General features: G+C 35.8%; 1 protein-coding gene across 1 annotated transcript; it reads right to left on the bottom strand.

Moving 5' to 3' along the window:
• Positions 1-26,958: 26,958 nt before the first annotated feature.
• Positions 26,959-133,169, bottom strand: LOC129253416 (homeotic protein antennapedia). Its single transcript, XM_054891781.1, has 6 exons — positions 133,136-133,169; positions 57,114-57,432; positions 56,149-57,043; positions 55,634-55,672; positions 55,169-55,385; positions 26,959-27,584 (listed from the first exon to the last, which is right to left on the bottom strand). Exons 3-6 carry the CDS (start codon positions 56,749-56,751, stop codon positions 27,334-27,336), a joined length of 1,110 nt encoding a protein of 369 aa, XP_054747756.1. The 5' UTR covers positions 56,752-57,043; positions 57,114-57,432; positions 133,136-133,169; the 3' UTR covers positions 26,959-27,333.
• Positions 133,170-144,179: the final 11,010 nt, after the last annotated feature.

The following is a 144,179-nucleotide window of genomic DNA, read 5'->3' as shown; positions in this document are numbered from 1 at the left end:
AAAAGTTTTAAATGATTTTCTTCAGAAATATGCACCACCCTTTGCGGATAAGCTAATTAAGGCGAATTTCTAAAACGCCAATTCTTCCTCCATTTAAACCTTCTAGTGGCGAGGGACCCCTTCTTTTCCTGGGCTATCCATTCTCCATGGGATTTCAAGACTGAGTGCATATCGGTCATGATAAATATTTCTTATAAAATCACTTACCTCTATTCACTATATTTTATCCATATTGTAAGGAAAGCGCCAGGCGAAATAATTTTGCCTTCCACAAGTAGAGTGAAATTATTAACACATGTTAAAAATTAATTCACAAAAGCCTCAACGGGTCTTAATAGTTTTGAAGGCCAATCTATTAGAGGTGGTATAGGTAGACCAGCTGATTTTTATATCTTTGTTATATACTTCGGATGAAAGCATAAAAAGAAATGATGGAAGGCCGTTCTACTATATATAGCCTCGTCATTGTGTGCTTCTAGCTTCAACTTCAAGTCGGCTGTGCAACATAGTTCGTCCTTTTCTTTTCTTCTTTCTTTTGCCGTGACATTTCTAATGCACGAAACGTTGTTTTTGGTTTAGTAACACCATCTTTAATTAATGCGCCTCGATTGTAAGTAAATTAAAAAAAAAAATATTTGCTGAGACGGAGAATTTTTCTGTTGTGTGTGAAAATTTATTATTTGAATTTTAATTTTAATTTTTTTTTAATTAAGGAAAATATTTTTAAAACTCACAAACGGTTAATATGATTTTCAGCAGATGCTTACTGAAATGAAATTATTACTTATTATCCTGTTTTAGATGAATATTTCTCATAAGCGGAAACTTTTCATCAATAGTTCATTTACAAGCCTAAAAACCGGCATATGACCTCGAAATCATCAATCAATAGTTAATTCCACTGAAACCAAATAAAAATAAAAAGCTTCGCCGAATATTCTACGTATTATATCAAAATTTATAATTTATAAAGAAAAATTGGCAGTTTAGAGTTATTCAGCTGCTGACCACTTGTTCAATGTGCCTTGGCATACTTACAATGTTTTTATAATGTTGTGCATATTACGGAGCTGAAAACATGCCGCGTATGAAAAATTGTATTGTCACCTTTGCACGTGCAGCTTCGAGACGAAAAATGTTTATGAATAGAATTCGCAATAATTTTTTGCTTAGAACACAATTAAATTATTGAGAAAAATTACTTTTTTGACGACTCTGAAAAGAAACTCGGACAAGAAATATTTGGCCTTAATCAAGTGAAAGGGAGTGTATTTAAGAAGTAGATGTCACATGAATTATTGACTGGAGCAGGCCATATTTATACCTAATAAAAAAAAAATCAAGTTCCTAGTGTGGTAAGAATTTTAGAAAAAATCTCTGAAAACAGGCGACGAGCTGAAATCAAATAATATTTTTTTTTCGTGCAACTAAAGGTCTCCGTTTGTTCTATTTTGATTTGTATATGAACACTGCACACTAAATGCAATATTGGCTAAAATTCTGACTGACGAATATACGATCTTTGTACTATAGGTGGCCCTTAATAAAATCCACTCAAATCCTTTCTTACACAATTTTGAAAAAACACAGTTCACAAATATTTTTTTTATACAAATTTGTCGTTCTTCATGAATCTCAAAAAATATAATTTTTGGTTTGAACGAAATATAATTAAAAAAAAAATAACTTATAAAATACTTTAAATACTTTAATAACTTATAAAATACTTTTTTTTTAACATTTTTAGACTCATGAAGCTGAAGTAAGAATTTTAACGTAACCATAGGTTTTGTGTAGCTGGATTTTAAAAATTGTATAAGAAACTTGGGAAAGCAGAAAATCATTCGTTAATAACAGTCTTTGTTATAAGGAAAAAACTAGCAGAAGCCGCTAATAACGAACGAAACTTTTCATTTGAATCAGATCCGATAAATGTGCTGGACATATTATTATTATTATTGTCCAATTTATTTAAGAACAAGTTATACAAATATAAGTAAGCAGCAGCACTAGCAGAATGTGCGATAAGCTGTCTGGTAACAAAATAAATGTAGATGAAATAAGGTCTAATATCAAGTAATTATTTAAATAATAATAATAATAATAATAGCTAAAATAAGCAGTGGTATAAGCTAACAATTTTAAGTAGATCCGTTTTAACCAATCGTTGGATTTTAGAAAATTTTAGACAGAAAATAAAGTACGATTCAAAGAATTGTTGTCTGGAGATGTTAAAATTTTTCCAAGATTGTAGGATGTGACCTAACGCTGCGGTTTTGTCACAGAACAGGGCAATCGGCTAGTTGTGTTCGTTGAAAAAGGTGTGGGTGAGAGTTGTGTGGCTGAGACATAGGCGGATATATGGTATGAGGACTCTCAATGAAAGGTCGGGAGGAAGTGAGATACTTAATCTAGACGATTTATGATTGCGTAGTGGTGGTGATAGTTTTTCCACTATTCTCACAGATAAATACTCCGGGGTTTTGTAATCTCTAGAAGGACGTCATTCTTAGAATAGCATTTATGAAGCATTGATGGTAGTTTAGAAAGGTTTTTTGCTGAGGCATCAGCATTTTCATTTCCGGTTATCCACGACTGTTCTGTAATCCACATCAGTTTAATTTTTTTGGTTTTCTAGGCATTTAATTATGTTGGTTTGAATTTGTTTGGAATAAATGGAGGCTTCTAACAATGCCACTGTTTCTGCTGTAAAAGCAAAACATATTGAGTGCAACAGACGATGTTTTATAATGTTATTTTGGTCGCAGCAGTGCTTTGGCAGCAAATGGAATATTATATATCGTTCAAGGAGGTGAGCTAAACATGTTTGACACATCTGCTGATGACATCACTTTTAGTCCAGTATGCAAAAAACGTGCACGCCAGCCACAAAGTAGGGTTGAATATTTGGGAAACTAATTTTTGTTACTAATTTCAACTTAAGCGTCTATATACTGCATTCAAAATATATTAGGTTACATATGTTGTATGAGTTCTAAGTTTAAAATATTTTTTTGTAGTGAAAGTTCATTATTTTTTTCGCCCACGGATTTTTAGAAAAATATTTTAAGTCATTTCATCTGACACAATCTTTTAAAGCTGAAGATATGGCATGCAGAATCGTATAGGCATATATTTTTCATGTTTAAAACAAATGTAGAATAATTTAACCCGTCTCGCAATAATCCGCATCAAAGCGAGATTTTTTAACATCTCGCTTATTTGCGTCCACGCCCCGATAGAAGAGAAGGCCGATGCGACCACAGGTTTCCTCTATAAGTGCCTGGAACGTTCCTATGAGCGCTGCCTCACTACAATAAAAAAAATCGTGCTTGGCTACTTCAATGCCAGGGTGGGCAAGGAGGGAATTTTTGGTCCCAAAGTCAGAATCTTCAGCCTGCACAATGAAACATCAGACAACGGACAGAGGCTGATCGACTTCGTCGGGGCTCGAAACATGGTAGTTTACAGCACCAGATTCCAGCATAAAAAGGTTTACCATGCTACGTGGCTGTCCCCCTATCGAAAAATGTTTTGATAGATGGAATACCCGTTTTTAGTGTTTTATATGTACGTACAATCGGAGGACCTAACATCGACTCAGATAACTACCTTGCTGCAGTTAAACTACGCACACGCCTTTGCGCAGTAAAAAACATACATCTAAATACACAAAGAATGTTTGATATCGAAAAGCTGCAATCACAACCGACAGCCAGAATATTTGCCTACCCAACAATCCGGCATGCACGAGCAATGGAGCAACTTTTCTCGTTCTCTACGTACCGCCGCCGAAGAAGAAATTGGATTTCAACGAGGAGTGTCATGCTGCTGTGGGAAGAAAAGATGCTGCCTATAGAGCCACGCTGCGATCGGGCGCAACGCGAGCCAGGTATCTCTACCGAGAGCTGAAAAAGGAGGAGAGACTTATTACTAGAGGCCATAATACGTGAGTGCGAGGATATTTTTTACTGCTGGTACGTCTACTTTCTTTTAAATGTTAGTTCAGGGATCCGATATTTTTCATGTTTTTAACCTTCATATATCACTTAATAAAAATTACCAATGAAATGTCAACAATGCCTTGGAAGTTAAAAAGGGCTGCTTCATAAAATTTGGAATTTACGATTCTTCGCAAAGTCTTTCCAACTTCATATCATTAAAATTTGTCATAGAAACTATTAAATTATATGGGAATTATTTTAAAAACTAGTATGGCTTTTCAGTATCCAAAATGGTATAATATTCTAATAATAATGTATTGTATTTGAATAGACTCAGCAAGAAGTTCAACATAACGAAAAAATCAATAACCGGTAGCCAGGTGTTGCAGCATATACAAATCACTGCTTTCCCAAACCGATTTAGGCTCAGGAACTCAGAATTTCTACGAAATGGAATATAAGTATTAGCGAATCTCTGTAAATACAATTTGTGAATAGGTAGAAAATGAATTATACCCACTAAGCTATAATGAAGTTACTTAGCTTACTTCAGCTTATCATTTACCTCAATTAGAATTGGAAATTTTTTCCTGAAATCCGATTCCATACTTACAGTAGATTTAGTCATTATGTGGGAAGCCATTATCTTATATTCCATTAAAGACTTGCAGGTTTTAATTGAGTTTAAGTAATTTTATTTTCTATAAGCCTTTGGCCAAGGCATACCATAGATTTTACATGTATAAATAAACGGAACCAAAAATTTACAAAAGTTTGAAGAATTTTTTACCACTTCGCCGGATATGGGCGACTCCAGCCATTACCAATAATATTTATTTTCAGGCAACTGTAGTCGCAAAGATAGTCCGGAAAGCTTTTATGTTACTCTTTTCATTGCTTACCCAGCTCCCAATCCGAGTTCGAAAAATTTTTTAGCAAGCTTCAGCGTTCATATACTTATATGGACTCATGACTCTATTAAGCCCCTCCTTCATTCAAAGCTCTTAATAAATTAATCGTCTACGCAATCAAGTGCTGCTTAAGTTTGATTTTAATTATATTTATTTTAATATTATGGATTAAGCAGGGAAAATATCCTTATATAATAAAAAGGTTAAATGGTTTAGCCGAAATTTCTGTTGTCCTCAGTGTTAACTCAGAAAATTGTATAATGATTTCCAAACAAAGCAAAACAAAATAGATATTATTTAATCAATAACTGCTATAGGTATTCTGAGGAACAGTACGTTGACTATCAAGAAGATAAAATAACAAAATATGAATTTAGGATCACTTGGTGTACATAAATTTCTGACCTTTACCATTATCAACTAAGGCGAAGAGAAAATATCTTTTGCATGGTAATTACAATGAGAATAAATTTTTAACTTAGCTTTAAGAAAAATTCTTGAACTATTTTTTTTATAAAGACGAGGGGCAATACATAGCAAGCGCATTGCAATATAAAGCATCCAATTCGTTTTAAAAATATAAAAATCCGCCGCAATTTGCAAACGAACATCGGCTTAAGGCTTTCAGTGCTACGTGCGGAGCATTGCTGTTTATAATTAATCGTGAGAAGAAGCAGGTGAAGTAAATAAATAAGCTGTTACGATTAAACACATTTAATAATATAAAATTATGGATAACAGATTTGAATGTTTGAAGTTCAATTAAAAATTTTATGGTAATCGATGCTATTTTATTTTGGCAAACCAGTTTGATATTCACTATTTTACTTTCTTAAACAAATTATTTTCACCAGAATTAATTTAAAGTAAAACCTCAGTAGATCCATCATTCATAACCGAAAAGAAAATTGTCAATTGTGTTGAGATTTAAGAAAAAATAAAACTGAGCTACATTTTTCCTGCCGCCGCTAGAAATGATACATTTTAATAATCTCCGACTTCCGATAAACAAAAAACCGAGCTTTTAACGCGACCCATCACCCAGTAGATGATGCTCCAACAACCAACTTCATTTCGAAAAATTGAAAATAAAAAACCGGCGCCTTAATTACTGTCAGCCTGCAACACGGGTACGCAAAGAGCGCCTAATGAAAATGATAGCTGCTGAACGGGTGACGGAAAATGTTACGGTTCAGCGATGACTGCTAAAAGAGCTATGGCGAGGTGTTGTCGTTTGCGAACGACAGCCAGTAGTCGGCAGCCATATTGAAATTCACTCAAGTATTTCGAATTTGTAGGCGGAGCCAAGCATGGCACTTGCACTAATGTCCGGCGGCGCATTGTTGTTGCTGTGCACTGCTACGAAGAAGCGAACAAGTGTGTTGAATGAGCAGTGCTTCTTTCATGATGGCAGCGGCAGTGTCTGTGCGGCCATGTTGCCCCGCACGCAACGTGAGAGCGCAGTGCGACTAGATTGTTGCTGTTGCGCCGATGCTTTCCTGACAGCTAGCAGTTACCGACAACAAAGTAGTCAGAGTAAAAAAAAATATGCGGGGGATACTACTGCTGCTTTCAATAAGCAAGTGGCAGTGCGCCGTTGCCGTACGAGGCAAATCGGTTACAAGATGCGCATGCGAGCTGATGATGTGAACACCACCGCTGCTGCCAACAAAGTACGAGCGTTGAATATACGAAATTTCAACTTTTAAAAACTACGCTTCGGTCTACCTACTGAGCTCACCTGGTGGTTGTGGTTGTGGTGGTAGTTTTCAGCTTGTGCTTGTGTTGGTTGATAATTTACCTTCGAATGTAGTGGTGTGACAGGAGAGCTCCGAAAAGTGCAGGAGTTGGATGGCGTGCAATTGTGTTGGTTTCGAACACGCACACAACTGCAATTCGATACCAGTTTTTCTAAAACAAAAGAGCATTTCCTCTCTAATCGATCGGATTTCATGCCGAATTCGAGTTTCGAAAAGTCGACATCGAATGAAGTGATTTGACGCTCATCCTCTCGCTCAAAACAATTTGTTGCTTGAATTTCTTTTGGTGGTTTTGTTATTGCTATTATGCCTACAAAAGAACAACCTTGCGTTGATTATCCATTACCAGGCACCAACCTACTATGCGAACGCTGACGGCTGCTACGATTCTTCATTATATGTTACATACGTCTGTTTCTACAACAGTGACGGTGGCAGTGGCGGTGGATTCGCCAGAATTGCATTTTCGGAGTTAATATTCTATTAGAGGCTCATTTGTGTGATTGCCATCAAGGATATGCCCCCTCGTGCGTTCCCTCCCAATACGTTTGCGTTCAACTGGGCTGGTTGGCATTAGGGAGGACCAGTAAGAGTGTTTTTGTGTGTGCACCCACTAATGGTTCTAATGTCTACAGTAATTAGGCTTGTATTCCTGCACATTTTGCTTGTTTTTAGTCTCCTTTTCTATCCCATTTCTTAATTTTTACCCTTTAGTTTTCACTGCCTTTGAATTACATTGAATCTAATTTTTTTTTTGCTTCAGTCACATTCCTTATTTGTTATTGTTTCCATTAGCGCCACATACTTGACAATCGCTTCCACTATTCAATTAACAAATAGTATGTTTTGTCATGTTTTTGGCGGTTTGTAGTACGCGTTTCGGACGCCTAAATTTACAAGCAAGTGAACGCATCGTTAGCAGTATACATTTTTACATTTCTAGTTGATTAAGTAAACTCTATAGTGCAAAGGTATACGCAGATACGCCCATATATACAAATATACATACATATATACATGATTAAAACATGTTAATTTTCCAATAAAGTGCTTTCTAATTATTATTTTTCGATGATAATTTATGGTCGTATACAGTATCTCGCCGTCCCGCTCTTCACATACAGCCTTCTTCGAACTTGGCATAGAGGTATGGAAACTCAATTTGAACGTTTGATGAATTGTGTGAACCTGTCACTAACGAACACGTCAGATAGGCTGATGAACACCATCGCGACAGGCGGAAAGCGGCAAAAGTGGGTAGATAGCAACTCCGACATCGGCACAAAAACCTTCATTAAAAACTGCTGTCGATTTTAGACATCTTTTCATCATTCCATTACGCCTGTGCTCGAGACGATCATAGGTTTTCGTTATCGATTTTCTATTTCCCTGCTGTTTTGTGAATAATTAATGGTTTATACACAATTTCTGTCTTAATTTTCCTAGAAATACAACATTATATTGTAGATCAATACACATACACATGCACGCGTGTATACATTTTAAGAATGTGTTAAGTTTTTGTTGTTCAGAATCATCAAATAAAAGAAGCTCCAAACTCAAATTAAGTTATTTTTTCTCTAAAAATTTAACGACGAAACCAAATAGGGAAGGTGGAACGAGAAAGTATGTTTCAATTTGAAAAATTCTTAATTAAAATATTACTTACATACATTACTGCCTTGTATTAAAACAGTTTTTGTTGCTGTGGACATGAAACAACGCTCGATGGTGTTTGCTTTTTAATAGTAATGATTGGCAGACGAAACTTTTTGTATCTGGTGGTATTTTATTTCTGCAGTTAATGAAACGGATTTATTTGGAAGGCCAAAGTGACGAGCTGCCTTCCAGCAACAGTTTTCAGATAAACAAAAATACCCGCAAATTCAAGAATTTACGCATAGAGAATATATAGCGTGCGTTGAATAACTATGGCACAGGGAATCATTGATAGGTTTTGACAATTTATTGTTTTTTTTATTTAATTTTAATAATGTTTATGGAGATATAATGATGATATTGTTATAAAGCTGTAGTTGATTCTCCTGAAAAAACTCAATATGAAATGAGGAAATTTCATTAAAATTTTAAACTTTTTATTTCTTGTGCATTTTCACTATGTAACGGGTGTCTTTATAAGAGATTTGATTTGAATACAAGTTTTTTAATTTTTGTTTTAAATTTGCTCTTTTACACTTAGATCTATATGGTTTTGTAGAAGAATGATTATCAAGCTATCAAAACTTGTCCATATGTCGCTGTGATGTAGTTGTTTAACGCACTGCATATAAATATTTCTCTTTCTATGCGCATTACATACACTTGAATATAAGGTGCGTTTCATAATCATAAGACACCCATAATTTTGGAAAGTATTTTAATTTATTGATTTCAGAGGAAAATACAAATTTTATACATCCATAAAAGTAACAAAAGTTATCTGTTTTATTACAGAATTTAGAACTTTTTTTAATATATAAAGAACATTTTTAGCAAAAACGTATTTCCAGGCGATTCAAAATGATAAGACACTATTTAATTAAAGTGATCGTTTAACAAAAGTATACTTTTTTCGATTTTTTTTTCTGTCGTCTAGAATATTTATATTCTATGGAAACACCATTTGCCTTAGCGACACAAAATAGCCTCTTTTTCATCGATTCTGCTAACTTTTTAAGTAAATTTACATCTAAAGAAGCCCATTCTGCCCTAATTGCCGCTTTAAGCTCGTTGGTGTTGTCAAATTGGCCGTTGTTGAATAAACTCTTCTGACTAATAAACCCTAAATGTTTTGTATTGGGTTTAGATTCGGAGAACACGCCGGCCAGTTCATAGATTCTATGGAACAATCGGTCAAATACTGCCTATTTTCCCTGCTTACGTCGATACGGGCGATGGCTTGCTGAAAAACGAAGGGCACTTCCCGATTATCCTGAATAAAAGGAAGGATACTATTTTTCAAAACGTTTTTGTAGTCCCCACTTTTCATTCGCGGTGATGTAACAGTATATCAAAAGTTGCTTTCGATGTAAATGCACCCCAAACCATAACAGAACCTCCACCGAAGTTGTGCTTGGAAAATAAGAGGGGATCTTGCGCAACTCTCTTCAATAATTTAAAAAACCATCGGGTTCATCAAGGTTTCATTTTTGTCATCCGAAAATATAACCTTTTTAAAAAATAATGTGAAATTGGGTAACATTAAAAATATTCCAAATATCTTACTGTGCCCCAGTTGGTGTCTTGATGTTTTTCGGCAAACTGAAGACCCGCCAGCTTGCGCCGTGGCAAAAGATGGGGTCCTTTTCTTATTTTTGATAATTTTAAAGGATTTCACCTCCGTCATGTGCGCCAAACTGTAGTTTTTGAAACCTTGTTTTGAACAACAGCGGCCAAGTTGGTGCAAGACTTTGAAGCTTTTCTTACGATTCCTCGCTGTTCTCAACTTGATAGTGATAATTTTCTTCCAACCGGCTTCAAAATGTTGTAATTCTCAGGACCTCGTAGAAAATTCCGTATAACACAACGACTTCTGCCTGTTCTTTTTTTTTTTGCAATTAATTTGAATGAATGAATCTTGTAGGCCAAAATTTTTCCATGCTCCTCTTGTGATAATATTGAACTCCTCGGTTAGGTTAAATTGAATAAAATTATAATTAAAGTCATCCAAAACAACAATCACCTTCTATATCTTCAGAAGCTTATTTTCGCCTAGTATCTTATCATTATGAAACGCCGAAAAAACTAGCAAAAGTGCAACTAAATAAAAAAAAATAAATAATTGGCGCGTACACTTCTGTTAGGTGTTTGGCCGAGCTCCTCCTCCTATATGTGGTGTGCGTCTTGATGTTGTTCCACAAATGGAGGGACCTACAGTTTCAAGCCGACTCCGAACGGCAGATATTTTTATGAGGAGCTTTTTCATGGCAGAAATACACTCGGAGGTTTGCCATTGCCTGCCGAGGGGCGACCGCTATTAGAAAAATGAAAAATGTTTTTATTAATTTTGCTTTCACCGAGATTCGAACCAACGACCTCTCAGTGAATTCGGAATGGTGATCACGCACCAACCCATTCGGCTACGGCGGCCGCCAAAAGTGCAACTTCTTGGACAAATAAAACGATTCTACAAAATAGAGTGAGCTTCTGCATTAGAAACAATTGATGGAAGTCTTAAGTCTATAACTGTTAAAATGACGCCAAATAAAAGCTACTTTGGAAAGTAAAAGCGAGCTTATGGTAGTTCAAAAAGTGCATACCAAAGGTGTCTTATGATTATGAAATGCACCTTATATTACTTTAAGAGGATATCTTAACGAAGAAAAGGTTGCAAACATGCTAAATGGAGTGGGTTTGCATCTGGCTGCCATCCTGTTGGTCCCGGTTACGATATCCACTATGGATCTGAAACATCACTTGAAATAAAACGCTTAGTCTAAAAGTCTTTTGGCATGCGAAGATGGCATACTCCGTCCTTTTATAGGAGATAGGAGCATTTTAAATACATTGTATTATAGTTAAGAATGAGATCATAAATACTATTGTACCAGTTTTTTGTTAAAGTAACATCCTTCAGTAAACATGTAAATATATATAAATGAATAATATTTACCCACTACCGGTGTGCTATAAGTCAGAGTTATACTTTTTAAGTTTTCGTTACATTTTTTATCATAGTTCTGACAACTTTTTGCCACTAAGAATTGGAAAATACATTGAAGTTCTATGAGTTAAGGATTATTAAATAAATAATGCAGTGCATCGTAGCTATTTTATAATTCATCATTTCTATTTTTCAACACAAATTTGAATATTAATTATTATGCAAATATTAATGTAATAATAAATAATAAATAATTTAAATAAGTAATACAAATATTTTAGTACGGCTTGTGATCCAGTTTATTATATAAACACGTCATGATTTGACTTTAACTACAAATAGAGAGTTAAAGAGTTTTATACCGCCTAAATCTTTTTATAACATATGCCATATATACCTCCTCTCCCACAAATTCATAAGCATGCAGGCGAAGGCGAACCTACGGGTCACGCTAGCACTAGATGTCGGATTAGAGATTAGGCTAGACCAAAGCTTATCAGAATCAACGACTTCAATCATAACCAGATAATGATCGAGGGCCAGTGGCATAGCTTCTGCTCAAATATGAACGAGACGTTATCAATAAAACGGTCCGCGGATGACATATGGCAAAAATAATTTTTTTTTTTTGGTAGGACTGTTATAAGCTTACATGGCAAATTTCAGCGTGATATGTCACATAGTTTGTTTCTTGTGCTACTGTAAACAAGTCAAGCTTGAGTGTGTTCTTCGAATTCTCTTTTATGACTTCAATTGTCTCAAAATGTTTTCCACGGAGCGGCAACTTGAGCTTGGGAAACAGGAAAAAATCACATGGAGCCATATCAGGCGAATACGGTGCTTGCCGAACGATATTAACATTATTTTTGTTCAAATAATCGCGAACAAGACGTGATGTGTGAGCTGGTGCATTATCGTGATGCAAGAACCATGACTTGTTGTCCCACAATTCCTTCCTTTTAAGACGAATGTTCTCGCGCAAACGCTTTAAAACGTCTAAATAATATTCGGCGTTAACCGATCAGCCTTGCGGAAGGAACTCCGAGTGCACCACACCTTCGTAATCGAAAAACACAAAATAGTTAGCATAACCTTAATTTTTGAGCGACTTTGGCGTGGTTTTTTGGGTTGATGTACGGACCTCTTTGAACGATTTGTACCACTGGAAAACACATGCACGCGATAGAGCAGAGTCCCCATAGGTTGTCTGTAACATTTTTAAGGCGTCTGAAGCCGAAATTTTGTTGGAATAAAAAAATTTCAAACAAATTCTTTGAATTTCCATCGTTAAATTCGAAGAACACACTCGAGCTTGACTTGTTTACAGTAGCACAGAAAACAAACTATGTGATATATTACGCTGAAATTTGTCATGTAAGTTTATAACAGTCCTACCAAAAAATAAAAAATTTATTTTTGCCATATGTCATCCGCGGACCGTTTTATTGATAACGTCTCGTTCATATTTGAGTAGAAGCTTTGTTCGTAGTTTCACATATCTCGGATGCACAATAGCAACAGATGGTGGAGTCGAGGAAGATCCCGTTAATAGGACGACTTAATCCTGTATAGTCAAGCTCACAAGTATCCAGAAAAACTGAGCTGTAAAACCTATCTTATTAGTAGTAACAGTAGTAGTAATAGTAAGTAAGAGATAGGGAACAAACTGCATTGAAAAGTCGCCTGACAGCATAGCAAAGGGGGCGCTAAAATGAAACCTCTAAGAAGTTTCCAGAGCACGACTATTTTTCAAACACAAATTTTTCCTTAGCATGATTTTTTGTGAAATAAACCAATTGTGAACCACTTATTTGGTGGTTAAAATTACAAAAGATCTTATTTTAATGGTTAAATGCTGTGAGAAGGCATGCAACTTGAGTTTGAATACTTAGCATTACTTACCTTTATTTATTAAATACAAGTTACTTAAGAGTTAGTGACTATAAAAATGTAAATATTACAATAATAATTATTAATAAATATGTTCATGGCTGGACTTCCTAATCAAATAATAAAAAATAATTCGATTTCGTTTTTTTTTTTCATTCATTATTTTGATTATCTGGTAACAAGTTTATGCACAGTTTTCATAATACGCGGAGTTTTTTATTCATTGAATAAGATTTTGATAGTACCTTACACATTTTCTGTTTCGTACCGCCCATATTTGAAAACCCTTTGCGAAGATGCTAACTACATTTACAAGTACATAAATATATATGTAATTGCAACAAAGAATTCTTAATTCCCTCACTAATTATGTTAAAATTAAATTTCTATTTGCTGCGCCTCATTTATCTGAACAAAAGCTTTTAATTAATTCCAACAGACCGAAAATCAGATGTTTCTCTTTTTATACAGCGAAGGCATACGAAAATGATGAACCAAACTGCTTTATGTAGTTGTCTGCAAATATGCGGGCGCAGCATAGAGGTGTATGACATCTGTGAAGATTTTGGCAAACGATACAATCTCTTTCTCTCTCTCTCTGAGCATTGGAGATTTATCCGAACTGTTTAATAAATTTCGATGCATGTAAAATTTTGTAGATATTTTTAGGTTTACGAAATGGATGTGATTTTCTTTTACAGCGATAGGAAGTTATATTATATTATTACATTTATATGTATGTACATGCATGTGTACGTACGTTGCTATATTTAGTTGCAAATCTATGCTAATATGAATTAGACTTTGCTTGTGGGAGCAGAAGCAGTAAATTTGTCAATGTGTGAGAGTGACCGTGGTGACGCGAAAATTCCTTTGATGATTGCTATAGCGTTAATGGCGTCGATAGCGCTTTGTGTTGGCACTTTCAATGGCGACAATATCGGCCATCACGATTATCTAGATGGATATAGGCAGCGATTAAAAACAAGAAATGTATAAAGAGCAGCGACACTCTTTGAACCAAATGACGTTCACATTTGCCAAATGAAACAAAATCACGAAGAGAATTCGCAATCCCACGGTTCAAATAATTGATTTGTGTGATTTTAAGCGTTTGTAGGAAATAATAGTCATACGACAGCAAATAAGCGAAATAAAATAAATAGTCAGGAAGAGGATAATATACTCATACATGCATATAAATTTTTAAATTTCATTTAACAAAAACTCGATAGAGCATAGTAAAGAGCTCCGCATGAGCAAAGTAATAATTTACGAGTTTTTTATAACATTTCTTAATTTAGAGCAGCTTAGAAATGACTGGTTTATAAATACTTTGAAAATATTGGATTTTTGTGAGCTTACGGATTTAGGTATATGTACAGACTGAACTTATGTATGTATCACGCGTTCATTTATAGGAATATGTCTTTAAATCATTTATCATTTTCATTTCCTAAGACCAATTGATAAATCGTCTCTGGCGTATTATTGTTTTTTATCAGATTATGAAAATAGCTACTGTTCGAATACGAAAACTAGACTGAATTGTTTATGATATGTTTGGGTATAAGTTGAAATTATTTGCGAGTAATTTTTAATTTTGCTTTACTTATTAGTAGAAATACTTATTGAATCAAGTGAACTGAAATATTACGCAAAATGTATTGAATTTATTTGAAATAAAACTCACATGGATGTAAGGAATGTACAATATTTTCATATATATGATTATTTGGGACTGTTCCATTATTATATTTAGCGGGATGATATCGGACAGATGTCTACCACGATCGTGGTTAAGAATGTCTACTCTTTAATCAAAATTTCCAAAAATTTTTTGTATTTTAAGGCTTCAATCGATTTAAGTGGCTCCATATAGTCTCTATATTTGCATTAAATGCACAGATTCCAAATGCGGCATCGTTTCGAATCAAGGCCAATTCTTAACCTTTCTCGATAGCTTAATGCATGGCCCATAACCGCATTGACAACCGAATTTTCAAAGTATAATCGCGGCCGCCAAAGCCAAATGGGTTGGTACGTGATTACTATTCTATGAAGAAATAGTTTTTCTAATAGCGGTCGCCCCTCGGCACGCAATCGCAAACCTCTGAGGGCATTTCTACCATGAAATGGTTTATTGGTTCAATCACGCCATTATACAGGGTTTGATTGAAAAGTAATGAGCCTTCCCGCGCGGAGCGTCTGCGATCAAGCGATCAACCGAATCGGCTGGTGGGGGAAAATGATCCTCGGACCTTCCCCTTCCACTAGAAACCGGTGCCAGTTCGCTGGCAACAGCGGTGCAGTCAACATCGCTCCACGCGTGAAAGCTGTTTTAAAAGTGTGTTAGGATTTTGCAATGGCGAAAATGCAGCGATCGTTGGAGCAACGTTACTCGATCAAATTTTGCGTAAAGCTAAACAAAATGAGTACCGAAACCATTGGTCCCTGTAAGCCACCAATCTCTGTCCAGTGCCCAGGTAAAACGATGGCACAAGTCGTTCAAGGAAAGCCGGGAGGACGTCGAAGACGAACAGCGATCTGGAAGGCCTTCGACAGACGAAGATGTGAACCGGGTTTGTGAGTTTTTGAACATTGACCGTGGTGCAAGTCTGCGTGAAAAGAAGTGCTCCTTCGGCTGAAAAACCGCGTCGCCCGGGTTCGGCCCGATCTCGTCAACAATTGGACCCTTCATCACGAGAATGCGCCGGCGTACACCGCCTTCCTCTGCACCTCTGCATTGGCCAAGATGGGGATTCCGGTGCTTCCCCACCCTCCCTACAGCCCAGACCTGTCCCCTCCGGACTTCTTCTTGTTCCCGCGCCTGAAAAGAAAGCTGAAGGGGAGGCATTTCGACTCCATCGAGGCGATCCAAAAAACTGTGACAGCCGAATTGAACGCGATTCCGGCGGATGAGTTTAAAAGATGTTTCCTGCAGTGGAAGGACCGCTACCAGCGGTGTATTGACGCTCAAGGGTCCTATTTTGAAGAATATTAGTTGTATAAGCCAAAAGGTTTAATAAAACTACTTAAAAAAATAGGCTCATTACTTTTCAATCAAAACCTGTACCAGGCTGCTATTTTCACTTAAGTGACCCGATTGTACACGTGCTGTTGTTGGCTCCATATTTTTAACAGCGATCTCAGATGGTGGATTATGTTGGCCGAAAACATCACAAATTTTACGGAAAGTAACTTTTACTGATCCACCACTTTCATAGTGTGTTATTTATTATTTTAATGCGATTTTCGAGCGAAATTGAATTCATTGTACTAGATATTAAAAAGCCTCTATGTACGTGTCAAATAATCAGTTGTCAAAACTCTCTCTTAGCTATTCTTTGCCTCTACTCTCTCTTATACCTATCGAACAATAAAGATATTGTTGAAAAACTCTGTAGATTCGTTTCCCTTAAAAGTAGAAGAACTATCAAATCACTTATGCTAGTATATGACTTCATTTGTGGTTATATTGACTGCCCTCATCTAATTTATTAGTTGTATATCAATGTTGGCAACCAAAGCTTTGCATTTTCAACCACTTTTTTATCTGTACTCAATAAAGACAATCTATTTTTCCCATACACCGACTTTTAGAACTTTTACTGGGCTCAATAGGATTTCAAAAAAAAGTATTGGGTTCTCAATGCAATAATCGAATATTGAATAATTTTACTCTTAGTTGAATTCATATAACTTGATGTTCAGTATGCATTTTAGTCTGTAGGATTGTTAATATCATAGACAATTCAATAAATGAAATGTACTGAAAATTACTGAACCAGTTTCATACAAAATGTTAATAAAAACCCAAAAATCTAAAATCACATTCCATCAAATTTTTAGATTCTTTTTAAAACTGTTTGTTTGAAATTAACCAGTTTCTATGATTTTCTATAAACCTTTAACGTATGAGACAAAGTTTTTGAATGTATGTGCAGAGGTGGTAGTAAATTTTACACCATTCTTATTCTTCTACTTAATAGACATTTTTCTTTTACTTAAATAAACATTTAATTATAGTTTTGTGGAAAGGTAAATATAAAACTTGTTGGTGTTCTCTGAAAAATTGGTAGATTATTGAAAAGTATTAAACAAAAAACAGATGTATAGAAAAGAAAGAGACTGTAAAATCTATCACGGCGTAAAGTAAATGTTAAGTATTCGAATTATTATTTGAAAATAAAATTTTGTGCTTGAAAATAGTTTTTGACTACAAATCAATATAATTGATATTGGAATGCAAAATATAAAAATATATGCAATTCAATTATTGAAAAAACGTATAATTGTTTGTTTCAAAATGATGAAATAACAACTCCAACTATAAATGGAGAAAAGAAATGATGTTGTTGTTTATTCGGGCACTCGTCTCTAAAATGAGATCACAATTGAATTAAAGTTGATTTATATACTCGTATTTTTCCTGCTATCCTCAGCTCTTTGTTATCAAGTTTTCTATTCAATTTTATATGACAATATTTTATATAAAGTTATATTACGGATGTTTTTTACACTAAATCCCCATTTAGTCGCCTCATACGACAAGCCAGGGGCAAGGCTGTGGTCGTATTCTACTAAACCGCCCAGACCACAGGGCTGTAGGAGTTTTTGTAAATTTAGATCAATACGTTACAATTTGTTCTTAGTAGCATAATTTGGGAATGGCAAGAAATAGAGAAGTGACTAATTTTGCTACGAACTTATTTACCCTTTACATGCTTTAAACTGAACTCGTCGCTAAAACTTGACTTCTGCATTTGTTAATATATATTTATTCCTTTACTGCAGAAACTCATTTATATATATAATTGGCGTGTACACCCTTTTTGGGTGTTTGGCCGAGCTCCTCCTCCTATTTGTGTGTGATGTTGTTCCACAAATGCAGGGACCTACAGTTTCAAGCCGACTCCGAACGGCAGATATTTTTATGAGGAGCTTTTTCAGAAATACACTCGGAGGCTTGCCATTGCCAGGCGAGGGGCGATCGCTATTAGGAAAATGTTTTTCTTAATTTTGGTGTTTCACCGAGATTCGAACCAACGTTCTCTCTGTGAATTCCGACTGGTAATCACACACCAACCCATTCGGCTACGGCGGCCGTGAAACTCATTTACCAAAACAAATACTGAGCATTTTTCTCATTCATATTTAGCCTCTTTCTATATTTAAGCATATTTTTGTAGCAGATAATTTTTAAATTCTTCAGTTCAATTTTCTAAATACCAGACTGTAGACACAAGCAGTTTAAAAGTCAATTGCAATAAAGTTCCGAAAATAGTTATCTTATTTGCGGAACCAAAATACATTGAATTATTAATACAATTCTAAGAAATACCTACAATACATTTATCATACAAATAACTTTACTTAGTTAAACTTACTTAACTTTACTTAGAACTTTAATGTATTTCGACATAGAAAAATAGGAGTATTTTTTTCCTTTTTTATTCTATGTTTGATAAAAAGAGCAATAATTATTTATAATAACTTCACATAGATACAACTAAACTTCGTAGCAGTCAAATTGTTTTTTGCATGACTACCATTCGATAAGGTCCAGGTTGTCTGCAGACAATGTACACCTTCCTAGTGTATTTCTGCCATGAAGAAACTCCTCATAAAAAACCATCTGCAGTTTGGAGGCGGCTTCAACTATAGGTTCCTTCATTTTGTGCAATAACACCAAGATACACACCGCAACCTAGAGGAGAAGCGCGCACGAATACTCACCAAGGGATGTATGCGCTAATTACAAATGGTATATATTATATAAGGTAGATACCGAGTGTCTTTCATTTTATAAGCATACAAATAATAGCATTTTTTCTGAAGTTAGTCGGTTTTCATTATGCAACGGTAAAACCTCTATGCTAACTTTTTCATGAAAACATTCTTTAGATCAACTATTCTATTACAATTGGCTTTTTGATTTTTTCAACTCTGATCTGATTTATGACCATTTAAATTACCAGAAATTATAAAATTAACTAATATGTAGATATGACACCCTTACGCACCTTTTTACTTACCTTAATCGAAGCATGCTCGAGTGTGGATTATTGGAAAGTTGTATGGTATATTGTTAATATCTTGATTTTCTTGAAGTTTTACAAACTTGGCCTTATAGTTCATTGCATAACAGAAACCTTATCCATCAAAGTTCCAAAAGGTCTTTTTTAGCTACTTCACACTTATATTTTATTATATTAAAATTCGATGGGATATAAAATCACATACCCAGAAATCTGATTGAAAACATAAAATATTTGATTTCAACTTTTTGATATTTGTTGATCTTTTGTGAACTTCGGAAAAAGTTCGGAACTTTGATTTATAAGGTTTTTGTTATACAATGAACTGTACTTTTGTAAAAAATTAATGATAACAAAGTATTGTACATATTTACTCAAACCAAGGAAACTATTACACATTGCGACAAATTTTAACTTTTTTCTTACATATGACACAATCGATATGCGCATGGATGTCAGGATATTTTCTTAAAGAACCTCAAAGTTCCAGTAAGGACTCAGCATTAAAAAAATGTTTCCTAATTCCATAAAATTATATGCTGTACCTATGGATAGATAATGAGAAAAGTTTGCTAAGAGAGCTTAAAAATATATTTTTTCTGTTAATTTTTTTTAACAAAAAACGTTTACATGTTTTTTTTCTTATTTTCGTTATAGACATATCGAATGAAAACGGAATGTGAAGAAAATTCGAAAACATATCTCTTCATAAGAATAATTGTGAATATATTATATATGAAAAATGTTTTAGAAAATTTTCATCATAGTCTGATGGGTATCGGATGAAAAAAGAATGTCAAGAGAATTCAAAATATATTATATCTTTTTTTCATTGTAATCCTTGAAAATACTACCTTTTTCTAACTTTCGTCCTTTAATATGTACCAGTTTTCAACTATTGGCTAAAAAGCGGAATAAATGCATTGGTTAACTACAGCCAACCATTAGTCAAATTGATATTTAGAGTGAGACAAAAGAAAAGTTGGCTATTCTATTAGTTATCTTATGAAACTTGTGAAAGCGATCCATAATAGTCTTTATCATAATTTTATATAGAGTAAATACCATACAAATTGACGAGGCTATTGAAAGACGAAGCTTTTTTCACACTTATTGGCAAGGCTTGTTGGAAAAAATAATTTAAAGTTCTCTTGACATGCCCATAAAGAAATAATTACAGGTGCTGTCTGCTTTTTCTTGGAAAATCTACTTTTTATTTATCAAAACCTTTGTTAAAAAAATTAGCCGGCAAAACTTTTTTTGTTGTGCCACAAAAGGTGAGCAAAGGAATAAATATACAATACGGGTGAACGATATGAAGTGTTACCACTGCTTGTATCTGTAAAACAGCTCATGACATCAACGTCAAAATTGTTCTCATGACAGTTCAATATATTGTTTATAAGCCATCAAAAGCATTTGCGTCTCAGTTTTGTTGAATTTATTTTTTCTGTGATGCAATTCAAACGCAATAGTGTGATTGCGTTATATTTGGTTGGAAAATCACAACCAGCCATTGTTCGTGAGCTCAATCACCTCAAAGAGAATAAAATGTTTGTGTATCGCACTATTAAACATTACAATGATACTGATAGCATTGCAAAACGCTATGGAGGTGGACCGAAAAAAATCGCAACAACGCCAGAAATGGTTCGGAAAGTGAAGGCTCGACTTTCACGAAATCCAAGTCGAAGTGGAAGAAAAATGGCCAAAGAACTGAAAATATTGCAAGACAGTTCCAAAAAGCACACGATCTTTAACCCCAGCAAAAAAAAGTTCGGTGCGAAAGAGCAAAGGAGTTGTTGCGCTTGCTCGAACGTGGCGAATTTCCTAACATTGTGTTTTCTGATAAAAAAAATTTCCCAATTGAGCAGTTCATAAATACTCAAAACGATCGTGTTTACTTGACCGAACGCTCATTCGAGAATTTGAGCCTACATATGGCCATTCGAAGCAATTTGCCATCGCAAGTAATGGTTTGGGCCGCAGTGACCGCTGATGGACGCTCTCCAATCGTTTTTATCGAGCCTTGTGTCAAAGAGAATGCGACTTATTATTGGGAAAATGTTTTAGAAGCTGTTTTAGAGCCGTGGGCACGCAAACATTTCGGTCGTAGATCATGGACGTTCCAACAGGACTCGGCACCGTCTCATAAAGCTCGTGTGAACCAAGAATGGTTAAAAAATCATGTTCCACACTTCATTTCGTCCACACAATGGCTTTCGAATTCGCCAGACGCAAATCCGATGGACTATTCCATCTGGTCCATTTTGGAGAGCAAGGTGAGGGCTAAAAAATATGCCAGTATGGATGCGCTGAAAAAAGCGATTATACGGGAATGGACCAAAATACCTCAAGATCACATTCGTGCAGTATGCAACTCATTTCTTGCCCGTTTGAAGGCTATAGTCAAGGCAAAAGGTGGTCATATCGAGCTAATATGAATATATGTTAAAATTGTAATCATTTTTGAGCAATTAGTCTTTCAAATCAATAAAAACTAATTTCACACAAAAAAGTTGTGGTGTTTTGAATAGATAAAACTTCATATCGTTCACCCTGTATATACAATATTTAATAAAACAAAAATAGAAAGAATAAAGTTTTTTCCTGGGCTGTTGTGTTAGTGCCCTCTAACTTTTAACTGGCCTTCCCCAAGTATTTATTGACCGACCGCGACCTGTGCTCCCTTGCGGGTTCCAGTCTAGTGGCATTCTCGTGTTGCTATCAGGTCGTTTTCTAAACGGGTGACCTATCCATCACCACTTTCTGCTTTTGATTTGCCATAAGAAGAGTTCCTCATTCGTTAATCTTCACAGCGCATCGTTGCTGATGGTGTTCGGCCAGAATATTCTACACCTGATGCGAAGTCGGTTAAAATAATTAAGTTCCATTCATAAAATAATATAAATTATTGTTGAAAATGTACATACATATTTACAAGCAAAAGTCACATGTATATGTATAAATCTGAATTCGATACTGAAAACGGGACTTTCCCGAAAATGCTCGCTTTCTACTTTCTCGCTCGTGTGAGCGTCAGTATAAGTTCGAGAAGTTAGTTAAGTTCTGACTGCGAGTGCGTGTGGTAATTTTTCCAAAATTATTTTATGGCTTACATCGACCTCCGAATCAGTTGTCAAACTTTACACAAACTTTTATTTTTGAATCATATTTGATACCCATCAGTCTATGATAAAAATATCAACACACATTTTACACACTTTCTGACAAGGTTGGTGTGAACAACATATTTTTGAATTGTCTTGATTCTTCTTTCTTTCCTTTTTTCCTTCTTCTTTCATTTGATACCCATTTGCCTATGTCCCATAATTCTATAAATTTAGGATTAGTTTTTTTAATGCTGGGTTCTAGCTCAAGAAGCACTTAAAGAAGAAAATTCTGGCGTGATTAGAAAAAATAAAAGAACACAGATTTATTACCAATGAGTTATATATATAAAATGTTTGCCATGTAAGAGAAATATTGTTGCACCATTTTATGCTTCACTTTCGTCCACAATGGAAAAAATTCAGAGGGTGGCGCCCTCTGAAAACTGCTACTTCATTTTTGACGTATTTGACAATTAAGTGACGGCACTATAACAATTAAACAAACCTTTGCATGTACGTACATATGTATATGGGCATGTTTGAAACTATCACTCTTGATTTTCCACACACTTCCGCTTATGCTGCCTTTGCTTTCTGTTTGCTTATTTTCTGTACTGACGTCACGGCACTTGGGAAGCCGCAATCTTATATTCTATCATTCTTGGTTTTTGTCCCACACATCTTGATGAAAAATAATACTCTGTGCCAAAATTTATTTCTTTAAATATGTAAATACTATTTTATTATAAATTTTATAAATAAAAACAAAATCTCAGTATTATATTTTGTGTGCTTGTTCTCTTTTCACTTTACACTAAAAATAATATTTATTTATGTATTTACAACAAATATTTGATGACTTTCACAATTTAATAACTTTTTTTATATTTCCCTTCCTGTTTTATGTAATTAATTTTGTGTTTTTTTTTTTTTTGTCGTTTCACATTTAGCTTTATAAATATAGAGTGTATAGTAAATTAGTTTTGCTTGCATATTTGCATATCATAGTATATGCATTTTAATTTTATACAAATTGTTTTAGTTTTTTTCGCTTAAGACTGAGGCCAATTTTTTACGTATATTTGGATGAGTAATTTTTTGTGCATCTTTTTTTCAAAATGCACTCCGTTCCTAACTTACAAACATTAATGAGAAATAAAAAGTTCAAGCTGTTTAAGCGTTTGAGTTTTAGTAATGTGAATATTTAGGAATAATAATATTGATAATCGTTTCCCCAAAAAAGTATATTCAAATGAAACGAATTTTCGCGCTTCCACATGAAATTACATACAAATGTAATGCATGCAAATTTATTATGATCACATTGCACGATTTTCATTTCAACCGATCTTTTCGGCTATAATCAATGTTTTGTTTAGCTGTAAGTATGTATTTTTATGTGCTTTGTTACTATATTACACAGCATTTCGCCAATGTTCATGCCACTCAATAGAAGTATGCTTCAATGGTTGAGACATTAACCCATTTATGTTATGTATGCGAAAACTTGCAGTAGCCAAAATTTCGTTTAAATACAAGGAGAAGGAGAACTGAAAGTGAAAAGATTGTATGCATTTGCTACTTTTCAAACACAGTTTCTAAACATTTAATACACTACATTCCTATTTCTGCTTCTATTCTGACTTTGGCTTTGGTTTATCTTTAGGTGTTCATAAAATAGTTTATGGATTATTTTGCTGCTGCTGAATATCATTTAAATATTCACAATTCCTCATATTTATCCACATATTTATGTACCGTTAAATGTATGCTTTTATAAGTATCTATTATCTATGTATATGCGTATACATAAGGGCATTTGTTATATCAATTTTACTAATTCACATCGATGCATTACGTTTTAGCAAAGTGGATTTACTTTTACTGGTTTCACAATTTACAAGTGTAGTTTATGCTATAAAAATATTTACTTCATCCAAAACAAAATGTTGTGTCAATATGCACCTTAAGTAAAAACTTAATACTCTTGCTAATGAATTTCCCCCAATATTGCGAAGTGTATTTGACTATAAATATTTGAGTGAATTAAAAGTGCGCCAATTCGTTTTAAGGTTTTTGTTTATGTTTTCTTTTTTTCAATTTTGGTATACATGATATCCTCTCCTAATTCAATTTAAAAATATCGTATGTCTATGAAAAACATCGAACATGTTGCTCTGCTGTTGCCATCCAGTTCATGCGATTTTAAGATATATAAAATAAGAGAAAATTTACCAATTTTTGTTTTTGTTTTATATTTGCTTCTTTAATAAATACTTTCACAATATCTTTGCCATCGAACTAATTATTCAAGGTTTTTGTTAAATTAACTTCAACACTAATTTGGTGTAGCTTTCTTTACTTCTTAGTTTTAATATATTATTGTTTTAGTTAAGATGTACTTTTTATATATGTACACATGCAAATAATTATACATACATATAAGTATATCCAAGTATTAGGGCATAGGTGCAATACAGTAAGCCAGATAACCAAACCAGAGGATACTAAAACTGAATATGACTGACCGAAAAAGGGTTTGACAAGTTTTACTAAAAAAATAAAATAAAAAAATTAAAAAAAACTAGTTTTATTATTGAGATAAATCTGCTATTATTTCTTTCTTTCTCCATATTTCAGCAAAAAAACATGGGTTCGAGAAATAAAATAAAACTTAAATACAAAATACAGTTTCATATAAACAATTCACTAGTGAGAAACCAAAAATTCCATGTTATTTAAGGTATATAAAATGTACAACCTTGCTCAATTAAAAAAAATATTTAAAAAAAGAGTAGTAGTGGCCAGCAATGAATTTACAGTTAATGTTAGTGTTGCAAAGAACCCCGTTCTCTTTAATAAATCGACAGGTCTGGGCCATATAAGGCCAGGAAAACGGTTTCAGAAGATTCGAAGGACATTTTCAATTTTTTCTTTGATTTTTGCCTTTAACACTTATTGGAAAATGGGGCGTCAACGAAGTCAAGTGACCCGAAAATGGCCAGACTGGTCTAAAAAAACAATTAGTCCAAAAAACTGTTTCTAGCGATTTCAAGCAATTTTAGCGAGTTCGATAAAAAGAATCGCCTCAGCAGCGAAAACAACGAAAAAATTGTTTTTAAATGGAAACAGTACAAATTAAACCTTAACCTGGAAAAGCGTGTTTAAGTTTAATTACAATACAAATAAATATCTTTACTTTTTAAATAGTAAAAAGATGAAAAGAAATTGAATTTTTGTAAACACTTTTTAAAATCTTTTGCTAAGCTATTTCCATGAGGGCTATTTCAGCTGTCATTTTTTTGAGAACCGGCAACGATCGGAATACCCGGTTCTCCTTCGAACAGGACTGTACAGAACCGATTCTTCATACACTATGAATCGCACATCACTCGTATATGTTGTTGTATCAGTACTAAATATAACAAACAACTAATCATAAAATTATTTTATCCATCCTGCATTTTCGTTGCATGAAATGGAGCTTCAAATGAGCGCCAGAAACGATCCTGACTTTGTATTGCTTTAAATTTGTACAAAATCTTTTAACCGCTGTGTTATGAATCTTTTCAAACTTTTTGATGAAATAAAATTACGGCAATATTTCTTATGCACTTTTCAACAAAGCAACAAAAAATATTTGAATTTTTGCGTTACACTTTTTGTTTTTAAAAATAAAACTAAACAATAGAAATTAACAGTTAATTCTGCTTGTGACCTGGAAATTAGGTGCCAAAAAATTGAGGAAATTTTAAAACTTTTACTAGAAACCTGGTTTTTCTGCAGATGTTTGATTTGAGATACAGCTCAAAATTGTACGAGTAGTTACTGCAATTGCCCCACTTTAAGGAAAAATCAAAACTTTAATTTGCAAAATTTAGGAATGCCTTTCGATGTTGTTCAAAAATTTCTCTTGAATTCCCCAAAAGTTAGTGTTGCGTTAATCTCGCTTTGTTTTTATATTTTTCTTTATACATTTAACACTGCAAACATTCTTCAACTAAAATAAATTTATTTCAACTTTAGACTGTTGAATTTACGCATATACATATGTGTTGCTATATTTTATTCTAAATATATATGTATGTATACGTATTTAGAAAGTAATGTTTATTATGCTTTACAATGGTGTTTTTCATGTAATGAGTTTAATTTAAATATTTACTGTTTTCTCTTTTTTTAGCTCTTCTCCAGTTTTTCTCTTTTCTGTGCATTTATGTATATTAGTGTACTGCTAATATTTACCTTTATTTTTATTATTATTTTTATTGTTATTATTATTATCGTTTGCGTACATTTTTGTATATACTTTAGTTTATATTCAATAACTTATTTAAACTTGAGGTCACATGAGTTGGTTTTGTTGAGTTTATTTAATTACTTCAATTTTTAATTATTTACCCATTTATTTAATTATTTATGCAACTATTGATCCGGCTTATAGCAGCGTTCATCCTTTTTGCCCGCCTGCTACGTTTTACATTTTTGTATACACTACGAATTATCATTAAAATCAATTAAATAAAATAATAACAATTGTTCTTTAAGATTTAACTAAGTAAGTTTACAGCTTTGCAGAAATTATACAGAATTATTTTAATATTGTTTTTCCTTATAGTTATAAGAAATAAGTTTATAATTTTGATTTCCAGTTTTGTTCCAATAATTTTTTTTATTTTATAATTTCTCAACCCATTAAAGTTTTGTTTGATGTTTAATAAATTATTTGAGGTTTGAATTAAAACTTTTGAAACTTTAGACTACAAAACTATACTTTTAAAATGTTATACTTGTATGTGGGTAGCATGAACGTAATTGTCCAACAGAATAAACGATTAATATTACACGTCCATCCCTAGCCCGGGACACGCTCTATTTTCGTTGAAAAGATCTATCCGGCATCCTGCAATCATTCATACATTCATTAATCTGAATATGATAATTTTCCTTTGGATGCCACTTCGCCACATGAAGGACTGAGACCCTACTTAAAGTTGTTAGTGCAGTTTTTCACGTCCCCTTATGGAAGTGGATAAAGCGCGACTCGTCAGTTTCCCTCTTAATAAACGCCTTATTGCGGACTATTTGGCGGTGTGATCTCATCACCCTCACCACCCGAGCCTGGTTCGCCCTTCGTTTTATTCTCCTTTTTCCACTTCATTCGTCGATTCTGAAACCAGATCTTTATCTGTCGCTCCGTGAGACACAGCGCATGGGCAATCTCAATGCGTCGTCGTCGAGTCAAATAGCGATTGAAATGAAACTCTTTCTCCAGCTCCAACGTTTGGTAACGGGTGTATGTCTGGCGGCCACGTTTGCGTTCTGTTGAGTTAAGAAAACATTATGAAATATTTTTATTTTTTAAATTAGTTATAGTAAACTTGATAGATAACCGTAGAAACTAATGCATCACAATCTTGTATCCAAACAACAACAATCAAAATAACTCACCCATATAACCAAAATCAACCAAAATCTAATTTTCTACTACACAACAAGCAAACAAACTAAATTTTATTAAAGAAGCATAAAACTGGGCATGCCTCGTACGTGAAAACGCACTAACCAAAGACAGACGGTAGTGCGGTAAATGTAGTATCACTTTAGTTCGGCTGGACAAATTCTCTTCGGCTGTGTCTCTGTCTGGCATCGGACATGGGTAAGAAAGATCAAAAGGCGAAATTACCAAATCAGACTATTTGTAATTGTCAGTGTATCACCATGGTGCGAACTCACTTTTTCCAATTGCATTTTGTGTTGTTATTGTATATGATTATTGTAATATCATATTAAAATGTGTATGCATGTGTCTGTGTGCGATACGTTACATATTTGACTAGTGGTCGCTTAGAGCTCTTTGGATGAGTTTTAATCCACATAAGATTTTGGCCGGTCCATTGGTAACTCTAGTTGTCCACACTGCAAGGTCTACATATACATCCATACAAACGTTATAGATATTTACGTAGATGGCATCTTTTCTATGTACAAACTGTAGGTTGTGGTAGAGGCGGATGACACCGGCGACTACGAGGTAACTAATTATGCGTGGCAAAATGAATTCGTTTTTTCCTATTTTGGAAACCGACAGTGCGATGTCTCAGAACATAGCAACACGCAAGGAAATCAAAGACATTTCAACAAAAACAACAATAGCAATGCATAGCAAAACGCATACACGTTTGCCTCGCCGGTGTCGCTATTCAAGAACGAATGCACTTTGCCCAAACCACAGACAAGTGCGATCAATCAAGATTGGATGCATACAGTGATCGGCGCATACACGCGGCCCTATTCGCTCTCTGATTTGGACAATCGAAGGAGTAATGAAAATGTGAGTATGGGAATGTAGTTACAAATAAACGCAGTCGTTCACTTATTGCATGCGCTGAAACACTCCGCTATTGCCTGTACTTGTATAAAGTCTATAATATACATATGTATGATATGTACGTATTATTTAGTTTTCAACGCATATTTTGGCAGAAACTTTCCTTTGATGACTATAAAACAAAGACCTTGGAGTATTTATTAGGAATATTTTCGGAAGTGTCACATACAAATTTTGATTTTTATTTAATGACTTAGGGTAAATAAGAGGCTCGTCTCGCGAACAAACGCGCATTTAGAATTTGTAGCAAATTCAATTCATGCACATGGGTTTCGTCGGGTAAAAAACGGCCTATTTTCAATATTTTTTTTTCTATGTAAAAAATTATTTATTTAATTCAAACTTTTTTCTGTCTTATAGATACATATTTAAAGAATAATTTCTGAAATTTTCAAAACAAAAAAAAATTAAAACTCCTCCATTGTGACGTCATATCCGGTGACCCCTCGAAAAAAGGTGCGTCCGCGTTGTCAGCATAACTCCTGACAGGCTCATCAAAAATGAAAAAACCAAAATAAGTGCTTAAGCTAAGACCATAAACTCGTGCTTGAACGAAGGAAAGAAAAAAAAAAGTAAAAATTGGAATTTTGACAGACATTTTTGCAAAAAAATGAAAATTTCGGTCAAATTTGCTTGACATTTGTTTTTTTTAAATAATTGTTTTTATTAAAAAAAAACAAAATCCTTCGTTCAAGCACAAGGATATTATATTTCGAACACCTGTGTAAAATTTCATCAAGATCGGTTGAGTAGTTTTCGAGAGCATTTAACAATCGACTTTGAAAACACAGTTCCGAGAAAAACGCGTTTAAAGTTTTGAATAACAGTAAAAGTGGCTTGGAGCGCACACATTCCAAAGGCTGTATCTCCGAATTTATTATTGAAATCGACTTGAAAATTTAGGATAATAATCCTAAGATTTTGTAGAAATTAATAAGCCAAAAAAAAATAAATCGATTTTTTGAACCAACGAAACCCATGTAACCCCTTAAGTGCCTGCCCTCTCTCGACGGTACCGCAGGGCAAACTAAAGCTACAGAGGTGGTGTACTGTTTCGCAAGTCCAGTTTAGTAGGTAAATGCTGACTGTGCGAGGTCCCGAATGCGGTGCAGCTTTAGCGATCAGTATGAATCGTGCATGCCGTCTATGCTGACAGAGATTCCCCCTTCGAATAAAAACAAAAAAAAAAAAAACCTGCCCTCCCAACCTCATACTGATTTCTCGTACGTTTAAAAATGTAATTTAATATTTTTTATTTTATTTTGGTTTGCTTTGTTTTATTTTATTTTATTTTGTTTAACTTTATTTCGTTTAAATTATTTCAAATTTATTTTTATTCCTTTTTATTTTTTTATAAATTTATATGCCTTACACACATAAATACATATAAGTGGTAACATACATATTTAACCACATTCACATATGGCAGTCTGTTTTAACCGATTGGTCTTTGCTATGTTGCCTGGACATATGCAAAGTAATTAGTTTAATAATTTCCTTTCGGACAACAACACTCACAAATATAACAGCAAAACAAAGCACTTGTGATAAATCCATTACAAGAAATAGTAACGGGTCTTCACAGCTAGATAAATACAGTAAATTCCCTAATACGGGCAGGCCTTGTACCCGGGAAGCTTCAATGACTGAGCTAATTTCGTGCACACAGATTTTTAAATAATTTTTCCCCAGAAATAACATACCAATAACCGGACGCCCTAATAACTGAACGCAGACACTGTGTTTTAAACTATTCTGATCAAAAAATCACTCATAAACGGACAAAATTGAAAACAATCCCAAGCAAGCTTTGTTGCAAAAGTTTTTATTCGCACATAACAGCAGTAAACTGACCAGTTGGTCAAGTTAGAATACTAATTTTGTGATAGAATCCTTGTTTTTTTACCTTACCAAGTCACTTTTGACTTCCAACTGTCACTGCAGCCTCAGAGCTGTAAAAAAATATTAAAGTACTTAAAGCTTTCTCAAAACATATTGGGTTAAAGTAGAAGCAACAACAACTCAAGGCTGCCTTCGTAAAACAGGATTTTCGGCAATTAATGAGAGTCTTCCCCATTTTGATCCCGAATAAACATAATATTTCACTGATAATCTATGATAATTTTCAGAAAGGACTCGATTTGCCGAGTCTTCAGTCCTTTAAAGATTAAAGCGATATTATGGACAAAAGAAAGATCTAATAAAGAAACAAGTGAGCCCATAGCAACGTACTTTTAGCCATTAAAACCTGGTACGCGTTTGACACAATTTGTCAGAATCACTTTGTAGCGTTTAACACATCAAAAATATCAAGTCATATGAAATTAAAACAATTAATGTTTCAGCTATCAATTAGTATGAGATATCAGCAAAGTAGTACTGTATATTGTGCTTTATCTATATATGTAACAATAATATGTAGATACGTTGGCATATGAAATATTATTTTCTAAATATTCATAAACTCGTAAAATATATTAAATATATAAAAATAAACAAAAAAAGTTGGTCCATTAATCGGACAAAAGCACTACGAGAGCGAGTGTTCGCGTATGAAGGACTTCACTGTAATAATAATAATGAAATATTCAAGTAAAATGGTGGCCTAATCGGAATTTAATTACAATACGCTTACTTTCATATCAAAAAATTGCCCATTACTCCCAAGTGCGTGCGTGAGGTGCGTGCGCGTGTATGTTTCCGTTGCCTCTTTCACAAGTTATTTATTTTTTTACTGTTTTTTATTTCATTTTGATTATGGCGAAGCATTTTGCCTTTCGCTTCCTCAAATACATATGCAGTTATGGTCAGGTTGGTTGGCCATTGCAGAGACGCTATCTTAAGTAAGTGTATGTACTATAGTTATTGGTGTGTGCGCCGCTAATGCGTTTTTAATAATTTTCCGATGGAATGTACGTAGTTGGTATGTAGTTGCTGCCACTTAACTACACGACAGCCACCGAAACTCAACCTAACCTAGCCACAAGCAACCATTGCAACCACTATTGTTGCCACCTTTACTACAGCCGTCCTCTATCGGCTTAATCGCATTTATCACTTTGCCGCCAAAAGGCGTGAAAGAGCGAAGTAGAGCGACGTCGGACTATGGCGCCACCACGATCGTGGGCTTTTGACGAAATGTCAGAACGGTGTGCAAGCGTGCAGGGGCGGAGGTATCACCCATGCGCTTGCGTCAAATGGTGGCCATCTTTGAATCTGAGGTCATTAAACAGAAATTCAACCAAATTTATGAAAAATGTTTAATGAACAAGAAACTAAAGAGTATCAAATCAACAAAGTCTTGCCGACTGAAACTTTTGGTTTGGTATCGGTTTCCTGATTTTGTTGTGCCGCGGCTGGTGATATTTGAAGGATGTAATCGCTCATTGTGCACAATGTTGCCACTGCTGCAAGTGCCATAACGTATAAATTAATTTGCGAGGTGTATGTTACTTGCCACAATCAATCATACAAATAGTCAGATTTCCAACACTTTTAATAAAAAATTTCATTGCTGATGACTTAAAGTTCAAACCTAAAAAAACATAAAACTATCCCAATTTATCAGCATCAATAAAACTTGTGGATACTTAGCGGAATGCACAGCAAACTCAAGGGAGTGAGTGATATCCAAGCGCAAAAAACGCTCACTAGAGCCCGCAAAAAAGTGCCAGTAGAAGTAACAACACCGTTATCTCTATGGGGGGCATAAAAGCTGTTGGTTGGCGCTATTGCAGCTGCTTCTACATATTCTTCATTTATTAGCTGGTCGCTTTAGCACATAACTGGTCCAGCATCTTAAACGAGCAGCCAAGTAGATTTCCCGTTCTTTGCGCTTTTGGCTACTTGCGCGCGCACAAATCCATCCACGGCAAAGCGTAAAGCAAAGCACGAACCCAGCCAGGCGCGACCATTCAACTAAAATTGATGATGATTAACCATAACCGCCTCGAGTTATAGACTTGGCAGCAGTCGCGACGCAGCCTCGAAGACACAAGTATATTTATATTTTTTATTTGAAATGCAGCAATTCAAACCCTATTCACATGAATGCAAAATTTGGTATTGGCAACCAATACTTCCTATTTTAATAAAGGAACTAATTGCAACTAAGTGTGCGTAAAGGTGAGATTCAAAAGTGAAGAAGGCTAAATTTGGTTCGAACCAAACTTTATATACCGAATCTAAAAAAATGACAATTATAATTAGTAATATTTATTTATTTAATTTATTTATTAACATTTAAATTTTTTTTTGTAATTAAATTCGCTCATAGTTCTAGAAGTTGGAGTATTGAAAACATAATTTGTTTTAACCATCCTCAACTAGAAAATATTATGATTTCGTAAGCTTTGCTGAGAAACATTGAACTTCTTTCTCTCTAGTAAATATGGGGAGTCAATCGCCCTGATTATTAAATCGAAAATACAAGTGAGGGAGAGAATAGTCCTTCGTTTATCTAGCGAGTGTAGCTTTACGAGCAAGAACGGACTTTTATAAGACAGATTTGGATTGAAGAAATGCAAAGAATGCAAAACTTAACAGACAAAGACTTTCTGGACGCGTTCAATTCTATTAATATGACATACATAATACAGAATAAAATGGTGTATAATATTATATTTAAAATTCAAACTTCGAACGCATAAGAGAGATATATAACAGCTTTATAGTATATGGACCAACAATGTCGAAAAAAACAAGTACAGAATATGACTTTGCTTGCAATCGTGTAATTTAAATGGCTTTGAAACGAGAATCTAAAGTGAAATACCACCCCACGACCAATAATTTCACTTAGATTGGATAATGTAGAACCATCAATATGGTAGGAAAAATGTATAGAACACCAAGATTTAGAATAAGGGAAATGAAATCACATAAGCAAGAGCATTATATTTAAAATTAACTAATTTCTTTTACACAAAGCAATGAAGATTTATAGAGCCTGCAGTACTTGCAATTACTGAGTATATCTTTAAATCATCAGCATACAAAAGGCAATTTGTGTTACTAAAACAACTGGGAATGTTATTAGCAAAAATTATGAAAAGAACATAGAGGTCCGCTACACTTCTCTGGGAGACGCGAGAGGTATTAATGAGACAAATTAATTACGCTCCAACAACATTAAAAACATATTTCCCAGGAGAGAGGATGTAATCCATTTTAAAGGAGTGGAATGAAATCCTATAGCCCTGCGTGTTTTTGAAACGTCCGTGTACATAGGGGCAACTTGAATTCGATTTTGATTAGAAGATATACAATATTCATTAATATAGATATATGATCTATGTTTCTTAAAAACGTGCACAGGCTTGCTTCATGCACGGAGATTCAAACCTACGCATTCCCAAATGGTAGTCAAGCACCAAGCTATGCGCATACGGCAGCCGCACTTATCACAAAAACTTATGACATTTCGACCCCAGTAAATAAGGAATCCCAATGTGGAGGGTGAACTGCTAAATTAATTATATCAAATTCAAAACTTTTAAAATAAAAACTAGTAGTCTCATTACCACAATAAAAGGCCTTAAACTCATAGAATTCTACCATACATGAATGAAAATGAATGATAAGCGGTACATGGTGTAGACTAGGAGTAGACAGAGAGTCTAGGCGTTCTAGTAAAGAAAATTAATATATAGTACATTTTCCTTAACAAAAATAATTTCCAGAGTTCGAGAAAGACTATTCGAAAAATTATTTATCTGAACTAGTCCAAACTTAAAAATTTATCAATCAAAAAGGATTCAGATATACTACGCTCATTAGTGGAACATAACGCAGAACTGTCGTCTATACTTTACCACTCAATATTACTAGGATTGAAGTCACCCAGAACACAGAAGTTACTATTATCGGATGCTAAAGCAAGAACATTATCCTCGTGCGTTTTATACGCTGTATCTGTACTTGATGGTATTAATATATAAAAAGTGGACGTAGTTTCTATCCGAGATCAATAATAATTATGTCGGATCTAAATGAGGTGGGCTATAATGCATGCTTTTTCTTAATTGGCGCTATAACCGCTTACGCGATTTTGGCCGAGCTTAACAAAGCGCACCAGTCGTTTCTTTCTCGTGCTAACCGGCGCCAGTTGGACACACCAAGTGAAGCCCAGTCCTTCTCCATCCGATCTTTCCAACGCAGAGGAGGCCTTCCTCTTCCTCTGCTACCACCAGCTGGTACCGCATCGAATACTTTCAGAGCCGGAACGTTTGTATCCATTCGGACGACATGACCCCGCCAACGTAGCCGCTGGATCTTTATTCGCTGTGCTATGTCTATGTCGTCGTAAAGCTTATACAGCTCATCGTTCCGATGCCTGCGATATTCGCCGCTGCCAACGTGCAAAGGTCCAAAAATCTTACGCAGAATTTTTCTCTCAAACACTCCAAGCGTCGCTTTATCGGATGTTGTCATCGTCCAAGCTTCTGCGCCATACGTTAGGACGGGCATGATGAGAGTCTTTTAGAGTGTTAGTTTTGTGGGCTATAATGCATAGGGCGAGTTTTATTAAGTCGTTATGGAGATGCAGACATTTCCCTAAGATTTTACTTGCATCATATTTTTGGTTTTGCACTTGCATCAAATTTGAGTAAATTTGTATCATTAATAACAAAGATATCTCATTTTCTGCTTTTTCTGAAAATTAACTTTACACGTTAGGTAGGTGTAGGTAATGACTTATTTGCAAAATCAACCTACCTTGGATAAGATACGTGTACTACGTTTCATAACATACCATATCAAAAATAAAAATAATAATTTTAGCTGGAGTTGCCGGGCGCACGCACTGACGTATGGACAACTATGGCCAAATCGGCTCCTCTCATCACTCTGAGCATTTGGTTTATATATTATATGTTTCTATATCCACCTCCATTTTTTATGCTGTTGCATCTAACTGTTATGTGAACAAAATTATAAAGCTCTTGTGCATAAGTGCACGGGTATACAAATTGTTCGATATCTACTTACAAAACATAAAAACGTAGATTTCTTTATTGAAGTCAAACCCAAATTTTCCAAACATCCGAAGCACTGCGTGGTCTTATAAGCATTTCGGACTTCTGTAAAGCCCTAAAGCTGCTCCAGAGTTCACAAAAGTATGCAGATTTTGCCTTGAGTAAATTCTTTCTATCGTCATACTCGCACGTAATGAATGAATCCGTTAACTTCCCGCTCTAATATTTAATATTTTTCTTTTTTGTGTGTTTAGCCTTGCAACGGTTCGAGAAATGTCGCTTATGCAGACGTCTCAATTTTCCTTTCCAATTTCATTCACCTAAATGACACTGACAATTATAATACTCCAAATAATTTTCGAGCTTGCTGTCATTAACCACCACCCAAAATATAAATACCGCTGCGGTAATTTGAATAATTACAGTTTTTAATTTTTTTCATTGCAAATGCACGCAGTGGATATGGCAAGGTATTAGACGAGAAGGAGTGAACAATGGGGGAGGTTGTCATTAGTGCGTGGAAATGTCATTGCGGTGACGTTTTTTTACCAAATTGTGTAGCCGCCATCACAAATAGACAAAGCTCGTTTTTATATCTCATCTAATCGGAATTGCTTTATGCACTGTAACTCAGCGAGAGTGACTGCATAAGAAGGTCAAACGCTTAAATATTTATATGTACATACATATATAATAATTTAAACTAAAATCATATCTAGCAAAAACGTTTGATGTTAAATTTCATCTGCAAATGACAAGACTCTATTTGGGAGTTGCATAGATCAAAGCTTCTCAACCATTCACTGTCCAGTTGCAAAGGTGGGCAATTCGTTGCTAACACTACTATAATATTTGATTTCTATTTTTTTTGTGTACAACAGCGCAATTTACTGTAATTTCGTAATATTTTGATTTCATTTAATTACTGCATTCAAGCATAAAGAAAAACTTACAAATGGGGGCTTGATTTGATTTTAATTGCTCTGCTTGCACTCACATTCACACACCTAAATTAGATATCTCCACCTCTGACCTCAAGATATGTATGCAAATGTAGGGAAAGTGTATGCGTACATACATATACACACTTACATGGATATGACTACCTAAACCATACGAAGATATAGTAGGCATAAAAATATATTTGTAAACTGTGAGTTTTAGATTCATAGAAAATGGCTTTGATGTAATTTAAAATTTTTGTAAAAGAATGTATCTGAAATATTCTTATTTCTGAAAAAAGTGAAGTAATATAATATATCTGACCTGGTCTATGAAAAGGTACCTTACGTGTCAAAAAATCATTTTTCACTTTTTTGTTGATTCGAATAGTGTGTGGAAGGCTCTTTAAAATGGTGAAAACCAGAAAGTCATAATTTGTTTAAAAGTTTGTTAAAAGTAAAAAAAAAAGAAAATTTCGTATTTGTACTTTTCTTTTTTTTTACTTTTAACAAACTTTTAAACAAATTATGACTTTCTGGTTTTCACCATTTTAAAGAGCCTTCCACACACTATTCGAATCAACAAAAAAGTGAAAAATGAATTTACAAAAGTTAACTTATTTTTTAAAACGACTTCTGCGATTTGCATTAACTTTTTCTTATTTATTTATATATAATATAAAAAAACGTTTTTCACTACTTTTGTGACTTTATTGATACTGTGATCTATGCTGAAGAAAATAAGCCAAACCGGATTGAAAAATATTAATATTTAAAAAAGTTACAAGGGTTTTTAGAAGTTTAAACTTTAACTGCTGTTTTCTCGAAAACTTTTTTTCGCACGTAAGGTACCTTTTCGTAGAGCAGGTCACATATATACATTAGGACGGGCCAATTTGTATAAAACTATTTTTTTTCTTTTGTTAAAGTCCACTAGCGCATACCTCGAAAGTCAATTGTGATCTCACACAATTCATGCTCAAGCTTTTTCAGAAAAAATATATTATAGTTCATTGCATAAAAAACACAAAAAAATTCTATGTTCCGCGAAATCCTCAAAAATTTCATAAATTTAAAAATTAGCACAAAAATTGTAATTAGGTTTTTTTATTGGTTTTAGTCCGATTGCTTTTTTCGTATGTGCAGATATGCAGGTTTATAGCTCATTCAATTTAAGTGAAAGTTTAAGATCGCTTAAAAATCGCGTTGCTTTTAGATAATTTTTTTTTTTTTTTACATACGATGTTGAAAATCTTTTTTATATAAAGCACAATTTCGAAACTCTTTCATATAAAAGAAAATGCTAACCCCACCCCCTATTCCAAAAATATATTGTTGGTACCTATTTTTATTTGAAGAATGGCAAATTGGCGCGACAAAGCAAATTATGTTTAGTTTTTGAATATGAATATGAGGAAAAGGGACTACATGTAATTTTTTATGTTCACATCAAATTAAACTAGCAAAAATATTATTTTTTACATTTATCGCCATGTGACGTTTCTTTGAATAAAGAATAGACTAAAAAATAAGTTATCATAAGTAAAAGTTTGTATTAAAACAAAATAGCATTCGTATTGCGTTATTAATTAAATATATATGCTAATAAAATTCGTAGTGGACCTTTTTATAATTCTGTGTAAAATTCCGAATCTGCTACGAACGATGTCGACAAATCAATTACCCGCCCTAATGTACATATTGTATATGCATACTTAGTACATATGTACACATAGGTGTTCATGTATACGTACTAAAAGTTATATCTACTCAATCAAAGCTACAACGCTGTGGGTCGGTCGCACAGTATTGGCCGGTGGGGAAAATTGCCCATTGAAAGCACCTGTGGTGGTCAAATTACTGAAACCGCTTGTCATCCATACCGGCTGAGGACATTGCCGTAATATATTGCACCAGCAAAAACTAAATTCCTTAAGCTTGAAGCATTCGAAGAAAAATTGTTCAAGTACAACATGGATGAAAAAACTTCAAAGCGAAAATGTTTTTTTAATTGCGGAAATTACGGGAACCTACACATGGCACGTTGCGCTTATTAGTGCCACGTAGTATACAATGGATGTGTAAGTATGTATCTACTAGAAGTGTTTGTTGATTTGCACACTTATTCAATCCGGCCGCGTGTAGTTTGTTCGTTGTTCGCTCAGAAAGTTATTTATGTTTATAAATTTATTAATTCTCACAAAAAAGTGTGTTCGTGTGTGGTATTTTTAATGTCATCAAGTCCACGCTGAAAAGCACCAGCTCATCATTAAATGACGCAGCGAACCAGCCTGTAGAGAGAAATGTAAAGAATCTCAGAATCGCAATGGTGCAATTGGTTAATTTAAGGTGTCTAACTTTACGCAAATGAGTGTTTTAAATAAGCAGAAATATTTATGGAAAACTGCCAAAATAGTCATAAAATTCATTCGTAGCAAGATGGAGAGGATCTCCTTTTATAAATTATTATGGTAGTGTACACAAAATATGAGGTTTATAATTATAATTATATAATTATATACATATATATTTCCGCGATTAGCATTTAAAAGTCAAAGTATTTATAAAGTACTAAAATAAATTCAACTTCATTGCAATTATAGAAAATCTCATTTCGTGGTCAATTGATATGAAATCGCCATACTTTTTCACTTGCCAACCGTGGCACCACCAACTTAGAATTACTTACAAACAAATTGAAACTCAAAGTATCAAAAATGGAAATGAAATTGGCCGCTGGATAGGGCGAGACACAAGACAGAGCCGACTGATACAAAGCCTCATGACAGACGAACGGTCAGACTCTAGGTGCAACACATATGAACGAGAAGAATTAACGCAACGTTGCCGCATTATATTATTTCTGAGCTCAACTGAATGCAAGGAACCAAATGTTCGAGCAACGCAACGGGATATTGGACATGGAAGAGGGAAGATGGCTTCGCATGGCATGTTTTAGTCAGCTGTCAAATATTTTGATATGGGTCCGGGGTTACAAATATACTCGAACCATTTTTACACATGGACGTTTGCACAAACATTCCATATATATAAATAGTCATATGCACAAACACACATGGCGCATGAATACATATGAATACACATGAATTAAAAAAGTATCTCTTATGAATTTTTGTCTCTATTTGTTGCCTATTTACTGACTGCATTCATTCACTGTATGTACACGCATGAATGCATACATATATACAAATCGTATCCTATATATAATATATATATATATATATATATATATATATATATATATATATATATATATATATATGTATATATATACATATATAGTACATGCATACGTATTCTTCAGACATTCCAACGCTCCAGTCGCACTCGCTCGTTGGCGGCTAATGAATCGACTTTACCCCTTTTTCCGTTTTCTTCTCCCCGTACCACTATTTCGACTATTCAGCATGTGAAATTCGTATAGTTGTGGCCGATAACTGAGTTATATTATAATTTGGATATCATTTGGTTATCTGACTTCAACATTTTTGAAAGGCGGCATTTGTAATGGTGTTAACGCGGCTTCGCTGATGAGTAAGGCCACGGATGGAAGAAAACAGCGGTAGGGAAAACATAGAGTTGAGCTGGGCAGTGCTGCTGTCATTTATTTGTTTGTGTGTGTGTGTGTGTGTGTGTGTGCTTCAATATCCTTTCATGGTATTTAGTTATTCATTTCATTTTGTTTTTATTTTTATTTTTTTATTCGACTGACTTGTTAACCCTCTTAAGTGCTTAACAAATCCCAAATTAAAATGGTAACAACCAACAAAAAAAAAAAAAAAACTGAAACTTAACAAAATACAACGAGAACTAAATGGGGAGAAAAATGTTGCATTATCCCTTGAGATTAAACCCAACTAGAGGGGATAAGAATTAAAAATGACCTGTTGGCTATGGGTTTAATTGTTATTTCTAATATTTACCAACAGAAAATACACCAAAAATACAAATTAATGAACACAAAAAAGTAAAAAATTGTCAGTTAAAGAAGAAGAAAATTAAAGTTTAAGCCTTAAAAACACATTTCCTTTATTATTTACATTCGTTTGTAAATTTTTTTCATTTTTATGCAAGTGCGCTGTACATATATGTACAATAAAATATAGTACACATATAATAAGAATTATGGAAAAAGGCACTACTGATTTGATGAACAACAATTTTTTGTTTAGTTAATTAAGAACAAAGGCATGCTTTGCTTCTGGAGATTTGATGACCACAGGAAATTTCCACCATTTTTCAAACGGTTACTTACAAACTCCACATTCAACACGTCAGAGTTTGTAACGACTGTCAAAGTCCACCACCGTAGCTGATTGGTCATACGTCCCAACAGCAGCGACGCCGCTATCAAGTTATCAAATAATTTTTGCATTTGCAAACCTCAGTACGAGTATAACTTTTTTTCTTGCTGGATGTAAGCTGAGAAAAATAGAGGAGCATCAGACATCAGGCATGTGAGAGTCAGTGTGAAAATTAAAAAATATTAATATTCCACAATTTTGATGGAAACTTTGTTGCTGGTGTAAATTCGAAAATAAAATGTATACTTTTTTGTTAGCTGTCGGTGGGTTAGGTGGTCTCTTCGTTGTGTGGTTGACATTTAGTTGAACGAAATGGAGTAAAGGCCAGTTAGCCGCCATTTATGTGTCTATGGGGATTCTTCTACTTTCGTTTATATGTATACCATATTCCACTTCGCCCACGGAGTGAAATATAAACATTCACATACATACATGTACCTGAGTGTAGCTTTCGATTTATTCTAAATGAAATTCAGCCACAGTATCAAATGAAAATATTTGAAAAATTTTGGGTTGCCATACACTGGGGAATCACATTGCAAAATTTTATTGAAATTTCAGTTGTAAACTTACACTCATGCCATGGCATGTCACTCTACATACATACAAAGCTGCCATAAGACATACAATACTGGACACTTTCAAGATTTGTTTCGATAATACTCAAGTGGTATTGGTAAAAATGCTCAGTTGTGTAAAATATCTGATAACAAAGTCGAACTTCAAACCATTATGCGTTCTATGCCTTTTGATATTAGTTTTATCGACCCATATTCAATTGTATTGTGCTCAAGAAAAATCTCTATTAAGCCTCCTAAATTGCGGTCGCCTGCCCACGCCTGCCAATATTTCATCACAAGAAAAAAGAAACGAAAAGGACATTAGGCAGCATGCAGCAGCTGTCAAACAACGCTTGAGTTCATATCACATCAGCTAAACTTCTTTCATTGTGGTATGAATAATTTGGGTAATCTTTCAAAGCTCACAAAATAATACAAAACAAAAACTCATAAAAAAACAAAAAAAAAAATCAGCCGCGCAATACAAACAAACAAGTTAAGTAAAGCACAACAGGAAAGCAATGCGGTTGGGATAGAAAATCATACTCACTCACACAGAGAATCATATGCATACCGACATGACCATCACTCACTAGACCGAGTGAGGGCAGAAACATAACAAAAATAAAAGCTCCTCAACATTCCCAAAGGACATTGGACGAATGTTGCGTTGCATAAAAAACCAACTTCACTTTGTATTGTGGTTGTTTTACCGCTCTTTGTACATATTGTAACTGCAGCCACTCGTTTACTGCTCAAAGTCCTTTCCCTTCCTCACAGCTTCAGCATTGCCTTCGGCGCTTTGCGTTAAATTTCCGCACCATATGAAAATCCAAAAGTTCCTGCGACTGTTTTTTCGATACCAATCCTGCTGTCGTCCACTTCATTTCCAGAAGCCTCGGGAATGTGGCTAACGGCCAGCAAACCAATATCGTATGCGGGGCGAGTAGTGGACAAAAGTTTTTCGTTTGAATTTATTTAAAAAATCTTCACGCATCTTGCAAATTATCTTTTGATCCGCACACTTAAGTGTCAAACGGAAACGGAAGCGCAAAAAATGGATAGACGAAAAAATAAAACAGAAAAAGATGCGAAAAAAAGTTTTAAGCATATTTTGTTGTTGGTGTTTTTTTTTCTACTTTTAATGTGTACATCATTCTTTTTTATTGGTGCCTTTGGCGTTAATGCTCGAAGAGCTGTCATCAGCTGGGTGTTTGGGTTTCCTTAGTTTTTTATGTTTTATCAAACAACCCCGAAAGTTATTAATAAGCCGGGAAAATATTGACAGCAACCACAGAAATTATTGGATACAGTATTGATTGAATTGGTTGTTTTAAGCCAATGGTGGCGATATATAAAATTATCGAAATAACCAAAAAGTGAATATTTCATCGAATAAAAAAATATACATATAATATCGTCGTCCCCCTCGTACCAGAACCCCCATGTACATGAATGCGTGAGAATGAAAATGTTGAGAAATCAAGTTTGAAAGTTTATTGTCCTATGAAAATTAGAAGTTTTGGTTTCTGATATAAAAATTATTTGTCCTTTCCTTGTACACGTGGCGTTCTAGGTTTTGGTATAACATAGAAAATCCAAAGGTTAATCAAGTAAACCCACTAACTCAGATCGGAAAATTTGTATCGCAGTTTGTTTATAAATAACTAGCAAATACACGACTTTTGTTGTTACGTCGGAAACAATAAACTGTTTGATATATTTTGTCCAATTCTTATGAAAAATTCTCACATTAGAACCATAAAAGCACAACTATAATTTGAACGGCAACCTTGGCATGAACTCAAGCAGGCTCCATTTACTAATACGAGTACCTACAAATAAAGGTTTGGTTTTCGGGTGCAAAATAAATTAATATTTTAGGCTTAATATTATAGGTTTGCAATTGTTTATTTACAAAAAGTACACGCATAATGTTCTAAAAAACTTGTAATAAAACAAAAAAATAGTTTTTAATGAAAACAAATGCAATCTAAATCACAATGGAAGTGAATTCGGAGTGAATTTTTAGATACCTTTCGGGGTATTATAATTTGTATATTTAGCTTTAATCCCTGGTTCAATTTCTCATATTGAACTTAGGTGGCAACATCGATAAAATTAAATCTAAATATCCTGTTACATGAAAACCATATTGCATATTCCTCTTTAGCTCTAGAACTATGTGAAATAATGTTATTAAAAAAGGTGGTAGCCGCTTTAAGTATTTTGGTCATGAAATCTTTTAAAATATATTTTGTTGAATACCCATATTATTTTCCCATATCAATTTCTCATATTGATATTAAGTGCGACCCAGGTAAAATTAAATCTTAATATTCTGTGAAATGTATATTGCATATAGCCCTTAAGCTACTGAACTATTTGAAAGCGTTTTTAGCTCAAGTTAATGATATTAAAAAAGAGAACTCCTTAAAGCTTTTTGCAATACAATTTTTTAAAATACCTTTTGTTGGATACTCATATTGTAGTAACAATATCAGTCTCATTTTAGTGCTCTCAGGACCACTCTTTTACGTATATCTGCAACACTTTTTGAAACATAGCCTATCCAAGAGCTGAGCGAAAAAAACATTCTAGCAAAGCCTCAAATCGCGCCCTTACACTTCTTCTTATTTCCCGAGATGAGGCAAGACTACTGTGAAGTCGAATAATAAAATTTTACTTGTAGCAAAATTGCTTGGGTTATATTGACATATTTCCTGAATTTAATTGTTACACATTGAAGTACTCCAAAAGTAAAATGCGCCAGTCTCCAAAAACCAAATTGCGAAGACATCTTTAATTAAGAAATTAAAATCTTAATAGTCATGCCCTCCATAAAAATTTTAATACCAAAATCTGGTATTCATCTAAATTTATTTATCATTGGCCTACTAATTATTTCCACAGTAACCTACTTTAGTCAACTAAACTGCGGTCTTGACATCAACCAAGAAAGCTATTGATATGAAAATTAAAGCGAAACTATATTAACCCTTTTATTACGTGTTCTTGGCCAATTCAACATCTTTCTTATTTATGTTCCAAGATATCGATATTCTGTATCGCAAACAAAATAATTGCATTGATAAATCCATCGTATGCTGTGACTATTTTTCAAAGTTGTGTAAATTATTTTGTGAAAATGAAAGAAAATATACATATACAAAGAGTATAATTACAAAAAAAGATTCGTGCACGTTACTTAAGAAGTTTGCGGTATGCCAATGACCCATTTTAGTTGAGTGATAACGCGTTTATGCAAAATGTTCTTTCAATCTGCGAAATATTGCGGCGTCTCGTTGATGCATGATTATCGAAAAACTTGCCACCAACTATAAGAGTTCTGATTGAGTTTAACTTTCTGGAGCACAACCACTACTAAAAATGTGTAGGTAACAAATTCAATTTGCCCGTAAGCCAGCCGTCCCTTTCAAGAAGTTTGCGGGCTTTGGTAAAGAAAACAAACCTTCCCTGTTTGAATGAGAAAGAAAATTTTATAAAATCAGGGTATGCACATGTATGTTCGTATATTTAAAGGAAAATGCGTTCCAGCTTAACTCGATTATATTTAGATTTATTTGAGGTTTGCACATCCACCTCCAAATATTGTTGAATGCTAATTTATATTTAGATAGGAAGGGGTTGAAAGCATTCATGTCTAAGCAGTAAGTTTTGCTATGTATGAGCAATACAATTCACAATGGCTTTGTATTACATCTCAAGCTTTGAGATTTGTCAATATTTGCACAGAATAACAAGATGCTGTAGGAGGAGAGTCTTAGCTACTAGCACTTTTCATAATATAATAAAGTTATTCCTAATTATATTTCTAATAAATAAATAAATACAAAAAAATACATTTTGCGTGAGAAAAATCTTTCTGCACAGGATACAGGTGTAAATATACCTATAATAAAGATTCTTCTTGCATATAAACTAATGAATTGTGCGAAAGACTGAATACTGAAATATACATATACATATATAAATATATCAGAATAGGAGTTCTTAAATTAAAAACAAAAAATTGTTGATTATAAAATTGCTGAACCTTTAAAAACAAATTTCATTGTATCATTAAAGGTCTTAAGTGAGCGCCAAGCCGAAACGCCATGAACAACACATTCCATTACAACGAATTGTATTGTATATGAATTAAACTTTTCATTTTTTATATAAAACTAAAATTATTTAAGCAATTTCCATTGAACTTTTACTAATTCTATACATTTTACTCTTTCAGTAGTCAGCCAATTTAATTTAAACACTTACCCACCCAGCACCCACCAAAAGACGCTTTTCAAATTCACAATTCTCACAATCCACTTAGCCACACATATACATACATACAATAGCAGCGGAGCGTCGTTGTTGGCATCAAGTTAGCTTCCGGGGCTCTTCCGCTCTAGTCTAAGGACCTTAGACAGCATTTATAAGCTTGCAATCGCCCACTTAAGTAGTTCCTGTCTGAGCTGTCCTGTCTTGCAGCACGTTTTGCAACGCCGCCTCTCGCCCGAGGTACAAAACACACAACTTGAAACTCGCATCTCGAAAAGTAGTTTACCAAAATCCTCAACTTAACAAAATGCTCAATGCAGAACTCCAGATAATAAAATGTAAAAAAGAAAGCGAAAAGAGAATGCAAACAATATCAAAGTAATCGTAAGAAAATTCAAGCGGGGGCATGTTGGTGGAAATCGCTGAAAAGTTTAAGTAAAAGAGGAAAGCAAAGGATTTACTGGCAAAAGTACTGTAGGAGCGGCAATAACAATAACCCACGTTGCACTCTCCGTGTGGCTGAATGTTTCTACAAGTATTCGGAGGTGATCATTGTTTTTCGTTTAGTCTTTTCAGTTTTCCATTTCTTTGTTGCAATGAACTTTGTAACTTATATGAGACTTCATAAGGATACAAAGCAATGCACCTACAGGCATTAAATATACGAGTAAATATGTAGAAGCAATGCATTTCGACTGTGTGAGTAGGTGAATCTGAGAAAATGTGTTTTGGAGTAGTTGGATAGTGGAAGGCTTTGGGGCCATTACACGTCTGAAGCTTCAAACTATTTTCAGCAGAGTGTAATGCGAGTTACGTATTTTTACTACAATATTTTGCGGTGGGTAAGATTCTTATGCGTGGCGATTTTAGTACATTCGTGAATTCGCTTTGATGGACAGTAATTTCGATCTACTACCCTGAAAATGATGTCAATTAAAATCAAATTAAATATCGTGAATTACAGGAAGGACTACAAAGCGCATATGAAAATATGTAAAAAGTTAAGTGCAATATTTACTATCAAAAAAATATAGAATAATAGAAAAAAATATATTGTCGAAAAATCTGAAACTAATTTCTTGTCATTATGGGGGTTATTGAGCGAAAAATTTGAGCTAAACCAATTTATGTCTCACAAACATAAAAAGTCTTAACAAATGAATGAATTTGTAAATGAGAAAATTCGAATTTGCTATAAAGCGGTAAAAATGTACCCTACGTCAAATGCTACTGGCAAATAAGATATCTATGAAAAATCAAAATCCAGCCGCTAGCAATTCAGCTGAACAGCAGTAAAAGGTGAAGATAGCCACTTGTTGCGAAAATTTGTTGAATGTCGCTAAAATTTATGACCCAAGCGCAGCAGCAGCAGCAGCAGCGGCAACACCTCGCAGCCAAAGGATATACTGCATATGTATGTATGTATGAAAATGTTTCGCTGTGGCCAAAGTCGCAGCTACTGCTTTTGACTGTGTGGAATCAGCAAAATATGGTCGGAAACGGAAGGATAAACGAATGTACAGACGGAGAAACGAATGAAGTTTTGTTGTTTCGTTGGTGAAGTGGATTTTATTTATAGCTAAATTATCAGAAATGATCACAATCAGCGCCACAATATGCAACCTGCCAACAAACAACGACAACGACAACGACAACGACAACTACAATCATGGTTATGTAAATATATAAACAAATAAATAAAAGAAGTATGTTTATTTTTAATTTTTTTCTGTCACTGCACAATTACACAAATCGAAGTATTTATGTATATAACCACAAGAATTGCATACAAATCGCACAGATTCCTAATTTCAAATTAATTTAACATTTTTATCCTGCTGAAGTATGATTCAAATAGAAACTACAAAACCGCTGTTTTTGTCCAACGAAATAGCCAACAAGTTAAAATATCAAAACAACATTAACCAAACAATGCACGCGCATAATCCTGCAACCAAACTGCCGCCACTAACTCTTTGCCACCTTTCGCCTTGTAGCTGGTTAAGGCAACAATGGTCATGCAAAGCAATGCTATTTATCTCACGCATAGCAGACAATGGATATGCCAAAGCTGTGTTTATTGTTATTGGTGTTGTTGCGGTCATGAGTTTTACATCTTAATTGAAGACGCTTTCGCACCTTTTGCCCGACTACTCCCCACAATCAGAAGGGAACGGCTCAGAAATGGAAACAAACAATTTAAGATACAGTTTCAAATGTTCATGCACAGGCCGGAAGTCGTGATAGAATATGCAACAACAAATACAAAAACTACATTTACAAAAGTTCATTGAATGTACTCTGAGATTTTTGGTTTAGTGCAACAGCTTGACTAAGATGAGTCACGAATTCAGTTAGCCAACTTACATATAAAAACAGTGTGGGTATAATACAATTTATAGGACAGCTATTTGCGATGTGAAAGGATCAGATGCACATTGAAATTTGTTTGCTTCTTTTTTGCTTATTTGTTGATGCCACATCATTTTCCTTAATGCGCAAATGATTAAGTGGTGGCCAAAGTGTTAAGTGTTAAGTAGGAGTGCAAAGTGGATTAGAGTAAGCAAAATATTAAATATTAAATTTAACAACAAAATAATATTGAATTGCTCATCAGGTAGAGTGTGGAACTGCGTAGCTCAAACCGCCAAAATTTTTAAATTTAAATAAAACAAACGTAGTATGAAATTATTTCTAACATTACATTAACGACTTTGACACACATTTTACAAAAAAATTTAAACATCAAAATACCTCGACGAAATTCTTAAATTCAAGTAAGCAGCGTACATAAAAAAATTTAGTGTTATTTTTCATCAGAAAAATACGAAACAATTTTTTTTATACATATGTATTTCTGATATTCCAAAAAGTTGACGCAAGAAACGAAAATTCAGGTATCGGAGTTTTTAAAAAAAGTTCGTACTTTGACGCCTTCCATCAGCGGTTGCAGATAATTGTTACCTTCTCGCCTGATTGTTTCCATTTCTGGCGAAACAAATTTTCATTCTTAGCCAATTTTTTTGTGAATTTAAAATTGCATTTAACCATTGCACCGTATCGCTCTATGGAACTTATTCCTGGACAATATGGTGAATTGCTCTGTTTGGTAACAATTTGCATGTCCTTGCCTTTGTACCAAGGAATTAATTTTTAGCGAGATCAGGTCAAAAGAAAAAAAGAAGCACTGCGCTGCTTTAAAAATGGAATCAGTATAGCAAAAATGTTACTTCTTTTCCCACATAAGGAAATCGCTTGCCAAATCAAAAAAATATTTGTATACTTTGATTGATTTTGTATTCTTAGCTTCTTATTCACTTAGGCTTTACTCTCCGCGACAAAGAACTGTTGACCAGGTAATTGCCTAAATTGTTGTTTATTATGCAACAGTCAAATTTCGTACGGATGGGGGGCCCGAGTTTTGGCTTATGTTTCCTTTTCTTCATTGTTATCGGAGCTTCTTGTACCTTCAATGACTTCAACTGAATATTTTTGAGCATAACTTGGCGAATTGAAGACACGTTCGAGTTCCTCTTCAAATGTGCTTTCACTAATCTCAGGAGATTTTTACCCACTAGACCACTGGACCACTCCTTCGGCCAAAACCTTTTACCCATTGAACACAAATATCTGCTTTCTTTCGCTTAAGTACTCTTTTTCACTCAATTACTCTTTTTGCCAACATGGTATCATTCGCGTTTGCTACGTTTTTACGTTAATGTTGGATTATCGAGTAAAGTGAGCAAAACTTTTTTTTTCTTATTTCGAGTTCAGTTACCGCCATTCTTTAAACCGTTTTTGAGAAAGTAAAAAATGGACCTGCGCCATTGTGAATATTTCCATTTTGCGGAAAATCATAACCTACTTGGTTAGTGTCTAGACTCACTTCTTTTATTCAAATAAGGAAGGGGACAATTTTTTCGTGTACGCGCATTACAATCTACATATACATTAGATGCGCTGTAGCTCTTTATGCAATACCTTTTTTCTTGCTGTCAATTATCGTCTGACTGAAAAATAATAACTCATTAATTCATTATTTAACAAAAAATTGCTTTCTAAAATAGATCCTTTCAAACGTCTCTCTGAGGTATTCACTCGTTCTCTGAGGTACTTTTTTTGGAGACTGACCCTAAACTGTGTTCTCTACTATGTATCTCGTCAATATTTCTCCCCCTTACACACCTTTGAACTTTCCACTGCTGCCAAAATTCCACAAGTCATTGGAATTATTAAAGAGTAGCAGCATTCTAAAGTTCGGTGGAGTGCACTCTACAGGATCATATATTGGCTTTAAGTCATCTTCACAGTAAGCGTACATATAAAGATGCAATAAGTATAAACCGCTCATCGTGAAACGCTACTATGCTAACCGTGTTTTCTTCTTTCACACAACAGCATCATGCCCCATGCCAGTCCTTTGTAATAACAAAAAGTTGAACCTTTTATTTAAGAGCTTATAAGCAGACTGATCGTAGGTCTCTGTATTGGACGATACAGCGGCTGTACGGCGATTCCATTCAGCGTGTGGTACTAAAAATCAACGAACCAGCCAAAGGAGAAAAAAGAAATAGGATTAATAAAATAAGGCTAGCAAAAGTCTGGCCTGGTAACGCCTGAGTCGCATTCAACAACAATAATAACATCAACAACATATCGCACAGAATTGGCAACAACTTAGCTTGGACTATGAATGAATGCCAAAAACAACAAACGAACAACAAATGGCCAGAAATGGTTGCAGCAACAGCGACAACCACAACAACATTTAGAAAGACATGGAAACGAAGTTGAAAAAATACGCAAACCGTGTTCCAGAGATTAATAAATTGATGGCATCCATTGCACATAACGTGTAACTAATGGCGGTAATCAATTTTGCTTTACATCTCAATCTGGCTTAAAAAATACGGCCAATACGACGGCAGGCGGCTAGCGGCTGGCGGCTGACGGTGCAGGCGATTGCAATACAAATAAAAACAGCAACAATATTAAAAAGCAAATACAAACAAATAAAGCAAGTTTTTTTTCAAAAAATTGAGGCTGGACAAGGTTCACTCCAGTAGTCCTTATATTATTCAGCAAAGGTGGCCCACATAATCATGGAAAGGCATCGCCTTTTTCGCTCACATTGGAAAATCGGTTTATCCCATCCATTTTTAGTGAACCGAATTATGATATGCAGGTACACCTACATATGTTTGTGCTCAGTTTGTAAGTAAAGTTGAAAATTGCAAATACCAGTAAAGAGCTCAAATATCTTCTATTTCCGAAAATACAATATCAGCACGACAGGTACACAAGTCTTTGCATTAAAACCTTTCCTTTTATACACAATACTTTAACCTTCACTTTTATCTTCGTATAATGAGAGAAAATGTATTTTGTCACGAAAGTGTCGAAATCCTTTTAATTGATGTCAACACGAAGGGCAAAGTATTCGAATGTTAGAAAATCCCATTTGTGTTTATATTTGCATTTTGGCAAATTAGTTCTACTCCGATTTTGCAGAATTAGCGCAGCGCCTAACCGCTTCAACTGTTGTTAATTTGCATGATTTCCTAGCCCGCCTATTGTGTATTTTACGCAGCATTCTTTTACGCCGTATGCGAGCGCATCCCCTGGGTCATGTGACTAGTTTTGCAAATACAGGTATCATGCTGCTTTCACTTTTACTAAGTAAGGGTCTATGCCGTTCCAACTCCTGAAGTGCTGGAATGTTCTGAGATGTGGAAAGAAGTTGATCAGTTGCAGAAAATCAAGCTATACATTGAAAATATTTCAAAGGAATAAATTGTAATCTGCGGCCACCGTAGCCGAAAGGATTGGGGTTGGCTACGGATTCGAAACTCCGGGCTTGAAATACTAAATGATAGAAAAAGTTGTTTCTAATAGCGGCCGACCCTCGGCAGGCAATACCAAATCTCCGAGTGTATTCTGGCCATGAAAAAGCTCGTTTAAAAACTTAGAAAATACTCATACATACTTACATATGTATATAAATATATATAACGAAACTTTTTTCGCGTAAAACTTCTTATCTTTAGCTACTAAAAACGTGTCCCGCGAAAATTATAACTTATAAATCCTGTTTTTTACTGCCTAAATAAATCCCTAATGCTTTTTTTAACAAAAATCGACAAGGAAACGTTACTGTATACCAAAGCTTTTAAGTGTTGCGAATCTTTACGCGCAGCGTGAGTACAATGCGAATTACTGCTGCGGCGGCAACATTAAAAAGTGGAGAAAGGATAACGTTTCAGTTCTAAATTGACGGACAGAAATATTTAAGCATTTACATGATGAAAACTGAGATAGTCACTTAAGGTGAGTATATTTTGTATTTTCCGGGAACGAGCGCTTCAGTGAAACGTGTATTTTCAAACGGGAGCAAATGATGGATTGCGAGTATTAAATACCGGATTATTAGCGAGCATACTCTCCCAAACCCTTGAAATGTAATTTGGTTTTGAATGATATTTATAAATTAAATTTATATGTATTTGTATGTATGAATCAAGGCACATTGAACAGGTAGTAGAAGTAGAGCACCTGATTTTGTTTTCTGTTCTTTTTTTTGTCTCTAAGTTGTAAAATTTTGTTGGAATTACTCTAAACTACCATTATTTCTTTCTTCTAAGCAAAGATCATTTGCGAGTCCTCCATTCGTTGGTTACGTTACGTAGCATAGATGTAACAAAAGACCCGAAACACTCGTTAAGAAATATATAAGAATATACACAATTAAAAATAAAAAGAAATGTGATTTAGAAATTTAAAAAATGGGAAAGGGTTTCCGAGAATAGCATTGTCTAGAGGCCCTAACTTGGTTAATCCGATCCTGCCTATAATGCACGTTACCAGCAGTTTCCCAGCCGGAAAACTTTATTTCCGCGAGGGTTTAGTAGTTCTTATAATCACAACTCAACCACACCACAGGTGTGCTGAAATTATTGGCATATTTTCGGGGCACTATCTTCATTTGTCAGCCATCGTAATCAATGTGTGAATACATTCGGTTGAGCCCAGGTTTAAAATCCATCGAAATAGAAGTAATAGGAACCAATAGCAAACTGCTGAGTTAGTTTATGTGATGAAAAGTTTCTCATAAAAAACCATCTGCCATTTGGAGGCGACATAAAACATCAGAAGTCAGAGGAGCAGCTCAGCCAAACATTCAACAAGGATGTAGGCGCCAATTTTATAGGGTGGGCCATTCACCGTGTCAAGCTTAAAATAATACTTGTTTTTAATGTGACAAGTAAATTGCTTCGGTATTAAGACATAGAGTTAGGTTAACATCAGCGGTCTACGAAAGTGATGGATTTACATTTAAATAATGTTAGGAAGTATTAAAAATTTACTAGCAACATGGTGAGTTACATACCGAAACTTCAAGAGAATTACTTTCTTCGGCTGAAGAGAATCTCCTTCGTTGTAATTTGTGAAATATGTGCGTGAAATTGTATCGCTCTTGGATAAAACAAGACGTTCTCGCGCAGGTACAGTGCGCACAGTCAAAAAAATTGCTGTTGTTGCTAAAAAAAATGCTGCTGAAAGTGTGCATTCTTAACAATTGAACATTTCACGCACATACTTGCTGTGTTGAATATGTGGGTTCATCCCATCGCCTACTGCAAGGCCAGCCGTGGAAGTCATCTGAATGAAATAGTATTCCAGTACAAGGATTGCACCTTCAAATTAAAAAATCATTTGCTTCTCCGTTAAAGCTAGCTTCAAGTTTTAAACACTAGATGGTCCCCCACCCTGCATATACATATATAATATTTATTCCCTCTTGTTGTAAAGAATTTATACAAAACCAAACGGTAGAATAGGTTTAATTTTTAAAAGAGATGGTCGTATTTTTTTTTTATTTCCAAACATCTACGGGTTTGCTATTCTAATAGCTTTCTATTTTAACAATTGTGCAAGGAATCAAGAATGGTATAAATGATGGAATGGAGGATTGCGTGCTGAAATGTCCGCTATCATTATGGGTTCGAGTTTGACGGCAGCTGCTTGGATGTGATGTCAAAAACGAAAGGAAAACACACAAAGCCACTTCGATTTTGTTTATATATTTTGGTCTCCAGCTTTTCCCTTAGGCAACTGCGGATGGCTATACCGGAAATGGACTATTTGGCATGTTTCGGGGATTGGAAAAATCGTTAGCATAAGTGTATTTCATCGGGAGGGGATTATTTTGAAGGGGATGAAATTGATTTACAAGAATAAATACAGATTTTTCATTTTACAACCAAATTCACCTTACTTCTTGCCCACAGTAGTATGTACTCCTAAGTCCTACTATAAGGTTTATTTCACCAAGAACGTACATAAAAACCTCCTTGGTCAGTCGGTGAAATAGAAATACTTTGATATTTACTTAATGAAACTTGTATTAATCTTACTACAAATCGGGCAATTCCATTGGATTCCACGCATCGCGTATTCTCCTTCTATTTATTGTAGAGTTTTCTTCATTAAAATCTTCCAAAATTAAAAAATAACGCCAATTGTACATATTTACTTTTAATTTTTTATTTCTTTCTTGCACTTTTTGACAACTATGAACCACTTTTTAAACACTTCCTAAAATATGAAAACAATAGTACAAATATCGAAATTCGGGAACCAAAATGGGATCGTCGCGCATTCGATATTGAATTGAAGTATCGAGTAAACGAGTGTCGACTATCAGACTATTACAGAAAGTCACCCCAGGACAAGAATAAATAAAGATTTTTCATTTTACAACCAAATTCACCTTACTTTTTGCCCACAGTAGTATATTTTGGTCTCCAGCTTTTCCCTTAGGCAACTGCGGATTACTACGTATATTCACGGTCTATTTATTTAATTGTTTCTCCTATTATTTTTTTATAATAAACTAATAAATATTATTTATTCCAAAATGTTACACAAACGTTCGCAAATTTGTTTACCATTTGGATCATTCGTGCAATTGTATTAGATTCTAACACTTCTTCTTTACCTCCCATTCGTACTATTTCATTCCTGATATCAGAGCAAGTCTCAGGACGCAATCTTCTATTTTATAGTTCTTTATACGCAGAGGGTGTAAAAGTTGTCAGAGTTTTTATGAAAACATTGTTACTGACTTATATACAATTTATTTCTTTATTTCCATAATGGCAACTCCTTAACCTAATACTCAAACCAGTTTTCGCTTTAACATCTCCAACTCGAACATTTACACCAAATCCAATTAGACTAACAAAATGAAAAGAGAAATTTAGAAATTTACCACTTTCTACTATGAGTCGCTGCATGCACACCATAATTCAACACACTACTCGATTCTACTCGACTACAGTACTCACAACATTTTACTTGAATGAGGAAGGAAAAATTCCACTTAATACTTTCATGGAATTTTTTGAGGCACTTTCCTTGACACTTACCAAATTGACTGCGCATCCAGGGATACAAAGGTGATGGCATCCCTGATGACTGCGAATTTGGATTTTGCGATGGTGGTGTATGTTGTCCGGGATGTCCCTGATGCATTTGAGGTGGTCCTTGCGCTTGATGCATCATCGATTGGGGTGGACCGCCAACGGTTGGAACGCCGGTCTGTTGTTGACCGTACATACTCATCTGATGGTGGTTTTGATGAACCTTTTGGACAAGGTAACAAAAAGTTATTTATAAAAATATTCATAATATTATTAAACTCATACCATAAATAAAAATATATGTATTAAACCAAAACTAGTCACAAGCATACTCGTATTCAGTAATGTTAACACACAAATATTGTACAAAAATCTGAATTTTTGTTGGGTTATTTCAAATTAAAAAAATATATTTACATTTATTATATTTTACTACAACATCGACTGAGAATCATTGAGGATCCTTCTTACCTCATTAACATCTGGAACTCCGACATCGTTGTAACCCAACTGCGATATTGGAAAACATAAAAAATTGATTTGCTTTAAATTTCCATAAGAAAATGCTTTTTACAGGCATGCAATTTTTTTAAATCAGCTTTTCTATACACGAATTCCATATCTGTCATATGGGGTATGATCTGATTATTTTTTTAAGGTGGAAAATATCGTTGTTTTTAGTGATCTTTGGAAGTCTAAATTCCTTGAATAATATCTGTTCCACTACTTTGGCCCTAGAATACTATATTTTATGTGAAACATTCACCTTTTAATACCAACGCTCGCCTGTGTGACAACCCTTGCAATAAAGGGAGACTAGAGGAACTAGAGGCATACCCGTAAAGTGGTTGAATGCAGCAGATCAGACCAAATTCTAAGAATCCATAGTTTGTGCTAATACACAGGCGAATATATGTACTAAACGGTGAGTTTCACTGCAATCTTAATAAATATGTGTGTGAGTAGTTACATATATCCCCACTCACCTGTGCTTGAGGGTGTCCCATATGATGCGGCAGTGTCATTTGCGCGTTCATGTGATGTCCACCCATTTGATCGACTAAGGGTGGTGAGCCGCCTTCGTGCACCATACCAAGTCCACCCACGGCTGCTTGCAATTTACAGCTGGCATAGACAACAGGCTGTTGCTGTTGGGCTGGATGTGTCACCTGTTGCGTCACTTGCGGATGCTGTTGATGCTGAGGCGCCGACTGTGGCTGTTGCGTCACCTGCTGCGCCTGTTGCTGCGTCACTTGCTGCTGGGGTTGCTGTTGTTGCTGAAGCAGTGGGCTACCATTCACTTGGGGCTGTTGTGGCATACCCACCTGACTGGAGGGACTATCGGGCCGCGAATAACCTTGGTGATCCATACTTTGGCCATTGTAGTAGGGCATGCGATCGTAGGGCGGGAAACGCGGATAAGGCATATTGCCTTGATTATTTGGATGCTGACTGTAGTGATGCATTTGTTGTGCATCGAGATCGGTGACACCATTGCCCGGATAGTGACCATGGTGCATTTCGGGCCCCATATAGGAATTGGAAAAGTATGACGCCATACTTTCACAATTATTTGTACTCATTGTCATATTGAAGGGTTCTATTGTGTCTGTAGTAAACGTGGCGGCGGAGTTTATGGTAACTGAGGGTAACTATGGTTGCGAGTGGTGCTTCGCAGGCTTGATTGCTTGCTATTGAATAGTGAATTTTCGGAAGCGCCTTGATGAAGCCTTGGGGATGTACGAATTAAGCAGCACGGATTTGGGATTGTGTTGGCTGTATAGATGCTTGGAGCTACTTGGTTTTCAGCTATACAACTTCTTAAGCTTTTACAGTTACCTATGCGCAACAATAAACTAACGCAGTGTCGTAGATGCTAACCTGTTTGGCAAATAAATAAAATAAAGTCATAAAAACGAGACTTAAAATATATAAATTCCAAATTACTCACTTAAATCTGAACACTTAAGTACAATATACAATTTGTCCTTAGGTTAAAGTGTTTGAGGTATAAAAATGATTTGCGATTCTGCTTTTCGAGTTTTTTTTTACTTTTTTTGAGTTGAGTTGTTCTATCGCCACCAATAATTATCCTTACGAATTTGCAGTTTTCCTTTTTGTGAGTCAGTAAACAAAACCTCCAAAAATAATTTTGCAAATTTAGTAATTTGTAATTTGGTATTGAATATCGGCTGATCCTGTTACTTAAAATTTAGCTTTAACTGCTACTCGTACTAATAAAAAGTTTTGATTCGATTTGAAGTGAAACTCTGAAAAGAAAATCACAAAGAGAAAAAAATTGGTTAGTTAGATGTTGAAAGTTTGAAAATGTACATCCATATGTAAAAATGTTGTTGATGTATGTATGTATAAATGTGTTTGCCCCAGTTAGACCCCAGTTGTTGTTGTTTTTTTTAACCAGTTTTTAAAATAATTCTTAAATAAATATATATAAATAAAGTGCTCCATATGATAATATCATTACGAATAACGCCAACACTTTGCTGCACTCCAAGATCAGTACTGACACTATACGGCAGATATTTCTGAGCATATCAAAAGAGTGATCTTCGCCAAAAAGCGATGCTGTGGCACATATGCTGGGCAACTTGACTAATTATTATTTCTATGCTCCAGCTAATCTTTAATACTTCGGCTGCCTTTTAAAGTGCGGAAGTGCACTGTGAAAAATTTATTGAAAATTCAATTAAAATACAAAATGTATTTATATTTAGAAAAGATCAAGCTGTTATTGTGTTCTTGCTCTTAAAGGTGTTTCTCTGAGTGATTGGTGATACTTTCCAGTCATAAAATTATTCTTACAGACACAGTGGGACAGATTAATACAAACGAGTACCTAAAAATCACCTTTATAAATCGGTTTTATTGAAAAAGAAAGTGCCGTCGTAATTAGAATTTAATTTTGCATTTACGAGGATCGAATTTTATATTTTTCGCGTTTGCAATTTTACGTGTGATGATATTTTTATCGATACTCGATCTTCTTATCGAAAAATTAGGTATTTTCAATGATTTGAAAAATTAATCTCACCCCAAAGATGGAATTAACTCGTTAACATTTTTGTGCGATGATTTATTACGATTTTCGACATGGACCATCGATACAAGAGTGCATTGATCAACTTACTTCGACTTTTGGCGTTGAAACACCCCATTTAGCCACTGTAAAGCGTACAGCGAGTTCTAACGTGGTCATCGATCCTTGCAGGATACATTTCGTGAAAGCCGTTCAAAAATGGCTGTTTTGCCAGAAACAATCGATGTTGTGCGTCAATTAATAGCTCAAGATCGCCATGTGAAATATCGCGAGACAGTTGTATCCTTGAGTAGTAATGGTACTAGCATACCCGCAATATTACATAAACACTTGTTCTCGTTGAATACCGCATGATTTGGCAATTGTCCAAAAAAGAACTCGTGGCGGTTGGTGTAAAGAAATGTTAGTGAAATTAAGCCGCGGTAGTTCAAAGCATGGCATCGTAATATGTGACGAATCTTGGATCTATGTATCATATATGAAACATAGATCCATAGATCCGGAAACAAAACAGCAATCGACAGTATGCGTGTTCCAAGGCGAGCATAATTCAAATAAAGTTGGTTTTTCGGAAAATCTGGTCATGTCCACATGGTCATGTATTTTTGCTCATGAACATCAATGTCTTTCAACACCTGAAGAAACTATTGAAGCCTTTAAATAACTCCTTCTTTGTAGCAAAAGTGCTTTGATATTTTTTTCAAGCGAATGTAGATGTGTATTAACTTCCATGGAGAATATTTCGATCAACGATATAGCCATTTTTATTATTACTTTACTGTGTTTTCATTATTGGGCGCAAAATATAAATGGCGACCCTCGTAAGAATGGAATGTTTTGTAACATAGGTGAATACAGGAGATGTAAATAAAAGGCAATCCCCGTAGGAACGAATTATTACACTATAACATCACCAGGAGATGGAAGTGTTCAAATTTGAGCTCAGTGGCTCTTGCTGACGTTTAGCTTTTAATAGCCAAGAAGTTAAATTAATTGGAATTAAACTGATTGCAGTCGATTAAGGAATATTTCATTATTTTTAGAGCTAATAATAAAAATTTCTGTAATGATGATAACCAAATAACACTGTCCGATATGCCATGAATATCAAAGAGCACATTCACGACATATTCATGTATTTAAAGCTTATTCTGTGTGAGAAAGCGACCGCCAGAAAAAAAATCTTAAATGCATACTCAAACCCTGCATACTCAAAAACTATCTAAAAATTTTGATTAAAAAGTTTGGAATATTGAAAAAATCTTTTTGAACAATTAGCTGAATTGAAACATTAGTTTGAAACTTATATAGTTTTTGTATGAGAATGAACTACATTTTCAAAAAAAAAAAATGTTTAATTAAAAAAAAAGAATCCAATAAATTGTCCAAACTTGTCAATTAAAAGTATATCTTAAGGAATAGAAGGATTTTAAAAGCTTATAATTAGAATTAAAGGGCACATTTTAAGCGCTTAAAATAAGTTTTTAAGAGCATAGTGTGTTCTGCCCTGATAGTAAGTAAGCAGCGTGCATGTAAGCAGAGTGCACTTTCCATAAATATTTTCTATGTCGAATGAGAATTGCAAACCAGCGGTCTAGGCGAAGAAAATAAAGAGCACATAACCTCTCTAACTCTCTAACAAAAAGGTTAAGTTTGAATGAATCAATATCTCTTTGACTAAAAATAAACTACACGCATACTACTGTGGGCAAAAAGTAAGGTGAATTTATTTGTCAAACTTCGCGGGTTTAAAATTTCGCTCTAGTTATTTTTTTCATGAGTTGGCAGCACTGTTAATAACATCTGGGTCAACTTTCATTTCGCTTCTGTTAACCAAACGACCAAGAGTGCATTTTTCGAGTTTTACAATGTGTGATTTGATTGAGCAGAGAAGTGCCATCAAATTTTGTTTGCGGAATAAAATTTCGGCTGCGGAAACGTTTGGCATGTTGCAGAAGGCATTTGGTGATTCGAACATGTCGCAGAAAAATGGTTATAAGTGGTACAAAGACTTCAAAGAGGGTCGAGAACGTGTTGATGACTTGGAGCGCTCCGGACGACCATCGACGTCAACAGATGACCAACACGTCAATAAAGTGAAGGAGTTAGTGCTCAAAAATCGTCGGTTGACTATTAAAGACCTTACTGATATGATCGGAATATCAGAAGGATCTGTGAAAACCATTTTGAAAGACCATTTGGGCCTACGAAAAGTCTGGTATCGAAAACTCTTTGGTACCGAAAACTCTCCATTTCTTGGAAAAAAGTCGTCGCGTTGATGTGTGTGAAACAATGCTTTTAGACTATCAGGACAAGCTCAAATGCATCATTGCGGGAGATGAGACTTGGGTTTATGCTTACGACCCTGAAACAACCGACCAATCAAGCGAATATCGTGCTAAAGGCGAGGCCAGACCGAAAAGAGCACGTCAAAGTCGTTCAAAAATAAAGGTCATGATGACAGTTTTTTTCGATTTTCGTGGTGTGGTGCACTATGAATTCCTTCCACCTGGCCAAACTGTTAATAAGGAATATTATTTGAGCGTTATGCATCATTTACGTGAAGCAATTCGTCTAAAAAGATCAGAATTATGGGCCAACAACTCTTGGTTTTTGCATCACGATAATGCACCGTCTCACACTGCACTCGTTCTTCGTGACCATTTCGCGAAAAACTCCACGCATATCGTTCCGCAACCACCGTATTCGCCTGATTTGGCTCCGTGTGACTTCTGGCTATTCCCAAAACTCAAGAGACCGCTCCGGGGAACGCGTTTCGAGTCGATTGAGGAGATAAAAGCTGAATCAAAGAAGGTGCTGATGGCTATACCGGAAATGGACTATTTTGCATGTTTCGGGGATTGGAAAAATCGTTGGTATAAGTGTATTTCAAGACAAGAAAAATAAAGATTTTTCATTTTACAACCAAATTCACCTTACTTTTTGCCCACAGTAGATATATGTCTGTAAGGGTCTTTCAAAAGATACTGCTTTAAATTAAAAACTTTAAATTCTCTCAAGTTTCACTATTTTTATTCAGAATACGTCTCAATTCACAATTATATATGAAAAATAACATAATTTAAATGTTTCCAATGACGACATCTACAGGTGGAATCCGCCAAACGGTGATTCATTAATACCTGTTTGCTGAGAAAGTCGACATATCGATGTTTAAGGTTGTTCAGCAACAATACAGCAGCAATATTCGCAACAGGACGTCCAGTTTTTGGCCTGCCGTTCCTTTTTCTATCCTCGACAGAACCAGTTTTTTTGGACCAACCTTTGAATTGTCGACTCATTCGGTCGATTATTTTCTCCAAAAAAATCACGTATTTTTCAATGTGTAAAGACCGACCATTTTCATAACAAGTTTCAACTTTCACTTTTGAAAGACCCTTAATATGTACTGTAATTGGCGATTACACCCTGTTTTGGGGATTTGGCCGAGGTACTCCTCCAATTTATGGTATGCACCTTGATGTTGTTCTACAAATGGAGAGACCTCATGACAGAAATACATATATTACCCTACCGAATAGTAGCCAGACACAAAGCCATTCGTCTATATACATCAATATATGTATAAGTAAATTCGAAACAACCTTTATGGGTTTCGCAGCTACTTTTTTGTTAAAAAATCTTTTGGTTTCTTATTGATTGGCATGCTGCCATTTTGTATTTTAAATTTATTTTAATAACAAGAATATCCCAATAACAGAAATTGATCTTTACCACCACCATCAGGCCACGTCATTTACCCCTTTCGTTATAAGAATTCCAAAGCAGATTGAATTTTTGTTTATTGAAGCGAATTTTCAATGGATGAAATTCTTAATTACAAAAACATACAACAACATGCAAAGCTCGCTGAAGGTAAGAACTTTTTCAATTTTCAATTTTTCGTACAATAACCCGTACCCGAATGCAAACATACATACAAATGTTCGTACTCATGTTTTCCAATGTTTGTACACCAAGGCCAGAGTATCCCTGCAGGGAAAAGTCAAACTAGTACGGAAACATTCTAGTTCAGGCGCTGGTATTTAATGGAAGAAATCATACTAGTTGGTCATTGACTAGAAAAGTAGCAGTAGTAAAATGAGCAATTTGTCAGCAAATTAGTTGATTTTGGTTTAGATAAGAAAGTTTAAGACTCTTCTATGGTGATGATGATGTAGTCGCGATGGGGAGAGGATTAATCATATATACATATATCTTGGTATATTAAATAAAGGAACAATTAATTAATATTTGGATGAAATTCATTCACTTAATATGGAGTCTCGCACCGCAAGTCAGTAAGATTGGCAGAACTGAATTATATTGTCAGTTTAAAGTTTAAAACGCACAAAGAAATAAATATTTGATACTATGCCGAATTATGCCCATGAACTTTCGTAACAATGCAATGTTTTTGCTACAATTAAGGTAGTAGTCTGGTAACTTATTTTGAAAATTTCGAATTTCGGTTTTTTACATATTTTGAAAGTGCGATATATTGGTAATATACTGTACAAATTTTAGACCGAAATTCGAAATATTGACGAAATTATAGCACATACATGAGAGCGGCTCGTACTTGCGCGGCTCAATTGCTAAAACTTTAAACGCGTTTTTCTCAAAACAACGTTTTTCCGGATGGTCGTCGTGAAAACAAATTTTCTATCTAACGGATTGAGCTGAAATTTAGATATGTTTTTCTACCCATCAATAGTTCTGGCGGGTAGTAGATTTAATTTATTTCGTCCCTAACTTTCCATTTTTTAGTCCGATTTCCACTTTAAAAAAAGGAAATTTGCTTACGATGTCCGCCATTTTGTTATTTTTTGTCAAAATCATTTGATCTTACTACCCGCCAGAACGACAAGTACACTGATTAATAAGCAATTTGTTTTTTCTGTTTCAGATGGCCACAAGTGACGAAATCACGCCGGACAGCCACTGTACCTCTTTTTTTTGCCGCTTGCTGCAGTGTACAAAAATAGTATCAAAACATTAAAAAAAAATAATAAATAATAAAAATTTTTTTGTACACCTTCTGATACCTTTAATAACATATCAGAAAATCAAACGGATTGAATTTTATTTTCCCTTCCAAAAAATGTCCCAAACATGGCCTCAAAAAACGTGTAAGTTACCAGACTTCTACCTTAAAGTTTTTTCCAAACACTCGAAGCAATTTTATTCCTTACTTATACGCAGCAACCGAATTGAAATTTAACTAGCATAAATTTTAGTAATGTTTGTAATGTGAATACTTTAAATTTTATAACTCTATTAGTTTTTTCATTCTTTAGGATTTAATTATGTATATCGGGTGTTGTTTTAAGAGCTTGAGAACTTAAATGATAAAGCAAAACATAAATATTGTTGATTTTTTTTATTATCTGATAGATAATTTCATGCTATTTTTTTTTAATATGACATCCGGTGACTTCAATATTGCAATAAATCGATTGTTAAGCGTATTGTATGTCGTCGATGTTTAGCTGTTTAGTTTTTGAAAACAAAAATTCAGTCAGCATGCCCCGATTGCGCTCGCTATTCATCTATAAACTGCGCGAGCAGATTAATTTTTTTCGAATAAATTTCCACAATTTGGAAGAATTGTTTTGGGATTAAACGTTTCATAATGACTTGCGGAGCCTTACTGAATAGAAATGTTAACACAGTGTGCCATTCTAAGCTGTTTAGCCATAGTTATGATATCAGTAGTTCTCATGCAGCTATAAAACACTCGATAAGTTACATTTCAACCAATTTTTGAATCTTCCATCAATTTCTGCACCTCAAAGAAATCTCGTTAAATGTTAAGAAAAAACATCATCTGTGTACACTTTTGATGCACTTTAATACCTTTTTTTTAAACGTTGGAATGGAATGTATGTCTCTTTTTTATATTTTAACTGGTCTAGCACTGATTAATAGAATTATATTGGACTAGATTTTTTTGGGCTAGTATGAGCTGGAACATGGCCGGAAAATTGGCAATCCGTAGTGCATTGCCGTGTTAAAACTACCCCTAGCTAACATGGAAAAATATGGAACACGCACTGGTTGACTGGTTGGAATTTTTCCCCACAGGGATGTATGTTAACTGTGTATGTTTTGCATGTATGTGTGTGCTATGCTATGTTGCACGCAAGTGAACGAATGTACTTCTGTATGTATTGAAGCAACAACGAACAATGCTAGGAAAATGTTGTTGTTGGCAAATATTCCAGACACTTTTCAGCTTTTACAAACTGTTGAAGGTGCAAGAACTGGAAATGGGAGAGAATTGGCATGCAGCAAGGTTTATCTAAGCCGAGGAAAGAAAAATTCGCCTGAAAGCTATAAAATTTAATTCCTGACACAATGTTTAAAATTCCTTGTGCAGGCATTGTACTATACCCAAGGAATGCAGCCGATTATTCATGGAAGGAAGCACCCAATTCTCGGTGGCAAAGCAATGTACCGGGTTCATAAATGCACACACACATACATGACATATGCCCAAATATATTTATGCACAAAACGAATGCCTTGCAATCGTAATAAAACACTCCTTATTTGCATTTTAACAGTGAAAGAAACCGGCATTAGTGCGATAGAACGGGTCTCAAATCGATTTATAATTTCTTTGACCCGATTTGGCATGGCTTGTCCTGACATTCAGAGAAGCTAAATTAATTTTAATTCACCATTGACATTTCGTGAACTCATAATAAGTACAATACAAGTAATGCAATAATAAAATAAGTAAAACTGAATAAAAAATCGCTTTTGTAGTCTCGAGTAGTGGAGGGAAATTCAAAGTATCGTCAACATGTCTAGATGTTGTTGTATATTGTATGTAGATACATATGTATGCTAAATAGTTTTCGTAAACATTGAAAGTTTAAACAAATTCAAGATAATTTTTTGTTTATGTATGTATATGGAGTTATAAACAATACTAATACTTGAGCTCTGGAAGCGCTTTTCAAAATTTCTTAAAAAAGTTTGATATAGAATTTCAGTTTAGAGTTATATTAAAATTACTCTTCTACAATGGAGCAACAACAAGCATAAACCTTCATGCTTTTGCCGCCATTAGAAGGATAGCATTGATGTTGGCGTTGAATGAGAATTCCTAAACTTTATGTCGCTGTAAAAATGCCACTTAATATCATTCTCAGTAGTTTGAGTGTTCCTAGCCATTCCCTCCACTCCAACTGCAATTGTCTCTGCGACGGTGTGCAACCAACTATGACGACGCCCCAATCCTTCTCTCAAATGCCACGTCCTTTGTCGTTGCGGCTGCCACACGATGTGGCGTATTCATCTTTTGCGCCATTGTTTGTTTTGGCTTTTGTCATCAACGAAATAATTTCATATCCGGTGCGTCGCCGCCTATAACAAAAGTCACACAGAAACCCTTCACATCAGCCTTTCTCCTTTGCAACAACTCCTTACGAGTAACGTTGGCGTGCTGAGTGGGCTTCGAACTGCCAAACGCAGGCTTCCGTTTCAATAATTCCATACAACACTCACAAGGAGACTTGTGTGTAGAAATCGAGTGGGTGAAAGCATGGCGTATAACAATAGACACCCGGAAGCAAACGTGCGATGGCTACGCAAAAGGATGGACATAGGCGCACATACATACATAAGTACATGTGTAGATACATACATACATACATATGTAAAGCACAATACCTTGTGCTGATAAAATTAAAGGAAATGAGAACGAAGCGTCGAACGAACTCATAAAATGATCAAAACTTGTGTGGGGAGAGACTCACACGATATTAAAGACTTCCCTCGGATTGTCTCAATTTGGCATGAAATGAAATTATAAATATCACCAACCGCATTTAAGGCCGATGCTGACGTTGCCTGTAGTTGAATCGGTATAGGACTATAGGTGGCAATGCAGTGAAGCACAAGCCATATGATAACAAAGCCAGACACATTCCGCATGGTACTATTAGTTTCTCTATTGCTGTTATATCTAAACAGTTTCAGTGGGTATTTGTTGCCGTTCATATGGCCAATTTCGGATTTATGTTCGTCTGATTTGAGTCATTCATGTGAAATGATAGAATGCTGCGCGTTTGCGCCTGTGATGTTACTTGCGGCTTAAATTCATCACATTTAATAAATTTCAGTTAGGAAACGTAGCCTACTTTTAGGCACAAAACATATAGCTTCGGCGACATCTACGCAAAACACTCCGTACCCTTCAACAGCACGTGGTGGAAAACTCTGCTAAGCAGTTTTTGTTCTTGCTGGTTAGATGTCACTCACGACAGTAGCTGTGATTGACATTGACAAAGGGTGCTGCCAATGTTTTAAATTCAACGTTGCTTATTTTTTATTTCATGGTAGATCAAATTTCTTTCCTTTTTACGTAATCCTGTAGAGTTCAAGATGAAATTGAGAACTTTGCTTAAAAAAAAAAAAAATATCAAATAAAGTTTCTTTCCTTTTTTTCTTGTTACAGTTAAGTGTTCAATGCTCTACTGCATATGTTTAAATGTCAATGTTGATGCGAAGTATCGATTAGAAACCTCCCAGGCGTACGCTTTCAAGCGTGTGGTTTTTATCTTCTTATTAGTTTTTCTTTTTAAGAAAGCGCGCAAAAGAAGTTAAGCCAGAAGAGGAAGGGCCAAATGCAATACTTCTCCGCAATTTCCACAATACCTTAAAAACTTTGTATGTGACAGCATTAAATACAATTTAATTGAGAATGAAAATAGTATACTCCTACATATACATATGTATATGTATGTAGAGGTATGTATGTATAAAAGAACGTTTGGGAAGTCTTGCTAATATTGGCGTACATATATATGTATGTGTTGAAATTTAAAACAATTTTAAACGTTCTATATATGCACATGGTTATCAAGTATAATACATCAGTTCATCTGTAATTAAGCGAAAAACTTTTGCCACCACAGTAATGCATATACAGGGCCGTCGAGGTAAATCCGGAAAACATTTCGAAAGCTCTGGAGCAGTAGCGTTAAGTCTAAAACCGCTGATAAAGGGAAATATTTTTAGTGTATTGTTTCCTGATTGACATTGGAGTGCCAGAGTAAGTGCTAGTGAAACGATGGGTCGAGAGCAGGACAGAAGAGCTGGCTAATTGAGTGGTTTGGCTACAAAAAAACGCAACCCAGGATGGACCGCGTAGCTGCTGGAAGAGAATATGTGTTTCAGCAGGACTCCGCACCTGCTCACAAGACAAAGAAGACTCAGGCTTGGCTCCAAAACAACCTACCCTACCACTGGTCACCATATTTTTGGCCACCTTCAAAGCCAGACTGCAATCCTCTTGATTATTACGTGTGGGGCACAGTTCAAGCAAAAGTTAACGCGAAACCTCATAACACTAAGGACGCTCTGAAGACAACCATCGAGGAAGTGATGACCACAATGGACAAAGAGGAGGTAGCTCGCGCATGTGGGCGCTTCAGGTCCCGGTTGGAGTAGGTAATTGCACGAGATGGAGGTTACATTGAATAATTTTCAACTATGATATGTGTACTCACATTATAAGTTTAGTGCAAATAAAATTATTTTTGAGAAAATATCCAATAGTTTTGTTTTTAAGTTCAACATTCCGGATTTACCTTGACGGCCTTGTACAGTGCCATCCGATTACAGCGAACTAATTCCGACGAGGTCCGTTCACTCAATCAAGATTGTTTATAGTACTCAAATCACCAATTTAAAAGCTCTCATATATTAAATAAACACATTTTATTTAAAATATCACCATAATACATTCGATTTAAAATTTATAATTTATTTTTTATAACAAAAAATTATTTTTTACCAACGTTTTTCCTTAACCCATTCCCTTACTCCTCAGTTTTTAAAATATTGAAGGGAGTAACCTATAAAATAACTTTTATTTTATAGTTACTATTTACCAATTTACCACTCGCTATAACCACATATTTGCTTTTTAGTCTTAATGTTTGTTCACTGTAGTCAGTATAAACAAATTATGTGTTCTTTATACAGAGTACCTATGGAAGAATACTCACTCAATCGAGGATTTCAGTTGACCCGCCGCTTATTCAAGCCGGATTGTATTCATTCCTATCCTATTGATTACGTATGTAGATTATATTTAGCGCTTTTCCAGAATTATATCCTAACAAATGCTTTTCACCTTTAATAACTGCAATTGCTAAGTTCTGAAAACAATTCGCACCAGCACAATTTAATACTTTGCTTACCACCAGAACGCAGTTTGATTTAAATAAAAAATCAATACAAAGTTTCAAATAGTAATACTATTTCGTTTACTTTTAACAAAAAATATGTAAACACTAGCAAAATGAAAGGTCTGGCAAATCCCCTTTGAACGCCTCATGTGTGCGGCTGTATGTATATTGTTTTCTCTATATTTTTCTGATATTACGAGGAATTTCCTTTCGCTGTTTGAATTTTTGTTGTTTCTAAGTCTTTACAATTTCGCTTTGGTTTACTTACAGACTTGCATGAACAACAACAATAATCAGTGTACAAAAGTAACTCCTCCAACCGCATGCATGAAGAGGAAAAACAATAGCGATAACGCTTAAATATGTAACAACACTACAAACGCAATACAATACATCTACTGTCCCAACACATCCACACACCAATTACACTATCAACGGTAAGCAGTAACGAAGCACAAAACAAAAAAACACAAAGTATTCGCCAAACGGAACACAAAGCCATAAATCAAAATGGCTGTTGGCTGATGGCTGAGAAGGAGAGAAATCGTTCATTCCACTTCAATCAACATCATTCACTCACCCCATGCACACAAGTTTGTTTGTGTGTTTGTATACTTCTATATGATTTAACGGCTCCAGCAATGGTGTACTGGACAATTGCCTGAAGTGAGTACTGATAGAGATGTCGCACCAAAATAAATTTAAATTATTCAGAAAATATGAGTTTGTGGGAAAAATCTAATATAGCTATAGAGAATCTTCTCTGAGCTAGTGAACTGTCAAAATTCATCGAAGTAGATATTTTCAGAATATTTCAAAAAGACACTGAGATACATTCTAAAAATAAGTTTTGAAAAATTTAGACGAGAAGCTTTGGACAATGCATAGTAAGAAATGCACACCCAAATTATTTATATATATATTATATATGCATATATATATACGTACATATATTATATACATATGTGTATATATAATGTATAATTTCGAGTCGTATACACTTGTACATACATGTATTAATACAAGGAAAAAAAATCATTTTAAATAACCAACTTTTGCATGAATTTCTTTCGCACCTGATATTCACGCTGAAAAGTTACCAAAAAATTTTAAAATTACATACATGTGAATAACAAGAGAAATTAAAAAATTTTATTTATGTGCTGGTAGCCCTGCCGTAGTAATTTTTCTTTTTACTCTCTGTAGCTCTCTATTCAAAGTAGTCTTCACTTCCATATATAAATTGTGTGTGAGTGAGTAGGATTACTCATAATCACCTTATCTCTTCTCTCTTTTTTTGCTGCATTCAAAGCATAGGTTTGATATATCAATTAGTATAAAATTAAAACAATTTTTTTATGTTCATTCTTTCGAATTTTTTCATTAAAGTAATGGTAATTTTTTTAGGCAATTTCAATATGTTATTTTACGGCGAAGCTGATTTCGGCTGATTATTTAATGCAGATATTACCAACAACACAATCGATGGGCAGGGCAAATATGTTTTGTTGGATTGGTAATAGAATGTGGGCAGATCCAGATGGCGCGGTTCGTGTCCGAACTAAGCGGTAGGGATGCCATCCCAAAGGAATGACATTTAAAATGCTTTATATACTAAAATTTCGATATTGATAAGAGATCAGTCAAGTGCTACCGAAATGGGGAAAAACTTAGAGCTACAGAAATAAACTTACCAACAAATACATACATGTGTATGTATGTACATCATTCATAATTTAAACTAATACATGTTCCTCAGTTAGTTTAAATCTTAGTGAAGTGTTTCTTTTGAATATATAAATTATTTCATTAAAATAATCACTCATTTAATTTTACTTAAAATATAGTAAAAAATATTAGTTTTTTGCCCAGCATAAAAATATTTACTTCTTGTTAAACTAGCAAGGAGATGTTATTCACTATTGAGCAAACGCACATCCATCGGAGTGATTGCGTTTGGATAGTCGAAATATTCAAAATGTTTTACTGTTCAAGTAGGTAGCCTGCCCTGTGACGTCATGTCCAGAGAGACAAGCTTTGTATTTCGAATTGCGTTACATCCTCTGCATGGATATTTATTCTGTGTCGCCGATTGTAATCGATCGCCGTAGACAAATGTTGTATCATCCATAATTTATGTCTTGTTTTTTAGAAGCCGTAGTAATACTATTAACCCAACATCACATTGGAGAAGGAAGTTGAGTATCTTTTAAGCGGTAGCCAGTCAATATGAAAGCCAGTACAGCTTCATTTGACGCGGTGAAATGTAATACCGATTGATAGCAAATTATTGTTATATTCATATTATAGGTATATATATATATAATTGGCGCGTACACCCTTTTTGGTTGTTTGGCCGAGCTCCTCCTATTTGTGGTGTGCGTCTTGATGTTGTTTCACAAATGGAGGGACCTACAGTTTCAAGCCGATTCCGAACGGCAGATATTTTTTATGAGGAGCTTTTTCATGGCAGAAATACACTCGGAGGTTTGCCATTGTCTGCCGAGGGGCGACCGCTATTAGAAAAAAGTTTTTCTTCATTTTGGTGTTTCACCGAGATTCGAACCTACGTTCTCTCTGTGAATTCCGAATGGTAGTCACGCACCAACCCACTCGGCTACGGCGGCCGAATTAATACAATACATATGTAAACATATATCTTTACGTGAACCAAAAATGACTTTATAAATTTTATGACTGGTTAGAATTAATGCAGCTCACAATATATCACCCCACAGACGACAAATTAATAATAATGAATATACGAACAAAAGGAAGAAATTTAAATTTAAACTTAATTAATGAAATAAACTGATAGCCCAATAACACACACAACACATATTTTTTTCTATAACTGCTTCTTTTTTTGATACTACTCCTTCATTTCTCCTAACGACTAATATTTTGCAAAGGGGTCCTTATGGCTATTGGCCTAAATTAGCATTACAGGAAATTAGGGATAGCAAAAAACAAAAAAAAAAAAACGTATTGCTCGATTAATGTATCAAATGACTAATTGAAATAGAAAAAAATAAATTGCTTTCAATAATAATCGGTTAATCGGCATTTTACATTACAACATCTTAACTTTTTTCAAGTTTTTTTCTACTGATTATAGTGGCATACATATTTATTGTTTTATTTACTTAAAATTTTTAATTTAAATACGTTTTTTAAAAAATTAATTTATATAGCGTTTTGGCTATCAATCCGCTTCTGCTTTTCCAAGCTTTGCCCCGGCTTTAGAAAACAGACTTAATGGAGGTACTGATGCAAATATTTGTGGAAAAACAGGTAAAGTTTTTGAACAACAGCTCCTAATTTTTCCTATGCCTCAAGAGTGTTTCGTTTCAAGTCTAGAACTTAGCAATTAATGTTAAAAATTGTGGGATGCCAGAAATTGTGAAAGCTCATAACTCTGGAGGGGCCTACAATTTTACGCCGCCTCTGACCGACAGATGTTTTTTATACGGAACTTTTTCTCGAATATTTCTCATTACCTGCCGAGGGGCGGCCGCTATTAAAAAAACTTCTTGGTGTTTTCATACCCTGTGTACTTCCTAGTGTCACACAAATAGGCACGCACAACCCCATTCCGCCACGGCGGCTATTCACTATATTCAAAAAAATTTCAAGCATTCGTTGTAAAGAAAAAAAGAAACACAACACAGTTAACAAAAAAATTATCTAAACTTAACGAGAATTTTGAGCCACTTTAAATTCGCTCTTGTGTATTATTGATGGGCCATAAAACTGCATTCTCGAAATTTTTCCAAAAAGCCTGAACATTTTGATACAAATTTCTTGACTTTTATTTAATTTCGTGCAAAGTTTGAGGTTGGAATTTATATGGCTTTTGTTTTAGTGTAACCTATAATCTTTTAAAAAAATAAATAGTCAGTAGTCTTTGCAATATATCGCGCTGATATATTGTAAACAGATGTACTTATTCTTATATATATATAAATGTATGTCCCTAATGAAGGCCCCATAAGTCAAAATTATTTTCCGAATATTATTTTGATGTTCGCTTACATCTTCAAATTCGTCTGCATATGCGAAAAAATTTACTTGGCGGCCGCCGTAGCCGAATGGGTTGGTGCACGACTACCATTCGGAATTCATAGAGCGAACGTCGTTCGAATCTCGGTGAAAACCCCAAAATTAAGAAAAACATTTTTCTAATAGCGGTCACCCCTCGGCAGGCAACGGCAAACCTGTGAGTGTATTTCTGTCATGAAAAAGCTCCTCATAAAAATTTCTGGCGTTCGGAGTCGGCTTGAAACTGTAGGTCCCTCCATTTGTGGAATAACATCAAGGCGCACCCCACAAATAGGAGGAGGAGTCAAAACCCCAAAAAGGGTGTACGCGCCAATTATATATATATATATATGCGATAAATTTTGTAAAATTCTAAGGAACCATTTTGAATTCGCGAGTTTAATTTTCCGAACTTATAAAGGCAGTGATGAGCCTTTTCTTTGTGATGTGATTTCTCAGTGATGTGATTTTAAGAAACAACAAGGTTATCTTATTTAGAAGGGAGAAGGGAGTTTGGTAAACCGAGATTTAGTATTAATTTTGATATGAAGAAAATTTTGTGCGTAGCAGCTATGTTGTATAGAAATATTATAAATCAATTAATGACTTGATTACTCACTTGCCATTTCTACAGGAAGCTCGTTTCAAATGATAAAACTCGGCCATTAACCATCGGAAACATCTCCTACACCAGAAACCATCTGTGTAAAGTACTCTCTGTGACTCATATTTTGCAAGAAAAACATGAAAAAACATCGAAGTATTTTCCAACGTCCAAGACCTTTACTAACGTTGATTATACTCTTTGTAGTGCCAGTTGAAGGCATAAGCTTTATGTTCGACATTATTGGATCCCTATAGAAATCTACGAAATAAAGAAATCTTCATAGAGTGCGTCCAGACTAATTATGCGTATTATGCCTATAGAGCTTGAGAGAGTTCAATCAGTACTCAAACTCTTTAGATGCAGATTTTTCAATGGATAAATCATTATTAAATTAATTCTTAATTTAACCTGTAAGCTACTTTATGCTCTTCATAGTCTCCTAGTCTAAGTGAATAAACAAATAAATGTAAGCACATATTAACTCTAAGAGGTTTGCAGGTGCTTTATATTTTTGAAATAAGCAATCAAAGAATTCCATGTATGAAAGTATGAACTCAAAATAAAACTACAATCAAAAATATACCTTAGCCCAACAGTTCTTACCAGCCGCTGCAATTTTTTACATTTATCTTTCCAAAACAGAATTTTATTGCCACCAGAATGAAGAGACCAGCTTGACAGTAGTTTATCCTTGAATTTGAATGGTCAATAAGGATAAGAGAACATAAGGTGCTCAACACACACCAAAGATATAAAGTTGACAAGAGTGACATGTTATGCAGCAGTGCGGCGGCCATAAATTGGCAAAATCATGTGGCAATGTGCATACTTGTTTAAATAAGTGGTGGCAAGTTTGGGTAAGCGCCGCTTTGATAATTTACGGTTGGCTCGAAAATTTACGATTTATTTACAATAGAGAGGTGCACCATCGGAATGGAGTCGATATTCGATATTCAAGGATTTGGTCAATAAATAAAATTTTACACTTAAATCGGAAAATTCTCACAAGGTGCACAAAGCAGAAACTTGAAACATGGTGCTCCAAAAAAGTGCAGTCGACTGCGGCTTGCAATGCTTCCCTCGCAGCTGGTCATCTTTCAATAACTCTATTTTATTTCCAATATATTATATTATCGGAAAGCGTAATTCTCTCTCCCTAGGAACGTAATTCTCACACCAACTTTGAATGTTGCTACATATTGCGTCTATTGCACTTGGTGACAATCGCTTATTCCCTTTGCTTACGCATTTAATTGAACCCATTAGCATTTCTAAATGGCAACAGAACTTTTTTACTTTTATTTTCTTGTGTGCAGTGGTTTTTGTTGCATGTAACAGAGACACGACTTTTATTTCATAATTGTATTAAATTACAAAGTGCGAAGGCACAAAAAAGCGCCAACAAAATAACAAAAAGCTTCTCAGCGAATTTAGAAGCAGCATGAGACTGGCGATATGCTCGTATTGTACAGCTCGCGACGTATTGGCTTTGGCCGCTTAAGTGGTGTTTCTGCAAAGTGTTGGTGCACCTGCTAAAAGTTCAATTCACCACAATCGGAATCAGTATGCGCTGTCAAAGTTTGACAGTTAATACACTTTTACGTTAGTACTCTGTGCCCATCGTAAAGCAGCGGGCGAATGCGTTGTTCCTCGAACGCCGTGCGCCATGCGCTAAGATATGCTCGATACTCCAAGCTGAGGTTATAGAGGTGAGTAGAAATTTTTTGCTAGTGTAATTGCATGCGTGCATTCTATACTAAATGATTGCGTCAAGGGAGCAGAGCACGTCACTGCAGCTATTTAGATGAAATGGCTGCTCCTATGGACGTATCCAATGGTAAGACTGAATGTGGCCAGTAGGAATGAATTGCTTGCTGCCTAAAATTACTTTTAGATCTTGAAGGAAAAATCCCAATAAATATTTCTAATTTCAAAAAATATTGGAAATTATAATACTGACCTTTATGGAATAATTTATTTATTTAATTTTTTTGTCTAATTGATTTAGTGCTAGTGGTTTATTTATTAATAATATAACAAATATGTAAAATGAGCTAAAACTAAAATAAAACTAATCAAAGCAATAAAAATTATATTAACGAATTAAAAGGAGCCTTCAACAAAGAAAAGAATTGATTTTTAGTAATTGCAAATATGGAACGTTATCGAATTCGAGATCTCATAGAATTCGCGAAGAGTCCGAGCAAAAGGTACATTGGACTAAAAATTCGTTTTTAATATTTTGAGATAAAAAGGGTAAGAACTTCGTAAAGTTCTTGCCCGAAAAAAGGTAATGCGTTGCAAAAGAAATGCACAGTAAATGTCAAATTAAATTAAATTAAACACAAAATAAAGCGACAGAATCGGTCTTCTGTACTCAAGCGACTTAAATCCAATTAATAACAAGCAGGAGTTATAAGAGGGAGATGGGACGAAAAAATTTAAAGATCTTAGGGCAAATTTAAGAAAGTCCTTTTGTATCCATTCTATTCTTGTAATCACAAATTAGTGAACAAACGCGGTGAACAATAATTTCAGCGTGTAATTGTCTGAGAAGTCTGCACTACTGCGTCTAATGAAGACCAAGATCGAGTATGATTTTGATATAATATTTGATATGACGTGAAAAAGAAAAAATTAAATTATCGCAAATATTTTGTTTTAAATCTTAATGGCTTTGAGTTGTAAAAAACAGTTTATTGATTTTAAAAAATATATAGAATATGATTTTCGTGAAATACTAGCTCTAAGACGTACGCAAATTTCACAATTTTACGAAAGTGTGAGAATTGCAGAGAAGACCGAATGATGACAACTTACGATTATAATTATATAGAGTTTTCCAATAACAGGTATTACAGTTGAATGGATTGCGCTATCGAAAGATGATTAGCAATTTTTTATGGCCGAAATTGATCTGGACAACGTTTATTTTCAACAAGACGGCGCTACGTGCCACACAAGCAACGAAACCATTGATCTTTTACGGGAAAAGCTTCCGGACCGTGTTTTATCTTGAAGACTTTTTTGTGACTTTTTTCTTTGGGGCCACGTGAAAGAGAAGGTCTACGACAGCAGCCCAGGGTCGATTCAGGACCTTAAAGATGGAATTCGTGAGGCTATCGAGGACATAGGGCAGGCACTTTGCAATTCGGTTATGGAAAATTTCATGAAAAGGATATTGTCCTGTAAGCGTGGTCGTGGTAGTCATTTGCCTGATGTTATTTTCTACTATTAACGGCATACCTTTCTCTTTATAGCGAAATAAACATCGGATCATTTACATTAAAAAATAGCATTTTTCTTTGAATATCGAAATAACACCTCTTATTAAAAACCCCTTTATTAGCCGCCTCATACTACTGATGAAAATCATCCGGTGTGTGATATCTAAACCTGCTATATCCGCAAGCGTAGCAAAGAAGTGAAAAGCAAAATGTCTTAATTTCAGAATAGCGGGAGCGGAACAAAAGGGGAGAATGGCTGAGATGATTCCACTTTATCATCCTGACATCTGCCGCAGAAAGGACTCGAGCAATACCAAATTTCGCCGCGTGAGTACCTAACGGACAATGGACGGAAAGGAAACCCACAAAAGTCGAGACCTGCGGCTTTGTTAACGGTAGAAGTTCTCTGGATCACTTTCAAGGAACAGAACACAGGTTTTAAAAGGTGTGACAATCCTCTCATTAAACGAGGAATCCACAACGATTGTCACATGTCTAGCTAGATGACCCACCACGCAGTTTCCCGGAATGTCCCTGTGACCAGGAACGCAAATGCGCCTAATGTCGAAGTATTCTGAAATAGTCGAGTGATAAGTCCGGCATTCTCCGAATAAATTCGATTTGCCATAAGTCATATAAGAAACATTTTTAGTTTAATATGATCATCGGGGTTTCCATAGAAAAATCTGTAGCAGAGATAACAATATTTTACAATCCATATATTTTCTTACTTGACACTAGAATCATTATAAAAGCAACAATTTTACCACATAAAATATGATAACTAATAAAAAGGAAATTAAAATCATTTCCTACTGGAGCTAAGTAACGAGTGTTGCTTTACTCCGGTCAGCACTGCAAACCATGTGTTTTCTTTGTTTTTATTCCCAGGGTGCCCAAACACATTACAATTGGGATTTCACGTTGTTGTGTGTTCTCGCCAAGATGCTCACCAGGTCTTACGTCTGTTGCAATTGGCACTAAGGCTGGAGTAAAGGGCGTCTGAAGGGGAAACACAGTCTATCATTGGTGCTGGAGCTGGAGTTAAGGCTGGAGCTGGAGCCTGAGCTGGAGCTAGTAATACCTAGTTGAGTATTTTGTAATGCATGCACGAAACAGACTGTCAGACAAGTAACAAGCAGACCAGACAAGAGGCGAAACGTGGCTGTGGACGTGAATGTGGAGCTTTTTGTAATACGTTTGTGCCAACGTTAAGACATCGCTCGACAGGCTGTGCCAATGCTGCCCAAGTCAGTCAATAAGATAGACAGACACAAAAAGACAGACGGATAGGTGTACAGGAATACGGGCATTTGCTCAGTGAGCCTGTAAGACAGACCGACAAGCGGACAACGATGTACCCAGCTCGCAGTGCTAATATGTACAGAGATATGTACGCTGTATGGATGGCTGTGTGCCACGATGCTTTTGGTTGCAATGAGAGGGATCATGACAAGGCAACGCTTAAAGATCACCAAGCGATAATAAATCTAATTGACACATTTGCACACACCGATCACGCACCGCTGACGAAATTGACTGCAGTTTGAATATGAAATGTAGTGAAATCAATTCGACTCGATTCGACTAGATTCAATCCAATGATGTGTTAGACGAAAGTATAGCTTACTGAGAAAATGTAAGATCATTGGGCAAGTGCGAGTAAAAACAGGTCATCATTTAATAAAAAAGTAAAATATTCTGTCATATGACTACAAGTGCACACGTTCGTATAAACATTTTTACTGCGTTTTAATTGTAATAAAAAATAGTTAATGCTTTATGCGAACTACAACTGACCATTCCACTGGGCATCAGAGTTCAGCTTAACGCTGCAAATCAATTTCGCCACAGGACAGTCATATTAACTGACAACACATTGTCCATTTGTGGAGATAAACATCGGACAATCGGACAATCGATCGAGCGATTCGACGATCGTTGATGATACAATTGATCGTTTCAACGTGGTATACAACCAATTTGATGCGCACTGCATACAGTCATACATCCGTACTTCCATATATTTACGAGTATGTGTGGCTGAATGTATTTATGTATTTATTGTGATTGGCGGCCAAACTATGAATGCATTGATGCGACGAAAACTCGATTCTCAACCACTCTCAATATCGTTCTTTTTTCGGAACGTGCTTTCATGTGCTTGCTTGCTGTCTGTTGTGTCCACACTCGGGCAAGTGCAGCTAAAGCAACAACAACGGCAATTCAAGATTACATTACATTCGTCGGAGACACTGACCGCGTGAGAGAGAAGGAATTATGGCAAAAGTTGGAAGTCTGGTATTCAGTGGCGCACATTGATTGGCAGAAGCGCATGCCAATGTGGCACAGCTGCTGAAGCACCCGTTGTTCGCTGCACAAAAACTAGGATATGTGGAAAAAGTATGGGATGAGAATAAAAACGTCGCACTTTGATTACTTAATTTGTGATCGAACTTAGCGATAAAACTGGGAAAATTGGAAAATTTCTCAGGCGTCTCAGTGTGTTTGTTCATATATGGGTTGCCCTTGACTATCCAATGCCTCAGTAATTAGAAGTGCAAGGATAAGGGGTGTGTATTGGAGTATTTATTTTTATAATATCATAAATAATTCTTTATCAAAATAGTTTTTTTTTTGTCGGGACAACAAGCAAGTACAGCACTCAAACAACATGAAGTACATTGTACCGCACTCGGGTTTATCAATAATATCTGCACCTAGTGGTAATGGCAAATTAAGAAAATTGTGTAACTGAAGTAAAAAATACTCCTATTACATATAAGAAAGCACAAGGTGGCGCAAAATTAATCATATAATTTTCTTCTTCTTCTTATACTCTACTTAAGATTCGATCTTGTTATTTCCAACGAAATTTCTCTTAAAATTAGAAATTCATATAAATGTTATGCACACTTGTTACAATTATACGAAATATTTAACAATAACAATTTAACAATTTACTCATTTTCCGACTCAGACGTCCAACGTTTCATGCCTTCGTTTCGGTGGTCTATTGGAGATTGGTTTACTTTTAATAGCGATTCCGGCTACACGGCCAGCACCCATTCTCTTTGAATGCTTTTGCCACTCTTTCCCTGTCATCGGCCCCATTTCCAGATGTCTTGAATATCACATAATGAAGGACCCTCTTTGTATGTGGTATGATCAAGTCTACTACGGCCACAAATCGCTCTGAGCGGATGCATTTGTGTGGTGGTAAGAACGCCCTGTATTGTAGTCGTATCTGCGCGAGTTTCGATTGTGTATGACCCGATTTACACGAGGAGACATCTGGAAGGGAGACACTGGAAATTCTCTTTTGAAGTTTCATTCGCGTTCACACGGGCAAAAATGTTTCCGCGACATTTTGACATTTAACACTTTAGCATCGTCTGGTTCGGATGTATTCTAGCACGCGCTTACATGTAAAGCAGAGAGCGTTCGACAACAGTTTCTTAAATATATGAATGAAAAATGCAAACTAGTTAAATAATAAATAATTTGTTGTTTTTTTATTGAAATATATTTATAAATTCTTATACTTGAATAAAAAAAATTAAATTAAAAATACTTCATATGTAAATAATTAACTTAAAATTAACTTGGGTAACTAGAAATGCGAGGAAAATTAGAATTCAACATAAACATGCCCCATAATATATTTTAAATTATACCTACTTTACTAGCAAAAATAATCGTGCATTTCCCAAGCAGTGTTCGGATGTTTGTCATCTTTGTTATCTTCCGTTTGCTTGAAAACCAACACATAACTCAGAACCTTCTCCCACAAAAGAAGAAAACGAATGAAGCAACTATCAAAAATTGGAAAGATTGGAAATACGAATAAGAAGAGCAAAGCGTGTCGCCGAGTACGGGAGACAAAATCCCTTCTCTCTTCCCCGACCGTCCTTCGCCCTTGAACAAAATGTTTCCCTTCCAGATGTCTCCTCGTGTAAATCGGGTCTATGTCAGGATGTGTCCGCCACGTTTTTTATATTTGTGTTTTGCTCCTAACACTCATGTTTTTATTGTTTATGTTTACATCTCTCAGGTAGCCGGAAATCCGAGCTGCTTTACTTGCTTGCATTTTGACCACTTCCACCAGGTCCCTATGCGATGTTATCGTCGATCACAGGTACTGAAAACTCATGACTTGCGTTATGCTTCGCGCGTACACGACCAGTTTGCACATTAACGGTTGTTGCGACAAGGCCATTGCTTTCCGCATTATCTTCTCTATCTACTAAAATCACAGACAATCCTTATTTCATTTGTGCCTATTTTAGAGCCATTGACTGTTGCTGACGAACAAAGGTAATACTCTATGAGCCCCTCATCATGACCGACCTATCGTATGGTGCAGAAACTTGCACTATGACAACATCCGACGAGGCGCCCCTTGGAGTGTTTGAGAGAAAGATTCTATGGCAAATTTTTCGACCTTTGCTCGTTAGCAACGACGAGTATCGCAGGTGAAGGAACCATGAGCTGTTTGAGCTTTATGACGACATATACATATGTACTGCAGCAAATAAATATCCAGCGGGGTTAGCTGTGTCATGTCGTCCGGATGGATACAAGCGCTCCAGCTCTGAAAGTATTCGGTACGGTATCAGCTGGTGGTAGCAGAGGAAGTCCCCTCGAAGATCAGGTAGAGAAAGACTTGGCTTCACTTGGTGTTTCCAACTGCCACCGGTTAGCACGAGAAAGAACCGACTGGCGCGCTTTGTTAAACTCGGCCCAGAATCGAGAAGAAGAAGACTGGGGCTGATTTTACATTGGAGAAAATTTCATCCATACAATTTTAATTGAAACTGCACTTATACTGCCACCCTCTTAATATCATTAATAAGTTGAATTACTGAGCTGTTACGTGCATTATATTTCAGGATAAAATGTCGCGCAATTACCAATTATGCGAAATGTTATTGCTCCTTAAACTCGAATGTAGTATAGGACGCCGTGTGGGGTTGCCTGTCTCCCATTAGTCGCATCTTTGGGAAACAAAATGCCACTAGTGGACCAAAACGGGCAACATCCTCTGGGAGGTGTAGGTATTTTTCATATATCACCAAGCTAGGGCAGCCGGGCTAACAACCTACTTACTCGAGTTTTAATTGCTAACGAATCGTCGTTCGGCCATTAGTGTCATAAAATGTTCCCGTTGAAATTTGAAGTTGCAGCAACAGGTTGTAATTTTGTAATTTTATTACTCTATTCTTTGGATATTCTAGGCCGATCAGCAGAATTTTTTGCTTATACGCAATTCTGTTGAAATATTTTTTCAAAACTTATAGAAATAAAACATGTTTGAGTTACGCTGAAGTAATTGAATTGTGTGCGTTTGATTATGACATTAATGAAGTTTTTCATTTAGTCCAGTTGCAATGCGGATTTTCCATTTACAAAGCCTTATACTATACTAAACTATTTGGGTTCGGCAAGCGCCAAAAGTCGATCGAGTAAAGTTTATGTCATTTATGTTGTCATAAATTAAGACCCACAAGTCAATTAATATTTAATACAAATATTTCCAACTTGTGCATCTCAGCACTCCTAACAAGAACTTACAGCGCAACAAATAAAGTCAATTCTACTCAAGCAGGGGCTCCAGGGAAGACGACTTGCAGCAGCGGCAACAAGTTGCTTTGCCATGCCGACTTTTTCCGATTTGTCAAAGTGTCACATGCACGCATGCACCAACGCTTGCGCTGGCGTTGTTGTCACTGCTCTAGCTATTACCAGCGTCATAGGCACTAATGCGGCTACGGCTGTGCCAGACACAGCGACAAGTCCCATAATTGAACAATTCCGAGTGACGACTTCATTTTGCGAATATTTCTTCCACAACAAAAACAATGTATGCGCGAAAAAAGTGCACGTAAGTAATGTGCATAGAACAGCAAAAATTTAAACGGCCACAAGCAAAAAAGCCAACGCAACAACAAATACATGGATACGTACATCAGTAGAACAAAACCGCGATACGACTGTCAGCAAAGTCAAAAGAAAAAGCGCAAAACGAGCAGAAATTTGACGAAAAAATTATCAATCAAAACTATGGCATCGCCACTGTGCGCTCGTTTGTTGTTCATAGCGCGTTGTTGATTGTCGTTGTCACACTGCTGCTCTTACCACTGCCACCACCTTCTCCGGCGGGGTTGCCACAGCCTTTGCGGTTATGATTGTGACAGTGTATGACTGTTCGTGGTGTTGTAACTGTGACTGCCTTTTTAAAATCAATTTAATATAATTAAGGTTGTTATATTTAGCATTGTTAGTTACACACAAGTTTTGCTGGCAGTGATCAGTACTAACATTTATCGCCTAACGAATAAAAAAAGGCAAGCTAAAAAATAGCATATAGAAATAGGTAGATATACATCTGTACATACATATACATATGTGCAATGCAAGTACGTTTTATGTGAGACATGCCAGTTAGACATCAGTGGGAAAAGTTGGCAGCACCCGCTGGGAATCCTAGGTGATGTGACCGCCAACAAGTTGAGTGCAAATGGGGATTTTTTTGGGGATTGCAAAATTACTTTTCACAAACTATTCATTTTATATTAAATGGTATACATATATAGATGGATTGTTAGAAGAAAAATTCGAAATGCAATGCAAAAAGCAACGTGCTTCATGACATTAATGTGGTAAGAAGTCTTTTTTATGTTATACATAAATAAAAATCAATTGCTGCATGTATCTTACATTATCACTTGAGAACGGCTGGACTGATTTGGATTACTTTTTTCTTGTGTTGTGATTAGAAAAAGATTTGTTCGAGCTTTAGGTCATGTTGGAGGAATATTTGTACGAGTTATTGTGAATAAGTTCTCACGATCATATTTCTGTCGATAAAATGTATATCCGGTCGATATAACCTTCAGTTTGGTGTACAACTAAGAAATTCCACACTCTACACGAGCCGCTAATGCTTTTACATCAGAAATGCTTTCACACCGCTTGGCTGGACCAAATACTTGCACGAGCTCATCGCAGCGCACCATGACGTCTTGAGTTAGGCGTAAGGTTAATTGTTAAATTAGAGGTGCCATAACCATAAGCACATAAAGCAGCTGCTTCAACCAATCTTATGGACAACACTGAATTCGATAACTTTTGTACTCATTTTTAAGACTAACTAAATTGTTAATAAGTAGTCATTTAATTCATTATTTTTAATTAATGTTTTTGTGAGAAGCTTTTCATGGCAGCTATGTGCTCGGTAGTTCATACTGCTTACTGATGAGCGACGCCAATAAGCTGCAGCGGCCGTAGTATAATTGGCGCATACACCCTTTTTTGGGTGTTTGGCCGAGCTCCTCCTCCTATTTGTGGCGTGCGTCTTGATGTTGTTCCTCAAATGGAGGGACCTACAGTTTTAAGCCGACTCCGAACGACAGATAATTTTGATGAAGAAAGATTTAACATGTCAAGCATTATGAATATTGTAGAAAGAAGAGAACATAGACTTTTTCATCCTTGAGTAAGTCAATCGATAAGTCCAGTTTCTGGTTCGCCTAGTATTCGCAGTGACGATTATAAAATCGCAAGGGCAGTGCTGAATGAGCTTTGAATTGCGTGCTTTTCCAATAGACGATTATGCGCATAGTTCTCGAGAGTCGGCTAACCACCCACGTTTTCGATTTCTCTTCGAACACAAATACAACAAATGTGTGCATATATAATATTTGGTTACCGAGCGCTGTGGTGAACGCATTAAAAGTACCAAAGAATCATTTTCGAAGCAAGGAAATAGGATTTGTTTCATTCATATGAATTCATGATCATATTGAAATTTTTTTGTCTCAACTCACATCAATTCAAGGGGAGATACGCTTAGATGAATTCCTTCTGGATGAACTAACTATCAGAAAAGCAAATTCTAAACCATTGCATGTAGAAACATGAAATTTAGTAAAGAAGGAGTGTTGAATAATGATTACTTATTGAATTTTGGTTTTTGAAGCAGTGGCGGATCCAGAGGTCATTTTTGGGAGGAAACATTTTTTTCAGAAACAAAGTTATAACAATATAATGTAGTTTTCCCCTATTTCCCCCCCATGTATCCGCCCCTGTTTGAAGAGTGCATTAAGGATTAGTAACCATTATTTGCACTTTTCTATCAATTAATATATAAACAGTACCAACAATATACAGAAGAGATATGTCGGCTAAAGAGTGGCCCTAAGAATATTAATACGAGTAATACCAGTAAAACAGGGTTTTTGACTCGAGCGTAGTATTGAATGACATGACAGCTTATTTTAATAATTCGTTGTTGCTTCGGCGTAAAATCTGCAGTAAAGTTTAAAACTAATTCTTTTAAGTAAAATAACGGGTTTTTGATACGGTTTTTTATGGCACGAATACCTTAGGAGATTTGACAATGTCTGCCAAGGGACGACCGCTATTAGAAAAATGTTTTCTTTCAGGTAGTGTTGATACTAAGGATGTCAATTAATATTAAAATAATATGTGTGTACGGTCATCTACTTCAGGTATGTACCTACATACATATATAAGTAATAAAATTTAGTTTTTGCCTTATTATTTTAAGTTCAAACCATATTACATAGATTTTGTCCCGCACAAAATAGAGACATAACACTGCCTCCATTAAAGTATCAATCAAACAATTTAAAGTTTATGCTCGTTGTCAAGATGACATTTCACAATAAAACAATGGATAAAGGCGAAAATGCAAGCCAGGCCGCTGAAATTGTGAATGGTGTTTATGATGCCGATACTGTAACAGTTAATTACATGTAATTTCGGTTTCAACGATTCCGTTCAGACGTTTATGATGTTAAGGAAAATGCCAGAAATAATGGAAGTTTACCGACATGTTAGTAGTCGTGGCATCGCCCAGAAGCTAAAAATCGACCATAAAACAGTTTTAAGCCATTTGCCCAAAATTTTTACGCAAAAATAATGGATTTCCAAACTAATATATTAATTTCTTTTGTAAGGAAGTTACATTGAAATGAAAAAACATAAATAAATACACAAACAAAAACTAATTTTACCAAAAAATGCTTAATACATATTTCTATACCAATATTTTTTTTATGGAACTAAAAACTGATTATAGTATCGGGCGAAACTGAGATGTTTACACAATCGAGGGAATCATTATTGTTGCAAAAGTACAATCGGGTCATCAATCCACTCGCTGTCCGATTCTAATCTTGAGTTGTTTTTCGGATGTTTCGGCTCGGCTGACTTTTATATTACATTATTTATACTAATTGAGATAACAATTGGGTATACAGCTAAGCAAAATTTGTTTTGTTTAGTCCTTTTGGTAACATTACAACACGTCGTACAAATTTAAAAATGTCATAGAATCCGGTATATCCAATAATTACTATGATCTCATTTATTTTTTCACCAACCAACAAACATTTGCTTTTCTTTATTATATGTATGAATTCCAATGATTATAGTTTTTTATAAAAAATTGATCGCATGTACAAATAAAATTGCCATGGATCATAAGCTAGTCCAAGATATATTTACCGATTCTTATCTAATGTTAAACGAGACTGGCAATTCGATTCGCAGATACTGCGAGAGAGAATCATCGAGATTTTCAACAACCGCTTGCCACAAGTGAGTCAGATATATGGTATTTTGGTTGATTGTACTATTGTACTTCAGCTTAAGTATGACTATTTTCGATGAGAGGAAACATAGAGAACCATCGCGATGTTTCAACAATCAACGCAAACGCTACTATAGCCTAAAACACCTCGGACTATTCTATCACTAGCTGGTTGGAAACCTTAAAGACATGAAATATTTACCAAGTCTCGGGTGTGCTTTGTTCAAAGTTTCTTTTGAAAACCCCTGTTAGTAAGTTGCGTTAGATTTTCTTCTCGCCTGTAAATATGCAGCAAGTCACACTGTTTGTTTATCGATGCCATGCCATGTCGCGCAAATCTCCTCATCTTTAAAATGGTTTATGAAATATTAAATTGAAAGCGTACACTAAATGCATACTACTTATACACCTATCATGCCTATCATACACCTATCGAGAGTCATCCGACACAAAGTTCAATAAAATTACTACAAAGAAGTTGCCAAAAAATACGGGTGTCTTGTAATAATCCTTAAAATGACTAAACTAACTAAGTCCAACTGGGACCAAATTAACTCATAATCCTCACGTGGATCGTGGATAAAAATTTCAACATCACTTTAAGTTCGTGCAGCTGGATATGAAGAATTGTTAAAGCAACTTGAAAAACCAGGAAAAAAGTCGTTAATAACACACTTTGTAGCAACAAAAAACGAACGAAAACGCTTGACGCTTATAACGAACGAAATTCTTCATCTGAATATTTTTTTGCTTCATAAATAGGCAACATGGATGAAATTATTAGTTTTTTGCACGGTTTTTTGGGAAAAAATTTTAAGTTTTTTAAAGTTGTGGAACATATCTTCGTACCAGATGTGGCAGTAGCGTATTCGAGAAGATTTCCAGTACGAAGAGGATGTAGGTGTTAAAATAAAATGATTAAAATTAGTGAAATTTGGTTCCCCTAAACAAAATACTGGCTACACCCTTTCTGAACTGTACGCCTCATTGTGTGGCGCTAGAAATTTGTGCAAAAAATTTGAGAATCTCTACTACATCTTGACTTTTAGCTTTGTTCACCTTATTTCTTTATATACTTTCATGAAAATATACCCTTTAAGTATTTTCGAATTCTTACTCGTATATAGCTAAATGCTAACTATCTCTTTTACATACTTTCATACATATCTGAATTTTAATTTCAACACCCACTCATACCTTAGCACCATTATTCCGGAAACCAACTTCCAATATGACATTTTATTTTCGCTTGACATTCGCACTTTGAAGTGTTAGCTGCCGCAAAACGAATTGTGCAAAATTTCGTCAATGACTGCAAGAGTGGGCGGCGACTCAGCACCAGCGTCATTAAATGCCAACAGCGTTAAAGTGGCAGAGCGTCAGCCTTAACTCGACAAAATGCTGATACAAACTATGTACTTGTCATCCTTTTAGTCGCTCTGTCGCTATATTTTATGCCTATTTTCTTTTTTGCCCAACAATCCAGTTCATTGTTGTTGTTAGCATTGCTGTCATCATTGTCTGCTTTAAAGATTACACAAAAATTTTTTGTGAAATACAAAGTAAAACACAAAAATATCAAGCCAAAATAAACTTTACGTGAACATTCATTCATTTATGCACACACATACATACATATCCATATACATTTGTACGCATAGAAGAAAATATGTGAGGGAAAAGTTCTTTGAAAATAAAAAACAAAAAATAAAATATTTACAAAACATTTTCCACTTCAAATCATTGGGAAGTACTCAGCAGATCTGCTCATTCGAAATTGTCTTTCCCCCGCTTGCAACCCCACCGTCACATACATACATATTTGCTCGTTCGTATGTATGCTTAGAGCATGCAGTGCTTGATCGTCGGTATTTGCCTATGGCCCCAGTCTGTTGGATTCTTGACTTCAGACCGAGATGTTGGCAGTCAGATGAGGAGAATACTACATTTGGGGCGCCAACTGCTACACACAGATGCAAAGAAATCAGAAGAGCAAAGTCAAAAGAAAAAATATTCCGTTCGAAGCTGTTGTGCGAAACAAGCGTCAAACAAATTGCTAAAATGAACTTGACTGAAAAATGAAGCGAGTAGGGACAAAATTCTTCTCTTCATAAGCGCTGCACGGAAATTTACGTAAAAACAAATAACAATAAAGGTTTAACTGTTTAATACAATAACATTTCAGATTCTGAATGTGAGACAGTTTTGGGAGTTAGGAAAATGTTCTTTGCTACACACATACATAATATACTATATACCACTTAAATTTGTTGTATTTTAGGTAATGATTGTGCTCGCCTGTACCTAAGTCGACACACAGTGATAAAGGCAGGCTGAATGCTGGACTAATCAGACTTCTCATACAGAAGCACGTAGAGAGGTAAACAAAGCAGTTCAAAGTGGTAAAGACAGAACCGTGGATAAGTTTTTGAAGACGATTTCTGAAACTTTCCTCTAGGGCCAGAGTGGCATAGCAAATGGCAGGAGGGTTTCCACATCTGAAGCCGTTTTACGAGTATGGGTGCATCGCTGAACAATCCAGCTCCAGCCTCAGCATCGTTGGTTATATGCGAAGGAGGAGAGGAGTTCGCCAAGATAGAACGGGCAATAGTCTAAAAAGGATCGCTTATATAAAAGCCGAATGTATATGTCGCGGCTGCGGTAGTCGAATGGTTTGGTGCGTGTCTATCATTTGGATGGGCGCAGGTTCGAAATTCCGTTCATGAAACACCAAATGATAGAATAAGTTTTTTCTAGTAGCGGTCGCCCCTCGGCAGGCAATGGCAACCTTTCGAGTGTATTTCTGCCATGAAAAAGTTTCTCATAAAAAACCGTCCGCTGTTCGGAGACGGCGTAAAATTGTAGATCCCCCAATTTGTGGAAGAATATCAAGACGCACACCACAAATAGGAGGAAGAGCTCGGCCACACACCCAATAAATAGTGTAAGCACCAATTAGATACATGTACCATACATTACTATATATATATAGTATATATACATATATATCTTCAGCTTCAAAAATCAATACTTAATAACTGAACTGAAGATTTTCTGATTGCTTGTACGAGTATAAGAAAATATATTATTTAATTTTTTAACATAAATTTCTTATACAAATACATAGATCAAAGCTGAAATCTATGGGTGCCTTAACTGATTTTAAAGCTATCATACTTTTGAAATGGTATTTTTATTTATTTAAAGAATCGCTATAATTACATAAACTGTTCGAAATCAAACCTATTTTATTGGAATTTCTATTAAAAAATGGGAATTCGCGTTTGAAAGTTGGATTGCAGTTTATTTAAAGTGCGGCACTAGCTTGTTTTTTTTTTTGTGAAATAACAATGCTTATTTTAAACCTTTTGATGAATTTTCTCAAGTAAAATTTTCTCGTATTTTACATTTGGCTGAAATTTTGCAGGAATGTGTATGACAAAGTTATACGCAATATCTCGGAAACTAAAGAAGATAGCAAACGATTTACAGCGTTACTTGAAAGGTCTTGAATAAATTAGTATAACTGCATGATTGCCGGCCGACGACATAAAAATACGCCGCACACATTCATATGAAAATTTAGCACTCCATTTCATCGTGCTCTATTAATTGAATTTCCATGAAGCATTTGGGGTTCAGCTACATATACGTATACATTCATACATACATACATATATATATTTATTATCGAAAAGTCATATTAATATCGGAAAATAAGAGGTAGGGAGAAGAGGCAGATACGTTCATAGAAACTAATATCAAAATAACCCGTATATGTTCATCGATCTGAATTGCGTTAAAGAGAATAAATAGTGGATCTGCGGAATGTGTTTTGCATTATCCATTTTTTATTTTGCTATAACAACAGGTTTGACAGAACGAACAAAAGGTTACAAATTTGAATAACATTTCACTGGGGAAAAACGTTAAAAGAGGAACAAACTAATTGGTTTCTGTGCAATATACGAGGAGGGAACGAAAATAAAATTATTTTTTATTATTATCAGTATTTATTTTGTCCCCTCCAACGTGATTACCTTCGAATATAATACACTTATGCCAACGCGTTTTCTTATCCTCGAAAAACATCTGACATAGTCTCTGATATAGTCTGAGCAATGCCAACAATGCGGTTTTTATTCCTATTTCTCATTTTTACATTTTTTCACGGTACTTTTTTGTGGGCAAGAAAAGTTGTCAAGGGCTTTTGCTAAAAGATTCAAAGATTCTAAATCAATTTTTTCGAAGCCATAAAATCACCGAGGGCAACAAACCTTTCTAAAATAATCGGTAATCAAATGTATGTTGAACACGACCTTTTAAAAGTTAGCTTACTTTTTTGACACATTGCGTTTAAGTAACGAATTTTTAGTAATGCAAATTTTGTATAAAGTTTCATTAAGTTTAATAAAAATAAGTAAATGAAATGAGATTTGTTATTAATGGCCGAAATTTCAACAACGGGCAACGATTAAAAGAATTAAATATTATCCGTACAATTACATGTTTTTTTGCCTTTTATGAATTCGTGTGAAAAATGCCATAACATGTAATAAAATAAGCCATGAAGCCTAATACATTTTTTTGATCTCTCATAAAGCTTATTTCTACCATAAATAGTCGATGATGTGTCTCGGTTTTTCGAAGTCTCGTTGCGGGTAGTGATCATTCGACATCACATTGGTATCGATACTTGTACTTGTTTCTGGTATCGGAACAAAGTATCGAGTACTGAATAAATATCACTTAAAAGTATCACGTAAATTAACGTATCGTGCAAAAATTTTTAGCTATAAAAATCAGACAATTTTTTGATTTTTATTATTGAACGGAAATTATTTTTTTTCATAATTTTTTTCGTTTAAATTTCACGAATAAAAATGCGCAAAAATTAACATTTTTACATGCAGAATAATGCATGAGTATAGCAAAAGAAAGACGGCCTCCTTGCGTGATTACCATTCGGAATTCACAGAGAGAACGTTGGTTCGAATCTCGGTGAAACACCAAAAATGAAGAAAACAATTTTTCCAATAGCGGTCGCCCCTCGGCAGGTAATGGCAAACCTCCGAGGTATTTTTGCCATGAAAAAAGCTCTTCATAAAAAAATATCAGCCGTTCGGAGTCGGCTTGAAACTGTAGGTCCCTCCATTTCTGGAACAACATCCAGACGCACACCACAAATAGAAGGAGGAGCTCGTCAAAACGGGTGTACGCGCAAAATATCGTCCTAATAGGCGTCCTTATGCCCTCGAAGGTACATACAGGGTTTGATTGAAAAGGAATGAGCCTTCCCGCGCGGAGCGTCAGCCAAGCGATCAACCGAATCGGCTGGTGGGGGAAAATGATCGTTGGACCTTCCCCTTCCATTAGAAACCGGTCCCAGTTCGCTGGCAACAGCGGTGCAGTAAACATCGCTCCGCGCGTGAAAGCTGTTTTAAAAGTGTGTTAGGATTTTGCACGACCCAAGAAGGCGGGCTTGTCGAAATCCAAGGTCAAAACCATGCTGGTCATCTTTTTCGACTCAGGAGGCATCATCCACAAGGAGTTTGCACCTCCAGGAAACACTGTAAATGCGGCATTTTACAAAGAAGTGCTCCTTCGGCTGAAAAACCGCGTCGCCCAGGTTCGGCCCAACCTCGTCAACAATTGGACCCTTCATCACGACAATGCGCCGGCGCACACCGCCTTCCTCTGCACCCCTGCATTGGCCAAGATGGGGGCTCCGGTGCTTCCCCACCCTCCGTACAGCCCAGACCTGTCCTCTCCGGACTTCTTCTTGTTCCCGCGCCTGAAAAGAAAGCTGAAGGGGAGGCGTTTCGACTCCATCGAGGCGATCCAAAAAACTGTGACAGCCGAATTGAACGCGATTCCGGCGGATGAGTTTAAAAGATGTTTCCTGCAGTGGAAGGACCGCTACCAGCGGTGTATTAACGCTAAAGCGTCCTATTTTGAAGAATATTAGTTGTATAAGCAAAAAGGTTTAATAAAACTGCTTAAAAAAATAAGGCTCATTACTTTTCAATCAAACCCTGTGCATATGTATCTTTAAAAGAGAGGATTGCTGAAATAGTCGTCTAGCTCCTCGTCAGTGGCATGCACATTTGAATCGCAGCAAAAGTGTCTCCATTTTATCCAGATATAATATTATATTTTAACATTAATTTAGATTTGTGAATCCAGGATATGCACAAATACGTTTAACCAAAAAATGTTCAATTACAATACAAGCACTCCAATAAAGTGGAATGATGTTTCGGTTTTGTTTTTTTTTTTTATATTTTTGGATTTAAAAGTTTTTTTTTCATATTTTGAAACTGTTCCATTTTTTTCTTATTTTAAAACATCGGAAAATAAGATTTCTTTATGAGGAAGTGACAGCACGAAAAACATGTCTGAGAAGACGTGGAGCGACCTTCCACTAAACTAATTTGTTTGCTTGTTTAAAAACTGGCATATAAATAGTAAAAAATTTATGTATGTCATGTCTTATAAGTGAACAGTGGTACAACAATTGTGTCATATCTGTACGAATGCCGGCGAGCTTGCCTGCGCAGTGAGTATCAACTCTGATCTGATCGCAATAGAATGTGACCCGCATTAACGTTCAGAAATAGCTGGTATGCGTTTATATGGCCACAGTAGCGGCGAGCGCAGAGTGTCTGATGTACCTCATAATTACAATTACGTGTTGAATTTACGACTTAATTTTTACAAAGGAACTACCTTTAGTATAATCATCCAGTGAAGTATACAAGCTCGTGTGTATGTACATTACTAAATATGTATATCAACAATAGCAAAACAAACAGTATACTTATACTCGTCTAAAAGTTGGGTCAGACGAACAAGGTTAATTACTTTATTTCGGTCATTTAGTTGGCTATAAAATTTTACTCGCACTTGCTGCTCACAATTAAAACTTCATACCCGCTCCGCGGCTAGTGCATAGGTGTGACGGAGACGAAGGCAGCGAAGATTTCAAGTGCACGTACCAACAATTCAGGGCTGAAATATGTACTTCGGAACGTAAAAATGGTTGCTAACCTGCTCAAAGTCACAGACGCATTTACAAAAATTATCCATGACAAAAATATAATCAGAACTCTCTGAATTTTTTCTACAGCATTTTTGGTCGCTGCTGTTTTGCGTGCGAATGTGCGATTTACCTAAAATCCGAAAAATTTGAGCCCTACTTTTCTGTAAATTTTCAAACTAGACATTTCCAAACAAATAACAAACACTTTCTCCATTCTCAGCAGGGCGGATTCCTGTTGCGTCGACGCAGTTTACGTCACAGTTGCGTGACGTAAGTGCATGCTGGCGTTGAATTAGTTAGCAAGTCTGTGACGGATTTCTAGCACAGCAGGTTCAGTTAATAATACTGCTCGACTACACCTTTACAGCTCGACTACACCTCAGAACAAAGACGCGACGGAAAACAAAGTAATAACTTGAAATTCGGTACGCATAGACACGTCTATATGCATCTATTTTTATGTTTCAGGTATTCAAACCCACATGCACTTGTGTCCAAGGGTATTATAATTTTTTACATATGTATGTACATAAATATTTTATTTGAAAATCTGAATGAGTTTATGCGATGAAAATGCTTATCATTAAAAACCATGTGCTGTTCGGAGGCGGGCTAAAAATGATAGAAAATGTTTTTTCTAATAGTGGTCGCCCATCGACAGGCAATGGCATTGGCCCATTACAAAGCTCCTCGCAAAAAATAATTTATCTTTCGTAGCCGACTTAAAACGTCCCTCTCTTCGTGGATCAATATCAAGACGCACGCCACGAATAGGAGAATGAGCTCGACCAAATGCCTTACAGAAGTGTGCGCGCCAATTATTTAATTATTTTTTAAAGGGAAAAGTAACTGAATGTAATTTTTTCTTATGTGAAAAGTAAATTACACCACGCAAAAAACAAAAATAATAAATATTGCAATATTTCAAAATTGTTTGTTACAATTTTGTCTAATCATTAGTTTTTTTATAATACGATTTGCAATAAAAGCTAATGATATTTGCACTGCAAAATCGATATCAATAGTGATAACAAAATATTCAGTTTCATTATAGTTTCTGTCGAATATTAAAATAATTCACGTGATATTTCTTATGGAATATTTCATGCAAAATGCGCAAGATGATATTCCCTTTGACCAATTTTAACCATATTTTCTCGAATAAAGTCTAAAAATTCTTCATCAGATTGGACATAATAAATGGGCCGATGTTAAATGTGAACCACACCTAAACGTAAATTTTTTTTCTGCACTTGATTTGACATTTTTCAATTTCAGACTAACTCAATTTGAACCATGGCAAGAAACACAATCGAGCAATGCGTTAAAGTTATTCAGGCTTATTATGAAAGCGGGCGTTCAAATCAAAATGCATATCGCGCACTTCATCTTCAGTGATGAGGCACATTTTCAGTGGATTCGTCAATAAGCAGAATTGCCGCATTTGGGTGAATGATAATCCAAGAGTGATTGCCGAAAAACCAATGCACCCACAAAGAGTGACTGTTTGGTGCGGTTTATGGGCCGTATTTTTTCCAAAATTAGGCCGGTCAGGCAGTTACTGTGAATAGTGTTCGCTATCGTGAGATGATAACGGACTTTTTATGGCCCGAATTGGAAGATATGGATGTGGGCGATATGTGGTTTCAACAGGACGGTGCCGCTTGTCACACAGCTAACGAAACAATGGCTCTTTTGAGCGAAAAATTTGATGGCCGAATAATCGCACGTCGCGGCGATGTCAATTGGCCGCCAAGATCATCTGATTTGACACCGTTGGACTCCTTTGTTTGGGGTTATTTGAAATAAAAGGTGTACGTCGATAAGCCAGCAACAATTCAAGAGCTAAAGGATGAGATAACTCGGCACATTAACGGCATATAACCTCAATTACGCCTCAGCGTCATCGAAAATTTGGACCATCGGATGTGGACCATGAGGTGTGCCGCCGAGGCCGCGGAGGTCATTTGACCGATATTTTATTCCATACGTAATTGAGCTATACCAATATTATCACAATAAAGAGAAATGACAATAATTTTCTAAAAAAATTGTATTTTATTCAAAATCAATACCGGTCCTTGAAACTTAACCACCCTTTATAATCTACGATATAATGAAACTTAATAAAACGAACAACTCAATAAAACAAAATATTTGCAAAGCCTCTTAAAAACCTCGTCACTGCGGAATTTTCCATAAAAAAATGTTCCATAGATATTTATACTGAACTAATTTTGAGCACAAAGCTGATGGCCTAGCCCCTAATGCTTTTTAATTCATTGTGATTGTAATTCATTAATTTTCCAATTTTTAAATAAAAAATAAAAAAAAAATTTGAGCATGAATAATAATTGAAATTTATTTAACGAAGGGTATTGCGTTATTCAGTGAAGCGCAAGTCGATTTTTTAAATATTTTTGGGCTTGACAAATGTATAAAATCTATTGATTGTTTTATTCAAACAAGCGCAAATAAATTAAAACAACAGATTTTCTTCGTACCTTTTGACAACTTTCAATTAAGTGCTTATAATTATCTGGAAATTAAAACTAAAAAAAAAGTTTAACATACCTACTTATAACATTTTTTTATTTTGCATTTTTCTTTGTATTGATATTCTATAACAGTAATAAAACTATATATGAAGCTCCTTGAACTTCGTTATATCGAGGTTTCACTGTGCATGGGTAGGATCACATGAAATTAAAGTATTTTTGTGGTGCAATATTGATGGTTGTAAAATAAAGGCGGGAATGAAATATTATTCTAATATAAAATACATAAAATGTATCCGTGATTGCAAGAACCTCAACTCAGCTTTGACAAAATAAAAAACATGGTAAATTAATAGGTAATTTAATTAAATAACTCTCAACCCACCTGCTCGTACATCAAAACGCTTTTTGGCGCAGATGCAAATGTGCGAGGTGGTTCTCTTAGGTAATGTGTGGACCGTTGTTGGTGACACTGACGAACAGCGTTTGGTGTTGTTGTTCACACTGCAAGTATTTTGTTTTTGCATTTGCTTTTGCTTTGCTAAATATGAGCACATTAGCCACTAATGGTGGTGTCACACTAATTTGATAATTACATACACCGCATAGTAGCTGACATGGCTCCTAGCAACAAGGCCCAGAAAGCCATTTGTTGTTCCCTCATTTGTTGTACGAGTACTCGCACGCAGCAATGACTTGTATGCATAATACTCGTATGGCCGCTGTTGCTATTATTCCAGTTGCTAATCAACGCTTCAGCAATACCGCAACATCAACAGCCGGGTGAATGCGGCAAATGAACCACGAAAGTCTAAAAACCAAAAGAGGAGAGAAATTTCGCTGTTGTCCCGGTGCGGCTGAAAGCTGTGGCGACGAGGCGCAACACGGCAAGGCAAGTTAAGTTGCTATGTGGTAAGCGGCTAATGTGTGGTGTGCAACCAAAAGTGGCACAAATGTTACAACTGCTGCGGAAAATGAAAATGGAGCACACAACGCACGTCAATGTTAATTCAGTTACAAACGGAACAACAAATACGTTCACTGCGTTCACATGTACATTATAATAATTCCATTGGGCATTGCATTTCATTTCATTCCATTTCACATTGGCCATCGCCTCCTCCACACTGCGGTCAATACGGCCTGCATGGTTGCCTCATGACACTGTTCATCAGATTTGTTGCTGTTGTTGTGCATGGTTGTCATTGTCGCATGTTGTTTGTTGGTTGTAATAGAAAAGTTCACATGTGTTGGTTGTGTCAACTTTCATAAAATTAGCTGGAAACACGTTGTCTTTTTTGTTGTTGGTAATAATAACCATGATTGTAACGACAAATAATGTTGATGGTGGTGTTGTGTTGGCCACTCTGGCATTTATGAAGTGAAAACAAGTAACAACTTTGTTTGAACAAAAAGTTGGGTGAAGTTATTTTTTTATTTTTTTAGAACTTAATGACAACACAAAAAAAAAACACGACTCAAAAACACGCCCATTATTGCTGAATTACAAGGCACACATGAAAAAGTTCCCGTATGTTAGTGGTTGTAGTAACAATAGTACGACCGTAGCCAGGATCGAAGTTTTGGGAGTGCTAATATTTTTTTAAATGAAAATCACAAAAAGTGTCTTGAGTAATTTTTATGGAGTGATTTATTACATAAATCATAATTATTATTATTATTTTATTTTATAAGCTAAAAGGAGAAGCTAATATCTAATTTAAGAGAGAGTACTACTTGTAGTTGTTAGGGCTTTGGACCCTACCTTACGTATAGTTGCTATCCCGACTAGAAATTTTGGTAAGGCGGTGATTAGGCGCAAATAAGGCAGACCGCATTCCAAATTTGCGTCTCATAAGGTAGCCAAACTAAGCCCAAGTCCCGAAAGGTCTCGCCATACATCTGCCTTATTAGGCGCAGGTTCGAAAAACCGAACTTCGGTAATACTCCGGATGCCCTTCTACAAATCAGTTAGGGACTCCAATTTATGCCTAAGTGAGACACTGCCACAGATTTTCGTGACCACAACCAAATTTGGCATTGTTCTGGCATCACAATCTTTGCCTTGCCTAACGTGGGCCTGGTAATGTAATAGTGGGGCGTGCCTCAGTAAGGCCTGCCTAATTCGGGCCTAACTGATTCTTCGGCATGCCTCACTGTAATTCTAGTCGGGATATCGTTAAATTTTTTTTTGTTTTTTTCGGAGTTGCAACTGTTAGTTTAAAGTGTATGAGTTGCAACGATTTATATTGTCTAAGAAAGTTAAACATTTTATTGATATTTTCCGAAGAGTTGAAGTATCTTCCTTATATTTCCGAATTGTTGGATCCTCTTGCTTTGAAGCAAAGTGCGTAGTGTGGTCAGAAAGTGGTCAGTAGTGAGCAGTAATCCGGAGTGCGGAAGAAACGTTAAATAATTTACTATTACTTATGTGAGGGCATCATATATATTAAGGAATTTGGACGTTGCGCGATACCTAATATATTTTTTCATACAATATAATCCAAACTAATTGTATCTCTTGCAAAAAAATTGTTAAAGAAAAATAAGAAAATAAGAAGAAGAAGAAGCTTTACTTGTTTTCAGCACATTTCCGTAAAAAATAATCCACTTTCGAATGAGTTTAATCTTTTTTCAAAAGGAAGGAGTGAAAGCAATCATTGATCGATCATTGAAAAACCTATCACGTTTTCACGGCTAGTAAAATTCAGCTCAACAAATGCGCTTCTATTAAGACTTATGCTCATCACATTCACCCAGCGTAAGCAGTATTGACTCGATTAATCGCGTTGAGAGACGTCTCATTCTTATAGGTCTGTGGGCTGGAACATATTCAACGGCATTTATGTTTTTTATTGAATTTAAAATTCGGTCAAAGGTCTCATCAGCTCACAAGTTTTTCACATTGCATTTCCCGTCTTAACATACTTATTAACATCGCTATGCAATAACCAATATTACGTTCTTGCAAAATTTTACTGGCTCCATCCATGCTTCCAATAGTTTCCAAGTTTTACTAAACAAAATTGATTAGCTAACTTCCCCTTAGACCAAGGAAAGTGAGGCTAACCTAAGTTTCGGGGTGAGCTCTGATTTTAGAGACCCAATGAAAGATGCTAAAAGTCGTTGTTATATTGTAGTATGCATCCTGTAACGATATTTCAATTTAAGCCATTCATGAGATATAAGTAACCGAATTGTAGGCATATGAAATGAAGAACAAAAAGCTCAAATTGCGGCATAGCTACATGCGAAAAAAAAAATTAAAAACAACTCGTTCAAGCAATAAGGGGCACAATCATAGTCCCACGTTAAGACCAGGTTCAGTTAAATATTGAGAACTGGGTTTATTTTCTTTACTGGTATAGTCAATGTGGTACTATGTTATGATTTGACACAAATCTACCATTTTCTAATGTCATCTGCCAAATGTATGCTTATAAATTTACATCCAAATAATTTTGTTTTGCTGATAACTTTGTAAATTAAAAACAGCAGAAAAGCAAACGGTAACTGAATTTCAATTAAAGTTATGTAAGAGGTGTGTTCAAACAGTAGTAAAATAGGTCAATGATTTTTTTATTTGGGCGAAGTTATTTTTAATTACAATCAATGTCTTAAAAATTCTTTTTCTTAATTGGTACGATAATTGCTTACGCGATTTGGCCGAGTTTAACAAAGCGCGTCAGTCGTTTCTTTCTCGTGCTAACCGACGCCAGTTGGACACACCAAGTGAAGCCAAGTCCTTCTCCATCTGATCTTTTCAACGCAGAGCCGTTGCCAACGTGCAAAGGTACAAAATTCTTCTGCAGAATCTTTCTTTCAAACACTCCAAGCGACGCTTCATCGGATGTTGTCATCGTCTACGCTTCTGCGCCATACATTAGGACGGGCATAATGAAAGCCTTGTAGAGTGTTAGTTTTGTTTGTCGAGAGAGGACTTCACTACTCATTTGCCTACTTAGTCCAAAGTAGCACTTGTTGGCAAGAGAGATTCTACGTTGGATTTCCAGGCTGACATTGTTATCGGTGTTAATAATGCCGGTTCCTAAATAGACGAAGGCTTTACAACCTCGAAATTATAACTGTGGGTGACGTGTGTGCCGATTCGCGAGTGCGCCGACTGTTTGTTTCAAGACAGGAGGTACTTCGTTTTGTCCTCGTTCACCACCAGACTCATTCGCTTTGCCTCTTTACCCAGTTTGGAGAAAGCAGAACCAACAGCGCGGTTGTTAAGGCCGATGATGTTAATATCATCGTCATACGCCAACAATTGTACGCTCTTATAAAAAATTGTGCCTAAGCATTAAGTTCTGCGGCTCGTCCGATCCTTTGCCACATCAGGTGAAAGAAGTCACACGACAGTCTGAAACCTCGTTTGGGATCAAAGGGCTCGGAGAGGTCCCTCCCAATTCTGGCGGTGCTGCTGGTGTTTAGCAACGTCACCTCATAAAAGCCGTATTAGTTTTGTGGGGATACCAAATTCAGACATCGCGGCATACAGGTAACTCCTTTTCATACTGTCGAATGCAGCTTTGAAGTCGAAGATGGTGTGTGTCGATTCTCCTTTCATGGGTCTTTACCAAGATTTGGCGTATTGTGAATATTTGGTCGATAGTGGATTTTCCAGGTCTAAAGCCACACTGATGAGGTCTAATTAGTTGGTTATGGTGGGCTACAGCCTTTCACACAATACGCTCGCTAGAACCTTATAGGCGATATTTAGAAGACAAATCCCAGGATAATTGGCACAGATTGCAGAATCACCCTTCTTGTGGATTGAGCAGAGCACACTTAAGTTCCAATCGGAAGGCATACTTTCATCCGTCCATATTTTGCGTAGAAGCTGATGCATGCACCTTACCAGCTCCTGGCCGCCATGTTTGAATAGCTCAGCCGGCAGTCCGTCGTCGCCCGCGGCTTTGTTGTTCTTTAGCCGTGTTATCGCTATTCTCACCTCGTCATGGTTGGGTAGCGGAACGGCAATTCTGTCGCCAACGAGTGGGGCAGCATCTTTTCTTCCTGCGGCAGCATGAGTAGCAACTGTTTTTTCGGGCTTGCCGGAATCCGATTGCTTCTTCGGCGGCGGTACGTAGAGAACGAGAAATGTTGCCCCATTGCTCGTGCATGCCGGTTTGTTGGGCAGTACTCTCGAGAGCAGGAGTGAGAGACGAGGTTTGTAGTAGTTGCTCTACTAAGTTTTTACGTTAGATGACGGTAGGCCCAGAAAAAACGCCGTTTCTTCAAAGTCGGAGCAACGGGAAGGGTGTGTTGAATGAGGTCCTTTAAGTGAGTATGTGATGAGATAGTTGCACCGGTATCCTTCACACATCAGGCATCCGTCTGGTATGCTGAAAGCCATTACTGGTAATCTCAGTGGCGAAGTGGTGATCTCAATGGTGGAAATCTATAAATTGCATTAATATTTTTGATATTTGCAATAGTTTTAAATTGTAAAGGGAGAAGCCATTATAGTAGTCAGCTATCTTTTACCACCTCTTGTACGTGAATTTGTTTAATCGATAAAAACTGCACTCTCTATCAATTTAATAATGTTTATTTATCACCTACGTCACTCCCTTTTCCCCTCTACCGCTATGACGCATTTGCCTCGAGGCAGTATGTAGAACCGATTGTATTGTCTTTACGCTAGGGAATTGTAAAAAACACAAATACATACATACAAACCAACATACGCACATAAATAGATTCCCCAAGTCACATATGCCTTCACGGTCTCGAGTATACATACATATATTCACGTGTAGTATTTATTGTACAGTTACAAGAAGTGCACGGTTGGAAAAACTTGCTTCCGATATGCTACTTGGGAGCTTTCATGTGGAATTTCTCTTGCGGTGGAAGGGATGAATGCCGTGGTAGAGCAGGAATTTGTACTTTTTTGACGGCTGCTGGCTAAGTTTCCACCATCGTCAACACGCCACAGGAAAGCAGGACAACACATACACACACTCGCTGGCAAACAAAAATAGAATTGCCTCAAAGCAACATACATACATCAGTTGACGAAGAAGCTAACAAAACAAAAAAGTATGGAACAGCAAAAGAAAAAATGGGAAAGCAGAAACAATCTAGGAAATATGGAATAAAAGGCAAAGGGAAGAGTGGAAAACTCAATAACAATGCGGAAAACTAAAATGGCATTAGCACTCGCAATCACCACCGACTCAACCATCGAATACTATTTCACGGCAACACAGCCATACATACAAATATATAGTAACACCACTAAATCCACTATGGCAGTGCTTTGCCTTCACAATCATGGCCACTGGCAGCAATTTAGCACACTCACAATTACACATACGACTACAAAAGTAATAACACAATCGCACTTCGAAGGGGTTGTTTTCGCTCGGAAATATTGCGCTTCGTCGAATGGACCGATAGGAAAGATACCTCTGCCATGTGGTTTGGCCGGCATTGAATTTGAAGAATTTTCACAGTGGCGTGGGATTAAAAGGGGAAGACAAACAAAACGACACGAAAAATTAAGAGGAATTGTACAACAAAAAAAAAACACTGATTTTGTGAGGACCTACTGAAAATATGATACTGGTTACTTATAAAACCCGGATGGTTGGTGGAATTGACTACTTTAGATTCTATAACTATGTTTCTAAGTTCTGTGGCTCAGTAAATTCTAGAGAAAGCCGGTTTTCGTTCGATTTTAAAGAAAAAAATTGTGCAAAAATAATAAATTTACTATAAATGTAAAAAAATAATCATGAGCTGAAATGCCCGCATTTTGATTTTAAAGTTATTGTTAAAACAAGGATTTTAGCTGCATACTTTGCATTTCTACAACTACCAACTACGACAACTACCAACGCCGAATGAACGACGAGCTGTATGAGCTCTACGACGAGGTGGACATAGTGAAACATATCAATATTCAGCGTTTACGCTGGCTGGGCCACGTCGAGCGCATGGACGCAAAACCGCCAGCAAAGAAGGTGTTCGGTTGGCAAGTTAGAGGACAATGACGTAGGGAAAGACCATGTCTTCGATGAGGGAGCTCTATAATCTCTTGGTGTAACTAATTGGCCAAGGCGCGCGCAAAGCAGAGACATGTCAGATGGCGAGACATGCTACAGTCGGCCTTAATCCGGTAACGGGTTGTGATCCTTGATCAGGCTATATAAGTAAGTAAGTAAGTCTTATTCTGTATTATCTCAGAAATTTCCTGATGCTAGAAAGAGTTAGAAAAAAAGTTAAATTGAAGATCACTGTTAAAATTAAAATCAGTACAAGCTTGTTACCGTTCGTACGATTATTGTGCGGATATTCGAATTGCCGATTAGCTTCATTCCTTCGATTACCCGACTATTATCATAGTTCGAATTTCATTAATCGAACTTTTATTGAAGGCTGCATTTATAAAATTTCTGAGGAAATTTTTTTGTTCATAATATTTTTTATTGAATAATTCGATGTGACTGGACTACAAAATTGCTCGTATGTCTTATGTAAGAGTATATATGGATTAAGCAAATTATTCTCTGGTAAGATATGAATACGAGGCTTCTCTTTTCTTTAAAAATGATTTATTTTAACGCAACGATAAGTTAAGGTTTATCATAGACAAATTAATGATCTAAAAATCTTGCTTTTAAGAAGTATATATATATATTTTTTTTTGGCCTTATTTGGGAAAGTTTTCAACGTTTTTAACTTCAATTTACCGTTGCATCCATTTATTTACTTTTTTAAATATTTTGCTGCAGATACACGTGACTTTTTTGCTCGTTTAGGGTGTGTACATAGAAGCATTGCTTCAGATCGTTTTCGATATGCGGAACTCATTTTGTAAAAACAAACTACACTTTCGAAACTTCTCACAAAACTAGCAAAGTGTACAACGCGTATTGCGAAAAGGATACAACGATTTAGCAGCACTTAAATTTTTTATAACTGAATACTAAGTTTGAACATCGCCAGTCACGCTTCGATTTGACAAGCTATGTATATATTATTAGCGTATTGACCGGTTGGTAAGAAAAAAATACTATAAATATTATAATAAGGATTTTTTTGCTATTCTTCTTTGCTTAGTTTTCTTATTCTTCTTTAATATTTATTTTATGTGAATGTTTTTCTTAATTCTTATCATGCGTTAACTAGGTTGCAACGAATTATTCACTGAGTTAACGCAGAGACACTTTATATGGCTAAACAAGTCCAAATAAATGATGAAATTAAAAAAAAAAAAAACAAAATTAAAAATATTGAAATAATTATATTAATCGCGTTATCAAAAAATTCAGAAATAAAATACAAAATTTATTCATTTATAAATTCGTGTTTTTTTGTTTTGAAAGTAATTACTTTAATAATCTCTAATAAGAAACTTTGCTGAAGGAACTATACCTCTAAAACGAATTCTGATGTTCCCCAATTTGGGTCGAACATTTTAGTTTCTTTTCTCATGTAAAGGCCAAAAATGGTGATATTTTGAAATGATTGTATGGGGAACCCCCAGGGGAGTTCCAGGAGGTGTGCCACTGGCATGGGTGGATCGGCCGTCCAAAGTTAGTGGGGATCGGTCATACATTTGGACTCGATTCGAGCACTCTAAATGGGTAAAAGTGGGATTTTTCGTTCGACCCAAATTGGGGGACATCAGAATTCGTTTTAGAGGTATGGTTCCTTCGGCAAAGTTTCTTATTTTGATCTCTAGAATACGATTTTCACAGAGCAATGACCGATTTTTAAATCGACCCGCCCTAATACATTCATACCTATATATGCACACTTGATTTATTGAGAATGAGTAAAATATTTACTATACGTACTATATGTACTTAAGCAAATATGGATTTCGTTCTATAATTCTTCGAAATCTTGTTTTTACCAGTTAAAAATATTGACCTACGCCTATGGAAATTTGTACCAAAAAAGAATGTTTCTGAATTATTCGTGATAAACAAAAGAGAATAATTGCACAGAGCTGAAACTTTTTGAATTGGGTTTGCAGCTGCTTCATTTATCAGTGTTTATTTTTCAACTGCTTTTCGTTGCATTTCGTAAACGAACATGTGAATATTTTTACTTTTTTCCAATAAATTCAAAATTAAACAACTTACAAATGCTATTAGATAAAGTAAAACATTTGTTTTCAAAGCTAAATTAATATAATTACTTGCGATAGGATCAAGGCCGCACAGGTGGTGATTTTCAATTTAGACAATTTACCCAATATCTGTCACAAAATTTCATTAGAAAAGGTTTTTACCTGCAAAGAAATAAAAGTATTTGTTAATGACGTAAAATAAGTAATGTTAAGCTAATAGAAATTAATTTGCAGTTTATAGTAAACTTATATGTATGCGTAAATATATAAAAACTTATTTCTTGTTATTTTTCGTCTCTGTAACATTTAATTACCAGCTTTCAATTAAGAAAGACATCACAAACATTAGCTAATAAATTTTGCCCAAACAATATATGGCCCTGCCCGCCCAGTTGCACTCCATTTTCACGCAAAATAAACAGCGTATTTACTCGATTTCATCTCTTTTGGTTCGCACAATTAAGCCACAACTCATTTACAGTTCCAATCACCTTAAACAGCAAGTACGAACATGCACACATTTCTGCTGCGGGCAGCCACCTTCGGTCTGCGATTGGTAACAACTTCTGAAGCAATTAGGAAATGAGCGCCTCATTGCAACGTTTCAGCAAGCATTAACACAAACACCTTCACACACACACACACAATATACCATATATTGTATGAATGACAAAAAATTTGCACCACAAACAAGCAACCTGCAACATGCCACACAAATCACTTAATTACTTACTTAAAGCTGGTTGTCGTTAAGGTAAGTGTGCACCATTCCAGTTAAAAACTGTAGGAAGGGAGATGAAGAGAGGTGTAAAACAGCGCATTGAAGATATGAAAAAATAGTGTAAATTAAATGAAAAATTCATGCAAGCATTCTTGTGGCCCTTTACGATACACCGCCGCATGGTTGTGGCACATGTTGGCGACAGTGGGCCACCAAGGGACTGTGATCGACGGACCTCATACGGTCTACCTTCTACAGCGCATTATAAATTGTATTTTTGTGTGCCTTGAAATTAAAATTTCATTATCACCTTGTTGCAAGCAGCACAAAGAAGTGCTGCAGATACAAGGTTGCCATTGCTACAGAGTCATGATCGCGATCTCCGCGAGGATCGTATTCAATCGTATACGAGATCGATGGCTTATAATCACCTTATTAACGTAATTATTGCAAATTTACAAATTAGCGGCGATGGAGAAGCGGATACAAGCAACTTGACTGCAATCGATTCAGGTGGCGAAGAAATGAGAGCAACGAATTGAAGCCGTATACATATGAGCATACATATAATACCAACTCGGATTCAACATCAATAAAATAGCACTAACTGGCCATCAGGAGCAGCAAAGTGTTAAATAAGCTGGTGAAAAAACCTGTTGCTGAAACATTTTTTCTCAGCTCCAAATATTGTTTTTACTATCAGCATGCGACCACTAGACGTGCAACTGTCATTTGCTGTGTTCGCTGTTGTCACATTTCAGCATTTCAGATGTCACTGCATTCGTTCGGACAACGAATTATGATAATGCCCGCATTAATATGCGCATTTATTGATAAAATTAGTTTTTTTCCCCGGCGGCAGTGATTGGACGTAGAGAGTGCACATGAACGGCAGAATAAGAGTAAGATCTTGGCAATTGTTAGCCAATTGCAACGCCGAAGAAAATGTAAAACTCAAGCTCTTGGTATAATAATAAATATAGGGTCTTTCAAATTCGAGTTTCTTTTCAGCAGTGCTGTAATTTATCAGCTCGCCCAGTTCGTTTTCGCTCGAGAATAATAAAAAATAATTAAAATCCTAAAGAAGTGATGGATTTTGAGAACTACAACTAAATTGTAGATACTTTGGGGGTAGCCAGTACCCGGAGTAAAAATTAAGCGAAAATTTTAATTGGGCTGGCTCGGTACAAGATAAGGAAACACCAGTGAGCGTTCGTCCTGGCCGTTCAATTGAAAATATCGCAGTTGTAAGCACTGAAGAAGAAGATCAAAATGCTGTTGGTAAAGCGTTTACCGTAAACGGTTTGAGTTAGAGGGGAAATTATCAACGTTTTCATGCTTTATTATCATTGAGATGCATTTTGACGAAACAAATTTCTAGAGTTTGCCAATCAAGATCGTCCGATTTAACAACTTTGAACTATTTTCTATAGTGTGGATCCATATAAAAGATAAAATTTATGTGAATAAGCCAGCAGGGCTTGAAAGCCAATATTCGGAGCGAAATCGCGAAAAAGAAGCGAAAATATAATTTATCGTTCATAAATACTAAACCCTCTATTAAATATTTCAATAAACAGGTAATGAATTCAAATTAAAAATAATTATTAATTTGAACTTAAAAAATAAGCTCGAACTTGAAAAATTTCGTAAAAAAAGTCATATAAATGTCTAAGAATTATATATGAACAAAAATATAATATTATAAAAAAGTATACCGATAAAAATTGTGTCATACTCTAAGGGTGATGCAGGTCTTTGGCAGCAATTATTTGTGATATTCCACGTTTCTTCAGACAATTTGTATTACAGACTTTGCAAAATTTAGTCAAGAAGTGATACTCAGTTGAACCTCGAGTAAAAATGATCCAGCGCTTTATGCAAATGGTCTGCAATAACCGCATTTCGCGCGTAGCGTAATTTTACTGCATTACACATTTTCACTAAAAACGGATACATCAAATGCGGCTTGAAAATTCCCATGTCATCAAGAAAAAAATATACAACCCTAACGTGCCACTGATTGGTGTCGTTTTTTGACTGGCGGAGTTTTCGGACAGTATGAACGGTGAACGTTATCGTGACATAATAACACACTTTTAGTGGATTGAATTAGATGACAAAGACCTTGACACGACATGCCACACAGGGCATGAAACAATGCTCCTATTACGAACAATGTTCCCAGGACGCATTATCTCATGAAGCAACGGCCGTGATTAGACACTATTGGGCTTCTTTTTCTGGAGCAGCGGGAATACTGAGATCTATGCCAATAAGTTCTACACAATTCCAGAGTTGGAAAACGCAATTCTACACGTTATCAATGACATACAGGCCGGACCATGCCAAAACGTCATAGAAAATTTTAATATGCAAAACCAACTTTAAAGCTTCAACCTAAATTATTTTCGTAAATTTCTAATAAAAATATAGTTTAATGTATGTATAACAAAAATCTCATAAATCAAATATCCAAACTTTGTACAAAATTCACAAAAAACTAACACATTTCAAAGAATTTGTTAACAAGTCTTTTATATTAAAAATAACAAAAGTCTTTTTTCTTATTAAAATTCTCAATATTGCGTGAATAAAATTGAATTCGCTATAAAACTGAATATACATATACATGGAAGTATTCTAAAGATTCTGATTTTCTGATTTTTCGAAAATTGTTAAATATTTGTGAATTTCGTACAAAGCTTGGGATTTTGATTTATAAGGTGAAGAAGTTTATGATTAAAAATTTTAATTGTGTTTTTGAAAAATATTTCGATTAATTTAATTATTAATAATATAAGCACAAATTCAAATATCATAGCCTAAAAAATCATGAAATAAAAAATCACTTCGACAATCTGTTTTGTGTTTTATTTATAAAATACATCTGCGCTCTTATTGAATCACCTAGTGTATGCTATGAAAAAGCGCACTTGGCTTTGGCGTATCGCGAGAAACGCGAGGGTTTGCTACAATGAAAGATCTGGTAGTGAAAACTTTGAGCTGAAAAAGTAGTAAATTATGCAGTACCTATCAAATTAGTGAAGCGAACCCTGAAGCGATGCGAAAGTTGTACGGATGTAGATGGGCCTTAAGAGGCACGAAGCTACGTTTTACTGAACTTTAATTTAGGTTAAAGATAACACTAGGCATTGTCAGGGAGCACTTTATTGCAATTTCATTCCAAAAATCCTGATACATAAGGGACTCTCAACGACATGGTTGTTTGAAGTCAAGATGAGGCGCGAAGATAGACCCTCATATACTTCGATTTAAAATTCTTACATTCCAATCAAGTAAGGCACCCGTGCAGAAAAATAAAAAGTACTTCAAGTGGTAATCGGTTAATAAGTGCACATACATACTTATATTCTAGACAAACATCCATAAGACGTAATTACTAAAGGCATGTCTTATGATCCAGATAGCCGACGGTTGTAATTCTACAAAAGTATAACCAATAATGGCTCTCTAGGTAGTATTTATATTAAATACGCGGGTTCGGTAATTGACTTAGCAAATAGAGTGACCCACTTTTTAAATAAACAGTACTCACAGAGATAAATTAATAAGAAAAGGTGCAGTACAGGCAATTGCTTAGATTCCATTATGTTAGCCGTTATGTGAAAAAAATTGTAAGAATCTTAGCCACAAGTGCAATAAGTGTTGATATTTGGTTTACAAAGCAGCAAAGGGTAGTTTCCCAAAAAAGTCTACAAAATTTAATAATATATTCTATAAACTCATATCTATATTTATTGATCTTTTATTACACCATCTAAACAATTATTTACTTTAAAAAGCACTTAAGCAAATCATTGTACAACCCATAATTAAATGCAAATAGGAACTTGATTGCGCGTAAAACAATATGTAATGCAGTGTATTTGTATGCAATTATCATAAACATTGCCGACGGCTGGATACGAAGCGAAGTGCACATGTATATACATGCATACATACGTGAAATAACCTTAGCTTTAACACCAGCAACACCACCGCCGACATCAGCATAACGCCAGCATTAATGCCAGCAGCATCGACACCGCCATCGACGTCGTCATCGAATATCAGCGCAATCACAGCAAGTGGAAAATGCATGCGGCGGCAGACGAACTTAATTTTTACATATAAACAGCGAAAATGACCATCCGCTACATACATATGTACTTGAATATATGATACATATGAGCATACATACGTACAAATACACTGGGTTATTTCGAATTTATTGCAAATTAGCGGAACCCATTCTTGAGCGAGCTTTTACGTTGGCATGCCTTCTAAAGCCTGTAAGTTGATATGTATGAGTACATCCGTTTATAGATTTCAGATTTTAGCCTGCATCAAATGACGAATTCGTGAACGCGCCATTCGGACCGTAGATGTGGGTGCGCGTTGTGATGAGAGCAACTATTTTTTTAATGTGTTTGTGATAAATATTATTTGTATAACTGCCTTGATGGCAGTTGTACGCTGCATAGAGCTCAGCTACGGACGATGACATAGAGAAGCCTTGTATGAAACGATGGATTTATTGAAGTATTTGTACTATGTAAGAGTTATTATCCATCCCTACAATGCTTTCTTTGAAACTTTCGTAGCTCAAAATAGTGCTGGAAGTTTTCTTTTGCCACCTTCTTCACCACTCATGATGCTTTCGCGTTCATAGCTTCAACGAACCCAAAACGTGTTCTATTTATGCAATCCAGATTTCACATTCAGAAACAGACAAAAGTCCTATGGCTAATGATCCAGTGAATAAGGTTAATGGTCTCACTCCTGAGTAAGACGGCGTATGTCTTTATGAAGAAACTACGACTAATTTGACCTTCAGGGTATTGAAAATAAAATAATGTCGTTCAGCGTCGGTTTTGTTATTTAATGGTCACACCTCGTTTGTTTATAGTTTATAGTAGATTTATCATGTCTAACGCCATACTGACAAGGTCCAATAATTTTATCAGCCCACAATTTAATTTCCCAGTTGATGTTAGGTCACTCGATCATCATCCATATTATATTCCTCCTTTTTTAACCTTTTCGTTATTCACCAACAAAACGTCGTGTCACGGGAGCAGAGCTTAAAAGTAAATTCATAAAAGTGGTATTGAGTGCAATGAATTTGCCGTCCTTTAACAAACAGTTATAGTAAACGTCACAAAAATCGATGGTCTTTTTACTCTCCCCTATCGTTCGTATCTACTGGATACTCCTACGAGAGGTACCAGACATTCCAGGTGATTTTTCTTAGGCCATAGTCACCAAATCTTTAAATATTTAAAAGAGACTGTAGTAGATTGAAGTGGCCCCATCAAGGTTCGCTTTCACACTTTGGCTCATCCAAAAATGCTACGCTACCCACGTATGTAGCTTTGATTGGTTGTTAACTAGAGCGCGCTTAATCGAGTCGGAAAGTATGAGCTGTTTGAACCATTTACAAAAGAATCGCCTCTAATCACTGTCAAGTGAATGACAACGCAATGTATTTGAATTCTTGACCTATTTACTTCCAACTCATAATTTTACGAGGGTTACTATTTCTATTTCTGGACATGTGCTATTCGACGTTTCCATTAGAAAGTTTGACATATTTTATCATAAGCGCACTCAGAACGTGTTGAAGTGTGAGTCATATTAGAGTTGCTTACAGTTAAAAATTCATATCGGCAAAAAGGTGGAATTAAACCGTGGGTATTTTCGTGCGATTATTTTCCACAATTTTCGGCGAGTATGTATTGACAAGACAAGAATGCATAGATGAACTAAAATTATTATACGGCCAGCAAGCATAAAATCTGGTGCATCAATTTTCTTGCAATTGGTATTCGCTCACTCACGAATTCCAGTTCTTTTGCTAAGATTGTTTTGCTATACAAAGTGCTTCGGAAATTGGCTCAACAGAAAGCAAAAAATAACAAAACCACTTTGTTGGGCCAGAAATATTAATATAAACCCTCGTATTCGCCTCTAGAGTGCTAATACTGGAATATGTAAATGTTATAATGCAAATTGTTTAACTTTTGCACTAAATTTTTGACAAATTTTGACTACCACAGATTGAGTGTGGATTAAAACGCCTATGCATGGTAACTGCTGTAAAAGTAACTGCAGCATAGAACAGTAATTTATTGGAACGTTGTTGCTGTGACGACCTACGCACGCAGCTCTGAGCTACATCTCACAGCTCAGATGCTTAACCAACAACAATTGGACATTTCAATTTTGTAAGCGACACTTTTAGGAACATCTGTGGATGTGAGTGCTCACACATACATACAGATATTAAAACGCGTTTTTTAGTACGCAATTGGCACGATTCTGTTTTGAAGAAATGACAATTTCCCGGCGCTGAAATTAATTTTTATGAGAACTACTTTCGTCACCGGCAGTTAGCAAACAAACGGACAATTTGTTGCCACTGCTGCTACTTAACCGATTATTTTGTACAAATGTCTATTTAGAGTGGTTGCATGCATTTTGCACACGTATACTCGTCATTTGTTGGTAGAAACATGTTCGGTGATAGAAATCTTTAGTTTGTCAATCAACTATGCCGACATATGACACAACGAACAGACGGACAGTGCGACAGATACGGGCTGATGCAGTGGCAAGTACAACTTCATCGCCGGTGGACACAAAACATGTTGAATAAAAGAAGTCATACATTCGTTCCAAAACCGGGCTATGAAATATCAAATCAGATACCACAACGACAACAACAACAATTAAAGCTACATATGCTCAACAACAATTATTGGTACTCGTATTAAAACAACTATTGCCTGAAAAGTGTTGCCAGACTGCGCTGGTGGCATTTGTAGCTGCTTGTAATAAGTTTATCAGCGCCATCAGCAATTTCAATATCCGCCTTTGTGGTCTGAACGCCTGGCAGTAACAACAAACTAACAACCAGCCGTCGGTCTGTCAGCCGCAGCGTTGTGTGGCTGAGCGCATGTGCAAATGAATTTTAATTAAATGAAATGCCGCGGATGAGCCACTCACAAAGGCGGCACTTAGTGGCGCACTTAGAGTCTTTGTGTTATTCAGTTGTTGCTTTTTCGAAATTCGTAGTTCGTTGCATTGCGATAAGCAAATTGCCGGCGCTCAAATTCAAAGCGGGCGGCAATTACTGAATGTTTCGCACGATGCAGTTGACGAGAATAAACGGAATCGGCCACCGCTGACAATTCCAATGCTTGCTTGGCAAATGAAAAATTTGAAAAATGTCCCCAATGACCAAAGCTGGCATTTAATCGAACGCTTGGTCGATTGAATGGTGCGTCAGTGTGGCAATTATTCCATTTGTTGTTGTTGTTGTTATTGTCGTTGAACCAACACTCTTAATTAAGTCATCCATTGACGGCGGCGTCGATTTACTATCTGCGCGCTCATTCAGGAGCGGCTTTTGACTTAATCCATACGCTGAGATCGCAGCGCCAAGATTTAAGATCTTATTTGTTTTAAAGTTTACATTTTTACGAGCACTAAGTAGTACGAGTACGTGTAGTAGCTGCTTGTCGTAATGAATTGGCGACGCTCTGACAACAATTTGAGATGAGCGGCGGTGCTGGCGCTAGTGACAACAGCTTGTTTAAGCCTTATTTGTACAACAAATAAGTGGCATTAAGCGCTGCTACCACGCTAGCACTGCTACTGTGCCCTCTCGGCCAGGCTATATTAAGATGCATAAGCGCACTTGTATGTTAATTTGTTCGCTGGGGATTTTATAGAATTTTTTTTTACTTAACCGACCGCCGCGGTCTAAGTATTGTACGCTTATTATTGTTATTTTCGTTGATGGTTGCTGTTGCGGCATTGTTACTGCAAGTTCCAACAAAAGTTTACAATAAAACGCGTGTTGTCATTAAGTTTACATTAAACACGAGCGCATAAAACCCAGTCTGGCTCAACCCAGCAGGAATGGAAGGTGGATGCGCCAACTGCGGCTGAAACAACAAAAGCAACAACAAAATACAAATATACAAACAACAATAGCATTAGTCAAAGAAAATTGTCAATAACATTGGCGTTCGAGCGTCTTCCGAAGCGTCTTCTTCTTGCTTTTCTGCTTGCAAGTCCGCAAGCGGGTCGCGTTCGTGTGATGGTGTGCCGGTGTACCGGTGTGGCTTGCTTGTCTGCCGGCTGGCCAAATAAAACAAGAATAAAAGCTGCAAACGCCGCAGTTGGTCACAAAAACTGGCAAAACATAAGAAAAGGAATATGCAACAAAGTTAACAGCGCGGCCAGGAGGCATCTCACAACGCGCGTTCAGTTGACCAACCGGCCGATTATCTTCATTTCTGGCCGTCGATAAAGCCAACGTATGGCCCTAAAAAGGGTATTTCCATTGTTTGCCAGTCAACTGCAATTTTACCTTTGTGACGGAATGCATATACACATACACATGCACCTATAAATAAGTAAGAATATGTGTGCACGAGCATACGAGAATTCACACTACGCTTGACTCTTTCTTGGCGGCACGGCCATCGTTTTTTATATTTCAGTCGTACTCCTATAAACATTTGTGCACTGGCCTCGCTTTTTTGTATTTTTGCCTGAAGATTTTTATGTGAAATTAATCAATTTTTTCTGTTCAGGTAGGTTTCGAGAATTGGTAAGCCACTCATTGTTTCTAACCACTTTGGACTGCATTAATGTCAATATCAACTTGAACTTGAATATTTTGTGTTGCCAGTGTGGTTGAAGTCGCTCGTGCCCCCTTCATTCTTCCGCGTCTACGTTCACAAAGATCCTCAGCGATGTTCAACGATGATCAATGCAGGCCAAGCTGTTTCAAGGGTTGAAACAAAAAGTAATTGTTATGGTTCGTGAATAAGAAGATAGATATAGTTTTCTGCACTTAATACATCATAGCAACTGGAATAAGTGTGGCGCAATAGTGGAGCGGCTGATAGAAGGGATGTAACACAATGCAGAAAGTAACAGCTGTTAATTTGTTTATTAGTTATTAAGCACTAAAATTTCGTGTTTCTGGGTTTTATCGTACGTCTACACTTTATAATGCTCCACCTATGCAGGAACCTAATAGTTGGAAAGTGAAAAATGTAGGTATGTAAAATTTTGATGTTGGACGATTTTGCTGCGGAAAATGCTTCAACTTATACATAGAAGAAGGATAGGAGATGCGTCCAATTGTATGGAGTTGAAACTAAGGACCATTGTCAATTAATTTCCATTTTACATCTTCAAACAAAATATCGGCTGACCAAAGCAAGATTTATGTACGTTCTTATCGAAACAAAGTTAAGGGAAGGCATGAGAAGTACATTCATATATTCCTCCGATCGTATGACTATTGGCAACACTGGAAATATTAATAGGTGGTGGTTACCAACGGAAAATGGGAGGGATTCCCCAATAATTCAGGCGAAGATCTTTTGCGATACGTTGTTATCCATGGGAAAACCTTTATATAGCCAATGGATAGTTTATGAAAACGTTTTCCAGACGAGGAAAAACTGGCTCAATGAAAAATAAAATTTTCTTGGAGGTAAATTCGGGGAATAAATAATTAGTTTTTTTTACTATTTTAATTTTAATTCATTGCAAATTAATGGTGTCGATGGTACACATTTGCAGTGGGTAAACATGTGGGAAATTAACGCATAGTTTAATAGGAAAGGAAAGCATAGCATTAATTCTATAATTGCAAGTATATACATGTTTTATGTATGAAACAAAAAAACATTTAAAATCGCAAAAACAATAAAAATTTTAACTCACGCGGCGAAGAGCTACTGAAATACAAAACAAGAGCAAACGTGCTGTCGTCCAGTTTCTATAGAACATTCAATGCAACGGGACGAATTATTGTAATGAAAAACAAAAACGATACTTCGATAAACGTTTTTGATTGATATCGAGTTATGGAAAGCCACCCTAGTGGCTCGGGATCACTGCTAGGTTTCCTATTCTTGCGGTGGAAAACTTCGCGCAAATAACAGATCAATTGGTCCCTCAGACTGATGTGGGTGATACATTTTTGAGAATATTTCGCACTTTTTTATTGTTATGAAAATTATTTTCAGCTATATTTGACTTCAACAGATCAGAAATGACAGAAACAGATCAGATTGGCTTAGGACAATTATTAATCTATTCTCGATTATGAATATGAAAAGAACAGCGAGGTTAAGGTTTTCTTTGGTGTAGAGAAAGTAAGCAGGGATACAGAATGGGAATGCAATTGTGACAGTGAAGCGGAATTTCAGAGCAAAACTACGAAGGTGAAGAGATAAAGATAACCTAAAGAAAGGGATTGGAATTGTAAAAATACTTTTGTTTCGGACACGTCGTTATGATAAGCCATTGTAAGCAATCTGAAATGATTTAGTTCATGAAGAGTTTTTCAAAAGTGACGCCTAGATGTCAGTAGTAAATAATTCTTAGACGGTACCTACCTTTTTTATGTCATGTTTGACATTTTTTATGTAGATAGATGTACAAGTTACGCGATAGAATAATGAGTCAAAATTATTGAAATATATAATATTATGAAAATGGTCGATCTTTAAGAACAACATGGGGTAAAATTAGTGATATTTTTGGTGGAAATAATTGTCCGAATTAGTCGGTTGGTGAAAAAATTTAAACAAACTGGTTCTCTCCAAGATAGAAAAAGCACAGAAGGCAGACGAAAAACTAGACGTTCTGTTGAGAATATTGCTGCTGTAGGGCAAAGTGTTGCTGAACACCCTTTGACATCGAAATCTCGACGTTCTCAATAATTAGGCATTCATGAATCTACTATTTCGCGCATTTAATCTATAGACGTGGTAATGGTGGACATTTAAATGATTCACTTTTTCACATATAATTGTTTGTTAAGAGCAGAATCTAAATATTTACATGTTTTATTTAAAAACAACATCTAGGGCGCGCCTTTGGAAATACCCTTTATTTTGTATTTACTAGCATCGTACTTTTTGGACACTGTTGGTTTTTTATTTGTTTATTTTCAAAATTTATATCTATATTTTTGTTAAAGCTTCCATAGATCATAAGAATATTTTTCTTTATATTCAGTTTTTATTACTAGCTTTCTCATGGAGGATGTGTACTTGGAGGTTCCTCGTTATGTGTAGAGGGGCGAACGCCATGTATGGTAGTTTCGCATGATTGTTACGCACAAACGACTAAAACTGGTATAACTCACTATTTTCAATACTGCCAAATCTTACTTTTATGTTATTGGGCAACTTTCATTAGAGCAAGTTGATACGGGCAGAATTTGGTTGCTTCAACTTTGCGTATTCTCTTTTGCTGCTCCCGTCGTGCTCACACACCTTGCAATCGTTAGTTGTTAGTTTACAGTCAACAATATTATTGAGAATAACGAGAACACAAAAGGTGTTGACAGAGCATTCGCATCACGAGCATCGAGTTGAATCAACCAGAGTTTCTGTATGAACGCAGTCTTACTAATACTGATTAAGTGCTTCCAGACAAATGTAATTTTAGCAGCTGTTTTCCAGTGCTGCCAACATATGTTTATTTATGCCAGTGGCTTCATCTATTCGAAGGCACCTAATAAACTTATTTTGTTTTCTATTACAAATTTATCTATCCATCGTACGAGTTGTAGATATTTCTCTGATTCAATTAAATAATTATATAAAAAGCAACTTAATACAGTTAAATACACTTTTTTTTACTATGTAATATGAATGCAGCTTACAAGCAGATAATCATTTGCGAGAAAGTGGTTGTGCGTAGAAAAAAATAGTCAAATAAATATATAGAAGTATGTTATATAATATAGAAATAAAAATATTTGTTGTCTCATGCACAATTCGACTATATTCAGTCAACTTGAGCCACCTCACAACTACTTTATCTCTTATATTGTCCGCTCACTAGTTCTTACAGTGACGCAATTATACAAAAATATGTTGCGCAAGTGCGAAATCTGAGAAATATCTCCCTTGCACACATACATATGTATTTATGTATATAGAAGGTGCGAATTATTTGGCCGATTTTAACGAGCGTTGTCTTCTGAGCTCAGCAAACAAAGTGCTGCTTCGGCACCAACTGTGTTCACCACGTATGCACTGCACTTCCACTGGTTGCCTCGTAGCCGCAATACTTTACATACTCGTGCATAACCACGTATGTTGTTGACAAAGTGCACGCAGGGCGAGGAGAACCGCACAGTCCCACACATTAACCAATCAGCCGAGAATGTGCACTTTTAAGCTGCTGCAAATCCCTACAGCAAACAAATATCCCTTTAGCACACGAACAATGGCAAAAGAAGGCAGCCAGTGCACACACACTCATACATGCAGAAATACTATAAATAAAACATATGATAAAAACTGACATTGGGAGGCAATTGTTGGGTGGTGTGCAGTTGTTAGCGGAAAATGCGTTAATGATTTCTAAACAGAAAACAGAAGTTGACTGAATTGCGATAAAAAGGTTAAAAAAAGATTGCCCATACGTTTGGTTTTTATGGTAAAATTTAACAAAATATAAATTGTTTATTATTTACTACACGGTTCAATATTCAATAGTAACTAAGTTGTTAGCTGCTCTACCATTCTTGTTCGTTATTTTTTGTACGTTATTATATGAAAATTTATTCCTTTTTTATTGGCATACATTAACATTGCATGATAACACGCAACTCACGACCGCGTTTCAGACTTCAGACCTCAGACCTCAGCTTTCAGTTCCATTTTCAGTTACAGTTAATGTTTTGCCTCTGTGTATTTAACTTTTAGTTCACTTTAGTTTTAGTTTTATTTTGTTTTTTGTTGGTGTTGGTGTCGTTGTCAATGTGGTTAGTTGTTTGTTACTATGTATTTATATTTTGTTTTTCTATATTCTATTGTAATGTCTCGATATTTGCACTGTGGCACTCTGGCGCTGCGGTCCTGACGCTTTGCCGTTATTGTGATTCTTTCGTCGCGTAGCATTTGTGCGCGTGCATTTTCCGTTCGAATTGGGAGGAAATTGTCTCAAATGAGTGTATGTGGTTCGAAGTGCAAATTCGGTTCGAAAATTCCTGAAACGCACACAAGCCATATTTATGGTGTTCACACGAAAGCATATTCTGATGCTTGCCGGCTGCCTCGCTGCTTCACTGACTGGCGCTCTCACGGAAGGATCTTGTAGGGGGCTAATAACACGCCGTCGACGGGGTATGGGAAACAGGCGGAGTGTGGCAAGTAGATGACATACATACATAACTTTACTCATAGCAGGGCCACAAAGATACAGCATTGAAATAATATTGATAAAGGTTGTTAAGCAGGTGAGGTGAAAATCGTTTGCATAAACACCAGCCACACCAATTCGACAACCGTCAGCGATTGCATCGGTGACTGGTTCAATTGGCGGTAAAAGCGTACACAAATAAAAACATAAAAATGTAAATCCGATAAACAACCTAACTACTCCCATATCAAAACCTATTGGTAACTGAGTACGAAACAATCGATCAAATATTCAAATTGGCTTTGTTTGTGCAAATTGTTTAGATACTAAAAAAATTGCGACACGCCATCTAGATATGCATGCATGCACATTTGTATGTATGTATGTATGTATGTACTTATATATGTAGATATGTTTGTGTGTTTGGGGGTAAGTGATATGTTGATTGATGAATCACAGCTTTATGCTCTTGTTGCATCACTTACATATAAGTATATACATAGGTATGTGTTTATGCACATACATATGTCCATCGCTCAAATATGCGGCCGCGTTAGTCGAGTGGGTTTGTGCCCCACAATAATTCGGTAGACGTCGAGTTCGACATCAATCGCCGACATAAAACATCAGATGAAAGAAAAAGTTTCTTCCTCGATAGGCACAGATAAGTTCCTAATATTGATTCCCCCCGTGGGTATCCTGTCGTAGGCATTCGTCTCAGCAGCAGAGGATTTAACACTTTTTGGAGGAGATGTAAAACTGTAAATTCATCCATTACCAAGAATATTAACATGCATGAAAAGTTTTTGAAAACCTAACAAAGTATGTAATTGTCATAACTACTATTAATTCGCCCTCTGTTCTAACTTGGAACTCTAGGAATTGATGGTGATGACTATTAATTCGTATTTCATATAAACGCTGTTGAAAAATTATAAGTTCACCCCTATTTTTTATAAAAATATGGTTCATACTACTATGAACTATTTTGTTTAAATCGTTTCAATTGCTGGCTTACGCGAACGACATAGACATAATCGCATCCTCGCTGCCGAGTTTGAAAGAATCCTTCGAAAGTATTAAGAGAGCAGCAAAATGTATTGGTTTAGAAATAAATGAAGCCACAATTAAAGCGCTAGTTTCAACTAAATCGGACTCTGTCAGACACAATGGGGGTCAAATACTAAAAATCGGTGACTATGGTTTCGAAGTAGTGAAGGAATTTAAATACCTTGGGCTAATCATTAATCATGACAACAAAATTTCTGCAGATATCGACCCCCGAGTCCTTATGGCCAACCGCTGCTATTTTTCGCTGTGTCAACACCTAAAGAATCGCCTCCTAGACAGAAAAACAAAGATTTCACTGTATCGCTCAATTATAACCTCCATCTTGCTGTACGGTAGTGAACCGTGCTCACTCGAAGATGCAGATAAACAGAAACTGCTGATTTTCGAGTGGAGAATTCTGCTAAAATTTTTTGGCGCGATATGCGCTTAGATGGATAGACGGTGTAGAAGAAGACGCACGAAACCGAGACAATTGGCGGCATATGCTACAGCAGGCGAAGACCCGACCATGGTTGTCCAGCCAACAATGATAATGATGATAATTCATACTACAACAAAAACCACGTATCGCAAGACTTTAAACTTCATACAATATTTTTGAAAATCTCATAAAAATTTTAAACTTTTCAGGCAGCATTTTTTTGCGTATATAGTTTTATAGTCCATAAAATTTTAGTGCAACACAATCCAAGTTTCAAGTGACTACAAAATGCTGTTGATTTCTGACAATTAGTTTTCACTGGGGGTCATACCTTTTCTCCCATACAAACTACATTCTCGATTTTTTTATATAGAGAAAAAGCCTAGCACCGTCACCAAAAAAAAAAAAAATTAAAAAATCATGTACCGCTGATTTAAAAATTTTTTTTTTGTTGACGGTGCTAGGCTTTTTCTCCAATCTCGCAGTCACTTGAAACTTGGACTTTGTTATAATAAAATGAATTACGTAGTTAGAAACACATTATCTCTATTCTGTCAAGACTTTTCAGAAAATGTTTAAATTATTTGTTAAATTTGGTTTAACTTTGATGGACCAACTATTCTAATATATGTATTTAGGCCAATTTTTTTAGTCCAACGTTGTGACGAATTCAGAATAATTTAGTTTCTGCAGAAATAGTGGAATTTCTAAGCATTCTTACTTCATACAAGTAGACTGAGTAATCAAAATGGAAACATTTTTTTATTGTCAGTGCAAAGGACATTCATTTTCAATAAACACCAAATACGTTGATTCATTAAGAACACTACAGACTTTGAGGTTTTCTGAGCTGGGGGAAAACTTTTTGTTTTACTTTTAAAGAAATTGTGTCCTCTCATTTAACCAAATATTTCACAACTAAATACACGCGTCAAACCGGAGAATGTTTAGAAGCTGAGAATGAGCTACAAACAATTAATTGGCCATTGAGGAAAACGTACATAAAAAATTTAAGAAGGAGATCCACTATATACACCTTCGGCTTCGATGTGTGGGATCGTTGCCTTCTTGTAAAATCCAAGGTCGGCTAGTTCTTCCAAACATGTGTGCGCAGCTGACGGTAATAATGCTTTTGGTAAACTTTATTTATCAAAACTGCATTTAAGTTGGCGGTAAACTCAAATAAACGACCCAATCCGTTTGCAAAGAAGCAGCCCCAAACATGAACCTACACTGGACGATAAACAGTGCGATGAAGTTTTCAATTATCAGCAGTACATCAGAGCCCACGTTTACAACAATTCGTCCAAAAGGAAGATTCATTCGTTAATCCAAGTTTGCCCAATTCCGTCCTGAACTCGCCTTAGGCCATTCCAGCCTTTTTTTCAATGTGGTCCTGAATTTGAGGTCTTCTGCACGTACATAATATAGATGCCCTCGAATGGTGTCTTTGGATACATTAACCTTTTCCATAAAACTGCTTCAGCTGCACGCAACGATGAGTTGGCTTTGTCACAAACAAACCTATGACCTTTTGAGCTTACATTGGAGAGGTCATTTTTTTTAGCTTTAGAGTGTGTGCATAGGAACACTGCTTCAAATCGTTACGCGGAACTCATTTTGTAAAAAACAAAGTACTCTTTTGAAATTTCTCACGAAACTAGCAAATTGCACAACGCCTATTGGGAAAATGATACGACGATTTAGCAGCGCTGAAATATTTTGTATAATGGATCTCTAAGTTTGAATTTTGCTGTTCACGCTACTTATAGACAGACTATACTTACAGATAATTTTTCCATAGGTTGGTTAACTTAAAGCTTTATGAGGAACTATGTATTTAAGAAAATTACTTTAAGCTGCTTACAAATAGCTTTACTTAAGGGGTTACATGGGTTTCGTTGGTTAAAAAAATCGATTTATTTTTTTTTGGCTTATTAATTTCTACAACATCTCAGAAATATTATCCTAAATTTTCAAATCGATCCGAATAATGAATTCGGAGATACAGCCTTTGGAATGTATGCGCTCCAAGCCACTTTTATTGTTACTCAAAACTTTAAACGCGTTTTTCTCGGAACCGTGTTTTCAAAGTTGGTTGTCAAATGTTCTCGAAAACTGTTCAACCGATCTTGATGAAATTTTACACAGGCGTTCGAAATACAATTTATTCGTGCTTGAACGAAGGATTTTGTTTTTTTTTTTCAATTACAACTATTAAAAAAAAAAAAAAAATGTCAAGCAAATTTGACCGAAATTTTCATTTTTTTGCAAAAATGCCAGCCAAAATTCCAATTTTTACTTTTTTTTCTTTCCTTCGTTCAAGCTCGAGTTTATGGTCTTAACTAAAGCACTTATTTTTGTTTTTTTCATTTTTGATGAGCCTGTCAGGAGTTATGCTGACAACGCGGACGGATATGACGTCACAATAGAGGAGTTTTAATTTTTTGTTTTTTGAAAATTTCAGAAATTATTCTTTAAATATGTATCTATAAGACAGAAAAAAGCTTGAATTAAATAAATAATTTTTTACATAGACAAAAAAATATTGAAAATAGGCCTTTTTTTATCCGACTAAATCCATGTAACCCCTTAAGAACGAACATGTTTTGTTAAAATAAGTAAGATTTTTTTGGGGTAATGTAAGGTGGCAACGACAATTGCCAACGAGACAGCTGCATTACAAAACATATTAAGAATGGAGCACGTAAAGGTCAAAATAAAGATTTCCGTCACCCAAAATATTTTTTGTATTTAGTAAAAAATTATTAAAAAAAAAATTGAGCGATTAATTTTCCGCCACCTTGTGTAAATATTGATAGCAGAATGCAACGCTTTTAAGCAAAAGGCGCATATAACCGAAGTTTTGCGAGCAATAGTTTTAATTTGAAAATTAACTATTTGGATTGAAATTTATCGCAATTATTTGTTTGAATTTTAATTTTTTCAATATTTTTTCAATGCTTTTGGATGTCAATAAAATATTGATTCTAACAGATACATCGTCATTCACCGAAATAAATAAAAAAACCTAACTAAGGATATGCTCTCCTGCACACAATTCTACGTAAGTTTGATATACTACGCTGAGAGCCTACTACATATCCATTTTTTTTCTTATTTGTTTATTCCTTCATTTGTGACGCATAGGAAAAAGTAAATGAGCGTGAGATAGTTTCTAAATTTAAAGTCATAAATTAAATTCACATCAATTACAATAACATAGCAGTGCCATACACGTACCAGCCTTCCGTTTTTGTCAATGGCCAGCTGTCCCGACGCGACATCTTATGCAAATTGCAAACTGGGAAAGCAGCCACTGAACACCACATAGCTTTGGTCGTTTTATAAATTAAGGCTATTAGTAGGAGTTGATTTTTAATTATAATTAAAATGGCCAATTTTTTAGATGAAACTATATCGCATGATTAATACAAAGTTTAACTTTATCTCTTTCATTAATTAATCGGTTGCCTTATAAATCAACAAAACCTGCTCACCAAACCACCAGAGCAATTTTTTCAAAGCATTCAATTGCTCAATCGAGTATCAATACATTTGAACTTTAAAGTATGTATGGATGTGTGAGTTGATACGTATGCACAAGTACGAGCATAGGCACTTGCTAACAACAGCAACAAACTGTGCAATTGATTCAAAGCGATGACATGACAAACAGAATTCCAATTGTCCGTTTAATTGTTGTTGCTGTTATTGTTTATTCCTATCTGACAACATTTACAACAGCAAAAACAACAACAACAATAATATTTTATTGTACTAAATACGCAATGAGTAGTGGATTTGAGAACTGTCATCTGCATTTTGTAAAGATCGTGTTGCTGCAATTAGTGTGATTATTGTTTTTTGCTGCTGTTGTCGCCGCAGTCGTAACTCGTAACTCGTTTGTGTGTTTGTTTGTTTGTTTGTTCGTTATCAGACCTAGCAGGTGACAGAAACAAATTCATTTGCGTCGACGAAATATCTATACATACACATGAATTTGTTTTGGATTTGCTGAGTAGAAAGATTTTTTATACATGATAAAGTGCAACGGCAAATATGTGTATGTATGCATGTATGTGCAATTTAGAATATTCCACTAAAGTTCTGGTGCACATCGAAGTGCATACGCACTAGAAGGTTCGTATTTATTTTGGGCGATTTATTTGGAAAAGAGCAAAAGTTAGAAGTGATTACCGAATACTGAGTCTGTAGACTAGTTTAACATATGTAAGTGTGTAAGTAAAGTTTTTCGAAAAGTTTTATTTGCAATCTCGTGATCATTCAAGAACTACGTATTCCAACATGCTTGTGCACATGCATACATATGTGTATTTATGTACATGCACACAAGCACATTTGTACGTTTGTATGTATGTATGGATTCTTATGTTTCTTATAAGTGTGATAACATCGGGTAAAAACAAGCCAACAAGAGTTGTTGCACCCTGTTATGCAACAAAAGGTGTGTTGCATTTGCCATGTCAGTCGTGTTACTCCATACGAGCTTCGCAAAGTGTGTGTAGACAACAAGAAAAAACGCATACAAAATAACAACTACAACGCTATTACGATGCGTAACATGGAAAATTGAAATTGAAATCCAGTGAGGGCACATTCACTTACAAGTCTCTGATATCCCTGATGACGGGGAGGTTGGCGTCTGGACAGACCGGCTGGCGGGCGATTATGTAGGCGAAATGAACCTGCAAAGCTCTTCGCTGTTGCAAGTGCAAACTATATGCAAGAAAAGTGTCAGTCAGATAGTCAAAATGTCGCTTCCAACACTTGCAAACATTTTCCCACCTGCCAAATCCCCCATAAAAGGAAGTACTTCACTTTGAAACTTTGGATTTTCCATTTAGATTTTGTTCCATCATAGGTGCTCTTGAATGGCTGAGTTAACAGTTGTTGGATATGTACACGGGTACGTACGTACATTGTCTATGCGATGTATGCATGTAAGTAAATGTGACATGTAGGTGATATAATATCTACATGCCTACATATCTACATATATGTATGAATGTAGTGTATGTATGCAAGTACTCGCACCTTTGTTAGATTGTATATTAAATTGAAACAACGCACAGTTGAAAGAAGAATAGAGAGAAGCCCGACTTGCCAATGAGCGGATCTTGGTTGTTGTGCCTGTTTCGGGGCCGCTGCCGATGCCGATGCCGGCTGCAGAGTAGAAAATAGAATAACGAGGGGAAAAAAATTCAGTATGGAAATTTATTCATAGAATTTATGAACGCGCTCGCTGAGTCAGTCATTGAGGTAGTCAAACACATAGTCAGTGACAAGCAGCCAGCCAGTTTACGGGCACTATGTAGATACGAATAGTCAGCTGGGGTGAGCTTACCTCCGTAAAGCAACGGTTCGCAGTGCAACAAGAGAGCAGCACCAGCGGTAGTGTAGTTGCCGACGTCAACCATCGCAATAACTATAGATGTAAACAGCAGACAGCGGCAATGTGACAACAATAACAACAACAGACATGTAAAAAACTTTCTAAGATACGTAAAATGAGATGCATAGTAAAAAATGCTCCAATTACCGTAAAAGCCTTTAGAAAAGTCTACCGCTGTAATGCGCGTGACCATCGCGAAGTGGAGCCCATTGCACAATAATTCAATAGAACTACTTTCTAGCTTTGAAAACAGAATATTTCTCACATTAAATAGATAAAGTATTCATTTCATTTAATAGCGTCAATTGCGTATGAGAACATTGGTCGTAAGTTCAAGTGTTGATATTATTGTTATTGCCATTTTTATTTATCTACGGTATAATCTGACACTTTTTAATTTGACACTTTTTATTAATATTTGTGGCAAACAAATCAATGTGAGGTTTAACAAAACACAGAACAATTTCTTTGAAAGCATAGTCTGCCAGTTCCCATTCTGTTTCTTCTGATATTATACGCGACTCCCTATCAGCTTCAACATTTCTTGATGATTTGATGATCCGGTCTTGACACCACTGCCAGATTTTTCTACTAAACTTTGTTAGTTTTTGGTACCGAATGCTACCCATTTTGTTAATATAGCTATTCGCTGTAGAGTTGTCTATTCTTAGCAATATTTCTGCAGATGCAAAACATTTTAACCCATAAAAGGAAGCTTCGAGTTCAGGCAGCTTGATGCGATCTTGCTTCTCTTCAACGCTCCACCAGCCATGGGAATAATTACCCCCACATGAAATTCTCCAGCCAGAAAGCGAAGCATCAGAGAAAATTTCTAAAACATATTTTTCCTCTCTTATAGGATTATTTGCTCGATTGATATTATTAATCCACCAATCAAGATCTTCATGAATGCACACATCAATATGAACCTTCTACTCATAGTTTGCGTTATTCTTTCTAAGAGCTAAAACCTTTTGCCTCTCTAACTGCTTCGTGTAAACCATACCATATTGCACAGCAGAGCAAGCTGCCACAAGAAGCCATATTAATTGCGCTAAAACTACAATCTTTACCTCCGGAAGCTTCATACAAAAACATTTCGTATCGACTATAAATCCTAAAAATTTACATATGCGAGAGGGCTCTAACTGAGATTTTTTCCCCTTATTATTAAAACCCAAACTTTGCAAAAGAGACGTAGTCTACGCAATGTTACTTTTGCAAATTGAAACCGAGTCTCATATATCATCAAGATATATAACCGAATGCCACCCTCGCGATCTTAGTTCTTTGATGACTGGTTTCATTACTCTAGTAAATATGTACGAAGCTGCCGATAACGCAAACGGTAAGCAATTGAATTCATACAACTCTTCTCTGAATGAAAATCTCAGAAATTTCTTGAAATTCCTGTGAATCGGTATCAAAAAATGTGCATCCTTAAGATCAACTGAAAACGCATTTTTTGAAGCTATCTGAGTTACTGTCTTCCAATCTTCGAGCTTAAAATGAGGAGCAACCATGAAATCATTAAGTTTTTTCAAATTTAAAATAAACCGCTTTCCACCATTTGGTTTGTCAATCAAAAAATATGAAGATGTAAATTGGCCCTCACTTTGATTACAGCGCTAATTGCACCTTTATCACGCAGGTGTTTCATTTCAGTCTCATAATCAGGCAAAATCGCACCGGGACATCAGAACTCGTTTTAGAGGTATGGTTCCTTCGGCAAAGTTTCTTATTTTGATCCCTAGAATTGTTGCCGACCAGTTTTCCCAATCCATTTTTCCCAAAACTTTTTTCCCAATGCTTACTTTTCCCAAAGGCAAATGTTCCCAAATTTTTTCATCCAAACTGTTTTTCCCAAAACTTTTTTCCCAAAAGTCATTTTTCCCAAAACTTTTGTTCCCAATAAAATAAATTCTTTAGAGGAGTTCTACGCAAAAATACGGTGGATTGCGTAGCCGGAGTTGGACTGATGAGGGTTATTTTTTGGAAGCGCGGCCGAAGGCCGCCCACGCGAAAAGGAGTTCTACGCAAAAATACGGTGGATTGCGTAGCCGGAGTCGGACTGATGAGGGTTATTTTTTTGAAGCGCGGCCGAAGGCCGCCCACGCGAAAAGGAGTTCTACGCAAAAAAAAAACAAGTTTGGGAAAAATAGGATTTTAATTGAATTGGGAAAAATGGTTTTGGGAAAATTGGTTTGGGAGTTATTTTATTGGGAACAAAAGTTTTGGGAATAATGACTTTTGGGAAAAATGGATTGGGAAAAGTGTACGGTAACCCCCTAGAATATGATTTTCACAGAGCAATGGGCGATTTTTTTGCCTCCCCACAAATCGACCCGGCCTACTACATATATACATATATATACAGAAGGCGATCGCATAATCTTCTAAATGTTCTCTATATATTTTGGGCATTTTTGGCATGCACACTGCGTAAGTTGAAATTGAGTCTAAAGCCACACTAATAAGGTACAATCATTTGGTTGATGGTAGGCTTCAGTCTTTCACACAATAAGCTCGCTAGAGCCTCATAGGCGATATTTAGAAGACTAATCCCGTGATAATTGGCACAGATTGCAGGATCACCCTTCTTGTGGATTGGGCAGAGGCCACTTAAATTCCAATCGGCAATGATGCATGCACCTTGCCAGCTCCTCGTCGCCATGTTTGAATAGCTCAGCCGGTAGTCCGTCGGCGCCAGCGGCTTTGTTGTTCTTTAGGTAATAACACATCTCAGTTTTAATAAATTTTCCAGAGGCATATCATTAATTTTTGGCGCGTTTATGGAAATGTGCTCAGTATATAAATTTTACACCATATATTGTTATGTAATACATTAATTTTTTTATTACAAGCGCTATCACCGTTGGGGAATAATTTACAACCTTATAATCTAGTCGGCGTCAAAATAGTAATATAATTATATATTATATATAGTATATATAAATATATATATATGTATGTATATATAATTGGCCCGTACACCCTGTTTGGGTGATTAGCCGAGCTCCTCCTCCTATTTGTGGTGTGTGTCTTGATGTTGTTCCACAAATGGAGGCACCTACAGTTTCAAGCCGAGTCCGAACGGCAGATATTTTTATGAGCAGCTTTTTCATGGCAGAAATACACTCGGAGGCTTGTCATATTTGATATTCATTCATAAATGATCGGATGTTTATTTCATTATTAAGAAGAAGGTATGCCGTTAATAGTTCAATATAACATCAGGCAAATGACCACCACGATCACGCTTACAGGACAATATCCTTTTCATGAAATTTTCCTTAACCGAATTGCACAAAATGCACTTTTGAGGTCTTGAATCCTGAGCTGTTGGCGTAGACCTCCTCTTTCACATGGCCCCAAAGAAAAAGTCACAAGATGTTAAATCACAAGATTTCGGTGGCCATTTGTGATCACCTCTTCGAGAGATAACACGGTCCGGAAACTTTTCCCGTAAAAGATCATTGGTTTCGTTGCTTGTGTGGCACGTAGTGCCGTCTTGTTGAAAATAAACGTTGTCCAGATCAACACCAACCAATTCCGGCCATAAAAAATCCTTAATCATTTCTCGATAGTGCAATCCATTCACCTGTAACAGCTGTTATTGGAAAACTCTTATTATCATGCTTTTAATTAATTTCTGAAGCTTTTACAAAAACCCGCTACTTTAATTCAGACACGACCAAAATTTATACTAAATTAAATATCACAAACAAGTATTTTGTATACACATACATGTGTGAGGTTTTTTAAGTTCGTAAATTATTTTTATTTAATTGGTACTACATGCAATTACTTAGCCCCACACCATCTCATTTTGTTCCACCCACATTTGAACATGTATTTATGTATATGCGTATAAATATGTTTTCCAGCATTTTCGTTCTTTTTCATGGACATATACAGATATTTCACGCATAATGCACAAATATATGTATAGAAACAGGCACATAACTACACGCAATCAATTGCTTGGACACAGAAACGATTTCAATTGGCTTTTGTAAAAAAAAACAATAACAACAAAGGAAAAATAGACGCTCAGCAAATTCAACAAAATACAATGATTACAATAAACGAATGGAAATAAAAATATGCGAAAAATATGAGTGAGATGATTTATTGCACTTTGGCGTGAAGTATGAGCGCGCTAACTGGGTTGGGAGAGTGCGTGTGAATGTGTTTGTGCACACTTGTAGTTGCCATAATTTGCAGTTGACAAAGCATGAAGATGTTTTGCCGTTGTTGCGAACACTGCTGCAGTTGCTTTGTTGTTGTTGTTGTTATTGTTGCTGTTGTACTGTAGAGATTGTTGCAGCTACTGCCATGGCTGCCATTACTGACATCGTCACTATTGCTACTGTTTAACATACACACATATGTACATAAATCGCTCTTACACTAATTATTTCATATGCTCAGGCCAACATGCACTCGCTCTCTGGAAGCTATCAATTATTTGCATATGGAAATTATTTTCATTTTCATCGTTGCTGACGTGCAACTCAGCTGTTGTTGTTTTTATTGGCAGTCGTGCCACATTCTTTGTTGTTATGCCGTTTTTTACAGATAATAATTCACATGAGCTTGAGCACGAGTATGTAAGTATGTATGTATGTATGTATGATGTGCAAGTGTGTTTAAATATGAGAAACTACTTGTTTGATTATTGACCCGCGTTGAGTATTTAAATTTTTGCGCCAAGCGATTTGTGTGATTATAAACTAATTTGTATCTTTGACATGGCGACGACTCAGCTCTGCATGGCGCTGGTGCTGGTGCTGGTGTTGGTGGCGTTGTGGTTGAGCGAAAAAGATTTATGAACTATATTAATACTTTAATTAAAATGCAGTTATTATGATTTAATTAATTTCTTTTTTATAATTGATGGCTTTGGTTAACAGAGGCGACAAATAGCTGTAGAGACGATGAAAAACAATGTGGGCTGCAGATAAGGTGGGGGATATTGCAAAATCAAAATCATTGTCGTGCTGTTAAGTGCGTATGTGAATACTTATCAATTCACTTTTTTAGCAAAATATTGGGAAAAGAGCTGCAATGGTGATTTAATACGTTTTGGTTTTGTTTTTTGATAGTTCGGATTAGAAAAAGTTGCATATGCATTTACGTTTCTGAAACTCATAATATTTGTGCATGACGCACTCTTAGAACTACACTCTCCATTGGATGGTAAACATAATGCAGGTAACAGAGCTGCTCGGCTTGCACCAACTAATCAATGGCCTGATTCAGGTGTTGCACACTTAGCCATAACACCCGGTATGGGTCCAACTAATCTTGTTAGTAGTTAAATTCCAGCTAGACATGAGTGGCTTGACAATGCTTACGGATCTTGCCTGATGGCTCAAAGCTTGCTGATAAAGTTGGCTTTGGCGTCTATTCTAAGAAGGCAAAAGTAAACGTGTCGGCTCGTCTTTCTAATCACTGAAGTGAACTCCAGCCTGAAATTCTAGCTCTCAATGAGGAGAAATGTGAATATCTTTAGAGAAGTCTACAAGTATATTAATTCTGATGGCGAAGTGGCGATAAAATCTTAGGAAATTGTAAGGCAGACAAATTAACGAGAGGTGGCACTACCATTCGCCTTCCTCTTGGTTTGGAGATCGTAAGCACACCGCTCTCAACCTACAAACTACGTGGTGCACTCCAGCCAGCACGAGATGGGTTGATAGTCTGACGTGTATGAAGGAGCAAGAGTCGGTCAGACATCTTCTTTGTCACTGTCGTTCGTGGCATACCACTAGGTTTAGATTCTATCAGTCATCTTTCTTGAATGATACTGAACTTTAGGAAATAAGAACCAGCCAGATCAATGCGTTTGCACTTGAAATATATTGGTTTAACGAGGAGTGGCAGATAAACTGCTACAGTTGTATCACAATGGATCGGCAATGGTCTAAGTGAGTTGGTTCAAAGACCGGCCGACAGTTCTATCTATATACCTACCATGTATGTATTTATAAATTACAGCGTAATTACCACCACTGGTAGGCATAATCCACAATTTAAGTCAAGCCTTAGACTTCATCGTTATCTTCCAAAACTTACACACTGTAGCAACTTTCGGAAATCATTCAAATGTTCTTATTTGAAATTCCCGCCGCTGCGCATTTTTGGCTCTTTCCATAAGTGAAATTGCCGAAGTTGTTTTCGAATTGAAATACAACGAAGCCAAATTGTTACACATCCACAGAAACAATTGTCGTATCAGAGTCAATAAGTTTAAATAAGACTTTTTTAATGAAAAGTCCTTATGGCCATTTTATGCGAAATTTTAGATGTACCGAAATCTCGATAAGGATATATAAGTATGTAGGCCTTACCAGATATCTAGGTAAACAAATGGTTTTGAAATTTCTGTTTCAAAATTTGTTATTTTTATACTATACTTATACATACATAAATACATATTTATGCCGCTATCTTTACGTCGGAATTACAGAAGACTTCGTCCGCATTGCATCAAAGCCAATTTTTGGTTTTAGTTGGTATGAATAACCAAAGTTGGTATATTTAGAGTGAGAACAACACGTACAAGACAATAGAGGCTCCATTACATCTTGAAGAGGTGACTCTTTGGGGTGATTTGAACATTTTTTGCGATACGAATGTAGGGCAGATTATACCGGTGCAAGATGTAGCCACAAAATCCTCAAATAAAACTCCTGTTACAATTTCGAAAACCTAAGTCGAAACGAACAGAATGCAGTATTATTAGCGCTTACACAATTGGATACTGAAATCGGGACACTTGACGCTTGACACAGCTGAACTTTAATTGAATTCAGTAGGCTTAAACCTTTTTTTTTCTATTTAGCTCATATATTTCTTTTTTGTCATTATCTCTCACATGCGATTGGTAAGTCGCGGAAAAAGTAGAAATATGCCGAGCCATAAAAAAATGAGGGAACGTGATAATTTCGCTATTATAATTTTACTTTACGTCACAAAAACTACACTCGTCGCGAGATTAGTGGTAAAGTTAGATTTAGCAATGTTCAAATTTTTCCTCAAACTAATTTTTACTTCCTGGGAGTAAAAAACATTACTTCGAAAATGCTCAAATGAACGGATTTAAAAACAAACAAACAAAAAAATAAATTGTAATAAAAAATTACACTTTAAACTAAATTAGAACCACTTTCAAACACAGACCATATTTTTATGCAATTTTTTAGTAAAACAACTAATGGCGCAAAATTAATCATCCAATTTTTTCATTACCTTTTTTACTAAAAAAAATTGAAAGATGAAAATTTTTACTTTGACCCTTCTGCTCTCTATTGCTTATCTGTTTGACGTCTCTGTTATGACTGACGTACGATGGTATTTGCGAAAATTATGAATCTTCCGATAGGGTGCATAACCACTCTTAATATTAATTTCGGCATAGATTTGAAGTGTGCAAAAATACAATAAAAAAGATGACGATTTTGGAAGGTCCTTATCCACACGATGGAACTGCCAATCTGAGATTTAACTGGTGGGAGCAGCATTTCGTTTTTCAGCCGCTTGCTACATGACAGACGATGTTTTGGGCTAAGTGCCTATTTAAAGGCGGCACATTCTCGCCTTGTCGGTGATGAATTTGACCTTGTAGCTTTTTTTAAGATTATACAGAGCCCATTGTTTCATTGTGCTCCCAAAGACTCCGCGATAGCAATTAATAATAATTTGTGTGTCAATGTTCATACATCTGTTTGAAGAAACTTCTGCTTACCTTATGTAGTTCCGAAATGTTTCCTTTCCGGTCACTTATTCTATGTTTTTTTCGTTTGATGATTATGATTGTAGTTTTAGAATATAACTTGTTATCTACAAGTAGATTTGACCTTAATATTACTTTATTTTTATACAAATTGATTCGCCGAGGGTTTTTTTTGCTTAAATACAATATCACAATTTCTTTTTGAATTACGTTTTAGCCTTGTTTAATCTACATACACGCAAGTACACACGAGTACATTTGCCGTTTGTGAATACACTTAGTGCATGAACAGGAATTTTATTCGTAGATATTTACTACGACAAAATATTCTTTGGATTAATTTAAAATACATTTGTGTTCTTTAAAAATCGACAAGCGCTTTCGTTTGTTCTTTGTCGACTACAATTAGAGCTGAGTGGACTGATCGTCAGAGATATCGCAGTTTTGAATTTCACGGGTACGTTGAGACGATAGAACAGTAAAATCAAAATTTGCACCAAAACCAAGGATGAAACGATAGCGATTTGAATGCGAACAACAACGAAGTACCAAAGGAAGGAAAGCACAAAGCTATGAGGCGAACATAAGTATTCGAAATTTTGATGTGGATGGCGTGTGGATTTCCTTTTTCTACCCATAAACGAAAATATTTGCTTGTCAGCTGGAAATTTTCTGACGAAAATTTGCATTTGCTTAGACTAAACAGTCAGTTGTAAAATTCGACGTTGACTTGGGCAGACTTGCTTCCGATTACAGGTTGAGGCGAAGAAGCACAGCGCAAACTCAATTTAAATAATACGAAGCGACACGCGCGATGTTCTTTGTGTGCACGCGTTTCCTTGCGATAGCTGTTGCGCTCAATTCAACAAAAAATACTTATCAGTTACGCTGGGAAGGTACTGATACCACTGTGCTGCTTTTTCTGACGGTATATATAGATTTTTGGTAGCGGTCGTATCGAGAACTTGTGACATTTCTGCCTCTTTGGTGCTGAAGAGCCTGACGAGACGACAAAGTGGCGCTGGGATGAAAAGTTCAATGCTATGCTACTGATAAGATGAACGGCGAAAACAACGGTCAACAACGCCTGTTGAAAGCACTTAATCTACTGCTGCTACGTTTGTCCAAAGTGTAAATGGAAATGAAATTTTTGAACTTGATGTTCTTTGTTTCTGTGGAATGTATTGTATAATAGCTTTTTTTCTTTATTTGTATTATATATTCGTCTAAACTTCAAAGACATTAACACTCAGCAAAACTACTGGATTCACTTTTTCGCTGTGATCAGTACTTTCATTCACGTAACCGTCGCTTTTAGTTTGACGGTATTTGGATGTGTAGTTTTCACTTTATAAATGCCCTGTGACTTTTTGGAGTTATTTTCGAAATCTTCAATTTTTTTTAGTCATTGTCACTTGCAACGCTGCCTGTCTGACTTGCTGATTGTTTTCTTCCGACACGCCAACAACAGCAGAAGAAAACCAAAATAAACGTTGGCAATACAGAATACGCAAAGCACATGAAGTGAATAAAATAATACAGTTTTGGACTGAAATCCCGTCCTTTCTGATGGTGGCGGCAAATGTCAGGCGAAATAAAATTTGCTTCGTATTTTCAGTATCATTTTCGCTTTTTTATGCCACAGCGCGCCACATATCTGGCATTAAGAATATCCACGGTTTCATTTGTGAGTTTTCGCGCGCGCTTTTTTTTTTTGCGTCCTCCGGCGTAAGGATATGATTTAGTCACACAAATTTTTCATAAGCACTGAAACACGTACGCGAAATTTCTCCAGTAAATGAAATCACTTAAACTCGGATATATCCTAGTTGACGACAATTGCTTCTTTTCGAGCACATTAACAGTTCCCTTTTCTAACGCCTGTGTAAAGCAATCGAAACAAATTCGCATACGAATAAATTTTAAATAGCGTTGAACCACTGAACTACTCGCAAATAGAATACAATACGAAAATACAAGCGTTCGTTTAACGCGGTATCGCCAGACGCAATAATCGAACTCACGTCGCACAACACAAAAACACAACAAAACAGAGCAAATACACGCGGACGACGACGAACTGCCATTCAATGTTTTAGTGTTTTGTTTCTTCGCTGTTTATTCCTGTTGCCTTTCCGTTGGCTGCTTACTGTTTACTGCCTGCCTACCACTCAGCTAAGCGCACGTCTATTTTGCACGTTCACACAACAACAACTAAACCAGCGCGCTACGCTAACAGCGAACAGTGAACAGTATACAGTGAATCTACAATGAGCTCAGCTCGTATACATTCCAATAAATCTATTTCGCATGTTGCCAATGGCGCGCGCTACCACTCCAACATCAGCAACATAACAACAGCAACGGCAAAGGCAAAGCAAACGCAAAAAAACACATGCATACATGCACACAAACTCCAACACTTGTATGAACACTGACAACACAACGATATGAAGCACGAGTGTTGCCGAACTCTGGAAAAGATGATGAATTACCGAGGAAATGAATTCTAGTTGGAAGTGTGCGCTACTACGAGTATAAACATTTTTCAATGTTGCCGAATGCTAATAAAGCGTTGGTGGTGGTTTAGTGAGGTGTTAATGTTGCGAGGCATATTAATGTTGCTGGAATGTTAATAACATACGAGAGGGTATGCCCTGCAGGAAAAATGGAAATACATTTCAAAATTAGATGCAATTCAACATGAGCGAACTAGTCTTTATTTTTATTTATTTATTTATTTAAAAGTAAAATAATTATAAACAATTATTGTACTTAATAGCTAAAGCACAGGAACAGTGGACTTCGGGCTTACATTGTACTACTATATATATATATATATGTATGATATTGGTGTATGCATTAGGATATAAAGTATATATAAATAGCATGTACAAATGTGAATTTTGAAGGCAAAAGATTATAAACTATAAAGGAGAACTTAGAAGAGAAATACTTATTAGATAATTATTTTACTAACTAGCATAAATTTCCAAATCATATCTAAATAAATGTCGTCTGTTTTGCGAAGAACATCCGACGGTTTGTGGTTTTGAAATATGTTGGATCTGATTTGACTTAATCCGGTGTATGAATCCAAAATGTGTGATGTTGTAAAGTCGATAGACCCACAAATTGGGTATATTGGCTTACCTTTACGGCTTAAAAGATGACAATTCTAAGGCGAACAAAAGTCTGGATTATGTGACACGGTGAAAGCGGCGAATATAATGGTTTGTTGTCGCAAGTGTTAGAGTTCTTGTAATGGTGTTGGTAATTACTCCAATTGTTACGAAAGATTGAAAGCATAAGCTATTTTGCCAGCATCATGGTTGTTAAAATTGCTAAAAAAATGTAATGGTGCTTTACCACTAGCCTTAGCCGCCTGATCTGCAAACTCGTTTCCTGGGATATCCTGGGATTATTCCTGGGACCAACATGTCCAGGTACCCACATAATTTGTATTGATTTTCTGTGTTGATAGAGATTGTCATGGGTTTGAGAAATTATATATGACATGTTGGAACTGTTAAAATGCACAGATCTTCAGATTAAAGATAAATCACTTTATTGACCTCTTCCGACTTTCCACTGAATAAATAATTATTATTTATTTACTTCTATGGCGACCAATTAATTGAAATAAACGTGATATGATCTAATTTGAGATTTTATTGAGAGTTGTTATCAAAATATGTAAATGCCGTAAAATACGATCTCAAACGGGGGAAAATGATATACCTATAGTCAGTTCTCCGAATCATTTATAAAGAAATGTATACCATAGTTTGTAGATGTCAGTAGGAACTCATCTCTTGATACGCCTTAAAACTCCATCTCGAACGATTGATTAAAATGAAATGTGGTTTGTTGCTCATAAACATTTCAGGACTTTATGTATCAATTTTGCGAGTTGATTAAAATGATTAGATATTTTTTCGTACATAGCGTGGGTTAATGCGACGCGTACGAATAAATTGAATGGCCTCGCTTCATATTGTGTAAATATTAAATTAATAATAGCTAATAGCTTTTTACGCTGATTTGTGTCTGGCTTAAAGTTTGTATCGCACAGTTTTGCACTTATGAAATAGTTGCGCATGAAATCGGTGCTTTTAAATTTTTTGTTAAGCAGTACTTATCGGCTGTAAATATTAAACGAAATGTGACAGGAGAAGATATATGTACGTTAATATTGTGTAACACATTTTCAGAATTTTGAAAACAATTACCGCTTGCGTTTTGCAGTTCGTAATTTACTTCAATAAAATTTATTTGATATTTGTTGAAGAATGATGCGAAATATTTTTAGGATTATAGAAAATTGTCAATGTGTGTTTTTTTATGTATGCGGATGTGTATCTGTCGGGCTTATAGCTCAGTGCATACATCCTTGCCAGGTGTTACGGCAGAGCTTTGCAGCAATTTGAGATGAGCAACTTAATTTTATATTTATATTTTATCTCAAACGTTTTTGTAGAAATAATACATTTTAATAATACAAGATATCTTACATTTACCTTATCATAATTTATGTTTAATGTTATTACGTTATCATAATTTATGTTTAATGTTATTACGTAAAATAGATAAATAATTAGATATATTTGAACCTCACCTGAAAAATATACTGAATTTAGGGAAATAATTGTTTTTGAAGGTACTTAAGTCAAAGCTCAAATGAAAATGCGATATTAAGAAGGAACAAAATGTGAGTCTTATATTTTTATAAAATTGTTTTCAATTGCAACATTTCTTATTGTTGTAAAAATTCTTATCGAATTTTTTTTCTTGTTATTAATTTTTGGGACCACTTAAAAAAATTGAAGAGAGAAATAGGAAAAGTTATTTATTTGTAAAATATAAAAATAGTTAAATTACAGTTATATTGTTGTACAATCATAATTGTGTAAAATGGAACTTGTATTTTATATTATTTAATTGTATATTATTTCGTTTATTTTCATTTTATCGCTTTTGGCACTGGCCATAAAGCGATCTACTATATATAAATCCTGACCAAATTGTTAAACAATATACTTAATACCAATGTATAAAATAAACGGAGACTAAAAATAAAAAAAAAAAATATTTTTCTAAGGCTTAATTGGCTAAAAATTCGCAGAGGAATATATAAGCATACATTGTTTATTAAGTGTTCGATATCACTGGAAATGTTGCATTGGAAGAATGAGCCCCCATATGTTCATGTTGCGCAACATTTGTATCTGTTAGTAAATGCCTAGCAACAATTGGGTCGGAGTGGTATGTATTTTATTATAGAACATGCACTATGTCTGTATTTTGGAGTTGTTATTGCATGGGTCCATCATTTTACTTATTAGCACGTGTGCGGAACTTTCAGCTTTGGCAGTGAAATCTGACGGCGCCACGGGCGATGCCTTTTGTTGACAATTGTTACATTAGAGAAAGAGATATTACCACTGAATTTTCTTCAAAGAGTAAATGTTTAAGAATAAATCTCTGTATTGGAAGTGAGTTCCAAGCATTTTTATTTTTACACTTACATACTTACATATATTGCAATAGCGGCGTATTAATGATTTTCTATCTTATCAGTTAAAAAGTCTCAATTGGTGGATGAGAGTGCTATACTTTTTCGCGCTTCTGAAAGGGGTGCTTTAGCAAAATGTTTGAATACAGAATGGTAGTGATATTTACAACGCCTAGACCGATTTATTGTTATGAAGTGCCTATCTACGCGGTACATTTAACGAAATGCTGCCACACACCGCTTGGCTTCCTAATGAAATTGTTAGTGTCAGTTATGCGAATATTGCCACGCCTCTATCTACTCCTCCAATTTGATCTTTCGACCAGCTAAATAATGTTTCTCTGATTCCCGGCCATCTGCACTTCTATTCTACTAATATGGTTGTCACCCTTTTGTTCGTGCAACATGCACACTTATATAATTTTATACCAACACTTTTTTTGCTAATAGTTGAAGTGAAGCAACGAGTTAAGTTTGAATATTTATTTTTGCATTAATTTTTACCGTCGCCCGAATTTGGTAAGTTGTCGCCACCACTATGGACGTAAGCGCGGAAGGGCAACGTGTAACACACCAATTTCCAGCTTTTCGTTGCTGCGTACACACGACCCCAATGTTAGTGCCGGCTTCCCTCAGCTATGCATTGTGACCATGAATGAATGAAATTGAACTTGATTTTTCGTTGTTCTTCGCATTACAAGCAGACAATAACAATAATAACAACAACAAGAACAAATATAATAAGAACTGCGTAAAGTAGAGATATCAAATATAGTAATAAGCGCGGCAACAACTCGTTTGTAGTAAAGTGGCAAGCGGCAGGGTAATGTACGGATCAGAGTAATTGCACCGCCGCACAGTCTTGGTTGTACGCAACGCGTTGGCAGAAAGAGAGAATTGTCATCGCTGTTTCTTGTTGTTGTTGTTGTTGTTGCTGTTGCTGTTGCCGCCGCACCGAAATATTGTTAAGATTTATTGCTTTTTGTGTGGTGCGCAATTGTTTTGTTTGTTTTGAACACACACATACAGGCACATGTACTTGCTTTCGCTGTTGTTGTTACTTTATGATGTGATGCTCTTAATGTTGTTTCTGCTCCTACTTTGCCGTAGCTTAAATGTGAGAAAAACAAATATTAAAGTTGAATATCAATTGAAAGTGAAAAGCGTGGAAAAAGGCTCTTCGAATGTTGCTACCGCTTCCCTTGGCGTTCGCCTAGGTTGGCTGTTTGGTGGGTATGTCGGTCAGCTTTTTCATCTTTTCGTTGTCGTGCAGCCACTCCTCCTGCCTTCTGCCTCCTGTCTCGGCGCCGGTGCATTTCATTATTTCATTGTTACTCTGTTGTTCTCATTTCATGCCGACTTCCACACACATACATATCTACGTATGTGTGCGTATATGCAGGTATGAATACAACTTTTTTGTATAGAGTAGTAATACATATGTGAGAGTGTATTGACTAGTGCACTGCCAGGATTTGTTTTGCTGCGTGGCTATGAATGGCTATCGCCTGGTATAATTGTTCGGCTGCCTCAGTGGTTGGGTGTTCGCTGGATGGCTTTATTATGTAAGTACGTTGTTCATTTTTTTTTTTTTTTGAAAATTGCTGCTTACTATTTCTATTATTTTTTCCAGTCGGCAAGCATGATTATTAAATTTAATTATTATTCATAATGCGAGCCCATTTTTTACAGCGGCCCTTCAATTATTTTCTAAGTGTTCCCATACACTGCAGACGGATGTGGGTATATATCCTTTCGGGCATACTAACGATAATGGGAATGGGAATGGCATATTAAAGTGCTAATTGCGAGAACCAATAAATCTTCCATTCTCTCCCGTATTCCTGTAATTATGTTGTAGTAAGTTGATAATTTGTTAGTCTATTTGTTTGATTAGCGATGGATTGGAATATATTTATTTATGCTAACACCTGTTCTTCTTTCTAAACACTAACGCCGACCGCTGTTTACAGGTATGTTTGGATACCGGTTTGGTTTGGTTTAAAGCTCGTAAGAAAAGGCTATGTGCGCTGTCCATAAACAGTTGGAAAATGTTACTTATAGTTTAGGCACTATGAGACTTTCATCTTGTCCTTTATTTTACATGGAATTCGTCCTTTGAAGTATTTGGAACATTCGAGAGAGAAATTATTTTTTAGTAATACCTACAGTTCTGTCTATATACAAGACGCAAATTTGGTCTTTTGAATAACTTTTTTACTAAATAAAAAAAATATTTTGAGTGATGGAAATCTTTATTTAGACCCTGACGCGCTCTATTACAGGTGTACCTGCCTAGATCGCAAGTGCCAATATGACTGACATACGACGGCATTTGCAAAAATTATACATCTTCCGATGGGGTAATTAATTTTACGTCACCTTACATGAACTCAAAGATGATCAAAGATAACGAATAGCCCCCGCAACTACGCAAAGGGTAAAAGCGATTGACTGAGGTTCTCATATCTACGCTTATAATAGGAGTGAAAGTTGGGAGAAGTAAGTTAATAGCGTGTTTTTTCGCTAAAAATCTTCATCTTATTAAATAACAACATTACGAAATATTGGCATATTTGAATATTGCATATTTCATGTGGAGGAAGGAACAGGAAAAACTCGCAGATTTCAATTTCTCAGTAAATCTGTACGTTAATTTTCGTTAGTCTACATGAGAGCCTTCACTTTCGTAAGTCTTATGGTAAAAAAATAAAAAAAATAATCGGTTGATGGACCTTTTATTTAGTATAGGTTAACTAGATAAGAATGATACAAAAATAAATTTAAATGTAACAACACAGATTTCTTACATAAGATACCTATCGATTCTGGTTTTATTTTGAAGTTATATTCATAACATTATTCGCGAAGTAGCATATAATTCAAATTGCTGCTTCGTCCTTGCGGATAGTACTTCAAGCGGTCTGACCATTTTTTTATCGTACTGCAGTATCGAATATAGGACTCGAGATAGCTTAAATTGTTAACTTCAAGTTAAAATAAGGAATAAAGTCATCCCAAGATAACTCAACCGTCAAATTTGTCAATCAAAACTTCGAGCATTTCGTCGCTTGTGGTGCTATATTATTGGAACCACAGTTCGGATATACCCTAATAAAAAAGACCCGATAATGCCTCCATGCCTTACACCGCATCGTCAATCTTTATTGATTGACGAACATTTCTGGATTGTGTTCGCTCCAATAACGACCAGTTTGCTTGCTGACACAGCCGCTGAGCCAAAAATAGCATCATTCGTGCCGAAAATGGCAGCCTGATCACGTCATTGATAACGTTGATAGTTGCTGAATCATATCAATTGGAAGAACTATTACTGCTATCTGGTTACCCAAAATCACAAAAAAAAAAATATTTGCCAAATTGTGATGAACAGCATTTATTTATCATTTAAATCAAAACCTGTCTGTCAAGAGAACATATGTATAAAAAGCATGCGTAAAATTAAAACGCGGAAATTAAGCCCTTCAAAACAGAATTCAACAAAAGATTTCTGAAGACATCGAGGGAAAAACTGTGAAGCAATGGGAGGAGAGATAGAAGACTATCTTGAAAAGAAAAAATATAGAAATGGAGAATAACCACATGGGATTGAGAAAGAGCAGGGGTTCAAAAATACTAGTGCTACTGGTGACTACGTTTCTGCTGGCTTTTGAGGTCTTCCTCTCTTGTAAATCCTGATAGAGTACCACGCACTTGAGCGATATTTGGCCACGAAATAATCAGTAAGATGCGGAAATTATTTTTAAGCTTTGGAATGATAATGATAACGTAAATTCCTTACAAACGCTAACGACAACTGATTAAAATTTAAATTTGGTATTCAAAATTTTCGTACAATTATTTTCAAGAATTTGTGTACACAGATAAATTAAAATCAGCACCGTCACGTTTTGTAGGGCGAAGAAAACATCTCACTTATCTCGGGAGAAGAGCAGGCAACCCTATAAATTAGCTGAGAAAAATACACGACTATTTTAGGTATAAGTATGGGCGTCCGCCGTAGCCGAATGGGTTGGTGCGTGACTACCATTCGGAATTCACAATTGGTTCGAATCTCGGTGAAACACCACAATTAATAAAAACATTTTTCTAATAGCGGTCGCCCCTCGGCAGGCAATGGCAAACCTCCGAGTGTATTTCTGCCATGAAAACGCTTCTCATAAAAAATATCTGCCGTACGGAGTCGGCTTGAAACTGTGAGTTCCTCCATTTGTGGAACAACATCAAGACGCACACCACAAATAGGAGGAGCAGCTCGGCCAAACACCCAAAAAGGGTGTACGCGCTATATATATATATATATATGGGAATTAAATCATAATAAAAATAAAAGAAAACAGAAGAAAAGTCAAGAAGTCTTCGCCATCTATAGGACAGAGAAAATCACAAGGATGGTGGGGTAATTTCATTAAAACTTAAAACTGTGCCACTCATTTCAATGCAATTGCCAAAAAATTTCAATGAAATTCTCTCGGTAGTGAATTCCAGAATCTGTCTGATTATTCTCTATCAAGAAACACAGCTGAGTTGCTTCACTGACTGTGGAATATGTGATTTTCTTCTGTAATTTTACTTTTCCTTATTGTTTGAATATTTGCATCTTTATTTGCTTTCTCCATGCCACCTAATTTTTTTCATTGATTTTATTCTTCACTTGCGCTTTTGGAGAACTTCGTTTATCTTACTTTTGGTATCTTCGGTTTAATCATCTACTGTGCTAGTTCTCTTCCGATGCAAACAATACCTTTTTGTAGACGGGTGTGTACATCTATGGATATATGTATGTATGTATGTATGTGTATATGTACGTTGAGTTCCATTTCATTTGATTTCTTATGGTGGCGACTATGTGCTTGATTTTGCCATCAATGTTCCAATTTTGTTGCTATTATTTGTTGCTTTTAAAAAATGATGTTGTTTTTGTTGCTACGCAGCCATTGCCGCTGTGCGCCCATGTTTGTTCTTTTGACAGACAGTCAACCCGTCGTCATTTCATTTGCTCTGTTCTGAGTTCGTTTTGCTCACACATTCACCGTACCCGCCCGTTCTCACAAACGCACACTCATATATGGGTGAATATTTTCCCCGTTTCATTTGTCTGTTCTAAAACGATCTTTTGCGCTCACTTTGCTTACCTAACTAACAAAAAACTCTTGCCGTACCCTCCACAATTGCTACATATTTTTCGTATGCCATTGCTGTTTGTTACTGTAGTTATCGTTGTTGTTGTTATTATTGCGATTGCCTTTGTCTTCATTCCCTTTTTATTTTTGTTTTTATTTCCCGTGAGCTCGTTTGCCCTATAGTTTGCCTTAGTTGTCGCTCCCTCCACTCTTCACTCTATGAAATCAATCGGTTTCATAAATTTGTATACACATACACACGTGCATATACGAGTATGTGTATGTATATTAGTGCACCTCAAACGGCGAACCGTCTATCTGTATGTACGTCGCTCACCCATCCGCCCGGCTGTCTGGCCGTTTGTCTGACCGCTTGGCCATTCACACAACCATACGT

This window comes from Anastrepha obliqua, chromosome 1, assembly GCF_027943255.1.
Source record: "Anastrepha obliqua isolate idAnaObli1 chromosome 1, idAnaObli1_1.0, whole genome shotgun sequence".
NCBI classification, from domain to species: domain Eukaryota; kingdom Metazoa; phylum Arthropoda; class Insecta; order Diptera; family Tephritidae; genus Anastrepha; species Anastrepha obliqua.
This window is presented reverse-complemented; position numbering and strand designations above follow the sequence as displayed.

Coding starts and splice junctions, on each gene's coding strand:
- LOC129253416 (XM_054891781.1), bottom strand. CDS start 56,751: ATGACAATGAGTACAAATAATTGTGAAAGTATGGCGTCATACTTTTCC. Junction 55,673..56,148: donor TGGGACACCCTCAAGCACAG/GTGAGTGGGGAT, acceptor CCAATATCGCAG/TTGGGTTACAACGATGTCGG. Junction 27,585..55,168: donor CTGGATGCGCAGTCAATTTG/GTAAGTGTCAAG, acceptor TTAACTCAACAG/AACGCAAACGTGGCCGCCAG.